The following is a 122,115-nucleotide window of genomic DNA, read 5'->3' on the forward strand; positions in this document are numbered from 1 at the left end:
AAAAACCAACATCTCACGTGTTGCCAAAGGCCAGGGTAAAGAGGTGGGTTTTCAGGAGTGACTTAAAAACATGCAGAGAAGAGGCCTGTCTAATCTCTAAAGGTAGATCGTTCCACAGTTTGGGAGCTGCTACAGCAAAAGCACGATCTCCACTAAGTTTACGCTCAGTCCTGGGTACATTCAGGAGCAGCTGATCAGCTGACCTGAGAGAGCAGGTGGGTATATAAGGCTGCAGCAGATCAGAGAGATAAGATGGGGCTAGGCCATGGAGAGCTTTAAAAGCAAATAAAAGAATCAGTGGGGCTATCAAAAACCATCCCCTCAGTCTTTTTATCATTGAATTTTAAAAAGTTAAGAGACTATGTTTTTGAAGAAGTTCAAAATCAGTTGTATCTCTTCACCACTAATGGCGGCATAAGAGGCATAAGACTTATGCCACCATTAGTGGCACAGGCCTAGTGACCAATCAGCAGATTACCAGACTACACAGATGTAGTCGAAAGGTGACACATCAATGTTAGTAAGTCATTCATAGATTGAAAGTTGGGAAGTTGGGAAACTATTTTAGACAGGAGGTGTTGCGAAATATGATGCTTGGAAGAACAGAAATGATCTATAGTCAACAGCATGTCCTGGCAAAGAGCTTTTCAACTTCTGTGTTTTGTCATCTCTGCTTCACTAAAAAGCCAAAATGCCTTTTGACGTCATTCTTCCCCTGACACTCACTCAGTGGAACTAAATCACAGCAAAGTTTATTGTTTATTGCCCCATAAAGATCATTAGCATTTCCTCCCCTGCCATCATCCAGTCCCTTGTACAAATACCCACACCAATTCAATTCTTCACACTCAGAGAGGCTGCCCTGATCCACAGCCAAAAGCTCATACAGCCAAGCAGCAGAGACAAACTCCTCGTGCCGATCAAAAGTCATAAACACAGAGGTCCTCGATTGGACAAGATCCCGATCACTTTTTCTCGCTTCCAAATAAAAGAATCAGTGGGGCTATCAAAAACCATCCCCTCAGTCTTTTTATCATTGAATTTTAAAAAGTTAAGAGACATTCAGACCTTAATGTCATGGCTGTGTGGAATATTTGCCTTGTTTCTTTAGAAAGGCACATATTCCGTACATAATTAACATTTCTTTGCAAGCTCCTTTGACTACATAATTAACAGTTACCACATTTTGCATTTGTGACAGAATTTTGTCACTTAAATTGTAAGAAATCAGTGCATGAACTATGTCTCTTAAAAGCCTGGTTAAGGCAGACATTTTTTTCGTAATAATCACCAGCCATATCAACATTACAGTATTCTGCATAGACAGCAAACCCATTTTAAAGGTTGGGGGGGTTTTTGTCTTTAAAACTGAACGGATTTCTACGTGCCTTGACTATGCAGCTTGCAAAGACATTGAATAAATATATTTATGTGTATATCATCCTATATATATAAATTACTTGGCTTTTAAGTGTTTATAAACAAACAAAGGTTTTGTTCATCTCACTGTGTACAGCTGTCTAACACAAATATTTGAAAAATAAGAACATGAGTTAACCACATCATGAAGTCATACAAGACAACAACCCACTCTGCAGGCAGTTCATGTTAGCATAAATAATGATATATTGGATAACGTTACCATTTCTTCCACAGTTACAAAGTTTGCATTTAGTAACGAATAAACAAGCTGTTCTTAGCACGAGTCATCATTTCCTATAAGTCAAAGTCTTTCTGTTTCTGCTTCTATTTAAGAATAGATTTGGAATGGTATGTCTGCTGTTTAAGGAACTAAGGAAGTGTGACTAAAGTTAGTTTCCTGAAAAACTAAACGAAGAGCACTCTTAACCCTCTCGAGGCAGGCGTTGCCGATTTGCAACAGTTAAAAACTAACAACCTGATTACCCCACATACATATTTTATGAGGTTGTTTTTACTCAGAAGTACCACTGCAGGACTTGGTTGTGCATTAGCAACACAAAGTTGAATTTGAGCCTGAGAGGGTTAACAAGAGAGAATAGGCTCTGCACCTAAATGAGCAGTCTGCTCCGAGTCTGACCGTGATTAAAGATGATGGATATCATTAAAAAGTAATGAGCATGTTCTATGTACACTCCTCATCCTCCCAATAATAGGATTATGAGATGACTGCAATACACTGCAACTAAATGATGAGCAGAGCTGGAACAACATCAGCTGACTTGGGATTGGTTGTTGGGTGCTTGGCTGACAGCCAGGGGCTCTTCTTTATGGTTCACCTCCTCTGCTGGCTGAATAAGTGTGTTTTGCAGCAAGTACATACAGCATATAGGAGAGACAGTTTATTGTGAAATTTACAGTAGTGGTGCACAAGAAGAAATACTGTGTATATACACACACACACACACATAGGCACACACACAAAGCAGGCAGTTGTTGTAGTGGATGGTAGACCACAGGGTGTAGGCAGACAGCCAGTGAGTCAAAATGAGGCCCAGAGTAACCACTCTGAAATGAACACTTTAGAGGACAGCCAAACCACGACATCAAACACACAGACACACACAGAGAGTGAGAGGAGAGACACACTGAATCCAAAAAATTGTTAGCAATGTTGTGTGCAGACCGAAGCCTTCTAGAAAACGCTTAGAAGGACAGCATTTTCTCCTGACCACTCCACTTTCCAATTTATAGGGAAAGCCTTTGAGAAACAATGCAGGAATACAGCCTGTGTCAACAACACAAACTGTGGATCAGACACCTTTGAACCAGTGTTTCTCCTGGATATTGTTTCTAGGGCTGGTAAGGTCAGGTTGTGTCTTCCAAAAACTCTTAAACACACCCAGTTTTTCCGTTTCACATACCACAAATGTAAGAACACAGTTTTTAATCTCCAAAAGTGAAACCAATGTTTCTTTTTTGTGTCATGACACAACTTATTTGGAAAATGGTGGTCTCCAAAGCCCATGATAAATGTAAAACTGTGTTTAATATATTTTTCCACATCAGTGCGTTGTAGCTGTTTTTTTTTCCCCAAAGACATTTATCATCTGACTCTTTTTTTTCTACGGGGATCGTTTTCTGAAAATAAAAGATGTCAACTAACAGGGGCTGCTACAGGGAGGTGAAATATGACTATAGCAGCCAAAAGGATATAAAGTCACCCTTTTTTTCCTAAGACTACCAGCAAGGGTATCAGTTGGCAACCACTGGTCACTTGGAAAACTGACTGATTGGCGGGTGGATGCAAGCGGTTGGCAGCAGCTGCTAGGTGACATCCCAGTTTGCAGAACCCCTATTTGTCTGCAAACACTTGCCAACTACTTGCCGAATGGAAACTCTTTGCAATCAAAGCAAATGTTCTTCCTTAATGCTGTAACCACATAGTTTCAAAAGTAGGAGCTTTTGAAGGCAAATGAAGGAATTTGAAGGCAAACAGTCTTCATCCTGCAAACATGGCAATTATTTGCAGACAAATCGATATTTTTCATGTGTGCAATGGAGGACTGCTGCGATCTGCTACTAACCAAAGAAATTACAAAGACACTTTTGGTATGCCACCTTCTTTGTTACCAATTTCACCTGGTAACAGCCAGCAACCACTCACCAGTCAGTAAAAGTGTGTATGAATAAGCCCGTTTGCTTTTTTTCCCCCCCATTCACCCATAAGGCAGCTAATGGGCAGATGGATGTGCTAATGCAGAACTTACATAACTCAAGTTACTTAATAGTTTGATTCCTAACTCTGATGTGATTACTGAATTTAGGAACAGTAATGTGCTTCTTAATGCATGCATTGCATTATCCTAAATGCTGTTTACATGTCTCCCCAAGATACTGCATTCTGAATATTTTTCATTTTAAATGCATGAAATGTTTTTACACAACACTATATAAATTTCTAGCAGTTGTGGCCATTAAAAAAAAAAAGAGACAACGCTGTCAGATGATGGTGTTTGTCTGAGCACTTCTCTCCCACAATACCTCAGGGAGAGTCTTGTTTCTCTAAAAGCTTTCATGCTGTTCCAGAAATTTAGGAGTTCCTGCTGTCTGCAGTCCGAGAGTTCCCTGAACTGTGAGGTCAGCGGGAGGGAGAAGTGGTTCAGGGTTGGAACCAAAGCCAGAGACAGACCAGAGGCCAGAGCATTATGAAACACAAAAATACACAGCTGTGTGTGGACAGCCTCCCAGTGTTCAACAGCTCACTAATCCCTCTTAGATCTGCTCATCAGCGCCAGACAGTGCCCATCCAGTTGTGCTGCTACATCTGGTGGAACCAAACAGTGCAATAATCTTGGCTTACGGCCACATCAGAGCAGGGGAGCCCAAGAGGCAGACGTCCTGGTCTCCTTCACTGAATCCCATTTTTGATCCTCTTTGTCATATGATGAAACCAAGGATAAAACTCACACATAGGTCTAAAAAGGCTTTCAGTTGATTTTTCCCTGTTTCGAAGGCATATGGTCATAGGTAGAATCACATCAAACCATTAAGCAACTTAGCTATGTAAAATATTGTTTACCCAATTCTAATTATTCTCTCAAATTCAGCTAATTACTTTATTGAAGACACTGTAGTGCATTCCTAAATGTTATTTTCCTTAAATAAGCAACAAAAAGCTGTTGAAAACAAGGCTGTTGCACAATTAAAGTGTTTAAACCCAATAAATTCTTAACTAGATTAGGTGCAAGAGGATTTGCATGGCCTCCCCAGACTCAGCAGCTCTAATAAAAACAAACATCTGAAAACGACTTGCACTTCAATATGACATAACCCAAGCATATTGCATGCACACACTAATGACATTATTGGTTTGATTATTATTATTCTAAGAATTGATTCTGACTTGCAGTTTCAGAGTTATCCATTTAAATTTCCTTATCGCTATAGTTTTGCCCATGTTTTCAGAATATCTCAGCAATACCTGCTTGACACATCTTTTTTGTGTGTGTGTTCATCCACCCGTTTTTGTATTGTTTTCTCAGTATGACCTTAATGCAAGTTAATCTGGCAAGTTGGAAATAGGTCTTTTATGATGGTGCCAAACAGCACCACCAGGGAGATGCTTAAGTACCACTAATAACCTATAAGCAATCCAAAACATGGCTGTTCATCCACATTACACCAAAAGAAGTGAATCGAAAACATAATGAGTACATATCGAGGGGACATTTAAATGTGCTGCGCAGCAAAAGCTTGTGCAATAATGAATCTGCCAGCAAGAGAAACTACATAATCAAGACCTATTTAATCACTCACATTCCTCATGGAGGTCACCCAAATCTTCTGGATTTTATTACCACTAAAAGCCTCACACAAGCTGGCCTCATTTGAACTGCTATACTGTGACAAAAGGCAACAATTAAATTTCCCATGAGATACAAGGAAAATTCAAGGAACGTGCCATAAAACTACCGCTAAAGCATACAGCTGAGGTGGATGTTATTGAAAAGGATAGATTACAAGGTTGATCTGAGGTCAGTACTCATTCTGTCACTGGGACAAGGTAACAGGAGAGCAGTGTATGGAAGCAGCTGTCTGTTTTCCTCCCTGAGCTCGAGCACCTCCTCGGTTACTCTGTAGCTTCTTCTCGAATACTCCCAGTCCCAAAACATCAGTCCTATTTAGTTACTCCAGGAATGTTAGGCCATGCAGCCATGTACTGTGCAATTTCACTACAACAGCACATTTAAAACAAAGGTATAAAAAGTATTTCTGTTTAAAACTAAGTCAAGTGTGTATCAGATTACAAGCAATCAGTATTTGTTTATTTACATAGCTCAAAAAGCCGAGTATCGACGGAAAATGTGGAAAAAAACAAACCAAAGAAGGAAATTGCATTTAACGGTTTCCTTTCATTGCTTCAAAGCAGATGTGCGCCTCAGCAATTGAATTGTGAAATTCCCTGAAGAATGTCTTAAGAGGCTGTGTAAATATCTTTCAGTTCAAGAAAATGTGCAAAGAAAGAATTATTAGACTATATGAAACTGCCCAAAAAAATTGTTGCCTCAACTGATGATAAAATATTGGGCATTGTTTGATTGTCTTTGTACTTGCTATGTAACTGTGAGCAACACATCGTATATCTATTCTTGATTTTGTATCTAGAGTTACAGTCAGTCAGATTAACTCTTTCCTTCGCCCTGTTCCTTATTGAAATATATGCAAACACAGTCTTGAATTTGAATCTCTTTGTTATGCAGTTTTGCATTTCCTCAAGCACAACAAATTAAGAATTGACAATTGTATCGGTTCAAGTAAGCAAAAATGTCAAGCTAAGCTCCAATCCCAGCAGATCAGCTCTCTGTGTGCCAGCCTGTACCAGCTGACCGATCATCTGATAATCTTCTATGCAGCTGATTGACTAATCTAGAACAGGGCATGCTGTTTAAGCTTTTTCAGCCTGCATGCTGCAAGCCACTGAGCAACCCACCTCCACCTTAGCTCCTCATTTCATCGATGCCTCCCTGTTCCATTCCGAGAAACAGCTATCTGACTTTGATTATAATCATCCTGAATTAAACCAAATTAAATAGTTAATATGACTGCTGAATTGAAAAATAAATGGATGGACAGTATGTTGATATATATATGTAATAATGTCTCCCTACATTATACATGATTCATTTTACATGAGGAATATCTCCAAATGCATTGAGACATTGACTTTATTTTATAGGTTTAATTATGAGATTTCCTGGTGAGTTATTATATCTTCCTAAAAACTCTCGGAGCAACTATGCTGCAACTATGTACTCACATACATATGTTATGTGGGTTGATATTCCTGTGCTGAAAGTAGCTACTTACATGTGTAAACTTGATGGTTTGGATATAAATACATCAAATTTGCATGTGGCACAAGGCCGCAGTATAGCTCACCATGCTAATGTGTATCTCTGGTCCTGCCGTTATTAACGTGAACCGTTGGTTGACCTAGTGATATTACACAGGTGCTGAAAGTACGCACACAGGGTTGATTATTTCTTTTTTATTGCAGATGCTGGGAACATGGGCAGCACAGGAATAGCACATAATTATTTTTTTTCTGCTGCCGGTTGCAAAGTGTTCAGCTCCCTATCAGACAATTACGTCTTTCCTGTTATAAAATATGACTCACTGCATGTGAAAAGTCGCACATAGTGGGTCATGGTCATGGTTAGCACAAATACAGTTTTTCTATGGCGTGAGAGGGAACAAATATATTGCGCCAATTCTGGAAACAGCTTTTATTGGACAAAAAGGAACATCAGATGTATTAGCCTTAATTAATTAGTCAGCTAATCAGTCCATTAATGGTATAACTAGTTAGTCTAATTAATAGCTGGTTATTGACTACACAACAGTTATTATATATGGTAAGAATATGGTGAGGGAAGTGTGAAGACATAAAAACAAACAAATGGATCCCAATAAGAAACCCGGAACTACAATTTATTAAGGCTTTCACAGCACAACTGTACATAGTATAATGAGTATAAACTTAGAGACAGTGTTGTACTGTTATACATATGAGCTACATGTCTTTAAAATATTCATGTCCTACACTGAAATCAGTCATGATGCATGTGTGCTCAGTCATTTAAGTACATCTACACACACTTTACGGGACTGTACATAAATTATAGTGCCTGACTTCTTCTCAAAGTGTTCTGTTATGGCCATTATACCTTTATCAGCACTGATTAGAGTAAGATGTTTCTTCAGACTGACAGATGTGCTATTTGCCATCTCCCTCCAAGGCATACTGCTCATTTCAGCATAAATATGAGGATGAGCCAGGACAACAAAAATATCACCGCTGCTCGTGACATTATTTGGCTCACAAAGCCCAAATGTTAATGAATCTTTGGAGAAAAATGGATGACACAAACAGATGGGAAGGGAGTACCAAAAAGTGACAGCAAAAATCTTTCCAAAGCATAATTTGTCCCAGCAGGGAAACACACGCAGACACCAGCTTAAAGGGATAAGCTTATGTCTTGTCATATTAATCCATTCTCCATTGGGATTCCTTCCTTTCGAGAAACACCATTGGTTATATGTATTCATCTATACCTGGTCCACCATTAAATATTTTAATACTGTATTTACATTCATATTTCTAGTAAGAACACCCTGGCACACAGACACACACATACACAGAAACACAGGCAACGCTTCTATTAGTAAAAACTGTTGACACAAATGCATATTACCATATTGAAAGTCTTTTTCCAGGAAACTGTCTGACAAGATAACAGACCTCAGTGTGTTGCAAAACAAAAACAAGCTGCACAGAACATACTGTTGTTTAAATTATGAACTTGTCATGTTTTATGATGAGAGCTTGCTCTGTCCTCTGCCAGTAAATGTAAATATTATGCAGAGCTTTGCTCTAGTTTGTTCTTGGTGGTATGTTGTGTGCGACCATATTATACTTTTCCTCTATTAAGAAGTAAGAGCGTGTTTCTATTTTCTTGCTCTCTAATTGTATGTAATACAATACGGTTAGCCCTTTGTCTGAAACGGAAGTGTCAATAGTGAATAAGAAGAGCTCCTCCACTCTTTCCCCTGGCCTTTAAAAATGAGGAGATGTCCAAGCTGCTGGACAGCGCTGCCTGGTCTGCAGTAAACCATAATCTCCGCCACAGACTTAATGAGCTTAATGTGCACTCCCAGGCCTCTGAGCTTAAAAGGAGTGTGCACAACATAGTGCTATGCAGTTTGCCTCAATGTGTTTGTGAGGAGGCAGTTTCTCACATAAATATTTTTGTAAGTCAAATAAGTATTTAGCTGTGTCTGCTCCTGTGAAATATCTCAAATTTCTTTGAGCAACCTAATCATTGATTATTTAGGCAATTGTTCTGTGTAAAAGGACACAAAGTAAGACTAAAATCTGCTGAAATGCTTCATACTTTCAGAGTGTCCACAGACACTGTGTTTTTTCATTATCATTAGACTCACATTACGTGTCTGAGACCATCTGGTGCCAAAGTGACTGTGCAAACAGATGCATCCAGGGCTGAATGAAGCTGAGTGTAGATGAGCATTTGTAAACAACCCCTATGTCGTCATGCAGCCGAACATATTTAGGGGAAAGTAAATTCAGTCCAGAACCTTACAGTGGATTGAGGCTTCCAAGAAGAACAGATTTTTTTTTTAGCGTGATTAGGGATAAACTGTGTTTAGTCCTCAGACTCACGACACACTGTGCCCCTAACACTCACTTTCTCCCTGCTGGAGTAAATGCCAGCATCACATGCACTGCCACGCAAACAAATACACGTCAGCACGTTTTCCTTGTTTAAACCTGCCATTAAGACTTTAAAAGAATTCACTTTATTCTGATGATGCCCATTAATCTAAAAATGAAAAGGTGTTAGACTATACCTCTGACCTTTAACTGATATAAACACGGGAAATATGAGGTGTAAATTCAAGGTTTAAATTCTTGGTTAGAGTAACAGTGTAGTCTGCCTCTTCCTGATTTCCTATTTGGTCGTATGTTTGTCACATTTAAATGTTTCAGATCATCAAACAAATTCAAATACTAGACAAAGATAACATAAGTAAACACAAAATGCAGGTGTTTGCTATTAGGGGAAAAAAATCCAAACCTATTTCCTGTGTGAAAAAGGGATTGCCCCCTAAACCTAGTAACCGGTTGGGCCACTCTTAGCAGCAACAAGTGAAATCAAGTGTTTGCGATAACTGGCAATGAGTCTTTTGCTGCACTGTGGAGGAATTTTGGCCTACTCATCTTTGCAGAACTGTTGTAATTTAGCCACACTGGAGAGTTTTCGAGCATGAACCGCCTTTTTAAGGTCATGCCACAGCATCTCAATCCGATTCAGATCAGGACTTTGACTAGGCCACTCCAAAGTCTTTGTTTTGTTTTTCTTAAGCCATTCAGAGGTTGACTTGCTGGTTTGGTTTGGATAATTGTCCTGCTGCAGAACTCCAGTGCACTTCAACTTATGGTCACGAACAAATGGCTAGACATTCTCCTTCAGGATGTTTTGGTAGACAGCAGAATTCACAGTTCCATTTCCATTTCTTCCAGGTCCCCAGGTAGCAAAGCAGCCCCAGACCATCACACTACCACTACCATAATTTTACTGTTGGTACAATGTTTCTTTCCTGAAATGCTGCGTTTGTTTCACGTCACATGTAACAGGACTCAAACCTTCCAAAAGGTTCCGCTTTAGTCTCATCATTCCACAGAATAAATTCCCAGAATATGTTATGTCTTGGGGATCATCAAGCTGTTTTTTGGCAAATGTGAGACAAGCCTTTGTGTACTTTTTGGTCAGCAATTGTTTTCTCCTTGAACTCTCCCATGGGTGGCATTTTTTCACAGTCTCTTTATTCTTCTCTTCTTCTTATTGTTGAATAATGAACTCTGACCTTAACTGAGGCAAGGGAGGCCTACAGTTTTTTGGGTGTTGTTCTGGGGTTTTTTGTGACCTCTTGGATGAGTCATCGCTGCACTTTTGGGGTAATTTTGGTCAGCCGGCCACTCCTGGGAAGGTTCTCCACTGTTCCATGTTTTCGCCATTTGTCGATAATGTTTCTCATTGTAGTTTGCTGGAGTCCCAAAACTTTAGAAATTAGTTTGTGAAATTATGTTGTGACGCAGATATGGATGACGGAGAACATTCAACCAGGGTATGTGATAGTTTAAAATAAATTTTTGACAAGAGATTGTGTCTTGATTAGCTACAACAGATGTGCAGCATAGGTGAACCTGAAATATCTAAGCTGTCAGAATTGTTCATCCAACCTGGATAGCCTGTGCAGACCCAAGTTTACATGACAAAATGGTAAGTATAATACATAAAATCTCATTCTGTTTGTTTCTTTATCTGCAAACTCCTCTGCTTAACACCATAGGTTAAGCAACCAAACCTTACCTGGCTAAAATGACCCATTTTTAAAAAACATTTATACACTTGTAAAATGTTACAGATGCATCAGATCATTTTTATTTTGCAACAGTGACATCAAATTTATAGCCACAAAAGCTGAATTGATATGATGATGCATTATGATGCGATCACATTGCCTGCCAACATTCTAGCAACAGGCTAAAATTATTTTGACCTTTTAGCACCCATCACATCTTATAAAAGCATTCTAGTTTTAAAATACCTGGTTGCTTCTCATTTATGGTGATAAAAGTTTCATTATAACTGCCTAGCAAGCATCTAGCAACATGTTAAAGTGACCTAATATTAGCACATAAATAACACCTACCACACATTTCCCCCCTCCAGTGTGATCAAGAAACACACAAATAGGCCAAACAATACTGTAGCATGGACATGTGGTAGTTAAATAAATAAAACTGGTTTCCTAGTAGCAGGTATCTGTTTTCTAGATCTCAGTGTATTAAAGGAAATGTGGGGGATTTGTTTGTTTTTTTTGCTTTTTAATGATCAGTCATTTAAGTATATGATTCAATGAATACCTGTGGGGTTGAACGTGCCCCTGCTTTTAATTGTTCCTTACTTAAAGTTCGCCTCAGTGGCCTTAAAAACACCCCTTAAGGACTTTGTTTTTGTGATTTATACAATTGAATGCAATTTCATGACATAAAACAGACTGTCAATCTGCGAGACAGCGGGCTGTGAGATTAACGTAATACTGAAATTCACTGATTGTAAAGAAAACCAATCGTTCATGAATTTGATCAGTTTTTTTCAGAAGCAAGCAGAGGGGGTGGTTGCATGAATGAGCACTTTGTGTTCCAAGGACAATGTGACAAATTCTGAATGTCTTACCGGACAAAGGAACACAGTCAACGGTGTAATCACTGGAACAACATCTCTGTCTCCAGGGCAATGCTTTCACAAGAAGTGCAGCGAGTGTGTGCTGTTCTACTGCAGCACCTCAATTAGCTGAAAAGCAATGATAAAAGACTGAGACACGCAGGAACAAGGAAAATAAACACTTTACAAGAACTCTGGGGATTGAAGTTATACTTAATTTACAGAGTGGCCACTTTCAATCTAGTTGTGAAACTGAACTACAACTGCTGCTGTTTTGTAAAGGTTAGACTCTTTTTCGTGATGACTTTATGTTGCTAGATAGTTGTACTATTGTTGACATTTTTCTGCTTGGTCCAAGCCTTTTGTAACACTGACTAATAAGCTAACACACTCATGCGATACTCAGTATCCCTGCCTTTTGCATGTATAGCACAGAGTTTTCAGTTCTTATTAGCTGACAGAGTCAATGATAACAAAGGAAATAGTGTAGCATACAGTTTCCTGTATTATGACTACTTATCTGATTAAACTTAATGTTCTTGAACATCACAGTTCTCAGTATCTTTGACTGGCTGTAAGTAACCACCAGAAATTGTGCCGATGTAGCTACTTTGTTTCTTTGAAAGTGGAACAAGAGACTAATGTTCAGCACTCTTAAAGGGCAGGAATACTAACTGAGACACGACGAAGCACAAAAAGCACAGGTACTGTACTTCTACTTCTCTTAGATATTAATGAAGTATATGTTTTATGTCCTTGAATGCTGTGTTTTACTTTGTTACTGTATTCCTCCTTCCCTCAGGTAAGCAGTAAATTCACACTCTATGTATGACTCCTGTATGGGCAAAAAGGTTTTTGTTGTAGGGTAATTTAAATACTTAAGATCACTGAGCTCCAGTTCAGCTATAAAATGGTGATATCCCAATAATTGCATATTTCTTCTTGAAACACCATTGCTTTTAAATAAATGAGTTTCTAACTTGGCCTATTATCTTGTAACAATGTAATGTTTGGCAAAATGAGCTATTAGTTGCAATGATCCTATAGTGTTACTTTTTATGTTACTGACATGTCTCATAATCCGGATTTCTGCTTTAAACTGTAAACAATTTGCATTATAATGCTTAAGCTCCTTAACCAAACTCCCGCTGCTTTTTCAGAGTCCATTCAGCAGGACAATGCAAACGATTTTTATTGTACTGCATTAATTGTAATGTTTCCTCAAGCTAATTACAAGCTTTGTTATATTCCAATTTCTTCCTCGTGCGTGTAACAAAGTAGAAATCCACCAGTACGCTACGTTTGGGGTTATGAATGTAACCTTTGTTTTCTTTCTTTCTGAGAGACGGGAGCATTGCATTTCATCTTCATTAAAGAAAACAGAAACGGAACGTTATCATTACTTTCTCATTTAATTTTCTCTTTAGTTTATAAAAATGTGTCAAAATGCATTAAAACACAATATTTTTCTCAGGAATCATACAAAGCCACAACAGAAATTGTATATACAGGCATCTGTCTTCACCTCTATCAAGACTTCAATTGTTTCTGGTGTTGCTCTCAACAGTTACTGTTTAATCAGCTGGAGAAACACCAAAGCTACTTTGAGCTTTGCAGGTGTTATGAAGGTCAGTAATGGGTTGAAAGCCAAATTCAAATTTCTGATCAGTTCTGATTGAAATGAATTGAGCAAGAGCGCCTAAAAATGTTGCATGTCAAAGCTTTTGAATCACAATAAGAGTTTAAGAGTAAAGCAAATCATGCAACTTGCAACATTTAGTTGGAAAGGAGGTTTGGAAACTTTCTTTGTACCCCAGAGTTTCAGCAATACAAACTCAGCTTTTGCCCTATTCTTTCACAACCTGATGTCTTTGACAGATTATACACTGATCCCAGACCAATCGACTTACCATCACTGGGTTGTCTGAACCCAACATTAAATTAGGTTATGGTTAGGGGTCCTTTGGCCTTTAAAAAAAACACATCTTTTAAAGCAAAGAGCTGGGTTGTTTTAGATTGTAGTGAGACAATAAACCAAACTGGGAAATACAGCTTAAGCAACAGACCCATGCATTTAAAGTTCAAAAATACTTTACTCAGACAAGATACTACATCTCAGAAAAACATAACATTGGTAGCTGTTTTGTCTTTCACTCCAAAAACTAATCTAAAAATAATGCCGCCCAATGATCCTGTTACAAACTAATGTGTGGAATGTACAGGGAGTGCAGAATTATTAGGCAAATGAGTATTTTGTCCACATCATCCTCTTCATGCATGTTGTCTTACTCCAAGCTGTATAGGCTCGAAAGCCTACTACCAATTAAGCATATTAGGTGATGTGCATCTCTGTAATGAGAAGGGGTGTGGTCTAATGACATCAACACCCTATATCAGGTGTGCATAATTATTAGGCAACGTCCTTTCCTTTGGCAAAATGGGTCAAAAGAAGGACTTGACAGGCTCAGAAAAGTCAAAAATAGTGAGATATCTTGCAGAGGGATGCAGCAGTCTCAAAATTGCAAAGCTTCTGAAGCGTGATCATCGAATAATCAAGCGTTTCATTCAAAATAGTCAACAGGGTCACAAGAAGCGTGTGGAAAAACCAAGGCGCAAAATAACTGCCCATGAACTGAGAAAAGTCAAGCGTGCAGCTGCCAAGATGCCACTTGCCACCAGTTTGGCCATATTTCAGAGCTGCAACACCACTGGGGTGCCCAAAAGCACAAGGTGTGCAATACTCAGAGACATGGCCAAGGTAAGAAAGGCTGAAAGACGACCACCACTGAACAAGACACACAAGCTGAAACGTCAAGACTGGGCCAAGAAATATCTCAAGACTGATTTTTCTAAGGTTTTATGGACTGATGAAATGAGAGTGAGTCTTGATGGGCCAGATGGATGGGCCCGTGGCTGGATTGGTAAAGGGCAGAGAGCTCCAGTCCAACTCAGACGCCAGCAAGGTGGAGGTGGAGTACTGGTTTGGGCTGGTATCATCAAAGATGAGCTTGTGGGGCCTTTTCGGGTTGAGGATGGAGTCAAGCTCAACTCCCAGTCCTACTGCCAGTTTCTGGAAGACACCTTCTTCAAGCAGTGGTACAGGAAGAAGTCTGCATCCTTCAAGAAAAACATGATTTTCATGCAGGACAATGCTCCATCACACGCGTCCAAGTACTCCACAGCGTGGCTGGCAAGAAAGGGTATAAAAGAAGAAAAACTAATGACATGGCCTCCTTGTTCACCTGATCTGAACCCCATTGAGAACCTGTGGTCCATCATCAAATGTGAGATTTACAAGGAGGGAAAACAGTACACCTCTCTGAACAGTGTCTGGGAGGCTGTGGTTGCTGCTGCACGCAATGTTGATGGTGAACAGATCAAAACACTGACAGAATCCATGGATGGCAGGCTTTTGAGTGTCCTTGCAAAGAAAGGTGGCTATATTGGTCGCTGATTTGTTTTTGTTTTGTTTTTGAATGTCAGAAATGTATATTTGTGAATGTGGAGATGTTATATTGGTTTCACTGGTAAAAATAAATAATTGAAATGGGTATATATTTGTTTTTTGTTAAGTTGCCTAATAATTATGCACAGTAATAGTCACCTGCACACACAGATATCCCCCTAAAATAGCTAAAACTAAAAACTACTTCCAAAAACATTCAGCTTTGATATTAATGAGTTTTTTGGGTTCATTGAGAACATGGTTGTTGTTCAATAATAAAATTATTCCTCAAAAATACAACTTGCCTAATAATTCTGCACTCCCTGTAGAGGAGGAGGAATGCATGCCTATTTTTGTGCGTGCATCATCACAAAAGCACTTTGTCTGTCCTGTGACAAAACTTTAGGTTACCTGTGTATTTTTTTCATGTTGTTTTGAACAGGTAAGTAAGTTAAGGTAGAGGTTAGGTAAGTTAGGGACAACTAGTTATGTTGGGAATAGGTTTAGGTAGGATTAGGTTGATTGGATGGTTAAAATTAAGCATTGTATAAAAGGGTTAAGTTTCTGGTTGGAGTTAAGCAAAACAAAATTGGGGGACAGACTGCTACAAAAATGTTCCGTTGATTCATGATGAATGTTTTGAGATTTCGCCATTCACAGAGAAGTCCATAACAAATCAGGCTGTGTATTACGCCATTCTTCTGATGAATTACTGTGTATATTTTACACCATGATGTCCTGGAGATTCATTGGACTCCTTTTTGGAGGGTATAAAAAATTAAGTCCACCAAACGTTCGTAATTGGTTTTAGTATGAAGGCTTAGCTTGAGGTTTGGATAAGGTTTGGATTAAGTTGAACGTTAAGACAGGACTCTAGGAAACAAACATAAATCAAAGTAATGTCCTCTAAAGTGATGAAAACACGAGTTTGTGTGTGTGTTCGTGTGTGTGGGGGTGTCCCTCGCGCCCCACCTCCCTGTCCTCCATCCAATCAGAGCACAGAACGGCCACTCGGGCCTCGCGACCATGGAGCGGCAGCAGCAGCAGCGGGGAGCGGAGTGAGGAGACGGTGGGGGAGGGTCACGTGTGTACACACTGTAGAGCTCAGCAGCACTCCAGCAGTAGTAATGCCTGTAACGGTCGGCCCCCTTTCAGATCCAGCCTTGTCCGAAAAGTTGATAGATGCGAAGCGAAACAACTGAAATCCACTAAAACGTGTTTTTTCCCCTCCCGCTGTTTTACTTTTCACGAGCGCAAGTCTTTTTTTTTCCATACCCAAATGAAACGACTGAGAAATGCCAGTGGAAATGCTACATCAAAACCCAATGCCTCCCTAGGGTTGTCACCGATCCAAGCCTATACGTTTGTGGTGAGTTCTCTTCTCGTTTCCATTGTTTCATCTCGACAAATGCGAAAGGTATCGGTCTCTTGCTTTCACCTGAAAGTGGGAAGAAGTGAATTTGCACCGCTGGGGATGACTAGATGCCAGAGTGAGTAGTCGCAGTTGTGCCAACAAAGAAAGGGGGTGGAATAAATAATGGTAAAGTCGTGACAGCTATCCTCGCTTTCATCTGCCTGGTCAAGTGTAATGACACGGCGTGAAGAAAAACAAATAAACCCCCCCTCCAACTCCATTAGCTGATGTTTTCTTAGCTTTGTTCAGCTCCAGAAGTTCCACAATTTCAGCGACGGGCTTGTATTTGGAAAACAACACCTGACGAGGAGGTTTCTCACGGGATCAGCTTTCTGAGGTGCAGGGGAGAAAAAAAGTTGTATCATTTTGATCAAAAGGCCTCTCAGGTAATCTGCTCTTTATATGAATAATCATTTCCAATCTGTTGTTGATACCTTCTGTTGGGAGCTAAAACTAGTGGCTCTGTTAACTGTGAGGAATATGTATGTTATGACAAGCTGCAACATGAGCACAGCTTTGTTACCTAGGTCTGAATGCGCTCCCTTATATCCATGCCTACACATATACGGTCTTGTAGTGCTAAACCATTAAGATACACACAAAAAAATAGTCTTAATCTTAATTTTAATGAGGTTTTACACCCAACTTTGGGTTTGTTTTGACAGATCGTGTGTCTTTGCTTTACCTACCTACTTCAGTCCTTTTTTACTTCATCATTGCTTTTAGCAGATGCAGGAAGGTTATTATTGGTAATTACTATATTTTATCATTCATTTTGAAATGGGTGCCACTTCATTGCAAAGTAGCTCTAGCCACTAGTCAGTAGTGCTTATCACCCAAATGAAATGCTTCTTAAGACTCGGTCTTTGCACTTGTTGTCATCAACTTCATCCATGTGACCGGAGGGCAACTGGGCGTGTGTGGCTGTGGCTTAATGACAGTAAGCCTGCTTTGTGCTGACCATTGAACTCTTGACTTTGTTGAAGCCGCTGACAGTTCAGCAAGTTGCCGGAAAAGAAGCCGGGAAGTCTGCTGAGACTCAGAGCGACCTATGTTTGACCGGACTCTGTTACACTAGAACTCAATAAGAGGAACTACTGTTTCCTCAAAGATAATCAGATGATGTTTGACACCCCTTGTGAAGTAGATAATCCATTAAAGCATCAGTGATGCGCTCATTAATCAAGGGAGCAGATCTCTATCGTTTGCAGGAAAATGTGCAGTTTAAAAGCTTTCAGACTCAAGCTATTTTGCCTCCACTGTACAAAAACTGATAACAATTTGTACAATTTGTGCATAGAACCTTTCCCCAGGGCTTGAATTGGAATGCAATGAGTTATTTTGTAGATTTGTGGGTTATTAAAGAAACGCATGTGCTGTATTGTGTCACCTGTCACGTCTGATGTTGCTGCATAGCAACAATATCTGAGGCGAGTCTACTGGGGTGATGGCCACCCCTCAGAGTGTGGGTTATTTTGAATATAAAGATTGTACTTAATGTACCATTTTATATCAATGCTGTAGTTATACAATACATACATAACAATAAACCAATGTCCACATTAATAAATCAGCAGTTATGATTCAATAATATCGTATATATGATGATAAGAATAACGCTTGCTTTAATTTTAGATATTTGAAGCATATTTTTTTTTATATATTTTTAACAGTCTAAATACTTGGAAAACAAATAGTCCATGCAAAAACAATCTTCAGTGATGTCCAATATATTCAAAGCCAATTTTCTACACTGTTTATTTCTAATCAAATATTATGATTTCCGTCCCGTGGACAGCCGTTTGAAAAAGCCCCGGAAACACCCCTGCACAAAAACGTGCAAAAACGAGTGGCGTAATCTTATTTTCTGGCTGTAGTACATTCTGCTGCTGCTGTGTTGCTGTAGACATGGCTACAGAATCATGTGACATCACTCGCAGCTTTCTGAGAAGGGCCTGTAAATTCCAGTAAGGATATACGAGGGGTGTGCGCCCAGTATGTCACACTGCTCCCATCAGGCGGTGATATCTGGCTTCAGAACGCTGAGACGTCAAGCACGTGGGCGTCACTGTTACACGATCGTGTTTGGTGGGGCCGAAGCATGCCGAAGCAGGGCTGCCCCCTCTGGGGATAATAAACTTAACCACTTTTCACATGGCGTAGTGCAAAAAGTTCAGACAAGGTTTAACCAAGTGTACAACTGCAGTCAAAGTCACGTTCAAGAGTTTTCAGCTTAGGCTATAGAGCTCTCTCCTGGTTTGCATGCTTGTAGCAGTAGATGTAAATGAATGAATAGTTATATCTCCTGTTAGCACAGCTCATAATTAGTGTAGCATAAAAGAAGGGAACCGTGATGGGCATGTTCTCTAAGGAACGGTCCTTGAAAGACTTTATTCAACAACCGTATGAAAGGAAAATAAAGTGACAAGTTACCATTCTCCTTGGCAATTAATAAAAGATAATATGCATACTTCAATGACTGCATGAGCTTAGCCCTGACCACAACTGCTCTGACAGCGCTCGTGCCGTAATAACAGCTGGGTGTAGTGTCTCTCTCTGACCTTCACTCAACCCCAACAACGTCACCTCCAGCTGTAGCCTTGACAGGCTCCAAAATGGGCTAGAAAATGAAATGGGCCTCATTACACTGAATCAAAACAGACGTGGATCATGCAGCATGAAGCTGTTCTGCCTCCGAGTCAGGGGTGGACGTTTTCTTACACCCCGCTTGTTTTTCCCTCAGCTGAGTAGAAAACTAGTGATTTCATTATCGTGGGCTGCTGGCAAAACGAGCAGAGCTAAAGTGCACTGACTTTCACGACATGAGTGGTTGTTGCCTAGAGTGAATGAATGCTTTTGGTAAACAGCGAGCAGTCCACAAGGATTATACGAAAACATTCATTAGAATGTGGGCTTTTCCAATTTTACATAGCAGGTCATTTAAAGATTCATCTTTGCAAAAATAATATTAATAATGCAACTCTGATATACTCTGCACTGCATTGGTTGTTTGTAAGATTGGATTGGTAATTAAGACAATGCATGTCTTTTGGTCATATTTTTTAATGCATAATATTGTCTGAGAAAATCGGCAATGGTTGTTTTACTATGCATTTTTCAGTGCGATCCCTCTAAAGCTTTGTTTGTGGTCAGAGCATTGGTTTTTGTGCACTCCACAAGTCTCCACAGCCTCACAACTATTTGACACCGGCATTTGAGGTGTGCAGTCGTCGTGTCAGAGCTCAGAAAAAACAAACAAACCTCAGCATCAATGCTGGAAAAAGTCAAAACAGGAAGCAAAGGAGTCACAGAGTTTTCTCCAGAAAGTCTCATTTTTTTTTCCCAAGCTGTTGCAGTGTCTCTCTGTGTATATCATCTGTGACTTTGTGTATCGTCACGATCGTGAAATCGTGTCTCCAACATGGTCACGCCAATCGCACCACAATGGCAAAAAGGCTGTTACTGTTACTGTTGTCATTCACGAAGGCGATGACAGCAAGCATGAACGCTCCCGTTATTTTTCCTCTCGCATGACGTACAGCCTTTTTCCTACTGTTCAAAAAGAATAGAAGCAGAGAGAAAATGCGACCTTTAAGTGGAGAAAAATATCAATACGCCAGCAATGCAATTATTGATATGCCGCTGTCAGATATCGATATTTTAATCAAATTACAGATTACAGATTCTGTAAGTGGATTTCCACAACAACAGCAGACAGCTCCTATTAACTCTGCTTTGGAGGGTTACAACAATACGGCTCCGATTCCCTATGGAGATTATTAATGGGGCTTTTTCTTCTGGAGTTGTTGAGCACCACTGCATCCTGAGTGACTTTGTGATTCCCACCATCTATGTGCCCGCAACAGGAAAGCACGACTTTGTCCTCATGGGGGGAGTACTGTCCAGAAGGTCACTAAATTTGTTCCTGAAAAGCAAACTAAGATCTGTTTTTGGCCCGATGAGCACTCCTTTGGATGGGAAGAGTGTCAGGGGAATAAACTGAGATGCGTATCAGGGATTTTCCTGAGGGTTTTTGGCATCCCACAGATGGTTTTCAGGGAAATGGAAAGAAAACTCACCAGCAGTGTTACAGAATTACACTTTTAACCTGTTTTCTTAACTTGGGATTCACATTTTCAAGCATAATAGACTTTTTTTAATAAGATAATTAGATAGAAATAAATTAGAAAGCTACACAAAGTGCAAATGTTCGAGTCATACATACGAGAGAAAACAGTTGCCCTCTTTTTTTAACAACTCCTGCAGCTATCAGAAGCTGTAGAGTGAGCCAATGTGTTAATGACAGGGAGTTAGAAATGTCTGTATACAGCAGGTGCTAATTAATGAGGACTGCCAGCCACATTGCAGTGAGTCCTCTTTAATAATCACAAACTTCCCCTTAAGTCATTTTCTCTGTAAGTGATGAAAGGTTGTGGGAGGAAGTAAAGGGTGAATAAGCTTACTGTACTTCTTAGTATATGGAAGCATTGTGGTGGTGGTGAGGGGGGTTTAGCACGAATCGATGAAAAGAGGAGCACTGGTTATAGTGTGCTTTTTTTTCAAGGTCTGCTTTCGTCAATGAGTCACCAAGCTGCCGGTGTTTGAGAGCAGTGTTTACAAGTGGGCTGACCAGTGCTCCCGACTCGGTGAAGATTGCCCTCCTCCCGATCCACTTCTTGTCCGTCTCTGTGCTCCAGCCCCCACTACAGCCCCGTTGCAGCCAATTGGAGCAGCACAGAGGAGAGACTGAGTGTATCTGTGTGTGTGTGAGAGGCTTAAGGCCAAAACAGCCTCTCTGTAGTGGTGTTACGTAAGCACACAGAAGAATGTTTCTCCTTTACTGGCATCGTTACTCATTCCATGAAAACAAAACTGCCTTCCTACACTTTGTTTCAGGGTGTTCTCGGGGAGAAAATTTCCAGAAAATTCTGCACAGATTAGCGGGCGTACTGTTTCCATGTAAAAATGTTATCGTCCCTTCCCAAAAGCAGTTTTGCATGTGGAAACATGTCTGTCAATTTAGTTCTGAGGAAAGGAAATATTGTGGGACCTGAGTTACTTACTTTCGCTTATAATAATAATCTTCCTAAGAATGACCCCAGTTAATTATGTAAGGAAACATCTAAATCATCCAGCCCCATCAGCTTCACTCCTAAATGTTCCTGACGTCTACGCTGTCTCCCCCTTTCCTTTGTTTTTTGACCTTGTCCTGAACTCCAACCTACACCTCGTCCTTCGCTGACCCTTCACCAAAGCCTGCTTCACATTTCACTCTTTATAAATCTACCCATCGCCGCCTGCCCAGCCCCCAGGCAGCTTGGCAGTAACTTTGAACGGAAGATAAATGCTTTTGACTGGGCACCAAAGCTGTCTGGGAAATGTTCTTCTTTATCACGCTGCGTGTGAATGAAAAATATAAGGGCAGCTCTGCACAGTCAGCGGCGCTCTTGCACGCAACTGTAGGAGGGAGAACGAGGAGGCCGAGGCAGAGCGAGGGAGAGACGCCAAGGTGTCAAACAAATGCAGTTTTGTATTCTTCCACCAGAACAAAGGCCTCATTTGCTCTGGCCAGTGAGGAGAAATGGTGGGTTTTTGAGGCTGGGCTAGCAAATCAAACATATTGTGAGGCGTTTGTATTCAGTCAGTCAGATGCAGTGAAGTGAAATTAACAGTGTTACCCGTGGCATAATAGGCGAGACGTGGTGGACGTGTTTTTGTGTCGCGGCCTTGCTTAAAAAACTAATCATTTTAATAATATCAAGCAGGCTAAACTCAGAGACCTTTTCATAAAAGCCATAAATATGACATAAAATAAAGATAGTTTTGGGTGATGTTAAAAATAAGTTTTAAAATGTTTTACAGTCATATATACTGCTGTACACGCATAGATGACAAATTAAAGGAAAAGCCTGAACTCACTGGCTCCCTTAAGCTGTTGAGCGTATTTCGTTGTGCACATTGTTTAGGTGCACTTGTTCCCTAAAGCCCAGTCCGCATATAAAGGGATTTACCTCTGACGGTTGCCTAGGTAATCCACTAATGTATTTAGTCATATGTCAACAGCTGTATCCTTTACTTCCACGGATTGTTGCTTCAGTCTCTCACCTAAAGGTGAGGTACATTTACCTCAATATTCGCCCCCTTTGTGTCACCAGTGGTTATTTTTCCCCACCGTCACCACAAGTTGCTGAATTCATTGACATGTTATGGTCACTGCTAGGCTCTTCCTATGTCTGTGCCCCTTAAGAGGGAAATCCCTTTGCAAGACAAAATACAGTGACTGTTTTTATCCTATATAATCTCTGTCACGATGGTCGTCATCAAAGCCCCTCTAAAAGAAAGTCTGGCGACTTGACTGTTATTTCGACTCATGTCTGGGTTGTTATTTTAAAGCCCTTATTTAAATGAATGGGGAAAAGAGAATGACTGTCACTTTAACGTAAAAATTAAATGTTTATAATCGACAGTCAGATCCCAGGAAGAAAAGGTTTTAAAAGCTTCTTCCTCTTGAAAGCTGTATGCATCACGAGTGAGAAGGAGTTACTGTTCTTCTTCTACTGTAACCCTTCTACTCCAACAGGATTGGCTAATACGTTTCCTGTTTAAGCTGTTAATTGGCTCACCACTTATGCCCTCATTGGTGGCCACCATCGTTAGCATTTCAGAGGTCCTTCGCTGTTCCCTGTGTGTCACTAGAGTCGTCTTTTTTCAGGATTACAATGTCCTGATTCAAAGGGCACAAGAAGCCACTTAATGATTTGCTCTGTCTGAAAATGATGGAGAGTTCAAATAGCAAACGTTGCTATTCAGCTTTCTCTGGTAACTGTTCGATTGTTATTCGAAGCTCGCATTCAGTCCTAAACCGCTCTCTGATGACTCTGCATAGTTGTGGTACATTTATGGCACGCTTTATCTTTATCTGTTCTAATTTGCACTGCACCGTGTTTGGATTTATTATTCAAAGGAATTCCAAACATTACTCTTTAACGGTTATTAACCTCAGACTTTGCGCGTTTGTCCTGTTTGTACAGTGGCAGTTGGCAAAAGGCGTGTAGGTGCATTACCTCCAGCTTCTGACAGTGGAAGCACGTGATGAGGGAAATTCATATATGTTAAACAAACAAAAAGAAAACAAAAGCCACACAAACTTTAGGGTGTTGTGAACTTTATGGTTTTTGAGAAGAATGGTAAACTAATCCTTATAGCAAAGCTTAAGAGTTTAATGAATCTACCAGGAATTCTATGTTATTTTTACCTTTATCATACACATATCTCATTAATGACTAATTCTTTTCTCCTTGACTCTGTCCACAGTCGACCTGTTGAGAGTGCTTGACCCGTGTCAGAGCCCAGCGATGTGGATCTGCATGGTTTACAATGAGACGGACACCAGCGTGGACTTCCGGCTCTGCCGGGACTTTGGCCTCATCCTGTCAATCCTCTCCCTCATCTACCTCCTGGTGTGTTTCCCACTGGGCCTGTGCTACAATGTGCTGCTGGTCGTGGTCAACCTCTCAAACAAGGTGTCCATGACCATGCCTGATGTCTATTTTGTCAACATGGCCATTGCGGGTCTCGTGCTCAACCTGGTGGCGCCCGTGGAGCTGCTGAGCTCCACCTTCACCCGCTGGCATGTGTGGGAGTATAACAATGAGGTTTACATCACCCTACTCATCCTCTTCAACATCTCATCTCTGGTTATCATGTATTCCACCACGCTGCTCAGTCTGGACTACTACATAGAGCGCGCGCTGCCTCGCACGTACATGTCGAGTGTGTATAACACCAAACACGTGTGCGGGTTTATCTGGGGCGGCGCAGTGCTCACGAGCTTCTCCTCGCTGCTCTTCTACGTGTGCAACCACATCTCCACCAAGATGGTCGAATGCTCCAAAATGCAGAACAAGGAGGCAGCGGACTCGATCATGATGTTCATCGGCTACGTGGTGCCCGCCCTGGCTGTGCTTTATGCTTTTGTGCTCATTCTGCGCATCAGGAAGGAATCTACACCATTGGATCAGGACTCTGCTCGCTTGGACCCTTCCATACACAGGTTGCTGCTAGCTTCAGTCTGCGTGCAGTTCGTACTGTGGACTCCGTACTACATGACTCTTTTAGTACATACTGTAGTTGTTGCACCAGGATACATTAGCAGTGCACGTTACTTACCTATCTATTATTTCTTGAGATGCGTATCTAAACTGTTGGCGTTCTCCAGCAGCTTTGCAATGCCTCTTATGTACAGACAGATGAACAAAAACTTCTCCAACAAGCTCCAGCGGCTGCTCAGGAGGCTGCATTGCAGAGACCAGTCCTGCCCTCGTGAACGCTCAACAGTGCAGCAAGTGGTGACGTGAGATCCCCCGCCCCCCTTGCTTGCATTTTCCACTTCTCGGCCTAGCCAGCACTTATCTCCCCTCTATAGCGCCAGTATCTGACGGGGATCTCTCACAACCCCGGACTGTTTTGAGAGCGACGTAGCTAACTCTGGAATTTCCTGTCACCTTCCCGGATTTTAATCTGTTCTATCTAGGTCTGCAATGAGGGGACAATGCAAACAAAAACCACTAAGTGCTGGGGTTTTTTTTGTTTGTTTGTTTATTTTTAATACATTTCTCCACCAAGAAACTCAGGCTTCTAGTTTAAGGGTAGTAAATTGGGAACAATCATCCAATAACTACCGAGGACAGAGTTTCACAACAAAAAAATCCAGTTTTTCCGCGTCCTCCTTTGGGAGTGGGTGTGGTTTTTGTGCCTACATTTCACCTCTAACACACAAGCAGATCCAATAAGCTATAAAAGTTTAATTATCAAATGCAGCCAAGTTACTTAGTTTTTTAACAGAACCCTCTCCACCCCTGCAATGATGGTGGCTGGTATACCCATAAGCAACCACCACTAATGAACGGTGTGCGTGCCAGTGGAAATCACTGTTTACCGCCCTCAAACTATAAGCCTCGGCCACTTCTTTTTTTTTATTTGAACTCAGTTTTCCTTCTGCTTTAATTTGTTTTGATTATCAGATTAAATAATCTTCACATGTTGAAGCTGGAGTACAATATTAAGTTTGTCTTGGACACCAATACTACCCTGTGGCTAGAACTAAGTGCTGATATTAAGATATGTTCCCATTTTAATTTCAAAGATTGTATTCTGAAGTTTTGATCCACTCAAACATACAAAGAGATTATTTTTACGTCTGTCTGTCAAGCTCCACTATATATATACAGACACACACACACACACACACACACACATCTACACCACTTTGAAATTACACAGAACTAAATGGAACACTCACGTAAAGCTTGTATTCAGGGTTCAGACATAACCAGTATACCTCGTGTGATCTCTGCTGATTATAACCTTACCTGATAACCACAAACAGTTTGAAATCCACTCATTAAGCTGAGCTGACAGCCAGTGTTCTGTTAACTTTTGATCTATTTCTGCAGGAATTATACACCCAGAGCCTCACTTAGGGTCAGTGAACCCCCACACAGGGTCACAGAGAGAGCCCTGAGGGGTTGTCATGCACAGGCCACAAGACTCATGACTGGCTGTGAAGTTTTTGCACACTAACAGTATCAAAAACCTTTTTAAACATATGAAAAGCCCACTTGATAAGCACCTAGAAGCAGTGTGTACAATACAGAAGAGTTTGAACTTTAATGCTGCTCACATGCACATTATTATCAAAGCTGCTTTGCTTCCTTGCCTGCCATGGTAAACAGTGAACAGAACAATCTGATGGCGACGAATCCCAGCTATCAGAACTAAAAACACGTTCTAGCATTCGGTCTGCTGTTTCACTGCATTAGTTTGCATATTGAATTAAAAGGCCAGTTTGTTAATCAGCCTGTGAAATGATACACCAGCAAGGTGGGGCGTCCACTCGAAGTTAAATGGAGACGGGCGCGCTCTGATATGAATCGTATGTTTGTATTCAGTTTTAATTTACACCTTCAAGCACGCATTAACTCTGTTAATGACCCAAAGCTGAGCTGAAATGTTTGAAGTATTTGGGCGAGTGCGCTTTTGCTGTAAAATGTGAAGGAATGCCAGATGTACTAACAGGTTTGACCCGTTTTTTTTCTGTCAAGATTATAACAAAGTCACATACACACTCTCTCTATTTTTCCAAGCATTTCATGCGCTGCCCTCGTTACATGCATATGGATTCGGGCACTGGGAAATAGTATTCACCTAAAACACATCATGTGCTGCCCCACAAAATCCTTGAATGGATGGTTTTTGGCACAGTTAATCATTATTTGCTCTCAGTTCAGTGTCCTAATGTGAACTGAGCATTTAGGAATGAAGAGCAAACACTGGACTGAATTTCTAAAAGTCCTTTTATTTTGTTAAATGTAGCATAGAAATTGCTATGTTTTGTAATTACAAGTTCATTCCTCCGAAAAACGTACTTAAATTGATCTTATGCAGTTCATGTGATATACTACCAACTGCATGTAAGTGTTATGAAAAGATATCCAAACAGAGGGTGCTCATAATTAATCTTTTTTAGCATAAGTCCTGAAGCTGCACCAAACGACACTAAGAGAATGACAATCATGTAGAGATTCCAGTAGCTAAATAACTGCACTGTTTTGCTTCAAAATACCATCGAGTTTTTCTGAATTGCTTGAAGATGATGTGTGCATGTGCTGCCTAACTTTGCCTGATCAGTTTTCTTTAACCACTGCTGCAATTTCATCCATTAGTCTGTTTTTTTTTTTTAAATGTTTTTTAACTATCCAACCCCAATCCCTTGGCAGAATTAATGATCAGCGGTCACTACATGGAGTGATTGCGTGATGTTCACAACTAGATCAAAGCTCAAATCACACCTAACTCAGATGGCTGCTCGTGTCTGAGAATGGTTTATTATTTCAGAGGCGGCCAAAACCTCACATCGGCGCAAAGAAACAGCCCTAAGATTTCTTGTATGTTGAACGAGTACAGATACATTTTAGTTATTTGAACAACCAAACCTCAAACATCCAGATGAATCCACATTCAGATGTTATGCTTTTGTGACTGTGTATACAAATGTATATGTATAGTACAAAATGATTTGTATATATTGTATGTAAAAATCTTGCAGGAGGACACCGTGCTCTTTGAAAAAATACAGTATTATTTTCTGAGAGATATATTTAGATTCTGTAAGTACTCTACTGTCAGCTGAGTCAAAGACTGATTAAACAATAAACTAAAATGGATATAACCGCTCCTTCCTGTCTCAGTGAAATCTTACCATTCGTGTGGTCATGTGAACAATGTTTCTGTTTGTCAGATGTTTGTATTATTTTTAAATAGTGAACATGTTTGTGTTTTGAATCCATAGATCTGAGCTTACGTGGATGTTGGCTAAGTTAAAGTCATCTTGAGATGTTGGTTATTGGTGGACTGGTGGTGCATATGCATGTGAGCTGTTCATTAGTGACACTAATCTCAGTAGTACCCCTGATTAGATGATGGGATGAGTGAATCAGCTCTGATGTAGGCATTTATATACTCACTGGCCACTTTATTAATTACACTTTGCTTGTACCACCACAATCTGCCTTCATTCTTGACAGTAAAGATTCAACGAGATGTTTTCATGTTGTTTATGTCACATTTTTAAACTACCATCTTAATGTTACAGCAAAGATAGAGGCTCGTCTTATTTTCGTGAGCCTGTGTAAAAGCCTCAGTGCACTTTTATAGCTGACCGAGACTGACACCTGGGGTGGTCTTCTCCTGTAGCCCATTATGTGGGACAACATGTTGTGCATTCAGATTCATTTTTTTTTGCCTTCCTGTCTGGATAGCTTGTTTTTTTTTTTCCAGACCAGTTTCTATAAACCCGAGAGATGTTTTTACTGGAAAATCCCAGTAAATCATTCGTCTCCATTCGGATGCTCAGTGTGGACTTCAGCAGGTTGTTTTCACCACTTCCACATACCTTAATGCACTGAGTTGCTGTCATATGATTGGCTGATTATTGGTTAATACTTGCAGTAACAGTTGAACATGTGTATCCAGATGAAGCGGCTGGTGAGTGTAAAGTAGAATGGTTAAAAACTACACATTTTAATGATGAAGGCTGCATAGAGTGAAAAGCATTGTTTTTTGTTTTCTTTTTTAAGGAAGACTGAGTGCATGTCTGCAACTTAATCCCACAGACCTTTATCAGATCTGGGAGGGGACTGTGAAAGTTGTGTAGGTTGTCCTGTATTTCTAAGCTGCAGTGAAAGCGATTGTGAACAATGCCACAGCTCCCCTCCTGCTTACCACATGGCTAACACCACATCGTTTGTGGAGGGACCCTTTAACCAGGACACACAGGCTGGGGAAAATAGCAGCATTCCCAACATTCTGTGGGTCTGACAGTCCGAGGCTGCTGCTATTCTCTGTCACAAAACAATGTTGTGTAGGCATCTAATAACAATGCCCTACACACTAGAGCTGCGCGTCTGTCTGCAAGTAAGAGCTAGAAGTGTGTGAGTTAGCAGGATCACACTATAAACAGCCAACTTTTTAGTTAAATCTGAACAGGCTGAAGTAATCGGTTATGATGTTCATATTACAGTTAGGAAGCAGTTACACTGTATTGCACAACAGTGTGTGGATTAATAATACCTGAGAGATCAAAATATAGAGGCAAACATAAGATCTCCAGTGGGAAGAGGAGGGGGTCTTGAATTATGTGCACTGCATCTGGAAATGATATGATAATGAAGTGAAAAAACATGGTTGTCATGGCTGCTGTTTCCATCTCTGAGGATTGAACTTTCTCGGAGCTTTTTAACTCAAAAAGCACAAACCATCACTCATCAGTTACTGAGTTTGTCAGTTGTTTGTCACTCTTAAAGAGCAGGAAACTCGTCATGCACGCAGGGATTATTATTCATATGTGTTGTTATCATCGAGCTGATTACAAAAGGGTAATTGGACATGTTTACAAGCCCACATGATTATGTCCAAAGAAACATACAAACCGCGTACAACCCAAACAACTGCACACCAACTAAAAGCCCTCAAGGAACTGTGCAGCAACATGTTGCACTTGATACCAACTCCCCCAGGCCTGCAGGTGCATTAAGGAAAGCATATAGAAGATATTTTCCAATGTCAAACGACTTTTTTTGCCATATACTGTAAAGTTACACATACACATTATCTGGTATGGATTATCTGCTTGGAATAAAAGCAAAGCGTGAAGTGTGAAGTGTGTCAGGTTACAAGTTTCACACTTTCGTCCTTATTTTGCTAAGTGCACCAGGAAAAGCTCTTAAGTGTACCAGCATGTGTCTGGAAATGGAGTAATGCTGACATAGCACAGATTTCGTAATGTGCTACATTAGTCTTAATGTTGTTTTTCTCCTTTAAAGGTTCAGCCAGACCAGAAGTATGAGGGTCGGCTTCGGTCTTACACACAGTATCAGAGACCACCTATGAAGATGGAGAATTTGGCTTGCGGTTTGAAATGTTTTATCTGGCACTCATCCACATTTCACACACAAACCTTAACCCACCGCTGTTTTTTTCTTAATGTGGATGAAAACTGGGCTATATAATGTAAAGGCAGGAGCAAGACCAAACAGGTTACAGTTCTCACGCAGGTATCTCACGCTGGGATCAGAAAAAGGGGAAGAAGTGGCGTCAAATCCTGAATTCCTAGAGCAACCAAGCCACAAGAAAGAGAGAGCGAAAGTGTCTGACTGCAGGCAGGAAAACCCTCCACATGATAGTAAAAGAATAAGAATTAATACATTAAACAGGGCAAAGGAAGTGAAAAGGCAGGAGCACAGCAAAAAGATAGCAGTTGTACAAAAGATAAACAAATCTAAAGATTGCAATTTATCAAGAACATGGTGAACATGTTCTTGATAAATGGCAGAATAACAGGGCTACGGTTCCTTTCACATGGTGGAAGGTCTGGCCTTGACACGTTTGAAATCTCCCACCATAATAAATTCAGAACAGACCAGAAAGCTTCAGGAAGGAACCTTCATGTTCAGCCCATCGCATCACTTCAGCTCTGGGGAAACATGTGCACCAGGGCAGATGCTTTGAATTCAACCCACCCTTCCTCCATTGCCAAACCTGTTCTTTTTGCTTCTCATCTCCAGAAACGAAAAAAAAAAAAAAAAAAACAAAATAGACTAACAATAAAAGTCCCAGCATCAGCTAAATATCAAACATAGGCCTGGAAGCAGTGCAGAGGAGCTGGACTCAGGCAGGATGTTCCATTCAGAGTTTGTGGTTGTGGCTGTGGGAGATGCTGAATAGAGCCAGCAGCACATCAGACCGGTAAGTGGAGGCAGATGAGGGTGCTGTACCCTCCCTCCTCCAGACCTCCCACTTTCACTCCCCCAACCACAAGCAGTTAAACCCCAAAACTTCCCATTAACACTGGTTGTACTGATAGTATTGCTTCTATATTTAGCCTAGTTCTTAAAGAGGAGTTATAACAATAGTATGTTTTGTAGTTATGACAGAATTTTATGGCTCAATTTTTTAAAAATGAGACCAAAAGAAATGTTTGATTCATCGTGCATTTATCCATCAGTTTCATCAGTTGACCTGCTGTGCATTTTTAGAATAAAAACATCAACATCTGACCTGCTTTAATACTTTGAAACACTCAGACACTTTCATAAATCATCGTAAACACCACAGAAGACTTTTACCGGATTCCTGTAACCCACTGCTCATCCCACTCCAACATCAATCACTGTTAATGCCAGTGGGCCATCCAGTGGACATAAGCATGAACTGCAACCTTTCTGACAACATTGAGCATATACTGTAAGTCCAGTTGAAACGCCTCAAGACAGAAATATATATTTAAAGCACAGTATGGAAATTCTATGTTATGCAGATCATGAAAAAGGCAAAAACTGGTATAATGATTTGTTTTTTATCCGTATAATAAAGAGCAAAATATGGAAAACAGAGATTTCCTGCAGAATTTTTAAGTGAGTTTTAAAAAGTGTCTCGCTCAATATCTTTTCAGCCGTGCAAGATCTTGCTGGAACAAAAAACAAAAAACCTTATCCAGATGAGGCCCAGACTTTATGTAACCTTTAGCCTGATTTGTTTCTCAGAAGTGCTTCAAACTGTAGAGAAATCCAACAATCGGTCAGTGCCCTTTTCTTTTTCAGCTTTTTATCATGCTTTGGTGGGGAATGGCATATGTGAGGTATTTGTTCTCTACTAAAACAAATACAACTAAGTGTGCTTCAGCAGTCATCATGAATTTGGTTTTGTTGACTTGCACATTTGACCACTACATCCCCGCTTTCCCCTTATCTGTGTGAAGTCACGCAGACTGAATAACTCAGATTTCGGGTAGCTGGGGAAAAAACAATCACACCAATCTGGCTGACTGCACGACCTCTCGGACCTGCTGCTCTCGTCTTTCTTCGTGTGTGCTGCTGCGCTGACCTTCTACCGCAGCTAAAATCCTCTTTTATGTAACCCACAGAAACGGCTCTCTGTTGTCCACTCTCCTGTCAAAACCCCAAAGTTGTTTGCACCAGCAGGGCTTCCAGCTGCTGTATTGACCCTGTCTGCTCCCTCAGACTGCTACTGTTGCTCTGCTGTACCATATCCTCACTGCCAAAACACAGCTCCTTGACGACATGAAGCTCTGCGACATATTGCTGTTGCATGCTGCTGTTGTCCCTTAAAAGTCCCTTCAATAATACTGCTATGTCTTTTACATTATTAAAACACAGTAAAGATCGTAATGCTTTATGTGAGCAACTCCACACACAACAGATTAAGTTGTAATCCTGTGCTGGGGGAACAAGGTTCACATGTTTCCCTTTTTTTCCTATCTAAAGGGAACCTTTTATGCTTTTCTTCATCTTCTGCCAAATATAAATTCACAGTGCTGGATGCTGATATTTAATATGTCCAAGGTTTTGAGCTAATTCCTCGGGTTTCGGCCTGTTTGATTTTGTTTGTTTGTTTGTTTTTTGTCTAATCCTGTCATCACATTATTTACGAGAAAGAAAATCATTCAACATCATTAGGTATTGTTTCTGTGTTGGCTGCAGTTTCTTCAATTCTAACATTTATTTTTGTTTTTCTGTCCAAACTTCAAGCCCAGACGCCTCTGAGTGCGTTGACCTTCCCTGTCTTTGAATTCACTACCTCCACAGGCTTTTTGTTGTTGCTCACATCTTTTTTTTAAAGCCCTGAGGCTGGCACACAGCAATACCAAAGGAACTTCAACACCATACCTACCAGCACTGATGCAGCTTTGACCCCAACTCCCTGCCTTCCCCAGGCTGTCTTTAAATGAAGCGACCTTCCCACCTTGTGAGAAGTTTACAGTCAAGTTTGGTCTTTTGGAAGCTTTTGCCTGAATTATCAATTTTTCTTCACTTTAGTCCTGCTTAGATGTTTTTGTTTTTGAAGGTGAGCTATTATGCTCTTCTATAGTTTCACGTTTTTTATCCTTAGACTCTACCATTGTGTTTTTGTATAATTCATATTGAGAAATTAAGATGTTTAATGATATTATAAAGCCAAAATTAGAAAAAGACTTTCCACATCAAGCCTTTGGCTCACAGGTTACTGTGAGTGATAGGGATAGGATTATACTTCAGCTACTTGGGATACCAAAATGATAAAAAAAAAAAAAAAAAAATTTTAATGTTTATTGAACCTTGGCCAGTCTTGGTCGCCGGGGATTGCTCCGCCAGGACCTCTGCTCCTGGTGGCCGCCCAGCTCACAATGCATCCGACCCCTACGGTGCCCACCACCTGCAGGAAGATGGGCCCATGTCCCTTATTTTGGTCTGTGCCCAGCCGGGCCCCATGGACTAAGGCCCGGTCACCAGACGCTCACCCTCAGACACCCTCCCTGGGCCTGGCTCCAGGGTGGGGCCCCGACAACTCTACCCCGGGGAGGGTGAACTATTCCCTCGGTGGTTTTCTCATAGAGGTCTTCTAAATCGCTCTTTGAACCTTCTGACAAATGAAAGAAATTAAGTAAAAATTTGCATTTATAAGTCATATTGTTTTTGCTACAGCCTGTATTTTTGTTTAGGTGTTTCAAGTGAATGGAAGTCACATTGACGATAGAGGTTTTAAATATTCATGTATAAAATATTATACACTTGGAATTACAGGGTCAGGTTAATTTTAGCATCCACCACTGGATACGTATATAACGTCCCCTTTAATGAGTTTAATGAGTTCATTTATTATAAGATTACATCATTGTTTTCCGTAGCTGCTACCGTTTTTTGCAGCTGCCAACTGATCATTTGGGAATACCTACTCTTAATTATAGTAGGCTTAGGCTTAGGGCATCAATAATTATACTGGGATAGTTTAATCTATTATATTTTCCAGCATAATTTAATTTCACATTGATGTCTTCTCAGTAAATAGCTCTGTTTTAGCACATGGTTATTGTATGTCTGGAATAATTGTAGGTATCTGTGACTAATCCATCTGAGTGTTCAGGAAGATGCCAAATCAGCCAACACTACATCCAACGGCTCTCCATAGTCTCAGGTGTAATAGAAATGAGCACAAATTATACTGATGTTAAACCCTGGCCAGTAGCAAAATGCCTGTTTTGTTTCCCACTTATTGAAAGTGACACCTCACAGTGTTTTAAAGATTTATCTGGGTGTAATTGTCGTATTGACCGTGGGCATTGAATAAGCAACCGTCACTGTTTTTTGTTGTACATAAAAAATCAATTCTTTACTTATTATACAAGCATACTAATGAAAAAGCAAGGTAATGCCTGGTATTTTTCCACTGACCCTAGGACTAAATGCTAGGCTACCCAGGTGAACAAATACTTAAAACAATATGTGGTTTCTATAACAACACAAGCTGGTTGTGTCCAGGTAAATACCACGCTGCATCTAATTGTTGCCAGAACTTTTCTTTGATTTAAAGTTTAGCACGCATCCTGTTCAATTCTGTGATTTTAGGATTTAGATGTTTGTCAGATCCTTGGAATCACTAAGTCGGAGGAGAAAGAGTAAGATAATGAAATGAAGCATGTTGACAAACTATGCGTGACAGATCATCTCTTGCCTCCCACCCTCCCCTCATTTCCAGACAGGGTTGGGCCAAACAGCAGGTGGTGCAGAGGAGAAGCCTGGACATGGGATATACAAATCTCTGGCTCCCTGACTTCTACACCAGGCAAGCAAGAAGGAGCAATAAATGCTAGATTTATATGTAAGTGTATTTTTTTTTATCACCAAATTCTTTGTACTGGTTGGAGATTTATGTATTTCATGTATTTTGTCTTAAAAAGACAGAAAATAGCACATCACGTGTGGGTGTTACTCTATGTACTCAGTTAATTTCACTGTGAATGGGGCTTTCTCTTGTGTGAATGCAGTTACGTAAGTTATGTATTATGGTCTTCAATTTGAGTAATCACTCAGAAAGTTGTAATATATTACATTTCTTAGATGTCAATGATCACCAGATGATTTTTACTGAAATTCTCCACCCTGATTGATTGATTGTTGAAAAAATATAGGAATAAAGTGAATTGTTGATCAATGCTGCCATCAGATTTCAGGGTTTGCACTGCCTTTAAATGTTTAATAGAAAAGTCTAATTAGCAGCACAATCATGATGTGCAATGCATTTAAAGAGCAGAGACATTTAAAGTAAAGATAAAAAAAAATACTGTACACATATTGCTTTGTGAGATTCATAGTCTACACATTAATTTATGATATTTGCCTCCCAAGAGTGCATTAATATTGCAGAGGGGTTTACTCTGATGGGAATAAAACCCTGGGAGCTGAGAATTTTTGTTAAAGGTCAAGTTTGCCATACAGAATACACTCTGCGTTTCACCAGGGAGGGTGTTCGGATTGGTTGAGGATTTTAAAGAAGGATTTCAATGCATCTGTTTAAGTCTAAAGCTTGAATGTTAATGTGCACATTTGGTTGTTGCTATTCATTTATTCCCCTAAATGTTCTGTTTAAGGTGTATAATTTTCATGTTTTATCTTTGATAGTATTTTTAAGTAACTGCTATGTACCTGATATATCTCATTTGTATCATGATTATAATGATTTGTGTTGTTTTTCCAAGATTTTACCCCTAATTGTCTTTCATGTTGTTGTTTTTGGAGGGGCGTTTTTGTTCAGACAGCTCAGGTGTCACAGCAATAACATCTTGGGTCAAAGCCTGCTGAATAGAGATACACGTGGACTTGAAGAGACAAATCAGGACTCAGATCAGATGACTCAAAAGAGGAGAAAAAAAGCCACCCTTTAATCTCAGGACTGCAGTTGTGATGTGAATTGGAAAAGCTGAGGGCCAATGGCCATTTTAAGACATGGAGGCGCTCCTGTTCGGCTTCAAAAATCTTTTGGTAGATGAAACTTGATGTAAGCATGGGGTCAAAGAAGCCATAAAAGATTCTCTCCACTCACCTGACTTCTGCCAGCATGCCGTCACAGCATAGATGATTCACCCTTTGAAGAGGCGAAGCTGGGAACTACTGTGGTGTAATGATGTAGCAGCTACAGGTGACTTACACTTGGCTTATGATTTAGGACAGGCCGACCACAGACAGTATGGAAGGGCAGACAATCTCTTGGGTCTGGATATATGTAAACAGTACAGAACAACTGAACACTTCATATCCATACAATGCTACAGACTTAAGCGAAAACTCAGACAAATACCAGTCATACATCGTTGGTCTCTTCCTTTCCTGCCTGTATACCATCCTCCTTTTTCCTATTGGATTTATTGGTAACATCTTAATCCTGGTGGTGAACCTGAACCACAGAGAGAAGATGACCATCCCCGATCTTTACTTTGTTAACCTGGCTGTAGCTGACCTCATCCTGGTGGCAGATTCCCTCATTGAGGTCTTTAATCTGAATGAAAAGTATTACGACTACGCCGTCCTCTGCACCTTCATGTCACTTTTCCTGCAGGTCAATATGTACAGCAGCATCTTTTTTCTCACGTGGATGAGCTTTGACAGGTACATCGCCTTGGCTAGCTCCATGAGCAGCAACCCACTGAGGACTATGCAGCACGCCAAGCTCAGCTGTGGCCTCATTTGGATGGCCTCCATCCTGGCCACGCTTCTCCCCTTCACCATTGTGCAGACCCAGCACAGAGGTGAGGTGCACTTCTGTTTCGCCAATGTCTTTGAGATTCAGTGGCTGGAGGTAACCATTGGCTTTTTGGTGCCCTTCTCCATCATTGGTCTATGCTACTCTCTGATTGGGCGAATTCTCATGAGGGCCCAGAAGCATCGTGGACTGTGGCCACGGCGGCAGAAGGCCCTGCGCATGATTGTGGTGGTGGTTCTGGTATTCTTCATCTGCTGGCTGCCAGAGAACGTCTTCATCAGCATTCAGCTACTGCAGGGCACAGCTGACCCATCGCAGAGGACTGCTACCACCCTGTGGCACGACTACCCGCTCACAGGCCACATTGTTAATCTGGCAGCTTTCTCCAACAGCTGCCTCAACCCCATTATCTACAGCTTTCTAGGAGAGACCTTCAGGGACAAGCTGCGTCTCTTCATTAAGCAGAAGGCCAGCTGGTCGGCCGTGAACCGCTTTTGCCACCATGGTCTTGATTTACACCTCCCTGTCAGGGGTGAGGTGTCAGAGGTGTAAAGAGAGACAATTACTAAAGTTACACAAACTTGCGTCAAATCAAAGTTACGTATCAGTTTTCTTCAACTGTTATTTAGTTTTGCCTCATACAGTAGCTGTGCCAGTGTCTCAGTTAACCTGCTCACTTTCTGAACAAAAAAATTAAGGATTTACACCATGAGAAGGAAAACAAGGTGTTTAGTAAATATCAAACACACAAATACAGTATATAAAATCTATTTCATGCTAATCTCCAAATTTACTTTTCCTTAAGTTCTCTGTGTGGCATCAGAAAATGAATGACAAGCAAGATGTTGGTATGTGCTATTTAAAGTCTGGCAAAGTGAGATTATAATAATAATAATAATAATAATAAATATATCACCCTGTGTGATATATATATATATATATATATATATATATATATATATATATATATATATATATATATATAGCATAAGGACGCCTACACATCCACACCATCATGTGGCCTCATTTGGAACTAAATTAGCAACCGTCTTTGCTCTCTTCCTGTCTAAGACAATGCAGTGCCTATTTATTTCTGCTTTTAAGTTTTTTCTTTACTTTTGTTGAAATGTTGCCATGTTTAGTGAAAGTGGACCTATTAAACTTATTTAAAACTCCAGATTTTTATGTTTTTACTCTACTGGAGTGACTTTGCATAATTCACAGCTCCAAATAATCCATATTTATCTCATACTGGGGGTCATTCAGCCCCTCAGTTCAGCTCCCTGCAAAAAAAGACGTAGCTCCTTCTTTATTAGCTGCCCCTCGCAAGCAAAAGATTTGCAGATCTATCTCTGACAACCATATTTGGTATAACCAGCCTCATAAAGAGCTATAAGTGGATGAAAATCTACATTTCTTTTACATGGATTTAGCAACCTGAAATGTTGGCCATGTTTAACATGACAGAAAACAAAGAAAAGCATAATAGGTCCACTTTAAACATTCACTGGAGCATGCAAACACATGTTCACAAACTTACTTTATTGTTATAAATAAAGAAGATGTCCCACTTTTCCATGAACTGAAAGTCAAAGTTATTGATAGCATCAATAAACCTGTTTTAAATATTGAGATTATTTTGTAGATCTTTCAGGAAATAGAAGTTAACACACAATCTCTATTTCTTAATTGATAAGCAGAACATTTGTGCTCATATTTATATTGAATCCAATGTCAGAATCGGGATCAGGGCTCAGTTTAAAGATGGCTGCAGTTATTACCTCACTTGTCAGGTCCTGTTAGCATGACGGTAAAGCAAAGAGACAGGTGTTGTTTTTGCCAGAAGAGCAGGAGACTGAGTAAACATATCATTCAATGCTAACAACATAAAGCTGCTGCTTCATTCAGGCTTTCTTTAACATATATTCTTAATTTCTAAGTACAGAGGCTTTGACAGACAACATTTCATCTTCTCATACTGCATCCACATATTTTATTTACAAGGTAAAAACTTCTCTTTTTTAGGTAGAATCAAACAACTAATGACAGTAACACAATTTGGCCAGTCAGACATGTGTTTGTTCCAGATTCACTGTGTTCCCAGAGGCCATCACTGCGATATAGCTGCCTGTAAATTGACAAAATGATTTTGACAGAACATTATAAACATTAAGATAATGACCACAAAGGTTAATTTAATTCAAATGAGCAGGTGCAGTATACAAATTTTCAACTGTATGGTCCCTGAGGCGTTGCATGAAACCTGTCATAATTTTTTTGTTGATCTGTAATCAACGTCGTAAATTCTTGTGTAGTACTGCACTTCCTTCTTAATTTCACAAGTGCTTCTAGTCATATATTTTATCATTTATTATAACATGGTTCAAAGCATATTAACAGTGTTATTTACATTTTTACAAAAGCAAACATTTTACAGTATCATGCATTATGAATACTGGATACAGGAATTGCCATCACAACCAGATTATCTTTATACACAATCTGTGTATTGCCAGCCTGCAGGCCGTGTGTGTGTGTGTGTGTGTGTGTGTGTGTGTGTGTGTGTGTGTGTGTGTGTGTGTGTGTGTGTGTGTGTGTGTGTGTGCATTAGGCGACCAAAGATAATGGCGTAACTGGGAAAAACAGGAGTCCAAACCACAAACTGTTATTCCAGCTGTAACGGGCCCTCAGCCTGGGAAAGCTACTCTCAGTATTGCTTCAGTGATTGTTTATTAGACATCTGCAAAAAATGCTAAACTTTTTGCAGTGCACGATGCTAAAAATTCTCTCGACTAGTGTTTCCATTACGCTAATTTTGGTTTTTTGTTTTGCACTTTCCCCATTCAACAAGCTCTGCTTTTCACACCTGTCCATAAATCTGTTAATCTTAACAAAGATTAAGCACAGATTGTATATTTGGAAATTTTATATGAACGTAGACATATCTGAAGATTTATAATGTTCTGTAAACGGCACACGGCTATAACAGTGCCGTGAGGGCACAGAAACAGGAAGACAGGCAAGTAATAATGCAATGAGGACTGTCAAGTTCATTGATATAAACAAGCAACACCTAGACTCCAGAGGCAAGACCCTCTTTGTTGAGCCCTGAAGGAGAGGCAAAACCCCCCATCTGTACACATATAAACACACACAACTGTGAGAAGAGCTTTTCAGTGAACTATGTGAACAGCTGAGACTACTGAGGAAGGTTAAAGGGTTGTGGTGGCTGACGTCACAGAAGGGAAAAGGGTGCGACTTTTCCACTGCCTAAATTCAGTCCTTCCTCTTGATAATTCTGACTTGCACAATAAGCAAGAACCATTTGATAAAAGCACAGAATGAAATACTATTGACTTATCCAATGTTTGAATTTTTGGTCATTCCTTAAGACGGAGATCTGCTTTATTTCTTCATAGTTTGCTTCCAAGGAAAAACAATCGATTGTAATTGTTTAAAGTGGTCTTGAGCAACAGTTCTTCGCTCTTTCTGGAGGGTTTTAACAGTTCTTCTTCTTTCCCACGTCATTTGAATCCAGTGCTTTTACCTGACCATTTTCAGAACAATGTTTTTGTTTGTCAGAGGGCCCGGTGGCGCCAGTGTCCGGCAGCCTCGCCTCTGTCAGTGCGCCCCAGGGTGGCTGTGGCTACAATGTAGCTTGCCATCACCAGTGTGTGAATGTGTGTGAATGGGTGGATGACTGGATGTGTAAACCGCTTTGGGGTCCTTAGGGACTAGTAAAGCGCTATACAAATACAGGCCATTTACCATAACATAGACTTATGAATCATTCAAAGCAGCTAATTCAAAAGTTAGCTAACTGAAGGGATGAACCAATTATGTGTCTTCAGTCTGAACAGTCTCTCAAAGTATTGTCCTTAAGAATTAAGAGGAAATTCAGCAGACACCTGACAGAGGACCTGAGAGATGCATCTGACCCTTCAGTTGATCCATCTGTTGTTTGCCAAAGCCTCAGACAAGTAAGGGTGGCTGTCAAGAAGCCATTATCAAGGAAGGGAAACAGATAGAAAAGGCTGAGGTATGCCAGGTATTACACAAGAACTGAACTGAAAAATAGTGGCAACAGGTCTCATGGAATGATAATTCCAAATTCAAAATGTTTGTTTTTTTCATCAGCATGTATGGAGAAGATTGAGAAAGAGGTGTTGACAGCCATCTGTAAAGCACGGTGGAGGCTCTGTCATGGTTTGAGGCTGAATTCTAGCCATTGGTGTTTGACATTGTGCCAAAAGTGATGGAAATATGAACACAGAAAGGTACAGTCAGAGTTTGATCAACCATGCAATGCCATCTAGAAAATATCTGACTTGCAATGGCTTTATTTTTCAAGGATGACAATGATCCCAAACATACTGATAATCCAGTAAAAGCATGGAACGATTGAACAATATCAGTCATGGATTGGCCTCCAGAGTGCAGACTACAACACTGAAGCAGTGTGGGATCATCTTGACAGAGAAGAGAACAAAAGGCAGCCAACATCTAAAGAAGAGCATTACATTCAATTCAACTCAATTCAATTTTATTTATATGCCACAAAAGCAGTCTCCTCAAGGTACGTTATATTGTAACGCATAATAACAATGTCCTTCAAGAAGCCTGGAGACCTATTTCTGAAGACTGCTTAAAGAAACTACAAGAAAGCTTGTCTAAGAAAGTTCCAGCTATGTTGAAGAATAAAGGTGGTCATACCAGACACTGACTTTTAAGCTCAAAATATTTCTATTAACTCCATTTTAGCTTTATGTACAGTATTTCCATGCATGTTTGCACATTTCAATAAAGCTGTGCACCTATTTCTCATTTTCCTAATAAAATATAAAAGAAAGGTTGGGTGGCTCAAGACTTTTTCACATTACTGTATGTTGAAGGATTCGTATTGCTGAAATCTAAAAAAAATCTATCCTCTGCTATGAACATGAGCTGCTTAAAGCATACCAAAAATAATGCTTGAAAAATATGATTCCGCTCCTTAAATGTTATTTTTACATAACAAACATTCCCAACATTGTCTAACTGTAAGCTTAGCATAGGTGGGGCATGTCAATGTAATTACAACGGGATGCTCTGGAGCTTATGCATAAATATAAGGCAGTGCACTCGGTGCACCTGAGCAGCTGAATAATGGATGAGCTGTATAATTGCATTTGTACATTAAAATCCCAGGAAAAAAGAACTTGAACAGTGCAGATTATATTCCCAGATACAGGAGTAAAGACCCCTGAAACTACCTGATGTCAATTTAATGTGGAATTCTGGTAAGCTGAGAAAGATGCAAAAAGCAAAACAACTACTCCTTTAGATTTTTCAACAATAAAGAAACAGAAAAAACAATCTGATATATCACCATCTCATAACATAACTTACTACATCAAAGCTTACTTACTACAAACTACATCACATTGATTTTTATCTGTCATTCCAGATAATTCATCATTCAAGCATATTTTTTAAATCCTGTGACATAACAGAAAGTTGGCCTGAAATCGGTTAGATTTAATTAACACTCAGCACATAACATGAAAAACAACTGATTCTAAGATGAAGTTTGGTTTTCTGGCCCTCTCTGACTGGAGCTTTAAACTCCACTTGTTGCTCAGTGATGGCTTGATAATCCTTTAAAAGGTTTAATTGGATGAGAGACCATTTATTTATACTACTCACAAGCAGTAAGGTGCATTTGACTAAACAAAGTCACTTTTTTCAAGTAACACTGAGTGTTTTACAGGTTTTAACACGACAAGCTTAATGATTGCAACTATTTAAAAACAAACAGACAGATAAAGGTAAATAAAGGCAGAGAAATTATTTAACACAAAAGCTTTTTTTTTACTTTTGTGTTTAAACCAAATATTAAACACAACTTATAGCAAAACAGCTATTCAGACTATTAAAAATAAATACAAAAGAAAAAGAAAGAACGCCATATCCATAGGTAAAAACTACAAAAAGAATGACTGAAATATCATGAAATCTCTAAACGAATGAAAATCTAAGTACAATACAAACAAATACAGGTATATTGGTATGAGGCGTAACAAAGGCATGTGAATAAGATATAAACAGTGTGTGAAGTGAGTCATCGTTCCGTGATTACAGTGCCCCCATACTGCCCCCGTGCGGCCGCGTTTGGTGTTTGCAGTGCGCTGGCGTGCAGGGGAACATGCATTCACGGGAGCAACAGATCCGAGCGCATGCGCAATTCATTGTTTTGACTGAAAATGCCGTCGGTTTCGAAAACGGCGGCCAATGCGTCTCCTCAAACCGAGAAACCTACCCACTATACGTGAGTAAAGCTGCTGCAAAGAAACAACAAAATCGTTCGCTGCTGAAAATGCTCGTTTGAACGCGCACCTTTGCTCGCGTGCATTTCTAGCATTCCTCAACTCCTGTGCGTGCGTTAAAAACATGGTGCTTTTCCTGGCTTTGTGACTACCTAACGTTACATAGCAGACAGCGACTGTACGCTAAAGACATCTGCGTCAATACAGGAAACTCTAGGATCTTAAATCACCAAACTGGTTAGCCAACCGTTAGCGGGATCGTTTTGAAGTGTTTCGTGCTGTTGATGAAAGGGTTTTGATGGGTCTGGTTAATATTACACCGTCAACTTGGTTCGCTAAATGATTAGCCAGGAACTCGCTAACCAGTCCGCTTGTAAATAGCTCGGCCTTATTTTGAGTTCCCTCTTGCTACGCACATTTATAGACGTACGCTCAGGTGCTCTGTACGAGCTTTACGACGAAAAACATACGTAGTCTTCACTCAGCATAGCAAGCTAACTCTACTGACCCAAAATGTATAGTAGGCTACAACACGACTCCCTGCTAAACTTTTCCCTTGGCTAAGCTCTTACTTGCTAGCGGATAGCCGTTTAAATCCCGCTTCGTGTTTGCCCTGCTTGTTTCAGATACTTGAAGGAGTTCAGGACAGAGCAGTGCCCGTTGTTCCTCCAGCACAAGTGTACGCAGCACAGACCCTTTACGTGCTTTCACTGGCATTTTCTCAACCAGCGACGAAGGCGACCCATACGAAGAAGGGACGGGACTTTCAACTACAGCCCCGACGTTTACTGCACCAAGTACGACGAGACCACAGGCATCTGCCCAGATGGCGATGAGTAAGTCCCGCAACTTCAGTCAGGGCAGCTACATGAGTGTGTCACTGCGTCCTGGCAGCTGTTGACGTTTGAAGCATGTTTGTTTTATCTCAGTTTACTCTTTTCATGTCATGTTTTACATTTTTCAGGCTGTATGACCAAAATAGCTTTCCTGAAAGGTTTTAAAGAATTTTAGTTGTTTATGTATAATGAACATGTCTTTGTCTCGCACATAAAATGAAATTAATAACAAGTAAAAAAGCAAATAAGAAAAAAAATGATGCCAGCATTAGGTAACATATTTTGTGTTTAATTTTAACATCAGTATTGCTTAGAAATGTCCATCAAAAAATGACTCAGTGTTTTGTGTTTCTGATATACGGCTGCACATTTAATCGAATATTAATCTCAATCGTGATTTTGATTTTCCACAATAAAATGATGATGATTAATTGATATTGTAAATCCGTCCTTCGCCAATAGAACATAAAGCAAGAGCAAATCAGACACTCCCTGACGACATGCCTGCCTGTGCCAATCATAGCTGTTACCTGCAGCACACTACACAGCCTCAGGGCTCCTAAATGCACTGGACCGCAGTGATGACATACTGTAGATAACAAACCGTTAAAAAGTCTGTCAGCGCAGCAGAAAGTGAAGAGCTCATTCCTAGAAGTTGGATCATCATCATCTGTTGTTTAGAAATGCTTTGGATTTAGGGCAGGTGATGTTAATAAATGCAACAAGCCTGCAGCATTTTTTCTAGATGTGTTGCAGCACAAAACAGCACAACTACTCAGTGTTCCATCCGCTTTACAAAGCAATCACATTCTTTTTGGCCAACGATGTGCCTCCATGAAAATGGACTTCAGGTTCATCATGCAGGTACAATGAATTGCATGAAAGGCTCTATATTGTGCTTCAAAAGGTGCACTTCGGTCTGGTGTATATCACAACACCTCAGAATTTTTAAATGAATAGCAATGGAGCACAATGTAAGAGTAAAAGCTGTACTTATTTTGGGGCTTTTTTCCCCCAATATTTTTCTTCTAAAAGCTTCACTGAATGAGGACCAGTTTTATTTGAATACAAAATTTTTTACATAGTTTTGTCATGCAATATGAATATAAAAACAGCTTTATATCTTTTTGTTAGTTTTTTTTTTTTTTTTTTTAAATCACAAAAATGAATCAATCATTTTGTTAAATATTCACAATCCCAGTATAGAACCAAGCAACTGTGATAAGCATTTTGGCCATAATTGTACAGTTCGAGTTTGATAGTGATAATAGGGGGGGGGGGACATTTCCATTATGTATGTATGTTTTGTTGTTGTTGGGTTTTTTTTAACAATCTTTTTAACAATTTTGTATGAAGGCATTGCATGACTTCACACCAGTGTTGCATGCATTGTGCAGATAGGTGCAGGTCAGACATAAACATTCCTGCATATCTTTACTGCGCCATTATTAACTCATAAATTGGCTGCATCTACCATTTAGATCCCTTTTGTAAAGGAGAAATTTTGCCACAGATGTCAGCACATTACAGATGTAGCATTGCACTGGCGATGTATCACCTTGCCTTTTGGTGTCTCATACACTTACTACGTATAATATAAAAAATATGCAATTAATGTAATATTTAGAGATACACTGATGCTGGAATTGTGGTCTACTGTTGATGTTCACTGGAACAGTGTGAGTTCTTTCTTATGAATAAATAATGGAGCTATTTCAGAGACTTTTAGCTCTTTATGACTGTCTGAAAATGTAGCCACTGCAAAATCATGGGACACAACAGATAAATCAAATATTGGCCACATCTTCATTTACTGATGTTGATAAAAATCTACAAGTCTGAAATCACCATTTTTTTTGACAGGATTTGCCCTTTATGTGTAGTATGAGAGCAAACCCTCTTGTCCTTGAAGTGGGCTATTTGGCTACGTTCACACTGCAGGTCTTAATGTTCATTCCGATTTTTTGATCAAATCCGATTTTTTTTTTCTGCTTGTTCACACTACAAATAAAATGTGACAGCAAACACGCTCTAGTGTGAACGCTCAAAGCTCAAAGCTCAAGCATGTGCAAAAGAAGACGTCACACACAACGCGCTCTGTTTAGACCCAGACCAAACAATATTGTTTGACTGATGGCCCTTAATATAAAGACTTGTGTCGGACTTTACGTTTCCCAATTTTGCTTTAAGTTGTAAAGTTATTTTGTTATTTACATATGGCCTAATAATGATCCTTATTGCTGTTTTAGAGAGGAGCGGTGCTTCAAAGGATAGTTGCAGATTTCTGTCAGAATCTGCAGATTATACAGTACAAATAAAATATTCACGTTTCTTCAACGTTGTCTTCCCAACAGTTTCACTGGATGGCCAGGAAGTGTTCGCGATGTCTTATCTGCCGCTTCACCGGTGCTGATAATTGCCGTCTGTCTTGTGTCAGTGACGTAAAAGACGGATTTAATGCCACATGACCGTTCAAACAGCAGTCGCTTTCTAAAACATCAGATATGTATCGGATTCAGTACCACATACGAAAGTGACCCAGATCGGATTTGAAAATTATCGGATTTGTGCCGTTCACACTGTCATACCATGATCGGACATGGGTCGCATAGGGTCAAAAAAGTTGGATTTGATGCGCTTTCGCCTGCAGTGTGAACGTAGCCTTTGAGAGGCTGACTCTGCCCCCCAGCATTATATTTACTGCTTCTGCTATTACCTCTGTCTAAAGGCTGTGTAATTTGACACACAACCATTTATTTATATTCCAGGCGTCATATTTTCGAAATATCCATTTACCACAGTGCCCCATTTATAGTTTAATATGTGATTACTGATTATGGAACATCTGTAGTTTTGTGTGTTGGGTATTTTGTGGGCTGTCCCTGGGGGGGAAATGGTTTCACTTAAGGGCTGCGCTTCTCGGTGAGGTGAAAGTTTAATTATCAAGCTGCTAAAGGGTTGCAGTGACATTCCCAATACTAATGCAATAATTTGCGCCGAGTAGTATATACAGACAGCAGCCTCTCGGTGTGACAGGAAATTGTGATGGCGCATTTAATCGAGTGCCTGATAGAAATGATTTCAAAAAAATGAAATGATTAAAGTATTCAATCCTTACAATTCCTCCTCTACTAATGGATGCTATTTTTGTATGACCTTATGTGTTGCTATAGCAACTGCTCAAGAAAGGAAAATTTGGTTTATTCAAGAGGCTTATTTGCTCTACATATCTTGAGGCATTGGTAGTGTGTTAGCCCTGCATTGTGGTAACAGAATAAAGCGTTTTAGCGCAACTTCACCTATTTCCAACATGTATGGAGGAAAACAAAGTCTGAAGCAATTAAAGCTCAAGCAACATGTATATAAAGAACAAGTTTAACATTGACTGATTCAGCTTGTGGCCTTCAGGATCATTATAAAATGTGCTGTAGGCAACATTTTAATGTGTGCAGACTAAATAAATAAGTAAAAACTTTTCTACATGGCCAACATACATATCCATGAAAGAGGCAACAGCACAGATAGCTGGGTGTATGGTCATGTGGCTTAAAGCCAATCATTGTCCCTGAAAATGGGGTATGCCCAATAGAAAACCAGGGTGGTACTTAATGTGGCACTTAGACAGGAAGAGTGTAAATAACTGGGGTTATTTAAAAAAAGAAATCCCCATCCAGTATCACACACACATCCACTACAAGGGGCACTTTAAAACAACAGGAAGAAAAATACAGTGGGTAAATAAAATGACGTATGCATGTAAATGCTTTTCACAAAAAGAAAAAGTGCTTTCAAAGGGATATGTCATCCAAATAAAATGGTGTAAACTATTAAAAAAAATGCTCTGAAATCATAAAAAGAAAAAAATACACATATTTTGGAACCACGGGGAAAATCATATTAATTAAACATATTCTTTGATATTATTAGGTTAGGGTCTTTTTTAAAATAAAAAATCAATAAATATAAGATATATTATTGTCTGATATAGGATTATGTTCAACATCCCTGTGTCTTCCTTGTTGTACTTTTTTATTTCACGGTGCAACAAATGTTTTGAGATGGTGAAAGGTCTGAATTACCAGCAGGCCAGTTCAGCACCTTGGGCTCTTTGGATGAGAAACCATGCTGCTGTAACAGATGAAGTTTGGGGTTTAGTATGCCCTACAGAAATATTCAATCCCTTCCCTGAAAAAGTTTGTGATTTGGATCAGAATATATGTTGCTCTGAAGCCAGTATATCTTTTTAGCTTTGATGCTGCCTTTGCAATCTTGCAAATCCATAGGTACTAATGCACCGTTATACCCCATATCATACGGGTCAGAGATGCAGGCTTTTGAACTGAGCACTGATAACTGCAGAGCTGCTTTTAAGTTTGAAAACATTTGCTCGGAAGAGTGTGTTGCAACCTGTGTGGTTGGTACACAGATTGCAACATTTACATCAAGGTTAAAAGTGTCAATCACTGGCCTGCAAAGTTACCATTTTAAAACTCTAGATTTCCAGAGTCCTGCACTTGCAGCAGAATCTTAAAATATGTACAGCTATAAGAATTCCTTTATAGTCCTTATGGATTTATAGTGAATTGTTATAGCATTAACATTAATAATCGAAGAAGGATGAAGCATTTTAAAATAATTGTACTTGTGCTATATGTTTAGTTTTTGGACATTTTATGTTGCATATTATTTCATTGCCTTGTCAGATTGTTTCTGTTCAGATATCCTATTTGGATCAACTGGTGAAAGTTGTGAATGTGTTCTTTGTTTTTCTTAGCTGTCCTTATTTACACCGGACCACTGGTGACACAGAGCGCAAGTACCATCTACGATATTACAAGACTGGCACTTGTATCCATGAGACAGATGCTCGAGGGCATTGTGTGAAGAATGGCCTCCACTGTGCTTTTGCTCATGGGCCACATGATCTCCGACCTCCAGTCTATGATATCAGGTGACATGCAAAGCAAATAGTGGCCTCTTTTATGCCTGCCAGACTTTTCACTCAGAGCTTACAATGCACTCAGCAAATGAGCTACATTAAACCCCTGCAGTGCAGAGTAGCTATTTTGTATGTGTGGATTTGGTTTATAGAGACTTTTTTTTCTGAACAAGTTATAATATATAAATATGTTTTAATGAGCTTAAGGAGTCTGTTTAAATCAGTGCATACACTCATAAGTAATGGTCATGTACTGCTCTGCTGACTTTCATGTGAGCTGGACAAGTAAAACACATCAATGACAACCTGTTAAAAAGAAACACCTCCAAATTTGTCTTTATTTCTCATGTCTCAAGACAGTCTGACAACATTAATAATTAGCTAGTCATTTATAAAACAAGTTACAGCCAAATTAAGAAAAAGAAGACTTCATGTCTTGGTTTTTCCAGCATGGACTATACTCACATTACAAAGAAATGCTACTGTTGAAGATGAAAGAAGGGTGTGGGCACAGGGTCTTGGTTTTCACGCTGTCTGTCTTTGTGAAAGTGACAATGGTTCAGACTCAGATGAAATTACCAGCTCACACTACTACTTTAATGACATCATTGTCAGTGTTTCTGCTGTAACTTCTCCAAAATCCCTTAAAAGTTTTACTCTCAAAAACCATTACAGTGGGCCCTGTTGGATCCTTTAGTGGTCCAATTCCAGCCCACAGGCCGTAGGTTTGCGGTTTCCTTTGCATGTACTATATACAGCTAATCCATGATATGGTGTCTCTTTATATTTATTTGTGTAGTATTTTGAGTTTCAAAGTAAGCAAATATCATTTGATTGAAATTTGTTTTTGACTGGTTATGAGAGTAGGCTTGGAGATTTCCCCTTCAGAGTGTTTTTCAGTTTCCTTTAAAGGTGTTTTTTGGTGTTGTTGTTGTTGCTTTGGTTTTTTTTTTTTTGGTTTTTTTAAGGTACACTGAGTTAAAAATGTTTTTAACTCTTTATGCACAGAGAAATCCAAGCACAAGAGGCCCTCCAAAATGGACAGTTGGGATCTGGGGAAGGGATTCCTGATTTGCAGCCTGGTGTGCTAGCCAGCCAAGCTATGATTGAAAAAACTCTGACGGAAGATCCCCGGTGGCAAGGTTAGAAACTCCAACTTGCATGCCGTTTGTTGTATTGAATGCTAATCAAATCAGTGTTCTTTATTTATTCGTTTTGTTTATTTATTTATTTTTCATTGTAATAGGGATAAGAAAGTAAACTGCGATGCCTCTTTTTGCAGATACCACTTTTGTTTTAGCCAATTATAAAACAGATCAGTGTACTAAGCCACCCAGACTATGCAGACAGGGCTATGCTTGCCCCCACTACCACAACAGTAGAGATCGGAGGAGAAATCCTCGAAAGTTCAAGTACAGGTGAGTTTTCATTCTGTATAAGTTAAAATATGAAGGCTTCTAATTCTAAAATGTTAAAGCTGCCTCTTCTGAATGCAGGTCAACTCCTTGCCCTAATGTGAAGCACGGTGATGAATGGGGCGAGCCCTCAAAGTGTGAAAGTGGAGACAGTTGCCAGTATTGCCATTCTCGTACCGAACAGCAGTTTCATCCAGAGGTGAGTTAAGTTTGTTTTAGTCACGATGCGAGTTTTTCAAGCTTAGAGTGAAAATACAATGGCCATAATGCATAATATGATGTATTTTTGAGCATTAAGTTGTGCCTAGAAGTAGTGTGAAATGTCAACAAAATGTTCATAGAGATGCTTATAAGCAAAAAACTCTTTCACTCCCATAATTTTAACCTATTTCTCATCTACATATCTACCAGCTTGCAAATGGTTCATTAACATTTGGTGTTAATGCTACATTTAAAAAAATAAAAATTTGTAATAATAAGATTATTATTATAATCTTAATTTTAAAATTAAGATTATAATAATAAAGATTATTGCACATTTTCATTACTAGTACATGTCCATGCTACTGTATTTCTTGTCCTGTTCATCTTCTTGCCAGACAGATACATGTATCATTGAGAAAAATTACAAGTGCTCGGTGGATGTTGTTTATATGGAAAAACAGAGTAATTTTAGCCTTGTTGCTAGGCATGTACAGTTAAATTTTTGTGATGTAAGTTGTTGTTGTTGTGAAATTAAAACAATAGGAAGCTTTCATAAGGTGCTGAAGGAAAGGCTAAAAATGGATTGTCACCCATTGATAGGTGGTTTCCAGGCAACATGATGGCATTAGATCCTGCGTAATTCAACTTCTGTGGATATAGATTCAATTCAGTTTTATTTATCTAGCAGTAGTTTATAACAACTGCCACCTCAAGATGCTTTATATTTATTTTGTTTATTGTAAGTAAAAAGCCTACAATATCAGTGGTATAGAATGAGAGGCCCCCCCAGGAGCCTAAGCCTGTAGCATAACCATTGGCTGGTTCAGGGTCACCTGATCCAGCATAACACCTTATAGGTGTCAGTGATAACACCTTATAAAACCTGTAAGGTGCAAAAATGACAAAGTTGGGTTATTTTAGCTTGTTCTATGTGGTTGGTAAAGAACACAACAATGTCATAATATCTGATGTAGATAAGAATCTCCAGGGCTCCAACGTGTACCTGCTTGCAAAGTTTAGTTGCTTAACTCCTGATGGTTTAGAAGGAGTTTGCTAACGAAGAAACAAACGCACAGACAGATTACTGTGACTACATCACTCATCTCCTCGGTCTCTAATGTATGAACCATAATATTGTTTTGTTGATGAGACTGACGCTGTGGTTAGTTTTCTATAGTGAGACACATTTTCATCTTATTTCTTTATAATCCTGATTTTCTGTCTCCCAAGATCTACAGATCCACCAAATGCAATGACATGCGCCAGACTGGATACTGTCCCAGAGGACCGTTTTGTGCATTTGCACATGTAGAAAGTAAGTGCATGTTTGCCTTAATACTATCTGAGTACAGTGAAAAGGATTTGAGGGTGTTTTGAGACTTAACATATACATATATTATGTTTATATGTTTTTAGGAATTCCTTCTACAGAAGAGACCATGAGCTCATTGCTAACAGCGATACAGTCGAGTTCTCAGTCCCAGCTGAGCTCTCAGCAGTATTCAGAGTGTCCAGTCACTGAGTGGAACAGTGGAGGAAACTCCACCAACAGCACAGCCAGTAGCAATGGACAAATAGGAAGTGTAGGTTGTCTCCATTTCTCACTCACACGAGACACAATTTTAAACAGTTTGATTTCAAACGTCTGAGAACTCTGTCATCACTTTCATAGCTCATCCATTGTGATGTTTTTATTTCGTGTCATTTTTTTGTATTCATCGTTTTTATAAGACCATGTGCACTTGTCTTTCTCAGGTTTCATGTTCTAATAGCTCAACTGTAACGTCAAGCTCAGGAAGCGACACTTTGTTATCCCCAATGGGATCCATCAGCAGCAGGCTCAAATCCTTAAATAATAATAATTCATGTTCAGAATCAACCACACCCAGTGTCTCATCTCTGACGTCTAACTATCCCAAAGCTCCGGGCTTTGAACGTGAAGATCAGGTACACAGACTGCTCTCTCTAACCTCGGGAAAACTAAACCCCACACACAGCTTAGGGCTTTACACTTTTATCGCAGCCATTTGTCACTCGTTTATTGTTTGCCATGCCATTTTAATTTGACCACTTCAAGCCCTTTTCCTCGTATTTCATTGTTTGCTTGTCATGTCATTGATTTCTTTAAAATATCCCATTACGTACATGCACTATATGTATGTGATGATGACTTGTTAAATGTTAAACACCTGTCGAATATTACAGGACACTTTAAAGTCATTTTAAAGCAATTGAAAAAGAGCTAAAATTTTGTTTTTGAGACACTACACTAAGGCCCAGTATAAGATGAAATAACTAGAACTGTGAATCATGGAAAGCTGCTTTATTAGAGCCCTAGAATAAAAATATGGCATAAAAATGGTCTCCACCGCTCCCCTGCAGCTGAGCCACAAACCACATCCTGGACTTTAAAATGAACATAATATGCTCACTTTATGGCATTTCTGTTCGTCTAAAGAAATGTCAAATCTTCTGAAGTGTAGCATTGTCTTATGATCAAGCTGACCAGCAAATAGTTTCGGTTCTTAAACTGCATTTGTGGTTTTATAGTTCCTTGCTAAGAATTCCCCTAAAGGGAATTTTTTAATGTTTTCTGGCTTTATAGAAGACTTCCACTCACAGTAAAATGTTACTGTCTCCTGCACTCACGATTTGCTAGTGCTACAAGATGAAGGCAGAATGAAGTAACGTGATCGGTTTAATTACAGTCTGCAGTCAGTCTGAAGAAAGTTGCTCCATAAATGTTAATCATCAGAATGACAAGAGCCGTGAGCGCTGCGAAGCCTAAGTGCAGGGACGGTGAAAAATGGTTAAGATAAAATGTGTTAGTCCAGGGCAGGTGCAATAAAATTATTTTGATTAATACTGGCTTGGTGTAAAGGATATGGCACTGAAATAGACTGTTTCTTTGCCATTTGATCATTTCCAGATTAAGAACAAGGGACAGGTGGATCAAAAAATGATGGACCAAGAAAAACAGGTTTGTTTTTAGTGAGTCATTTAGGTAATGTGTTTATTTTATTATGAAACTTGTAATTGAGAACATAGGAATTAAACGCTTTACTGTGCTTTGCTTTTAGACACAAAATACTGTATTCTCTGTGGTGAACCCATTGGCATCAAGCTTTACCTCCAGTATAACATCAAGCTTGGCCTCTAGTATTGGTTCAGACAGTTCTTCACCCACCACCTTATCAACGATGAATGCAAAAGCCACTCCTTTCTATCCAGGGAGCAACACAGTGGAGTCTGTCATTGGTAAGTGTATGCAAAACAAAGGGAAAACAGCTTGAACTGACTGTCACTCTGCAGTTTGTTGTCAAATTTCAGTCAGATTTGTTTTGTTTCCCGTCAGGATCCGCACTGGACCTCAACTTTAGTGACATTAATGTTGCATCGCTTGATAAGGAGTTGGAGGATCAAGATAACAGTGTGGGAATGGCAGGTAAGGTCACTTCATATGTTTCAAGCACTTATTCATCACAAATCCTTCCATTAGGATTTGTGTGTTTCTAAAGAACACCTGTATATGCTTTGTCCTTCAGGTCAAAGGGTGCTAAGTGGATCTGCTCCTGTCAACATTCCTGGCTCATTGGCACGATCATCTTCTTTTAATTCTTCATCATCGCTCTCCACCTCCCCTCTAAGTTCTCTCTCCCAGTCGCTGTCACAGTCCCTGCTGTCTGGGACAGTATCTCAGCAAAATCAACCTTCAAACATGCTAGCCAAGCAAGAGCACGGCCTTCTGGGAACACCCACCTCCTCTTCCCAGAACTCTCTGGGTAAGCTGATCGCATTTTCCCCCGAGCAAGCTGGAAAGCATTTGCTTTCATCAGCCCCTTCCTTCAGCTTCCCTTCGGTGTTTAATCTAGTTCTGTGTGCAGTAGTGAAGCTGAAAGTATGACTAATAGAGATGGATCGTGTAAAAAGTGACACAAGTTAGTGCAACCAAGATTTTGTTTAATCTAAATCGCTCTTATCTTAACACGTCGCTCACCTAGGCTTGAACGGAGGAGCTAGCAGCATTTGGGACTTTGTAAGTGGCAGCTTTTCACCCAGTCCATCTCCAGTTTTCAGCAGCCTAACCTCCACAACCACCAGTGCTGATGTGGCCCGCCTTTTCAGAGAGCTGGATGAGGCCAAGAGGAAGATCAAACAATTTGAGGAGGCCTGGCATCAGGTGAAGCAAGTAAGTATACACACTGACTGTGTGCCAGTTATTTCCCTTTTTATACTTTTTTTTTTAAATTCAACCCTCACCTTTGTTCCAGGCCTGTGAAGCTTGCCAGAAAGACGCTCACGAAGCAAAGGAGCAAGCAAAGACAGCAGAGGCAGAGCGGCAGCTGGCAGAACAGAAATGGGAAGAAACAGAGCGCAAGCTGAAAGAGCTCCAGGGGGACTTTGATGCGCTTTGTCGCACCCCTGGAACACCTCTTCTACGTAGCTATGGAGAGCTGGACCAGCTCCCCTTGTCTAAGCTTCACTCCATCCAGAGTCAGCTGCGTAATGACCTAGACCTTATAGATGGGGTAAGAAAGCCCAGAGCACACACAGCATTTCATTTGTAGCATCGGTTTAGTTTTAAAACAGTTTGTCAGACTGTCATTCAGATCCATGTTTGTCATCAAGCATGTTTATTTGAAAAGTCTGCATGAACTGCATTTCCCTAAGTTGCAGCTGATCTCAATTCTCTTCTTCCCCCAACAGGTAATATATCAGCTTCAGTCAAAGAAATGTATAGTTTGCCAAAAGCATGATCGTTGCATTGTTCTGCAGCCTTGCCAACATTATGTACTCTGTGAGAACTGTGCACCTAGTAAAACAGAATGTCCCTACTGTAGAACAAAAATATTGAAGTGGTGATGTACAGTTACTTAAGGTACTATTTAATCAATTAGCCCTTTGAAAAACTACTAATAGATATTACAATTTTCTACACAGCAGTGTCTGTTAGGATGAAATGGTGTTTGACTGACCAAACAAATAGTATTATCAATCAGATTGCATACAGGGGATTCAATCGTTGTGGTTTTTGCTCATTTTATGTTCACTTGACATCAAATAGCCAAGCACTTTCTATATGAAAACCAGGCACTTAGTTAATGAATAATATGGAATCATGATTAAAACATTGTACAGGACATAAAATCAGGTCCTCCTAGCACACAGCCACCTGTCTACTATCCCACCTAGGCAAGAGTACATACAAAATTATACATTAGAAGTCTGCTACTAAGCTTACTTAAAAACTCCGTACATAAGGACTGAGTTTGTATCTAAATGCAATGTTTATAACTTACAATTATGAACTGCTTTAATGTGAATAAACATTAAAGCATTGAACCATAAGGATGTTAGGGTGACATCTCAAAAATTGGCAAATGTTGGGAACATGGTGGCCATCCAAAGCTGAGGTTATTCTGCTGATGGTAAAGCTAAAGTGAGCAAAACTCAAAGCAGATATGTCTTTAATTACAGAGGAACTCATCCGGATCAAAAAAATAACAATTTGGAAACCATTCAAGAAACCAGACATCCTAGCACCAAGTGACTGATGTCTAATCCAGGAATCACATATTTGTTTTAAGCTCAATTAGTCTGATCAGGAAAACAATATGTGCACTGGTGGTGATGTGATGGAGAACCATAAAGCAGGTCCGTGTCAAGCTGAATTAGTATACATTTCATTATTAAACACAGCGCTACGAGAATTGTTTATGTGATGAAAACCTCTCATTTTTTTTTGCCACATTTTCATTGTAGTAAAAAACAGATTCATAAAATACTACAGATCCAGTAAGGTTTGTCATCTTTAAATCAAGAGAAAATCTCAAAACACCATTTAAAGCAGTCCTCTTTAATTAAAGTCATATTTTCTTTAAACCCTCCAAAATAAAATTTCACCAACTTTCTTTTTTAAATGCAAACAGTCAAGCATCATTATTTTGACCAACTTTCTGAAGAAGTTTTTCTTATTAAAAGCACTTTGTTGACCTGGGACTTTATTCAAGGGTATATATAAATATATATAAATATAGAAATTTGCTTTAAGCTGCTTTGTAGGTATTCTTTTGTGTCTTTATTTTTTAGATTTATACATTTGTTTTCTACATAATAAGCTACACAATGTCTGAAGCTTTTGTGTGTACTGTGAAACATAATTGAATATTTCATGTTTCCTATTGTTAGATCATAGCATGGTTCTACATATTAAGATTTCATTTTAAAAAAGTACTTAATAGTTTCTACTTTCATAACTAGATTTATAAAAATTTCAATCAAATAAGTGCAAATTTAAACTGCACTTTAGGCATAACCAGCAGCTGTAATATCAGTAAGGCACATGCTACATGTTAAGGCTGTTTTTCAATCAGTTTTGTTTTGTAGAAATTTATATAGCCTATCCATTAGAGAAGCATGTATTGTATTTGCTATAAGCCTGAAACTGGGATTTATTTTTTTTTCCTTTTTTCCCACTTTTTTTTTTCCTCTTATTTTTTGTAGGAATCTAGCCTCTTGACCTTGTCTAGAACATATCGGCCTCTAACTCTAAAGTGCCTTGCCTTAGTTCAAAAGGTTATGTGTAGAATTGTCAACGCAAACACAAGTAGTCAAAGCTTGTGCACGCGTTTTCTGCAAAATGTGTATTTTAATTCTGCAGAGGCATTGACATGTTTATGACTATATGTGTGTAAATATAAATATATGCCAGTGTATTTGGCCAAATTCCATTAAGTATTTCTGCAGAAGATGATTGAATATGAAAATTGTCAGTGCCTGTGTCCTGACTTTGCCCTTAGAAATGAACCTTCCCCTCCACCTACCCACTCACCCACTCATTCCTTGGTTGTGGTGCTCTTTTGGTGCAGCTTCAGTCTTTGAATTTAGATTTCCAGTTTAAGATTTGGGAGTATGCAAAGTTAGGCCACATGAATTTATACAGCAACATACAAAATGCTTTTTTTAAACAGTTCAGTAGGGTTTGTTGTAATGATTCTGCAGTGAATGAAGATTTCCACAGTAATTTTCTGCATTGGGTTTGTGCTTAGATTCCCGTAATTCAGATGACCTTCTACTGTGTTTAAAAAAACAAACAAAAAAAACCCTTTTTATTCTTGCTTTAAAACCAGTAGAAAGTCATGCATCTCCAGGTACACTTTTTGCTACTTATAAATGGGAAAATGCATTGTTTACATTTACACAGATGACAATTAAGAAACTCAGAGGAAAAATAGCAAGAAAGGTTAATGGTATTTTAGGATTTTCATGATTATATTAAAGCATAAAAGGCAGGCTAAACATTTCATGTATTGCATGTTATGCGATATATTAACCAGCTACACAAAAGGAGAAAAAAGAAAAAAAAAAATGTTCGCACTGTGTCACACTGCCAGAATATTTGTACTTATTTTAGTGTAGTTAAGGCTTAATAACTTCTGCAAGCTTCGCTGCTACTGGAAAAGGTATTAATGTAGTTTCTTGTAAACATTTAGATGTTTGAATGTTGTTGTGCATCCACAGCTCAGATTTCAGATCCTGGAATAATGTCTTCTGCATCTAACTTGACTTAATCTTTTTTTCTTGTTTCAAATTGAATTCTTCAATTGTAAATTCATTTCAGTCTAAGTTTCAGTACTTTTGTAAATCCTTAAAATGATGTCAAGGACCTGCACTACAGTAGATGGTCCCTTTTTTGTTTATTTTTATTTGAATTGATTGAAGGTTGGCTTTGTTTCCTCACCCCCCTATACACTGGATAGCAGTGTACAGTGCAGCTAATTCACAGTATCCTTTTGTTCTGTTTTGTTTTGCCTGTGAAGCCAACAAAATTAATGATGTCTAGTGGGGAAAATCTAAAAATGAACCAAAGCGGTGGTCTAGTAGCTGTCCAATTATGTATTATGAGGGGAAAATTTACCCTTGAACAGAATTCAGACAAGTACTCGAGTATTGGGCAGATCACCCTGTAGCTGTCAGCATAGCTCGGTCTTTCCCGAATCTCTAGGTGAGACAGCGTTGTGAGTGGCAGGAATTCTATTTTTAGATGGATTTATTGTAATTTGTTTTGCATTAATATTTCATTCAGTATATCCTGAGTCAATAACAGGACTTTGCCAGTGGCTTTCGCTTACAACAGTAACAGACTTGAGCCCATGTTTTGTAGTTTTACCAAAGACCTGTATTGTTATTTCTTTTCTACTACATTTCATCATTTGTCTTCATTAATGAAAAGTGAAATTGATTTTAAAAAGTAAATCACCTAGTACCTTAAATAGTTAATGTTCATTAACAGTAATCTTTTTTTTTTTTTCTATCTAAAGCTTGTCATAGTGAGTGGCAGATGATTATAAATGCATGGGTCAGATCCTTACAAAATGTGTATTCGTACATTTGATTTTTGTATTAAGTATACATTGACGTTTATGGCACATTGTGCAGTACTGGCAAGCACATGCTGACCTTAAGCGCGGATTCAGTGTAAGTTTAATTGTTGTCTACAGTGAAGGAATGTCAAAGGTGAATGACATTTGTGCTTCTGAAGTGGCCATATAAACTTCACTACTGTTGTGAAGTCAATTTTGTTTGTTGATTTTTGCTTATCTACATAAAAATCAGTTTGGAAATGAATAGCATTGTGTACTGTTATGCTAGGCCTGTAAGGTGCTTTCTTTTTATCCGACTCTGTTTTCTGTTTCTTAAAGCCGTGGTCCAAATTAGTTTTTGTTTTCCCGGGGACAGATGACAATTGTGACGCATCAATTGCAGATACAGACATAATTCCACTTAATTTGTTGCTGACCCTCAGTCTCTCTAGAGACTAGTCTACCTGCCAAAAATTTCTAGAAGAAATCAAACGTTCTCTTTGGAAGCACAGCTTGGTTTTTCTTTACATTTCTTCAGATTTCTTTAATTGTTTCTCTCGGACCAATTACGCTTTCAAATGTGTCTGTGCCTTTTAATAATTCTGTAATGTGGATTAATTGAAGAGACAAAATATAACTTGCTCAATTGGAATCAAAAGTTCAGTGCCTTACAGTATTTTGTGGACCATAATGTGATCGCTAAATGTCTCACACATTCAGCCTACTTCAGCTGAAAGGAAAAAGGCTAATCTAATGAGGTTTGCTTCACCAGTTTAAGAGGATGAAGCAGATTTTTTTTTTTTTTTTTTTTTAACTGACTGATAATCGTCTGTATTTGCCATGCACTTCAAGAAAACACAGCAACGCCCGACCACTGAACACACAGATCTGATGTGGATTTGTCATTTGATATCAGAAACCCAACAGTTTGCAAAGAAAAGCACCAAACAGGGAGAATCTTGTATATGAACTGTAATAGATGTATCATTATGCTCTGCATTGGAATAGTTTAATCTATTTTGCATTATTGTTAGTTGTTGTGTCTTCTTTGTTGTTTTTTTTGTTTGTTTGTTTGTTTTTAACATTATAAAAATGGAGCCAGAAGATTTATGCAATCTTGTACATGTATGGAGCTGTTCAAATTAAGTAAAAAAAGAAATATTAGTGTAAAGTCAAAAGTAAATGATCTTAATGTGGAGCCGGTTGTTCCATGTACTTTAGAAAATTTCAGTAAAAATGTTATTTTAACATTGAAACCCTGAAATATTGAATGTATTGCTCTAAATTAGAATTTCAATGAATAGGTCACTGGATATTATGGAGCGCAGTTAATTGATTATGATGTAGCATCTAGTTGTGAACTTCTATTCAATAAAATTTATTAGAACTTAAACAAATGCAAGTTTTCAAGTTTCTATTTGTTAGCATAATCATAAAATAACTATAAAGAAAGAAATGTATTTTTCTCAGGGTAAAACAGTGATTTGTTAGAGAATGTTAAATCTGAGGAAACTGCATTTCATGGATCTATTTACTTAATGTAAGTGGGTTTAGACATTATAGATTAAAACATATGTCCCTTATTTTGTGATGAGCTGTATGGATATGTAGGAAATTCTATACTGATAATTGTAGAAATTATTCTGTTGGTATATATTGATATTTTTGTGTTGTGAACACAAAAACAGGTGCAAGTCTTAGAATACTAGATGTTTCTTTTCTACATTGAGGATTGTGTACCGCATATTTACTGTAGTGTATTACTAGTTTGTTAACACTTGTTAAATTGTTACACTACAGTTATGCAATGGTTTACAGAGTTCACAAAATTATTTTTATCATCTTGAGAATTAAAATAATTTTTCATCTGAAAAGTGTGACTAATTTTTGTCTCAAACACAACTGACAGAAAAAGATTTTGCGCCTTAAAGAGGAAGTGGACTAGCAGAGGAGGCAAAATGCTGTTTTTGAATAAATATTTATTGAACAATATCTAAAAAGTAAAACAAGTGAAAGCTATAAATTTCTATGCACTTTTTGGAGCAACCTTTGGAAAATATGCTTATATGTGCACACATTTGAATGTTTATGGCACAGTGACGTCACAGCTCTCAGAAGACAAGGTATCAAATAGGTAGCATATCAGCAGCATAGCCTGGAAAAGAATATAAAATGAACAAACTTCAAATGTATATTAACACATTGTTAGGGTTATTAAGCTGCTGAGGATGTGGTTTATTTAAATATATTAAGAATAAAAAAGAATCAAAAGTTGATATTTTTCAGGTGTACCTCTTTTTCATTTTCTGGGAAGGCGATGCTTTTTCCTACTTGCTCCAGGTCTGGCCTTTCCTTATAAATCCTGTTGCAATAATGCAGAATTTTAAAAAATAAATAAACAAAGTCTAAGTTTATCAAGTTTGTTTTTCCTCCATACCTTTTGAGAATCAGGCCAAACTCAGTTGCGATATTTTCTCTTCGGAGAGCCACGATGAGACAAGGAGTTGAGTTGATCTTTTGAGAGCATAAGAAAACAGCCAAAGTCAGCATCTGACTGCACTGTCTGCATGAATTTATGGTCCAAATAAACCTGTATCAAGGTCCCATTCTTCACCTTCTCCCTTATGTTTGACGCTTTAAGTGTCTCAGATATATGTTTTTGCTGCTCATCATCTAGGATGCTCATCCTTCCTGCCACCAGATGGCAGTCTGATCCCAGCACCTGCTCCACTATCTCCAGTTGAGAAGGCACTTGGCTGCCTGGTGTAGCGTTCAAGGGTATCAGCAGACAGGTTGTTTGCCTGTGCTTCAGGGACCCTAGTACCAACAAACAAGCAAAACAGAACATTTGTTTGCGTACAGCTTACAAAGGTTACCTGGAACTGAGTCATATTTCAACATCCTTTCCAAGAGAACCTCTGCCAAAAAGATAAATCATTTAAAGGGACATATTTGCTTAAAAATAACTAGTGAACCCTGCAATGTTCACTGTTGTCAATTAAACTGAGTCATATTTAATAATGGGGAGATGTGGATTCATTAATATGAGTACATGGCTAATGCGTTATGATTAAAATGCATAGGTGCTCATAGCTCTGTTTTGTCAGCAACAATACTGTATAATTAAATAAAATATTAAAGAAAACACCAGAACCTCCATTCGGTCGTGATTCAGAGGAGACTGAAAGACTTTCCTGAGCCGCTTGAGTCAGTGTGCAGCTCCGTTGACGCTCTACGGAGGCTAATGGGTCTGAACATAAGCTGAGTATCTGGGGAAAACAAATCATCTGTTTTTTAGCCAAAATTACAACCCTTGTATTCAACATAGGATGGCTTTGAAGTCTGGTTACCCATGTCCCGTGTTTAACAAGCATACTTGCTCCTGTCTCATTGTGTTGGTCTCAGTACAGCAGAGCCCCTCAGGAAAAAACTTCCTCACATCCATAATTGCCTGCTGATACGATCCTGATCCTGTAACGTTGGTTACTGACATTTTAAACATAATACTTACATGGTAATCCTGTTCTCGTGTACGAGTATACAGGGTAGTGATCACAGAAGCTTATAAGTAGGTCGTACCATGACAGGTCATCCACATTGAAGAGTCCTCTTGGCTCAGCATGTCCAGCAGCCTCTTCACAGCATTTTCTCCCTGAAGGCAGAGAGCCAGCGAGGGGCCAGAGCACAGGTTGTACCCACTTTCTGCACGCAGCAGTGAAGTAGCACCACTTTTGTCATGGGTCACTACCTGTATGCCCACCAACGTGAGGCCACTCTGCTGAAGTTTGCTGACTATTTTAGTGAGACTGTGATTCCAAGCTCGTGGTTTCAACAGGCACACGGTGAGCAGCATCTGTGGGTCTGAACAGAAAGTTAGCAGCTCTGATGTATCACTGAGAGCACCTTTCATAGAGAACAACAAACTTACCGGGAATCATTTCATGCTCGAAGAAAAAAAGGGAGGCTTGTCTGAGGGCCACTTCAGGTGTGGGAGACATGAGGACACTCAGGCTTTGAGGACAGTCATGCGGTAGGAGCTTCCTCAACGAAGAAAAATCAGCAAATCCTCTCAAAGCACACACTAGAGCTGGAGAAGACATCAGCGTTTCCATGCTGGTGTAGCAGAGCGGATCTCCCACCTCATACGGGCTCAGCTCCTGGGCTTGAAGTCGAGTCAGCACAGGAAGCCACTTCAGGCTGAGGAGCCTAAATCTAGCATGTTGTTCATCACCTATAACATTAAAAAAAAGGTATTGCAATCAATCAGAAACAATAAAGGTAATTAAGAGAACTGTGATGAGGCCAAAAAAAAATCACTCAGAATGAGGTTTGTTTAGCTAGTTGTGCTCTCAGATACTTCTACCTTCTTCTTCTATCAGCACTCTGTTTAGGAGGCTGAGGCCTTGGGTCAAGTCCTTCCCACACAGAGTCAAAACTACTACCTGCTCCATGTCAGGTCTGAATGAACACCTGTGATGAGACAGGATCACACTGGAGGGATTTGGCACTGCCCACATGCAACTAACTACAAAGAAAACATATATAAGTAGAGAGTTACAGCACGGGATCGTCTTCTCGTATCTGTGCTGACCATAAACTGCTTACCAAAGTTTTGGAATAAGTTCTTGTTGATCGGTACAGTGTGGAAACACAAGCTTGGCTCTGATGTGTGAACACCATCCTTTCCTGAGTGAATGTAACCCAGAAGCTTATGAGCTTTGAATTCTTTCATTAGCGCTGAAACATATGACAGTTGGACGAGATTATGTTGACAGCAAAGACTTCCTGCATTATAAGACACACATTTTGACATTTCACGTTACAGAGATGAATTATGTTATAGGGTTGAGACAGATTTTGAGACCTGATGGTAGACCGACACTGTGACGCGATGCATTTTCTTTTCTCAGCAGTAACACGAGACAGTGAGAGGGCAGCTCTAGCTCTTTTTGATCTGGAGTGGAAGCAGGTGGACTGCAGAACACAGATGCCTACCAACAAATTATATATTATTATATGTTTTACTGATTAACTTGTACCTATGAGTAAAAATAAAGTCATATTATATTTCTCTTCTATTATTATTGTTATCATTTTTATTATTATTATTAACCCTTATTTAACCACAAAAAAGAATAACTCAAAGGACAGCAGTACAATAATAATGACTAATTATTCAGGTTATTCAAGCAAAACATTTGAAACCTGAACTGCCTTAAATTCATTTGATTCCAGCAGGAAAGAGCTGCATTTGAATGCTCTTTTTCCAAATTCAGTATGAACCTTTGAGACAGATAGAAGGAATAATTCTTGAGACCTAAGACAATCACTTTCCAAACCTTTTTTGCTTAGATTTGATTGATTAGAGCTTTTCTCTCTAAGACTCGGTGTACTGAGTGAGTGTCTTGGCTCTTCTACCTGGAAGCTGCTGAGGCCCAGGAGGGAGGCCCCATGGCTATGAACCTGCAGTCTCTGCAGCCCTCTAAGACTGAAGCCTCTGCGTTCACATACAGCCAGCACTTGGCCATAGCAGCATGGAGGAACAACAGGTGACACCAAGAGGAGGAAATCAGCTACACAAATTAGGGAGAGAAAGAAGAGGAGCTCCACTCAAGTAAAATGTTTTTATCCTTGATACAAACAAGGACTTTGACTCAGGATGATAAAAGTTAAAAATGAAAGGTGAGCACTGACACATTTTCCCTACTGTGACAGTTTGGACTTGCTGAATTATCGTACCTTTAGTTGTGGCACACAGGAAAGAAGATGATCTGCTTGGATTGGACAGGATGGCTCCAGCTCTGTCATCTGAAGGCACACTTCTAAAAAGAAAATGTTAGGTAGCTGATTCTAAAAACATCACACTGTAACACTTTAAAATAAGCTCCAGTCATCCCCACAGGATTACACCAACACCCATCAGTTAATGGCATCAATTAAATGTAATAAATACCCTGGAATTTGTCCAGGGTGGTGGAAAATGTGCAATAATCCGTTATTTGATAAAAAAAAACAAACTTCATGGACATAGTTCAAGAACATTTTCCACACACCTGTTGTGATCCTGTGCACTTCCTCCCCGCAGTCTTCCTGAAAACCACAGGCACAGCTCACTGTGGACCTGACTGGCCAGTTGGGGTGAATAGATGAATGGTGGTTCTTGATCTCTGCAGTGTAGACCATCGCTGGAAGTGGTTTCTGCCTTTTTGGGCCGCAGAGAATCTAAGGAGCTAGTTATGTCCTTCAACAAGGAGTGGGCATAAGGACCTCGGACTGCTAGAGTAACAACGGGATGACAGGGCTCATGGTCTCTCAGACTACCCGCTGTTCTACCTGAATGAGAGGAGACGTTTTCAAAGGCTTTTTTTAATCAGTAAAAAAACAAGCATCCAGGCCAAGTGGAGTAACTTTAAGCACAGATGGTATTAGTTATGTCCTACCAAAGCGCTCACTCAGAAGCTCCTGTGGTGGATAAAGCAGCCGGAGACCACACACATCGAGTCCTGAGTCTAGGACCAGCTGGAGGGTGTAGTGTGTTAGAAGAGGATGTTGAAAGAAGCCACTGCACCCCAGAACAACTGACACCTACAACAAAAGTCGAGTAAAAATAAATTTAGTCCCTGCTGTTCCTCTGACTCTGTGCTTCCTGCAATCAAAAGAAAGCCGTTAAAGAAAGCACAATTACTCCTGCAGATAGCACTTTTAAAGACACCCCGCTCACCTCTGTGTGTACCTCCTGTGTGGTCTCTTTCCCCTTAAAAGCACGATCCCGAGTTTCCACTGTCTGCCAGTAAAAACCTGGACTTAGACCAAATGTCCTCTCTATGACCTAAAAAAAACAAAAAACAAAATACAGTAAGCAGGAAGGAAAAACATCTGAGCGCTCTGATGTTGGGAGTCTTAAAGCAACCTTCCTGCAGCAACCCACCGTTTGGTTGGAGGTGGCAGAGATAAAACAATTTAAACAGGATGAAGGGAGGTGGATGGGAGAGGTGCAGGGTCGCTGGTCCAACAGGTTTTTAAGGTGAGGCAGCCAGCTGGTAATTGCAGTGAGTGAGGTCTCAGAGAGGAACCTGCAGACATTATTATAGAAAGGTGCATAGACGTCTGTGTCCCGTTTCTAGAAAACAAATATGAGATCTGCATCACTGTCAAATTCATGAGACAAAGGCTACATTCACACTGCATGCCTTAGCACTCAAATCTGAGCCACGGTTTACATCCCTTTGTTTGTTTGCCCATTCAGTAACAAAGCTTTCACATACTGTTTCTGATGCAGTGGCTATTACTTCTGTATTAGGTGTCAGGATGCCGTTAAAGGAAGGAGAATCTTGACTCTGACAGTAAAATTCCTTCCAAAAAAATAGCTAAAAATTTTTTTAATGTGAAAAGATAATCACAACGAGTTTATATCCAAAACATCAGACCACTTTGTTGAAGCGATAGCCTGTGCAGCTGAACTAGAGCCAGGCCATACTTTCATGTCATGCCAAGTACCATGTCACTTTATCCTTTATTTAAGCAGGCAAAGCATTAAAAAAAACTTCTACAAGCATTTTACAATGCCAATCTGGGAAAGGGTAGAGCCTCTTGAGGAACTAAGTTAGCTTCAAAGAAGTCTCAAAAGCAGTAAGAGTCGCTGGTAAAATTTTGCATCCTGGTGGTGAAAGTTTTAGCTAAAAGTTGCAGGGGGGTGATTACAAAAAAGGAACTGTGTCTGCCAGCACATCTCCACTCAACTCTCAGGTCAGGTTAGAGACCGGTGACATGAATTCTGATTTTACTGTTCAGTCTGAACTCATGATGTACCTACAATCTTTGCAAACTATATACAGACCTGTGTCTGATTTAGGCCACAGACTGAATTGGCTCAAATCAGAATTTAAAAGGTCAGTTTTGTGCAGTTTAAATGGTTTTTTTGTGTGTGTAATTTCTTTCTCATTTGTTTTGCATGTACCCTTGCTGGATAACAGTGACGAGCCACAATTAAAACATGCAAAGCCAGTCCATCTTCTGTCCACAGCTGGTGAAGTCCTGCAACCCAGAATGGGACCTTTGCGCTGATCTTGTCTTCACTGCTACGTGGCTCTGAACCGACCTGACAAAACATGAACACAGAGGGGAAAGAACTCAAAAAAACAAACTACAGTATGGCTAACATAAGAAGATAGAAACCACTGTCCACTAACCAGAGACAGAAACCATGCCACTAAAGTGTTATAGATGTGTAATTTGGTTGCAGCTGGATATTTTCTCTTCCCATGTCCTCTGTCTTCTATCACACCAGGACTGCAGAGGTTGACTTTCAGCAGCATGGAGCCCTTACTTTCAATACCTGCTGGTAGTGTGCAGATTGGCTCTTGATGAGATGCTTCCTGAAAAATGGGAAGTAGTAAGTGTAGGGAAATGCACTGTGCATTTACTCTGAATTAAGTGACACTTACAAACTCATAGAGAACATCAGTCATTTCGGCAGCTGGCTGCTTCCCGGACACAGATTTGGTTGGACAATGTTTTTCCAGCTGCCTAAGAGTTTCCTGGGCTTGTTCATGGTGAGACGCCTTCTTAACCCGTCGTCTCAGTTGGTCCCTAATAGTTCGTCATCATCGCGGTTAACATATTTGTTTATAAGAGTTAATACAAATAAAGGCAAACAAAACAAACTCCATACCTCTGCTGTTTTGGTTCTTTAACTAAACTTCCTAAAACAGTTTGTGGGCTTTCCACTTCAGGTTCGGATTGTTTATCTACCCACAGATGTTCTGACTTAACATCTGTGCTTGCTTCCACGCCGAGCTCTGGATGACGCATACGTTTATCAGGATATTTATTCTCATTTCTATTCATCTCCCTTACTTTTTTAAGCAACATACTCTTTCCAGTCTCTTCCCTGCAAGCACAGCAATGACAACATGAGCAGAAAGAAAACAAGCACAACTGAAGTGTGACCAACGTTCCTGACGCAGGATGTATTTACCTGCCTCCCATATGCAATCCACTGTGCACTTTTAAATTGTTTTTCTTTGCAGGTGATGTTTTCTGGTGAGTGTTGTTGTGTTTGGCTGACGTCTCTGATGGAAGATTTGGGGATGTTCTTGCTGGTTTTACTGAGGGATCAGGGCAACGCAGGTCAATATAAACAGTGGAACATTCCCGGTGGCTTAACTGCAAATCTATTCCACACTTTTCCACTGATCTGCTCGACATTCTAGTTTCTCTGCAAGAAAAAGGTTGATTATTATAATAATATTATCTTTAAAGGCTTAAGGATCCTGGGCAGTGATATGACTTACTTGTCGGAGTCTGGACTCACAGGTTCTAACACAGACGCAGTCTGATTCTTACAGAAAGCAGCTAATTTCTCCATTATATTCTCCTGCAACTTGTCTGTGCCACCACCTGCAAAACAAAGATTCAGTTCATAAACCTGTCATCGATCACTACAGCCTCAGTGAATCGTTTCATAATGACTTATCTTGATGCGTTTTCAGGGGTGCAACTGTTACACGGGGTTGCAAAGACAGCTTGTTCTCTTTTAGATTTTTAAGGGCATCATCCAAGTCCCACTGGTCAAGCCTCTGAATGTAAGTTTTTAGAGAATATTTACTTGCATTGTTTATAACTGCTTTCATATGATGTTTTTCTACTCTTCAAACTTACAGCAAGTGAGAGAACAGGGCAACCATCATAGGATTTCACATTTTCCAGGTCTGGTTTTAAAGAGGCCTTCAGCTTGACTCCTTTATTCAACACCTCAGAATTATCCTCACCAGCACCCGCCTTTAATGATAACAAGAAAACAAAGTACATTTAAAATGCTGTGGCTTTATGGTGCTGTGCTCTAACCAGACCAGTATATCCCACCTCAGCATCATCAACACAGGCTAATGTACTGCTTTCTACAGTTTCACTAACATCCATCGTTTTGCAAATCTCTTCAGATAATGGTTTTGGGAGCTCCTGATTGAGGGAAACGAGACAAATAAAAATAATAAAAATAAGAAATAACAATGATCATTTAGAATCAGAATCACAGAAACAGAGGGAAATTGAGTATTTATTATTATCATTCATGTCATCATAATCAGTCATTTGTTTGCTTGGGTTTCATGATTTTTCTATCATTTAGAATAAAAAAAAATATTCACTGACCTCAAATTCAGCATCTACTGAAAAACTGTTGAAGTCCTCAGGAAGCTTCAGGGAAAGAGCAGCTGGTCTTTCATATATGGCGATGATTTCGTCTTTCTCTGGCTATACAACGTTAAAACGGCATTAATTGTGTAAATAAATAGTTATTAGCGGACGTTAGCAAGATTTAAGTTTAAAAACACAACTTACAGGTGAAAGGTCAAAGTCCATGGTAGGAATATTTGGTTTAACTTTCTCCAAAATTGAATTCCAACACGAAGAACGGTTAAAATCCATTTATAACAATGTATAAAAAGAAACTAATTTAAAGTAAGAACGTTTTTTGTGTTGTTGGTGTGTCTTTGAGCTGAATGTGTAATTGTTAGTCCCTGGGTACTTCTTGGTTACCATTGGAAACGAGAAGCTTCACAACAGTGTTGCCTTCAAATGCTGCCAGTAATTCCCATACTGAAACGCGAAAGTTTCGCGAAAATGTGAAAGCAAACAAGTACTAAATTGGCATAGTGTTCCAAAGTTGCCTTGTGTGTGTGTTAGGGCAGGTAAGCTCACCAGGATGTAACTTTTCTAAATATAGGGAAATGTTCTTTTTATGCTGGCTAACACTCTTTTATGACCTTTTAAACAGGAATTTTCCTAGTTTGCTAGCTACCGTGCTAAAATTGCTTAAAGTTATAGTTTTCACACAGCTGAATAAACGTCAAACAGAAAACCGATTAAACAGAAGTCTGAGATGATCGAATATTTACGCCAGTGTCCTGTTATATTTTAGACAGAAAGGAGCAGACGGCTGAGTTTATTTAACTCCACCGAGACATCTGATGACGCAAAACTGAAGGCTAGACCGTCCAATTTCACAGCCGCTCACTTCCGGCCTACCGGGACTTCGGAGGACCCGGCCCACGTAGACCGCGAAGGCCGGGTCCTCAGGTGGATGCAGGCTATGAATTTGGACACCCCTACAGGTGCTGTGCATAGCCATACTATACCTACTATTTCAAGGCCTACATACGATTTTACAGGATTGCTTGATGTTTTTTCTAATTTTAACTAACCAATACTCAGACATTTTTGATGCATTTGTTCCAAATTACAGATCCTGTTTCATTTTTGTGGTAAGCCAGGCCAGTGAAAATGCCAGGATTTAATCTGTGAAAGTTTTTGAGCTATTCATGTTCAAACATTTCTTCAAATTTCAAAGGCCTATGATGATGATGATGATAATTATTAATATTATTATTTTACTTTGCTTGAAATTACTGCAATTAAAGTACTGTCGGGCCTTATCATAATGTTAATACGTTCTGTGCTAAAGTTAAGTTATCTGTGTTACAGATCATTTTATAACTATTTTAGCAAAAGTAAATGAAACACATTTGCACATTTGAAATGTTTTATTAAATATCTCAGGCAAACTCATATCCATATGAAGCACTTCAGCAAAGGTATTACAAATTGAGCTCTTCACATTCCATCATGCTCTCTAATACTAACATAAATTGATGTGTCACAAAGCATTGTGAAGTTGCTGCATCACATTTTGTTTTTCCTAGTGTTGACAATCTGCCAACTGTCATCACATTCAACCACAACCACATATTTAACATAACTAATGAAGCAAAAGGAATATTGGTTTTCATGGGATTTCCTTTGAAGAGAATCCAGATATGTTTAGAAACAAATAGCATTTTCTGTAAAAGCATGAGATGACAGGAGCTTATCTGTTAATAGCTATATAAGAACATGAAACACATTTCAGTATTGCAGTTTTGATGTTCAAATCAAACTTAAGTAATTTACAATGTTGAAATGCTAATGCTGATAGCAGAATTTTAACCAACCAGCTCCATAAAACTGTCTTTGTAGTGCAGCTTAGCAGTTTTGGAAGTGTTCACCGTCCACATCCCGTAAGTCCTGACCTGCTAGGCGAGGTGGGCTGGTGCATGTGATGTTGTTGTATATGGTGATTGTCGTATCAGGCTCTTCACCTTCTGCATGGGTCTCCACTAGCCGAGGAATCACCTGTGACTTCCTCAACGCGTAGTTTCTAAGTGGGAGGTTGCTGCAGTCACATTTCCACCTGTTTCCAGACAGTAATAGTTTTTCGATATTATCAGAGAAGTCTGGGACCAAGCTTGTTAAGGCATTATCTCTCAAGTCTAGGTAGCGCAGCCTTGGAAGAATCTGCCTTGTGCCATTTTGCAAAAACTGTCTACACTCATTGTTGGACAACAGCAAGTACTCCAAATTCTTGAGGCCAGAGAATGTATGGGTGGTGAGAGCACCCAGCTTGTTGGAACTCAGATCTAGTCCCGATAAGCCTACCATATCCACAAAACTCTGGTGTTCCACAACAGAAATATTGTTGCGTTGCAGAAATAGCCTCCTTAAACCAGACAGTCCTCTGAAAGCTTGAGTTGTTATCTTAGTTAAGCAGCCTCTGTCCAGATGTAGGCTGTGAAGCCTTGGCAGACCTTTGAACATTTGGTCTGGTAGAGTGCGGAAGCAGCTTCCAGAAAGGTTAATGACAGCCACATGAGAGAGGCCTGTGAAAGCCCCCACGTGTGCTTCCTGCACTTGATTGTGTTCTAGTTCTAGGACCTCTAAATGGCCAAGATCTTCGAAGATCCTATCCCCCAGAGTTCTAATCCTGTTGTAACTCAGTCTTAGTTCTTCTAGGTACTGCAGATCACGGAAAGTTCTAGGCCTAATTCCAGTGATAGAGTTGTGAGAAAGGCGAAGTACATGGAGATTGTGCAGGCCAAGGAAGGTGTCATCATGTAGAGAAGTCACTTTATTGTTTGTCAGATCCAGCCATCTAAGTGACTTCATGCCTGCAAATGCTCTGGGGACCACTGTTAAAATCTGATTCTGTCCCAGGTAAAGCTTTTGCAGTTTAGTTAGTTTAAGAAACACGTTGGCTTTGATCACCTTGAGGTAATTTCCTGTCAAATCTAACTCTTTGAGCTCACCAAGGTTTTGAAAGAGCTGTGGCTGCAAGTAAGCAAGTCTGTTTCCTGCGAGTATCAGCTCTCGCAGACCTTGCAGGTCATGGAAAGCTGTCTCAGGTAAGACCGTTAATGAGTTCCAACCTAGGTTAAGAAGCCACATTTGTGAGAGTCCTGCAAACAGTCTTTCCTCAATGCGACTGAGTTGGTTGTTATGCAGACTAAGTGAAGCAAGGTTGGGTGTATTCTGGAAGACTGTACCTGGTAATACCCGGAGGCGATTCCGCTCAAGGTGAATATGTGCTAGCGACCCAAGGCCCTTGAAAGCCTGAGGGTCAATAGTCGTCAGCTGGCCATTCTGAAGATTTAAAAAGTCCAGGTTGGTCAAATCCCGAAAAGCTGCGGCTGGGAGCGTTGTAAACCGGTTGCCATCCAGCCAGAGAGAATAAGTGGATGGTGGCATGTCAGTTGGTACTTGTGTGAAGTTGCGAAAACTGCAGTACATGTTGAGCTCCGAGATGAAATCATCGTATTGACAGGTGCACACCTTAGAGCAGGGAATGGGATCTTCAGCCACTTTCTCTGTAGCTGCTGTGTCTGACTGTGGAAACACCAGTGATGTTCCCAATATCCAGACTACCATCAGAGCAGTGATTTGCATACTAGCTGTGGAGAGAATATTAACATGTAAATATAAAAATGTAATACATAAATTCATTATAGAATGCAAAATATGGTTAAGAAATAAGAAATAAACATTAAATTATAAAATTGTTAATAGTTAAAGGCCAGAAAAGATTTACCTTGAGTTTCAGAGGTCATGATTTAAGGCAGACAACCTGTGTAATAGTGAATGACTGATCCTTGTGCAACTGTATGCTGAATGAAAAGTCCACCAAGCCCCCAAGCTTCTTTTTTTTTTTTTTTTGGTCAGGTCCACTTTTTCTGCACCATTAACCCATTCATTTCCATCAGAGTTGTTAGTAAGCACATTTATTCATGTACTTTTTCTTAGAATTTTCAGTTGGGCTTTCTAAACCTTTCTTCCCAGCATCAATACTGATCATTTCAGTGTCATAATAATAGCATAATAATAACAAAGTCTGCAAAATGAGAATATTTTAGACTTTCCATTCCTCTCTGCGGTTTTTGCTGTGCTGAAATTTCTCTTTTTATGTATCTCATTTCTTTGTAAGGTTTCTCAAATATTGTCAGCCCAGGTGGCTGGCAGAGTCATGCCACTGAGTGCATTTACTGTAGATTTTAACTGAGATACAGTGTTAAAGAGATGAGATTAACCCAGTGCACTGAGCCATTGACTGAATTTATGACGTTTTTCAGGGTTTTTGTGGGTTTTTTTTCCTGCTTATAGGTAACCCATTATCAAAGGAACATTTGTCTAAGGATAAACTGACTGAACATATATTTCACTTCCAAACTTAAACTTGGAAGCATACATCATATGCATATTAAATATGCAATAACATTTTGTCATCTGTTATTGAACAATACTTTTGGAACAAAGCTGTTATATTTGAAAAAAATTAAGATGTATGTGTTTTGACAAAAGCTGCATGTGACATAGAAACTGACAGCAGTGCCAGAAATGCTTCATTCACGAAGTTCATAATGTAGGATGGGGTCAGTTCCAGAGGTCAATTTCCTTATCAATGGCTGTAATGACTAACTTTGTGTTTGCTCTTTTTCCTCATATCTGAGATCTTTAGAGAACCATGCTAAAGCTCTGAAGGCCAAGCAAATCTAGATAGTACTGTGTGCTTAATCATTCATTTGATTTAATTTAATTGGGTGATTTTCCAACACTGAATTTTTAACAATATGAAGAAACATTATATTACATATATAGTGACTATTTGCTAAATCTTGTCCACTGCTGCATTCCACAAATTGGCAAAATATTATCTGTTAAGAAGTGTACGTGATGTGCAGCACAGCCTTCTTCAGTTGTTGATAATTACATCTGGCAGATTTATACGTTAATATCAGTGATAGTTATGTTTATTCCAGCATTCATCTAAATCAGATGGAGCTTGGTGTGTGTATTGTAGTCTTATTTTATATTTGATCTAAAATACACATTTTTAAATGATCTTTAATAGACATTTGTATTGATTAATACATGTGGCACAAAGTTAGAGTTTACACATCGTTTTTTAGGTATATAATAATACTTTTATGTCCCACGCTGAAAAGAAATGCACTCCATATTTCTCATATGAAAGGATCATGTGTCCTGACTGAAACCTTTGTCATGCCTGCAACTCTGATAAAGGCTGCAGAGTGTACAGAGATAAACAGAATTAAAATGTTCTCTTGCCAGTAGAGAGCACTGCTGGTTTGCTGTTTCATCTTGGTCAAACAGCACTGTCTTCATCTGTGGAAGCCTTTCCTATACTAACCAAAATGGTTAATGCTTAATAGAGTATGAGCAGCAGCGATAAGCAGATCTATGGATTTTGCTATGTCTTTCTAGGCTTCACTAGATCAACCGTGGAAAGCAGCTTTCTCGTTCTGAAGTCAATTTCTTTCTTTTTTTTCTTTTAAATGACATGAAAAGAAAAAAAAACTTGGAGAATGGCTGCTGCAGCGAGCTGTTCTTTGATTTTTGCATCGCTGACAAACACCTCTGATTGGCTCCTTCTGTGGCATACACAGAGGTTTCCAGCTTGGTCGGTTGCTATGAGCTCACTTGGTGGAGGAGAGGCATCTTAATAGTGAGCGGGAAAGCCTGTCGCTGTGGTTGTAGTATTTTGACTGGGCTTTGTCTTGTTTAAGGAAGAATAATTTTCTCAAATAACTCTATATACATTTTTTTAATTGTTTAGCAGCAGAGAAATTGGCTAGAAAGCAAGAAGTCAATCTAAATTAAGCAGTTGGATGCTGATCAGAGTTAAAACTAATATTAATTCTGCTACTCTGCCAATAATTGAGATTGCCAGTTAGAGAGATAAAGTATTAGAACACATACACTGTAGCTAATGAACACACAGGCTTATCCTGCTGCAGCTATGTTAGGCCTGTTTAACTTAGACTTTTGTCATTATCTGGATACAGAAATCATACAAGTTTAAACTGAACTTGGTTTTCAGGGATTTTTATTAGGTTTAACTGTTTTGGAAATATATACTATACTACATTGCCTGTCCATCTATCTGTCTATTGTACATCATTAACAGTAAAACACATATATCTAGTCACTCTCATCCCATCCAATGACCTACACTTTTTCAACATCACAGTAAAAAACAATTAAACATGCCTATTTAGCAAGTGAAGATGAAAATTTGTTGCTGTGCTTGTTAAAGTGATTATGACTCAGACTTTAGTACTTTGTTTTTTCTCTGTGTTTTTTTGTTTAATTGGCTGGTATTCAATTCACAGTCCAAGCTGATTCACCTTTGAAACCACACAACTTATCTTGTTGTCTTTTCAAACATAAAACGCTATGTGACAAGCCAACACTAAAAAGACTGTGTGCGGTATTAACTGCTTCATTTTAGAAAAGCAATGACAGACAAAAACCACCAGAATTCTAAAACGAGTCTAAGAGAAGTACATAAAAACCAGCTGAATGTAGTAACTTCGGTGAAGAAATAGCTCTATCAAAAGAAGAAGAAAAAAACAAGCTGTAAAACCAAAGATTACTCCTCCTGTGCTGCTGTAGTGGGCCTCAGGACATGAATAATGTTGGACCCTCCTGCTGCTCTCATCTGTTGCACATAACACAGTGGAAAACAGCCAAAAGGAGCACTTTCATTTCTGTGCTCTGTTGCTGTAACAGGGAAATAACTTTTTACTACTAAAGAAAGGTTAAATAACTGATCTCTTTTCTTATTCTTATAATCTGCTATTAGGGAAGTGGAGAGACTCTAGTGACCCAAATTGTTTGATTTGTCTCTGATTAAAGTTGGAGCGACACATAACGATAAACATATATAAGAGCTTCATATGGAGTGACAGTCAACACTGCCATCCTCTGGTCGATTGTTGCACTCCTCCCTTTACGTTTTAAAAACAAATTAATAAAAGAGAAACGTGTTTTATCTGAGTTTAAATCATTGTTCAGTTGCCTTTGGTTCAGTACTGCTTTGAAAGCGCTGCCACCTCACCCTTTGACAGTAAAAAGACCCTCAACACCCCTGCAGTGGCTATTAATAACACCCAGGGCTCACAGTCAACTTGCTGCTTTCAAGGAGGAAAGAGAATTCAATGACTCAGTGTCCACATCTGGAATCTGCTGGAACTGGCCATTTTTTGGTAATTGACTGTGATGATGTGACCAAATCATGCAGCTGATGACCTAGATTAGATTTCTATTGTAACATTGTAACCGTTGGATGTGTGCTGCCATAGCCAATCGAATACCTATCTATGCTTTTTTACATGCCGCCTGTTACAAAAATATACTTTGTTCCCATATATTTAGTTTAAGATAACACACTCTGACATATATAAAATTGTATTTTTGCACCAACAAGGTGCTTTCTAAAGAGCTATTTGCTGAAAAGTATCAGACCTAAATGAATGTGTACAGCAGATGAACAGTATCTGAAGATTATGTCCATAGAAATAGAAATGATCAAGCAAGAAACCTGACACATGACGTGAGAGATGAATCACAGGCTTTAGCTGATCCATCTAATGTCAAGGGTGGCTGTCAAGAAGCCATCCTTAAGGAAGGGAAATGAAACAAAAGTTGATGTATACCAGATTAGACGAGGCTTAGACTGAAAATCAGGGGTAAGAGGTCTGATAGAGTCATGAATCCAAATGAGGTTTTTGGTTAGAACTGTTGTCAATATGTACAAGATGTGACAAGTATATTTTATCTAACATTATAATGAATGCCTTGCAGTAAACCTTGGCTAGCAGACCTCGAGTACTTAAAGATTTATTGCTGCAAAAGCTTTTATTTAAATGCTTTTGCATATCTACATAAACAAGATGTTTATCACAGAATGTCAAAGCACACCTGACCATGAGCTACTTTTTACTGGTCCCTTGTGCACAATAGGTCACCACACAAGATACCTCTGCATGTTTGATTTGGCTGTTTTGTTTTGTTTTTTGTTTTTTTTACACCTGATGCCCTTCTATTTCTATTTATTAAAGAAAGAAAATGTTTTGCAGTGATAGACAAGAATCCTGACAAGGTGAAAAAATAGTTTGGCTACTTCAGGGTTAAATTGATTTATAGTAAACTGCTATCACACATGTCAATTTATATATCGTCAAAGAAAAAGCTCTGAATTGAAATGAAACTCCATTGAAACGCTCTCATTTTTTTCCCCTCACTGTCACCCTGCCCATTTAGCTATACTCAGGGGATCCAGGATGAAACTGAAACACCTAGACAATGTCAGCTGAAGAAGACAGGTGAGAGAGACACAACCAAACACTAATGTCTGTGTGAATTAGGCAACTGGGAAGAGACCTGGATCTCATTGAGAGGAGGGAAGAAAAGCAGCTCCTGAATCCCTGTAGAAATGCAGATAATCTGAAGCTTCATTTAGGTCTCTCATTCATTTTTTTCTTCATTTATACCTTTTTTTTTTTATCTTCACATGAGTAAATGCAACTTCATGTGAACAGCGTAACCCAAAAATGGAAATATAAAGGTATATTAGCTATTTTATATATTACTAATAAAGCTACATATCAAACATTATAAGGACTTTGTAATAACCTCCCTTTCAAATGCATTGGTGAATGCTGTTTGAAGGGTGTGGATTTGATTTGCAGTGGGTTCACTTGTAGTGTGGTCCAATTTTGGAGGCCTGTGGGCCAGACGCAGGTGGAGCAACATTAATAGTGACATATCATTGATCTCCTTTGTCTAATGTTAGTTGTCGGCTTGTCTGCAATTTCGGCATGCTTCCTAAAATTTGGCTTTGAAAAGTTGCCGCAGACCCGATCTTGATTGTTTTTTTTCTACATGCTATTATTAATGGAGAGTGTCTTCTGGTAGTTCATGTTCATTTTTTTGAGGAGACAGTTCCCTAAAAAATGCCAAAACTTTACCTTTACTCAGCAACTTTAGCAGCGTGTTTGTGCATGTCACATCAGTTCTCCAAATGACAGTGAAATTGGCGCCTTTCAAAGCTTTCTGCCAGAATCAAACAATTTCCTGTACTGCATCCTTGAAAAGAATTCTACATTCTTATCTTCATACTTCTTAACAACAAAAACTCTTTACACTGTCTCTCTTGTTCAAGTCCCCATCGCTATTGTGACATTTACTATATCTTTGGACCTGTCACACTACAGTAAGAAACCTTCACGCGTGGCAGTTTCCTTCTTTCAGTTGGTCCTGCAAACTTTCCTGACATGCCTTTTATTTAATCTTCAACAACAATGTTGAGATGCTTCAGTGGTCGTCTTACAGTTTATACACAATATATATTCCTGAAGTGGTAAAACGCGTAATATGCTTTTCTATCTACTCCTTTCTTTGTACGTAGGTCAAGTCAAAAATGTGTGTCAGGGCAAGACGATAGAACTGGTTTTGTGTTAGCAGTCTGTAGCCCGCAGCTCCTGCTCTACATTTAAGGCAGTAGAGTGTATAAATGTGGATAGAAGTGTAGGTCAATAATAAAAAAAAATAACACTGTGCCTATGGGACAATGGAAATATTTTAATAGTTCCTTTTCTTAGACAGCTTATAGCACATAGATATCACTTTGGCTTTATCATACAGCCATGAGAGGGCTTTAAAGGGTAAAAGGCAAGATTCTACATTGTTTGCCAATCCATTGCAGAGCTAAAACAAAGAGAGGGGCAACCAGTTCACACTCACAACGGTGGACAACTTAGAATCACCAGTTAAACTAACCCCATTAACTGCATACTTTGGGACTGCAGGAAGAGTCTGGAGTACCCAGAGAGAAGCCATGCAGGCACAGTGAAGGCTCCAACAACCCAGTGCATTTGAACAGAAGACCTTCTTGTTGTGATACAGCTGTGCAGCATGCTAATCATTTCAGAGTGAATATACTCACTCTTAGTATGCCCTTCATATAAGGAAACGTAGTATGTCTTTATACTTTTAACAAGCCCATAGACCATCCTTGAGGTCTTTCTTGAAACAAAGCAACCAAAACAGCCCATTGATTTGAACTTTTTTTCAGGCCCCAAAATAGTGGCACCTCATCAAATAAAGAGGTTAATTCCAAAACAATCCATTACTACTTTATTTAAAACTTTAATAACTGGGCCTCAGCAGTTGAATTGCCTAATGTCTAGATAAAGAGATGTTATTCTGGGATTACTGGGAAAAACTAAGAGCATCTCAAAGCAGTTTAAATTGGTAAAAACTCGCAACATGCGCTTCTTTTTCTTCAGATTTACTTTACAGTCAGAATTCCTTACAGACAGTGGATAAATGAATTATTAACTAGTCCAACAGTAGTTTCACTGCAGAAGAGCTCGTTTTAGCTGACAACATGGGTTCTGTTTCTGCCTTTTGAATTCTGCCAACTGCTATGCTCCTCTGGAGAAATATAAAGCTGCTTTTTCCCGTCTTGTTTTATTGGGGCTGTAATTTTCTAGCTTTGTTTCTCTCCTGAAAGAGAATTGTTACTGTAATGGGCTGCTGTCACTTATTGTTAATGAGCAGTGTAGGGACGCGGTTTTTTTCCTTCTTATTTCATATGCATGCAGTGAAATATCTTTGTTTTGTTTTCTTTAACTCTTAGAGCAAACTGTAGGGAATTAAAATATAAATTATCATCAAAATAAATTCCCTTTCTAAGTGTGTGGATCAATAGAAGTTGGCTGATATGTTATTTTGTTTGTTTGTTTTTTAATTTTGCTCTAAGGGTGGCCTGCTACATTTCAAAATAAAGTCAAGAATTTTATAGTGCTGGGTCTATTATGTGACTTTGCTGCTTAACCATCACAGAGGACTTTTGTGAGGCTGCCAAAGCAAAGGTGAGAAACCTTTCATGGAACGGGTGTGAAAGAAAGAAATGAGATAAAGAGGTGAAGCCTGTCTCCGAGCACAAAAGGACCTAAAAATTATATGCCATGTCTGCAACCCGAATGAACTGCCACCAGTAAATGGAAAAAAGATCAGCTGACACAGAAATGAAGGAAATTAAATTAATACATCATATGACATTTTTAAGTCCATACTATTAAGCTGCAGAGGACTTTGCAGAAATGGGGTACATATCATTGCTAGCTTTGTCAGTGTGTTAAAGTGACGGCAGTATATCAGTTTAGACATAAATGACATGGGTGGCTTTTGCATTGCTGTAACTGCCTGCTTCATTTAGGCATGTGTTGAAGGTAGTATGTCAAATTATTGGAAAGTTTCAATTTTAGTACAAGTGGAAAAGTAAATCATGAAATAAAACACAATAGCATGTAGCCTTGGCTGATTTTACAGAATTCGTGATGGCGTGTACTCCACCTCTTGCTCAGTGTTAGCTAAAAAAAAAAAGGTTCCAACCCCTCTACAACCCTTGTTGGAATAATGGTTAAGAAAATGGATCGATGAATGCCTTGATTGAGCTTGCAGAATAATTTGGGAGCCGTTTTAATTTTCTTGTGAACCAAAGGGTTCCCAAGCATTCATTTTCAAAGTCACTGATATTATTAAGCTGCAGAGGACTTTGAAATTCATCAGCTTGCTCTCAGTTGTCACTCCCCTCTCTGTGCCATTTCTTGATTAACTAAGCACTCCGCAGAGGATCAGACACATTTTCAAGTGCTCTAAGTTTATGTACATTTACATTTACTCTCATTTTACATAATTGCTAGATTCATACTTTGCAATTTATTATTAAGTATGCAATTAGGGTAGATTGCTTCCAAAGGACTTCATTTTGTTTTTTGTTTTTTAAGTGTCATGGGTACATTCAAGGAGAGATTTCAGAAATAAAATGGTTTCTGTAGATGCTTAAAAATTGCTGTGCTTACGGCTAAAGTACAAGAGGGTATTGTTAGACATGGCTGAACAGAAATAGAGGGACTTTTAAAGTCCAAGTTTCTTTTTGTGTCTCTTTTACCTTTACAGCAATGACGCGGCTCGTTTAAAGTGCACCCAAACTGAGGAACAACTCAAGCTCAGAAGTAACAAACTATAAAAAAAAATTATATGTTCTTTATATTGTAAGGTAGACCCTACAATAAAAGGAATCTGTCTGTAAAAGGATTCCAAAAGGACCTGGAGTGGTTTGGCAGTTCCTGGGTCCAAGGATAAGCAAGGTTTGAAGGACAGGTGGGGAAACAAACGATCAAATATAAATCTTAAAGCTGTAATATTTTTAAACTTACTTTCCTTAGAATTTCATATGTGACTTGGGACCAACACGCAAACAACACAGGAGGTCCAGGTGTACTTATCTCACAGTCACACGTATGCTTTTCTTTGGATTGACTGAAATCTCTTAGTAGATGACAAGCAAGAACATTCACTAAAATACTGGAGTAAAGAAAAAGCAATCTGGTCTTTGAGGATTAAAGAACTAAAATGGTTCTTGTAAGTCTTGTAAGTCTCTGTAGGACAAACGAAGAAGGCTGATAGAAAACTGTATTTAAATCTTCATGAAAGCACAACACAAGTATGCATTTATAATACAGTACATAACTTTTAGGTAAATTAATGAATTTACAATTATTACGTTCACACTGATATCATTATATTATCTTACTTTTATGCACAAAAAACATAAACAGCAGCACTCACCGTTATGATTGAATCAAATCTTCAGTGTGCAGGAATACAACACCCAAAATTTGGTAGAGGAGCTGAAATAAAGCAACTTTCATTAATAAGGTAAAACACTATGAACCCAAGTTATCACAAACTCCAAAGGTTTTGCATTGCTTCTCTGAGGTAATCAGAGTATCTCAACTGTGCCTATCCCCAAAATAACACAATGACCTTTCTTTTGACTTGAGCTAGAGGAAAGACTTCCCTGTGTCTCTGTCTGCTGTCTAGGCATCTCTCAGAGGAGCTCCACATTCCTAATCTCTATGTACCTCCTTTCAGAAAGTCTCAGATTGTGCTGTTTCATTTGCTCCACAACAATCTAGGCTAAGTTGCTTTGCAATTGGAAATTTCTTCCTCATTTAACGTTTAGCTTGGCTGCAGCACAGCTGAATGTGTTGTGATCTTTTCTGGCCTTTCTCAATTAACATAGCTGCCTTTTCATTAGAAATGCTGCATGACTTCTTTGCATTAAGGAATTGTCATGAGAACAATACTCCAGTAAACATCTACTGGTATTGTAATGCTCTTTAAACTGAACCTATAAATACTTAACTATAGTGTAGCATATTTCAAAATGCCTCAGCCCTCCAGGTACATCAAGCCAAAGAACACCTTCACTGTATAGCTGTTGCTTAAAAAACACCAATTGTATTCATTTAAATGCCACAAGTGCATTTTTCCTGTAAATACAGAAATCTCCCACATTTCCTCACTTTATGACTCATAAAAGGTAGTTATCAGCTGTTTTTTTTTAATAAGCATCAGCTCATATTGAATGCATCTGCAGCAGAATATGCAGCCTGTTCACTTTGTCATGTCAGCGACTATGAAATCTCGACAGCTTGTCATCTGAAGCTTCTCACTGGGCTCCTATTTTTATTGCAGTCACAAGGAAAAAAACTGGCACAGTCCCTCTCTGTTTACTGTGCGCATAAAAGATATGTATGACTGTATGTATGTCCTCATGCATGGGATGGCATTGTTATGGGAACCGATTCTGCAGTCAGAAGTCAAATCAACTGAGTAATTGAATAAGACATGTTAAACTTCCCTTTAGTCCAATAATGCACATTTCATGAACCCCAAGAATTGTATCACTACTGGTGTGGAAGCAGAGAGGGCTTACACAATCCATTCATTGTATAATTGCATTCTTATAATTGCGTCTTTTGTCTGCTGCTGAAGTCACACAGAGCACCTGAGTAAGTCTGTTTCAAACCATCAGTCAACTGTTCTATTAGCCTGTTGTTGGTGAGCTTGATGATAAGGTTGAAAATTATCACATGAGAAGAGGGTCTTTCTGCGAGTATGCTAGTGTGACCTTAGATACTAACAGTTACTAATCAGCTAGTCTAAAAGTACTTATTCTGAACGTTGCCTGCTGATGTCACTATCCTGAACAGTAATATCAGATAAGCTTCGTTGATGCATTCATTGAGTCACCACTGACTTTTTTTAGGATACTGGTTAGGTTGTTGTCATGTGCTACACAAAGCTGAAGTTGCACGCATGCATTTGGCCTCATAGTTGTTTTGAGTTAACCATCTTTTTCTTTACAGTAGATATGTAAAAAAAAAAACATGTGGATGTTAATCTAACCCTAAACAGGTTTTCATTATTTTGGTGATGGATGCTATAAAGTCAAAATGCTGCATGGTCAACATATAGTTTGGGCCATGAGTCTGTTCTTTCCTTTCCTATTAAAAATGGTAAAAAATCTATTTTTTATTACATTGCTGGTGATTTTTGATTAGAACAGCTGTTTTCAAACTGTGGGCCACTAGAGGTGGGTGTGGAAAATCAGATAACAAATATGAAGTGAAACTAATTCAAATAAATATTATTTTATTGGGGAAAAATAAGAGTTTTCTAATGTTAATGTGCTAAGGCCCCTCCTCTACAATACACTGGATACTTGTATTGCCAGCATTATGTTAAAGTGGATTTATAAGGGTTTCATTATACTGTGTGTTTAATTCACGGCTAACTTTTTTTATGCAGGATTATTTTCCTTATGAATTTATTTTTAGTCATTTTATACTCCACTAATACTTTTCTAAAATGTTTTGAAGAAGATCTGTTGAAGCTGTTGAAGCAAAGATTTGTTTTTCAGCGAATGTCTTATAGAGTAGTTAGCCGGCACAGCTGTATTTTAAATTACACAATCAAAGCAAAAAAGTGGAGCTCAGAAGAGGAAGCAGAAAAGAGATCGATATGAACACCAGGACTATGGTGACGCTGATGACTTCTCTGAGGACATAGCCCAGAAGAGCTGAGTAGTTTTTGTAAAGGACTGAAACATTGTTACCACTTATGTTGAAAATATGCACTCTACTCTGTGTGATTATAGCTAGAAGCTGGTGTACTATTACTGTGATGAGTAATGATTGATAAAAATGATGGGAATTATTGAGTGAATTATTTTGGTTTCTCAGTTAGAGAATGCCAAAAAATGACTTTAAAATTCAACAGATATTTAAGAAAAGACCTCTAAAATAAATTAAATAACTTACTAAAAGTTAACTAACTAAATAACTTAATGACATTTGAGTTGTATGTGAGATAATAAGCATTTTGTTTTTCATATTTTTTATTTGAATTAGAAGTAGCCTCAGTTTCTTAAAACAATAATACTGGAAGCTGTAATCAACTTATCAGCAACTGATAGCAACTTTTTAACATGATTACCTTGCATTTAATAACATTGTAATAAAGGAGTGATGGCTGCTGAAAATTAGGCTCTTTTTGGTTATGTCAGTATTCCATTAAATAAATGTTTTTTATAACATTTCTGATCAATATGTTGCTTTTCTTTATAAACGACCCCACACCCACTTTTTTCAGTGAAGAAAGCTGAACATTTCTTTTATCTGCATACCACAAGAAAGATAAACCATATGTGAACCATAAAGCCAAAGGCCCGATGGAACCAAATGAATCGGACTATCTATTTGCATTTCTGCTTGAGGTTTTATTCAACTCTGTCGCTGCCCAATTTTAATTCTTCCCAACATGTTTATTTTAAAAAGTAGATTTTCTTCCCAACATGTGGGTTTGTGTAAGCAAAACTATAAAACTATGTCATAGTGGTTGACTTGTAGATGATTCTCTGAGTTGAAACCTTTGGCATACTTAATTTTTTACTCCAATGCATTTGCCTGTTTGCAAGTTCGAACTTAAACGTACTTTTCTCCCCTGTGGATGGACTGTTGTTGCATTATTTCATGTTTGAAAAAGCATGCAGTTTTTTTTCTTTTTATGTCATTGCTGAAGTTTTTTCTCACCATAGCTGTGCCCTTTTATCTGACTGAATTAGGTTATTGTGCTGATTTAATTTCCAGAGGGAATCACATTGGTGGAAGGAAACATGATTTGCTAATTAACAAATGTCTCCTGGCATTTTCAAGTAAATGACAGAGCTCCCAGAGGCTTGTTAACACTCAAGTTTTGATAGAAAGGCAAACTGTAAACAGTAACATGTGCAGGATGGATTGAATTAAGTGAAAAGAAGAGTGAACAGCAAAATGATTTACTTTGTGGACTAAAATGCTGGGGCACTTATAATCCAGGAGGGGCCACCTTCTCCTCCTAGAGTTGCTCTGCGTTGTAAACCCATGCCGTGAAACTCCCAGCCCAGTTTTTATGCTGAAGTTAATGCCAGAGGAGGTTTAGAGCTCTGCCGCTATTGAGTCAGCAGAACGTTGGTGACTTTTACACAATGTGTGCCTCCACACTCTACAACCCCAACTCTGGTTGAGCTGCTGTGGTTCCTAAACACTTCCACTTTGCATTAATACCATTTACAGTTGATCATCAAATATATGACAATGGGACTGGAAAAACCTGAAGTCAAAGATTAAGAGGTGTAAGTGTGTATAAGGATATGTCCCCAATCAGCCCTCTATAGTTTGGGTACTTTGGTGTGTTTTGGAGATGTTTTTCCAAAGACGTATGTTTTTTTTTTTATTTAAATGCAAAGTTATTACCAAACACATAAGAGGGGAAAAAACAAAAAAATATTTTCTCTGTTAAGTTGTTCTGTCCTTTTATGCTATCATGCAGTGCTCTTATCAACAAACCCCGGGCTCTCTGTGGAGTTAAACGTAACGCCCTGGGCCTTAGTTCTTTGCTGAATTGATTCACCTCCTTTACTTATCCAGGTTTTGAAAGATGAGCATGAGTGTGTCACATGAGCGCAGGAAAGGCCACAGTTAAAGAAATTTATTTGCACAGAGTGTAGAAATTGTGTGGTGTAAATGAGTTTACTTGTAGCAGATTGATATTATTGATATTATTTAGTTAATATACACACACATATTTTCATATCTTAGTGAGGACATCTCATTGACATAATGCTTTCCCTAGCAGCTTAACCTAACCATAACCATAGAAAATGAATGCCTAATCCTAAACCTCAGCCTAAATCTAATCATAACCTAATTGTAACCCTGACACTAAAACCACATTTTGAGTCTCAAAAATGCCTTCAAACTCATAGGGATCCAATGTCAGCATTATGTCTTAATGGATTGAGAGATACAGTTTCACTGGGAGCAAAAGTAGCAAATCATCTAGGTTTTAAGAATGTGTAAGCACAAGGCAGAGTTTAAATGAAACATTACTTTAATGTTGACACTATAATCACACTTCACTTCTGTACAGCTGGAGCGCATTTTTAACAGAAGGTCCCAAAAACTGCAATGTGTGATATCAAAGTGGTCTTTTGACATAGCTCAAAGGTTCTTCTGTGTTATGATACCATCTGGTGTGGTGATTGAGAGGGGTGCGTGCATGTGTGTGTGTGTGTGTGTGTGCGTGTGTAGTGAGGGGACAAGTATAAATTAGGAACAAAAAGACACAATGTGTGACAGTGTGTGCGTGTTTTTAAAGCACCAAAACTGCTACTGTCAACTGAGGGCTCTAGAAATGTTTCTGTGATTATGTGCTCGTCACTTTTAGTGCTGCCACAGTAGGCCCTACCATATGTCAGGTGACTGTCTTCCTATTGCAAAAGAAAAAGTCAATGAGAAAACAAGTTATAAAATGTTTAATGTGTAAATTTTATTACATTTGTTCCTGGAATGTTAGTGAAGTCTATTAAAGCCCCAGTCAAACAGGCCTAGAGTCCAGTCAATGACCCTCTGGCAACCTTCCATTGATAGGAAGGATAGCGCTCACTGGAGGTCGTTGAGAGTCGCTTTTGGTTGCTAGCAGTTTGCCGCGGTCACTCATAGTGTGGGAGGAAGATGTCAACTTATCTACAAATGTCTGCCAATTGTTCACTTTCAGTGAGTAAAAGTTGTGACTATTGGCTAAAACCGGTACAACTTTTATTTTGAAGGCAAAGTACTCAGTTTCAGTTTTTAATTTGCTCTGCACTTTTTCAAGTTTCATACAGTTTTTTGAGTAGTTGGCAAATATTTGCAGACAAGGCAGTCTTTGTAACCAATTTCACCTAGTGACCGTCAGAAACATCCAACAACCACTCACCAAATGGTCGGGGAATAAATATTTTTCTTCAGTAACAGCAGGTTGTCAGGTGGTCACTGACAGGTCTCCAGGCGTGTGTGACTTAGGCCTAACTACAGGTGATTATTGTACATGTGTGCCTGTGCTGTCTTGTAGAAATCTTGTATGAACATTAGAGCAGTTGCACATACAAGGACACTGTCATGAACCTTGAACCACAGTGAAACATTACTGGATTCAAGGTTTTGCAGGGCACCAACAACATGGGAACTGCAGTTCACAACACAAAAATAACATATGGAAAACATTCAATGAGTTGCTCAGAAACTTCCCAGTACATGTTAACCACTTCAAGAAAAAGTTCATTTTTTAAAAACAAAGTAACCCTGTACTGTACATAACACATGACAGATAAAGGATAAAATAGGTACTCAAATGCATCTTATGATAATGAAAAAACAGCGATCAAACAAATTGCAGTTATCATTGTGAACAACACTGTTCATAGGAGCGTTCTTTTAATCTTTACCAATGTTGCAGTCCAGATGTGTATTGGTCACATTATGCTTTAACTGGCAGTATAACAGTAGAGCTTCATGATTAAATGCGATGTGCTGTAGTTAAATATACATTAAGTGATTTAAACAGTATTGACGAGGTAATAAAACATTCACGAAACAAGAATAGTCAAAGATTGTGACTACTCAGTATTGATTAAAAATCTCAACTGACCTTTGAATACTGTGATTATCAGATCAGGTGATTGCTGACACAGTTGATTAATTAGGTGACATGATAAGCTAGTTCAGCCCACTAGATATGCGTATTGGAAAATAGTGCATAAAGTTTGATTGGAAGTGTGTGACAATACGAACAACTACCAAAACACAACAATATGCATATTTTCTGGCCTTGTTATATTTTTTGTTTGGTAAGATGTGGACTCGAGAAGACATAAATATATCTTTACACTAGCAGTTCCCACTTCCCACTTGTGTGGCAGCTCTGAGAACATCCCTGTCCTCAGCTACCTCAAATAGTCAAATGCATGAGTAAGACTTGCATGGAGGCAGGCGTGAATGTCCTTTTGTATTGCTTGGCTGTGAATTCAGTTTAACAAATGATCAACGGCACCTGAAAACCCTGTTTATTAAAAACCTTTTGCCATGTACGGTAAAGAAAAAAAAATTCAGTGTATGGCAAAAATGTTCCTATTGATTCAGACCTGACTTGGAATATTTCATTGTAGTTCAAAAACACCTTTGAACACCCACTTACATTGCTTCACAAGAATTTTACATTCATTCTGATTTATTATTGGCCTCTAACAGTCAACTAATATCACTTGTATTTAGACTATCCATACCACGTACATTCTTTAAATGTCAAAATTGGGATTTAAGTCACAAAAAACATGTTAAAAAACCCAAAAGGTTCAACTATAATGCAAACATTTAAATTACTTTTGTTGGGAGCATAATACATTACTAAGAATAAAACCAGTTTCCGCTCTAATGCTGGGTTTTCAAGTACAAGATTTTCTAGGATAATCACACATACTGATACCGCATGAGGGTCTATTACACCATGACAACACTGGTTTGATTACGCCACAGCTACTGAATGTTTCTCCAAGTTGTACGTCAGTACTGACATGGTTTTCTTTCAAAGTAAGACAACCACAACTTTAAAAAGGGAAACTACATCAAATTTAAATGAGTCTTAAGTCATTTAAGTAAACATCAACACTTTTACAAACTGATTCATCTATGCTTTATCAACAAACACAGCTTTTGAAAATGGACGGGATTTTGGAAACAGATTGATTCTCCCCGTGGAGGGATGGAGTATGTAAGGTATGTTTGGCAGTCTGGCATCCACAATTTTCAAGATATCATGTTCAAATGGTGTTTGATAGCAGATACCAATAATAGCTCAAGCTAATTTAATTTTGGTGAAAATCAGATCAAGCTGGAGTTACGCTCTCTGAGTGCTCTTGTTTCTGATTGTTTTTCCTTTTAAATAAGTACAGCTATTATCTTGCCCCAGTCCCAAAGGGCTCCCACCGTTTGCTAGGAAAAAAGTTCTCCAGCTGGTTGGTGAGCGGTTGCTGGCAGTCACTATAAAATTAATTGCTAAAGCCTCTTTCATGTAAGCCTTGAGGTCAGACAGTGATCACCTGGCTACTAGGGAAAAGTTTGTATTTTGCGATGAGGAAATGAAGCTGCTAGAGGTTGCTAGCTGTTGCGAGTGTAGAATTTGCCACAAAGAAGTTTTTGATTTGGCACTAAAAACCTGTAGTTTGCACGGAAGATGCTGGCTTGTCTGTGAAACTGTGAAAAGAGCAATGCAAATTTTAAATGGAGACCCTTTGCATTTAAAGTAAAAGTTGCACCTCTTGAAACACCTTTTTTTTGCAGCAGTAAGGTTCAACTTTGAAGGTTATTATCATCCGTTTCCAGTTTCAGACATTTTCAAATTTCACTACAGCTCAAAGTATAGTAATCGTTTCCAGACAAGTCGGTGTATTTCATGCAAAATACGGGTAACTGCAACAATCGGCTAGAGGTCAAAGCATTCGCAGAGAGGTGTCCAGAGCAGCATCCTTTTTTGCGACCAATTTCACCGGTCAACAGCTGGTTGGGGAATACACAGTTTTCTCTGGCACCCTCCAGCTGCCAGGGTTTCTGTGCCTGTGTGAATAAGTCCTTAAGTTGGACTTTAGAGATATTTAGTCTCATGTGAGGTTTTAGATTATCTCATATTCAGAGTATGGTACAGATTAGTATAGACTGAAAATACAAACCCTGGTCCCTGCAATTGGTCCAACTGCCACTGGATATTAATCCGTACTCTTAACACATGAACAGTTCCCAACATTTTTAAACACTATTCATTATCTAGTGAAGCATTTCATAAAGATCCCACCAACCACAGGCTATTCCACTCTGATTAGATAAACATAAACCTCTTTTTTTTTTTTTCTTAATAGAAGTTACATAATACGCTTTTATTTTAAGGTCCTTTCAGTAGATATTGGCGATAGTACTTAATGTGTCACATCTCATCACTGTACTATAAGTTATGTAACTTTAGCAGTTTGATTATGTGAATATTAAACACAAAATATTCATTACAGTGCCCATCTGAGGCACGGTGTTAGATACAGAGTCCTGTCAAAGTACACTTCACCTCGTGACAGTGTCATAAATGTTATCCATTACAAAGACAGAGCCACATACTACAGTTCACACTGCTTTCCTGTAACTACATCTGGAGTCTGCAGACTCATTATAAGCCTGACGATTAGGCAGTCGTTCATACTGTCACTTCTGTCTTGCTGTTAGTGACATAGTATGGTTGTGGAGGCATGTAGCGAATGGTGTCCAGCTCCTTTTCTGTGATGCAGAGTTTCTTTGGGCCATAGCTCTGTCGGAGTCCCAGTGTGTCCTTGCTTTCCCAGGATCTTAGCACGCCTGGACTGGGAGCACTGCTGGCGCTGTAGTACAGTGACTGGGAGCTGTGGCTCTTGGAGCTTTTATACTTGTGTCCATTCTGCTTTGACAGCTGTCTGGGAGGGCTGTAAGGATTGCTCGGCTCTGGCTCCATATCCACACCTTCCATTGGAAGGCTACCTTTGGCCGTCATCTCAATCACTTGTCGACGGTTGTTGTGAAAGCTGTCATTAGCTTTCTCCGCTAATAAACACAAAAATAAACAAGAGGTTTATTGTAGCAAAAAGTGTGTGCGTTTGTGTCATCATCATATATTAGACATTCTTTACTAAAACAAGAAATATATACAGAAAGAAATCTTTGATTTGGCAAAAGTGATGCTGTAATTGGCACAGACACACACACAAGCATATCCTTGCACCAGTGAAACACAAATCATTGTTGGTATAGCTCATATATTCGGACCACAGAGCCTCTTGTGTGCACACAAGATGCATCACATCACCATCCCCTCATTCATTTTTGTTTTGATTGCTCTTGATTGTCTCCTGTTCCTGCTCTCATTTGCTAAGATTTGCTCCCTAATGATAAGTTAGTTTGACGGCACTTCAGTGGATTAGCGGCGAAGAAGCATCAGCTGCTTGTGCCATCACAAAGACTGCGAGCAGTGATTGGACCTCGTTTCACGCATGCTGATAGCTGTCATCTCTCCCATGCTCAGGTCCGTCAAACAGAGCCAATTGATTTCAATGGAATCTAAATAAAGCATTGCACTTCTGTGTTAATAGCATTATGCACAGATCTACAAATACCATCACTAGAGACTTGGATGTGATCGGGTCAAATTAGGACTATTTGTTTGGAATTATTTTTTCCTTCAGTAATCAATGTGATAAGTAGTTGGTTAGCTATAGTTCATTCAGATTACTGATAAGGTTAATATAATACAGTGGGAACAATACATTTCAAAACTGAGGTTTTGAAGTTGGAGTTTATTGCTCTTGAGGATATATGAACACACCAATTGAACAATAAAAGATACTTGCTAAATACATACCACTACAATATTGTTACTTAAAGTGGAACTGAGAAGTCATTTTATTTTCTTTACCCTGACATTAAAAGCATGTCAAAAGATATTTAAAAAGATATTTTTAGCCACGTTTCTAAGTAGTACTATTTTGACAGCTTCTATAATTTCTTGTTTAAAGTGCTGCTTGTCCAGGAACTGGCTGTAGACTTTCCAAAATTAGCCCATGAGAAGAACAACAAACTTGCTTCTATAAATAATCTTTCAGTTCCCCTCGCTGTTGGCATTGATGGACGGTGGATTAAATCACAAGGATTTCTGACAGCAAGAAACTTGATAGAGATTCAAACCAACTATTCTCCTTTATAATAACAAAAAAGCACTTGTAAAGTTTTACCGCTGTATTATGTAAGTAGTATCCTTGGCATGTAGATAATAATCAAATAAGAAAAGCTAGATGTATTAGATAAATTGTTGATGTTAAACTAAAAAGAGAGAGATGTCATCTTACTCTTTCTGTCTGTTGATATGAGCAACTTTTAACACCAATTTTATTGAAATGCCAAAGAATATTTAATGAAGATTTTCATCCAAAATCTTTGCCTCATTAACTTCTGAACTTGCCCTCATGGTTACTCATATGACAGATTGTTTCAGCTCACTCACCCTGACACTCATTATAGATCCAGGGAAATCCTCATTAATTATGCAAATTTCATTTATATCTGATGTAAGATCCTACCTAATAAAATCAAACAATGAATTTCAAGTGCTTTTTTTGGTTTGTGATAAACAACCTCTTACCCACAGCCTTGAGTGTGGTGTACTTGTTGAGATCCTTTGGGTCCTCATATGGGCTGATTATTGGTCCCACACCTGGATATGGCTGACTTACCAGAGTTGGTACATGAGCTGCATTGTTCATCTGGTTGCTCTCTAAAGAAGGGCAATCAATAGTTATTAATGCAGAAACTGAATTACAGTTTCCTCTTTAAGTGCATTTGTAAGCAAGATGTCAACAAATTTAAAATGAGTCATAATAACACAATAGCTTTATTAGTGTAGCAGTTTTCAAAACACACAGTTTCATGGATGAAATAGACGTTAAAAAATGTACATTTCTACAAGCATGCAGTCGATCATGCGGCCTTCCATTTCTTCATTCTTCCATACATGCATTTGCTCTGAGCTATAGGCAAAAATTAATGCAATAATGGAACAGATTAAGGAAATACAAGCCTATCTATGTGAGCGCATTGCAGCCGTTTGAAACGAACTACTGATTCAGGTGAGCTGATTAGCTGAGGGGGGCTGATCTAAAGTTGAGGCGCTACAACCTCAAAAGTATGGTTGACTTTGGATTTAAAACAAGTGTGTGTGAAACAGTCAAAAGACACTGATCAGGTGTTTACAGAGGACCAACTGCTGGGAAAATAAGATGCCTTGCCATGGATGTAATTTACATGTAAATAATAAAATTTCAATATTGGCGTCAAATGAAATTTAGAATCAGTGACGGGGAACAGAAATAGGAGTGATGTGAAGGTTTTTAAGTTTTTATTAGCAGCTTAGCTTTTGTGTTCTGTGCTAACTGAAGACGGGCTAGTGAAATGTGAGTTATAATAACCGAGAAAGGAGATATTGAAGTGTGTACCAGCAGTGAGCGAAGTTGTTGGCCATTACTGTAGCAGGTTTGATCTTATCACTGATAATAAGTAACTTTGCTTTTGCTATACGCATTAGCTATTTCGACATATTTTGACATAAATAAATATGAAACAGAAATGACAAATGTTGGGTTTTTTCAGAGTATGTTTAATTCAAGTGTACTAGTACTAGAAACTGCAATTCCTCTAGTGGCCATGCTATTAAATAAATAGCAAATTAGTCCTTACAGACAGACAGCCAAAAGTGTTTTGTTTTGGTCTCTATGGATAGTCGAAAGAGCTTAGAAAGAAAAGTGTCTGGACTTCTTTGAGTTTCCTTGAAGACGTTTCACCTCTCATCCGAGAAGCTTCTTCAGTTCTAAGAGCAACAGGTGGAGAGCCCCAAAAGAGGAGTGAAAGAAGCCATCTATGTCCACTGTGAGCGACCATCTTTGAACAGAGGCGGTGGCTTACAACACCAACTGTCGGCCATCTATAATCCAGTTATGAGATCCCTTCCCAGACGCCTTAACGCCCACTCACATCCTGGGCCATTTGACCTCAGTAAATCACATGATAGGGTGGGGCCAGGTTTCACCTGAAAACTTGGCTGATTGTGACCCACACCCGTTTTCACGCCATGGCTCGTGTGATTAGGTAGAGAATCAACAGGGGACACTCCCATAGAGTTTAAAATCTGGGACTCTCCACCAGTTGCTCTTAGAACTGAAGAAGCTTCTCAGATGAGAGGTCAAACGTCTTCAAGGAAACTTAAAGAAGTCCAGATGCTTTTCTTTCCAAGCCCCTTAGACTACAATGACCTGGTTGACTGAGAACCTTCACAGACACGTCTCCATGGATAGCTTCTTCCTTCATAACAACACTAGAGGGGGTGATTTTGATACTAGAGTTAGGGGCATGGCTACTTTAACAGGTACTTGATCATGTTTCCGCAGTGCTTTTTTGAGCTTTATGGTTTGCAGTGTGGTATAGTCTGTCCACAAAGTTTATGCTTCAGGTTTAATGAATGAAATTTTTGTATTTTATTCACTTATTTAGTCGTGTCTCAGTCAGCTAGTGATGTTCAGTTATGTCAAACTTCCAAAAAACAAGTCAACTTGATGTCCAGATGTGAACATATAGGCTAAAACATGAAGTGTTTTCTTTGACCTGCTAGTGTCACTTTCCTTTAAGTAGCCTTTTCTTGGGGAGCCAGCTGTAGAGCTGAACTGCTCTTTGTAAAACCATCCTAATCGTATAGTAGACATCTGGTAAATTAAGGGGTGCACAGCAGATAGACTGGCCCCCTGCCTACTGGCATGACAGAGCAAACAGATGTTCAGAGTGTCTACTCCTACTCTAGATTGGAGAACGTACCAATTCACAGCCGGCTGTTTGAGGACTGCGCTGTGTGCTGTGTTGAATCTGAGTAGAGATATCAACATGCTTATGGTTGTACATGTTGTGGACAGTTTTAATTAAATGTTTGTTTATTATATTTATTTAAGTTTACAAAGTTTAAAATGCAATGATTCCTTTAGCCCCATTGGTCTAGAATACATCTCATAAAAACAGATCATTAATACAGAAAATGGGTTAATTAGGCTCCTATTCCCCACTGGTCAGCAAGAAACTTTATTACTGTGCTAATTAATTCAGAAAGTCTCAAATTATCAATGCTGTCTCATGAAATGATGCAGAGGACAGCTGCAACAGATACTTCACCATAGACAAGGGGAGGGTATAATTAGTACGAACAGATTTGGGGATTTTAAATAGCAAAGGATTAGTGGTGCCACAGTGGTCGTTATATTATAAAAATATCTTTATATCAAGCTTTCCTTTCCTGGGACTTAACTTATTCAGTTCAATAAAAACTAAAGATCATCTGTGATCAAGGACATTTTACAGTAGTTCACTAAAACAGAACTAAAAAAATTAAAACTAGTTGTAAAAAAAAGTTTTTAGTTAACTAAAAATATTCAAAAAGGCAAAAGGTAACAAAAAAACAATATTTTGTACTTGCAAAGCTAATTGAAACAGGAAACAGTTATATTTCCGTTTTTGTCTTTGTCAGTGTGGTCAAATTTTTCAACAAAATGAGCATCAGGATAACAGCATGACATAAGAGTCCAATAAAGTCAGTGGAAACAAATCAATACAAATCAATATGTGACCCTCAACCTATGAATTAGAGGTTTAAGGTCATGGTCTGAGCAGGAGACTTCAGTAGAGATGTGAGTTGACAGTCCAGTCCTTGTACCTGCTCATTTTCAAATCACTGTTTTTACTGTTAGTGAAGCCAGTTAACACTGACTTATGAATCATTCAGGCATAAGAAAGACACCTAAGTCAAGAGATGACATGGTATTGAATGTGTCCATAGCAGATAACTTAGCAAAGAATTTTAAATGGTCTTTTCTTTCAGTCGTTTGGCACTTTTTTTATCAGCAGCCTGTTGCAAGGAAGAAACAAGTAATTTCCTGTACAGTATGTCCTCAATATTTTTAAGGAAACTGAAAAAGTGGAGGTCAAAACATCAGTGGTGACAAGTCTAATAGAGTGATGAATCCAAATGTACCAATCTTCTCAAATTTGGGGTCATAGGAGGGCTAGAGCCTATGGATGGATATATGGGTTCCTGTTCCAAGCTGACATGACTTTGTTTTTTTCAAAGTGTACAAAACAAGTCAGGAGAGACGTACAACAGTGAGCGTCTGCAGCTGCGGTGGAGGCTCTGTCAAGGTTTAGCTGTTGGGGATATGTTGGAATTATGAACGCAGAAAACTATCATCAGATTTTGATCCATCATATATTACCATTTGGAAAAGATCTGATGCAGTTTCTTCACTTTTCACCATGGCAATAACTCCAAACACACTGCTGGTGCAGTAAAACTGTCCCTGAATAGAAATACACAATGGAACATGATCAATCATGGACTGGTCCTGAAGACGTGAAAACGGAAAACATCAGTGTTGGTGGTGAGGGTGAGGATGTAGGTAGGAGGGAGGACTGCGAAACTGTCGGCAGCCAACATTGTAGATGCCGTTAAAATGATCTTTTCTTGGTAAAAGAAAAAAGAAACCACTGTTCTGTGTGACGACTCAAATGACAGGCTCTCAAACACATCACAAAAGAGCACGAGGTCTCAAATACCATTGTCCAAGTGAAGACAACCATATTGACCATCTGTAAAATAAGGGGAGGAAGAAAAGGTTCTACAAGACAGAAACCTGGTCCTGTTTCAGTTATTCACTATCTCGGGCCAGCTTAACAACTAGCCTATTTTATTTTTATGGGATGTTCCTCTATTAATTCTGCTTATCAAATTCAGGGTCCTGGGGAGGAGCTGGTGGATGGATAGATGGATGCAGGAATGGATGGGTTCCTGTTTCAAGCTGACATGACTTTGTTTTTTGCACCTTAAAATCCTATGAGGCAGATTATTTATGTATGTATGCATTTATGTATTTATTTATATTTGTCTCCCCTACCTTGAAAACTGAAAACACCAGATGGTCCCGTTTCAAGTTGTTTTAATAACCGGAATAAATTTTTCCCCCAAGGTGTTCTTTTTAAAAAAATGTTTTTTCATGGGCTTAGCAGGTATTATTACATCATGAGACCCTGGTGTTAAAGTAAAACTACAGTATAATGGCCATCCTGTAGTTTGTGTCTTGTTTTGTCTGTCCATATGCTTCATGTACATGCTTCATAATACATAGTTGTCCATATATGCAAATAAATATTCTCTCGGCCTCTATGGATCGATGGAGTATAAACGCTTTAAACGGACTGTGCCATGCTTCCTGCTACCTTTAACATCACCAAGACCTGGTTTGGTCATGAAGAGAAAACAGTGAAACAGTGGAAGAAAGTCCAGCCACATAGTCACTGCTGGTAAAAATAGTCAAAACGTTAATACATTTAATCAAATCCCTACATTAAATCTGTCTGGTTTAAATTGCTGTCATACTTTTTTTCTGAGCTTATTGACCTGTTTCAGTTTCATACAGTTGTTGTAAGTGGGCCAGCCACAGAGGCTCTCATTCAGCCTGATCTTGTTAAATCTCATGGATTAGAACTTTTGCTTTCATACCCAGAAGTTACTTTACTTTTAATAAAAGCAATCAGTTTACTCTTTGACATACATGTTAAATGACATTCCTCAATTAAATATAGTTCCATGTAGTGCAATTTTCTTTTGGATAAGCTATTATCTGTGGAAAACTGTCCATGCCCTCATTTGTTGGGCCACAGTCTCAGGCAAGTTTGTAAGTGATACCATTTGAGCTGTTTCACCTGACTTCTGTTTATCTGATACTCCAGCCAAGGTCAAAGTCTAGGTATCTGCTTAAAGGCAGAGACCACTGAGAGTAAATATTTTAATTCCCATACTCTGAATGCTTTGGTAAAACTGTCATTTCAACATTTGTCATAAACATTTGATCTTTTCCTTGTCTGGAGGTCTCGAGTAAATCAAATTTCCTCTTGAAAAATGGACACTAAAATTCAAACTGGGAGCTGATTTTTTTTTTAGCATCTGATGTCTTTTTCAGGATTCCAAACTCAGCATCATTAAACTGATGTACTGGTGTGTACTATTGATTATCTTCCTCTTTATTGCATATTTTACTCTGATTGAGTGCCATTTGAGCTTGCACTGTTGTTGTAGTCACAGCTTCTGTGTCAGCTGCTGGTGGAAAGTAGGCCACTTCTGAAGAGTTGTAAGGTTAAAGACTCAATGGTTGATGCGGGAAATAAGTGAGTTAACACTCCAGACACAGACACCTCCCTGGAACTCATAAAAGATTTAAGAGAGTATTTTGGGAGCTGTATGCCCCGGAATAAATGGTACAAGGAGAAGTTTTGCTCTTATTTACAGGCACCCTACTTTCAAGTTGGTAATGAAAATATTAATTTCTTTCTGATTGAATATCTTGACGTTTCTACCAGATTTATGAAAATTTGAATTACCAAACACATTTATATATTTATTTCAGTTTATGTATTTAAACATTTGTGTAAATTACTTGATCAAATTTGAGCAGCAGTTTTCATTTAGGCATGTAGACACTGTGAGTACAACCTGACCTCCAAACAGCAGCTCATACCAATCATTACAACCAAGATGCAGAAGAGCACTTCTGACCGCACAACACAAATGTTGAACATTGAAGTGGATAAGCTGCAGCAGCAGAGAACCACACTGGAAATGGTCAGTTAAGAACAGGAAACTGAGGCTACAATTCACACAGGATCATCAAAACTGAACAACAGAAGATGGGAAAATGTTGCCTGATATGATGAATCTTGATTGCTATTGTGAGATTTGAATGGCAGGATCAGAATTTAGTGTAACTACCAGTCAAACATTGATTCACCATGCCTCATATCAATAGTTCAGTCTGCTGCTGGTGGAGTAATGGTATAGGACATATTTTCTTGGTGTAGTTTTGGCCCCTTAGTACCAACGGAACAACATGTAAATGCCACAGCCTATTTCAGTATTGCTGCTGACCGTGCCAATCCCTTTATGACCACCGTGTATGCATGTTCCAGCAGGATAATACTTCATATTACAAAGCTCACATCACCTCAAACTGGTTTATTGAGCATGACAATGAGTTTACTGTACTTAACCAGATCTTTAAAAGAGCACCTTTGGGATATGATGGAGTGGGAGATTTGCATCATAAATATGCAGCTGACAAATTTGCAGCAACTGTGGGATGCCGTCATGTTAATATAGACCAGAATCACTGAGGAATGTTTCCAGCACCTTGTTGAGTATGTGCCAAGAAGAATAAAGCAGTTCTGAAGGCAAAGGGGGTCCAATACTAAGAAGACTGACCTAATAAATTGGCCAACGAGTATGGTTTAGTCTGATAATTATTAAGTGAGGATTACTTAGTGTACAAAGCTTTATTGTTTTTTTTTGTTTTGTTTTTTTAACTAAAGGCATTAAAAAACTTTGTACAAACTCAGATATTGAAAACATGGTGAAGTTAAAAGTTAGTTAACTTTTGTTAGTTTTCTTAACATTTAAGTACATATAGTGCTGTGCAAAAGGTTGAGGAAGTTTAGGTATCATATTATGTAATCAGAGAAACATTTTATTGGTCCCAACTGCATTTTGCATCAAGACAGCACCAACCACAAACCCACAGCCAAAATTATGAAGCTCTATATTCAGTGACGACAAGAACAAGGAGTGCTGCAGCAGATGGTATGGCCCACACAACGCCTGAGCTCAACATCATGGAATCAGTCTGGGATTACATCAAAAGACAAAAGCAATTAAGACAGCCTGGATACACACAGAGACTGATAAGTTCTAGAGTATACTTGGGACATCCTATCCACCAGTGTACCTGTGAAAACTGGTGATGTTTTAAAACTGAAGTGTGTTCTAACATTAATTTAATTTAGGAATGGCTTTTGTATCTTAAAGAGATTTCTTTTTACAATAAAAGTTGTAAAACAAACTTTTTACAAAAAAAGTTTGCTTACTGCAAATTATAACCGCTCGTGTTTTTCAATGCTTCCTCGCTTATATTTTTTATTAAATCTCCAACAATCAATTTGAATGTAATAATTTGTTATTAAAAAGAAAACACTGAGCTCAGCAACATAAACAAGAGATTCACACAGAGACTGGTACGTAAGTAAGTAAGTAAGTGTGGAATCCTTTCCATTGTAAAGAAAAGACACAGCAAACAAGACTCACTATATTTGACTCTACTATAAAGAGATGACTTTATGAGTGCCAATACAGAGGACTCACCCCACGTTGCAAGAACATTTCATAATTCTCAAGAAAATCCAGATTAAACTTAGTAAATAAAATGTGCATAAACATCTGCAAAACTCTGAAGCAACATTCTTAGGACAGATGCAGCAAAGATCAACCTGTACAGGAACTAGGGGAAAAATATGGAAAACGGACTACGTGATGCATGGCTATGTATAGTTTCCTATGCCAGTGAGTCACAGGTGTTTACTGATGCGATGGAAGACAGGTGCAGCTCCATGAATTTGGAAATGCTCTGAAAAGCTATTATTTTTGCCGGATGCAGTAAAGTTGACTGGAATGTGTGTCACAGTACGAATGAGGAACCCAAAATATACTGCAGAAGCAACCTGAAAGATTCAAGGCCAGGAAATGTAATATTTGTTAATGGTCTGCAGAGAAATCCAAAGTAAAATCCTTGAAAACAACATCAGATTTTATGCAATCACTGGCTGCAAAGGATTCATGATAAATTATTACAAATAAAGAAATAATTCCTCAACAGTTATTACAATATAATGGTTTACCCCATCATGTGTACTTTAGATTCTGCACTTTAAGATCATATTAAGCTCATATTAATCTCATAATGGCAACGCTCCTCAGAGTATTGGCCAGTCAGCTATAAGTGAGAATCCACAACTGAACTTTCTCTCACCATCCAAATAATTTTTCAGGTCACTATGTAGTCACATAGTAATCATCTTCTTTGAGCCTTCTCTACGAGTTTCAGAGTACAGCATGTGGCAGGCGGAAATATAACTATAGGTACACTCTACATTTGGTAGCTGTTTCTCAGCTGCTGTCATAAGTAATGCTGCTGAAATACATTTCTATCTGAAAATGAGGAAATGGGCTGTCATGCACCAGTGGAGTGTTGGCACTGAGTGGAGACTTTGTTCTCACTGGCTGACTGCCTGGAGTAAAAAGAGGCCCCTCTTCACAATTACCCCCATGTACTCGGATGTCCAGCAGGACAAAGATATGATAGTCCCGGTAGCCAAAGAAGCCCTTGTCATAAAGACAGTGTTGCTGGTGTCTTAAGGAGAATAAGAGCTCATAGCCCAGTTTAACAGATTTCTATTATCTTTGACAGGCAGCAGATAAAGACGGGTATCCTACGGAGATTTACACCTCTATCTGTAAAATACAGTGGCTTGGGCATGCCACTAGAAACCACAGCTGTACAGGATGGGTACATGTGTCAAAAAATACCACCTCACCTCATGTAACCTTCCAGGGTTTGCTGTCAAGAAAACAATCATGACTCTTCTGTTGCCACCTCAATTACACAGAGTCCTTGTCATAAATTTCTAAGCTGCTGTGCTCTGAAATGGCATGTGCAAGGTCACAAAATAAAAGCTGCAACCGTCTTCTCCTCAATATAGTTAAAAAGTAGAGATTAACTGAATAAACACAAATCGTATTAGCGCTTTTGTTGTTTCTTTGTTTTGTTTGGTTTGTTTGGTTAGTTATTTGTCCTGTGAATGCAGACATCTCACTTCAGTTTCAAAAATCCCCTTCTGCCTTGAAATTGTATGAATGCACTGATGTATAAAAATACACTTGTACGTGACACATCACGCACAGCGGTCTTGTGTTAGCCATAATTAGCATGATTGTTAGGTGTGATTGCATAACATTTCTTCAGCCTTTTAATACACCTGATTGCTGCTATTATACTATATTTTAACTCTGTAATGCCAAGTGTATTATGTTTGATACATTAGTTTTTGTGTAAGTTTTTGCGATGTCTACAATCAACAATGTGATTTTTTTTTTCACAAAAAAATGAAATAAATTGCACAACACATTATAAAGCAATAAATTGCACAAAAATGCCATATGTAGCATAATATATTATATATTTTTTCATAAGGTTCAGTAAGCACTCTAGTTTAAAAAGGAGAATTTTCTGGCATTTATTTTGTAGTTGAGGCTTTACAGAGATTTAAAGAGATTTAACTCGTGCTTGTAAAGTCCTCCAGACCCTCTCTCTGTTTGTCATCTAAACATGGATGAGAACATTTATTACTATTCATCACTCATCTGTGATCATCTTGGATTTATGTCTCAACATCTTAAAGTTGACAAGTAGGTGCTAAGACCTAAAAGATTTTCTTTCTAATCACAGAATTCATGTTTTCACTCATTAGAAACCCTTGCAAAATAATAAGGGTGCACTTGCTGCGCCCGTAAATTCTACTGAGAAAGTGCAAGTGTCTGGGCCTCATTAATGATAAATTAACAAACTGGTGATTTTTATTTCCACCTGAATTTTTTTTTTTTTTAATTAAGAGAACCATTTACCATAAAATGGCAGAGCATCCCTCATTCTTTATTTGAATCAGAACCTAGCTTAAATCATGTTATTTCTTTTACCTCTAACTCATACTTCCCAGTATATACTGTATAATATTGGACCTAATCAGTATCATGTCAGTGTTTATCCTAAGTTAAGAGTTTGGAATTTACTTTTTAAAAGTCAGATGTCTGGCTGTAGCAGCTTTTCAAAAATGAGTGCTGTTTGACTGTGTCTGTAAAACCTTTTTTATTACAATGGCATTTGCCATAATTATCCATCTCGTTGGGGCGTGGGGGTGCAAAGAGACCTTTACTGGCTGTAGCTGTTGAGGCAGAAAGTAGGTTGGCAGTAAGCAGGTTAGCATTAATAAGAACTCCTTTCTGTCTGTGTGCATTTGTGGGTGTGTGTAGGCGTTGGTGCTGACGAATGAAAGAATCACGGTGCAATATAATGGCCGTGGCATACAATATGTTTTGGCAACGGAAGAGCTCAAGGTTGTCAGTATGAGGGTATGACTAATATGTTCGCCAGGCTTGAGGATATGGGATTTTTTTCCCCCTTGCTTCCGATACTTCCGGTTCCGCACATTTAGGCCAAAAAGAAAACAAAAAACATACAAAGCTCACAGTTTCATATTTGTATTTGAAACAGTTAAGACCTTCGAGGGTGAGCTTTGTGGTACAAAGCAATTAGAGTCGCTGAAAGTGGGAATTTACCAGAATTAAAAGCTTATGATGGCAACATGAGTTAACAGATATTACCCATCCATCCTGTGTGCTCAGATACTGACACTGACACAAGTTTAGTTTTTTTTAACTGTTTACTGAAACATATTCCAATTATAGTATATAATGGACATGTACATAATTTGTAGACTCTTAGCTTTCCTTTGGAGGTATCCGCTTTTGAAATTGGATGAAGGGTTTAGGAGTTTCAGCTCCTTAACTTGTGCCACCCTCTTTTTACAGGGACCAAAGTACTTGGACAATTGACTCAAAGGCTATTTCATAGGCAGGTGTGGGCAACTCCTTTTTTATGTCATTATCAATTGAGCAGATAGAAAGCCTGGAGTTGATTTGAGGTGTGGTGCTTGCATTTGGAAAATTTTGCTGTGAACAGACAAGATGCAGTCAAAGGAGCTCTCCATGCAAAGTGAGACAAGCCATCCTTGAGCTGCGAAAACAGAAAAAACCCATCTGACAAATTGCTACTATATTAGGAGTGGACAAATCTAAGAGAGCACTTGGGAACTCAGAAACGCAAAAGACCTGGATGTCCACAGAAGACAACAATGGTAGATTGTTGTGAAGAGAAACTCCTTTACAACAGCCAACCAAGAGAACAACATTCTCCAGAGGATAAGCATATCGATATCCAAGTTTATCATGAACAGAAAACTGCAAATACAGGGGATTCACTGTCAGGTAGAAGCCACTTATAAACCTCAAGAATAGAAAACCCAGATCGGACTTTCCTAAAAAAAAAAAAAATTAAAAAATATATATATTAAAAAGCCAGCACGGCTCTGGAAAAACATTCTCAGAAACCAAGATCAACCTCTACCAGAAGGATGGCAAGAAAAAAGTATGGAGAAGGTGTGGAACAGTAAAATATGGCAGAGGCAGTGTGATGGTTTGGGCGTGCGTGGCTGCCAGTGGCACTGGGACACTAGTGTTTATTGATGATGTGACACAGGACAGAAGCAGCCAAATGAATTCTGAGGTGCTCAGAAACATACTGTCTGCTCAAATCCAACTAAATGCAGTCAAATTGATTGGGTGGCGTTTCATAATACAGATGGACTGACCCAAAACATACAGCCAAAGCAACCCGGGAGTTTTTTAAAGCAAAGAAGTGGAATATTCTTGAATATTCAAGTCAGTCACCTGATCTTAACCCAATGGAGCATGCGTTTCACTTGTTGAAGACTAAACTTTGGATAGAAAGCCCACAAACAAAGAGGAACTGAAAGCCACTACAGTAAAGGCCTGGCAGGGCCATGAGATCAAGACTTCAGGCTGTCATTGGCAACAAAGGGTTTTCAACCAAGTATTAGAAATGAACATTTTATTTTCAGTTATTCAATTTGTCCAATTTCTTTGGAGCCCCTGAAAAGAAGGGATTGTGTTCAAAATCTTTTAGTTCCTCACATTTTTTATTTCATATCATCTTTTTGTTCAATACACTAAATAAAACTGAAAGAATGCCCTTCAACTGCATCTGAGTTGTTTCATTTAAAATCCACTGAGGTAATGTGCAGAACCAAAATTAGAAAAACATTGTCTCTGTCCAAATATGTATGGTCCTATGATATGTATGTGCATGTAAGTAGATATGTATGCGGCTACTTACGGAAACTGTTAGCTGTGAGTCTGGTTTGTATGTTTTCATAGTGCTGACCGAGTCCAGCGTCGTCTGTATGTTCTGAGGCAGGATGGCGGATCACATGTGCAAGAGCTCTGAAAAGATGAAGAATGTGAATATGAACACATACATGAAATACGTGCAAAAATAAAATATAAGTAAAGATCTGTTTAACATGTTATATAATCCATAGCCAAATCGACTTGGGGTTAAAGTTGCAAAGATGGTTTTCATCAACTTTTCAGGAGACAATTCACAGTACTAAGGTCGCAGGCTTTGTTTCTGCAGTTTTAAGAAATATTACAGCCAGCGATTGTTGCTCTTCTAAACATCTGCAACACTACTCTCAAGAGACAGACTGAAAAATAACTGAGGCTAAGTCATTCCAACTTTTAGTTCTTGAAGAGTTAAAACACTGGATCATATCTTGAAAGCAAATCTTTAGACCATGTTTGCCTCCTTAAAGCTTCCACACGTTACATCCCACATGCAGAATTTTTCTCTTTTAAGTCTTAGTCCTTGTTTGGCATAAACCAGATGTCATCAGGGCTCGGAGTTAGGTTGTCAACACTGCTTGTCAGAAGGTCGAATATCTTCACACACACACCTTTCCAGCAGTGTATTGGGGAGGGTTGCATCTAACTATTTCTGTAACATTCGCACTCATTTCACAGCGTGACCGCCCTGCTGTGCAGAGGTGAGAAAGGAGATGGGATTTGATCTTCTCTCTCTATCTTGATTTTTTTTTTTCATTCTTGAAAATAACAGAACTATTTGTGTCATTTTATTGTAAACAAACACATGCTGCACTGATAGATGTGAGGGAGGTCTTAACAGAAAATATCTGCTGCTCTCCATTAAATTAAACTATATGCACCTTACTCTCTACAGCTGTTGGCTTGGAGAATCGTTATACACCTAGTTTGATTTTAACTACAAACCTCTAAACCTTATGGATGTGATGTTTTCACATCAGCAATTCTGTCCTCAAACACATCTCACACATCTCACACTTCTCACAACTCTTGTGGTAGTTCCTGCTGCAGTCTCCAGGACCATGTTTTGCCATGAATACACACATAGACTCACAAAGTGAAAAGAATACTAGCGCTGCCTTTGTAGCTGTCAAACATACAGGCAGAGGACAGGGTCTTTGCAGACAGATACACAAGCACACTTGTAGTGGGAGATAAAGTGAAGATTACGTTGTTGTTAAAAAAAAAAATACTTGAGATTTTACGAGCTCTACACATGCATGGAATTTGACTAATTGAGGCATTGAGGGTTTTTTTTCCTAATTTCTTTTAAATAGCTATACTCATAAATGGAGTCACTATGTTTTTAGGGTGGTCTGCCTCTTGCAACTATGACGCATGAAAAAAATTTGTGAATTGTATTAAATCTTACAGTAAAATCCACTTAGACTCATTCTCAATCAGAATTTAGTAAAGGTTACTATGACCTCACCTCTTTCCTATTGTTCTCTTTAAGGAAATTTCTACAAATTGGGTAGAAGGATTGATTCAGTTGAGGCTTACAGATTACCTTTATAGCTGTAAGTCAAGAGTGTACTTCTAATAAAACTCCAAACATAGATTTAATGGGATACATTTGTGTTGAAAAGTCATCAACAAACATAGGTGTAAACAGACACAAGCGGTTCGCTGATGGTGATATCCTGGACTGCTCCTTAAGTCTCTCAGAATGTCGTTCTTCCTTTAGTGCAAAATCACTGTGAGTATATATAGAGCATCAGCCCTGCATGTGTTTGTATTTGATTGAAAAGCCGTAAATACTGCAAGCAAATAATGATGCAAGGCATAAGTCCCATTATAGGTCACCGGCTTGGTTTCAGTTGTAATGTACTGAAAATAGGCAGAGACCTAGTTTTCCAAACCCAATATAGATTATATCCATTTTTTTTTTGTATTTACCATCTTCAATCTCGCTATAGATAAAGACCAAAAAGCTAACATTCAGCTAAGACCATTCTGCTTTATAACATTAACAGACTTAAGAATGAAGAAGATGTTTCTAAAGTCAGTGCGCTACCTCGGGTTGATAAGACTCATTTAGCGTGTATTTAAACACAGTCATAGTTAAAATGTCCATATAAAAATAAAACAACCTGTTGCTTTGACTCGTTTTTGTTTTAAAGTTGGAACATTATTTCCACGCTGACGGAATTTGTCTAACTTGGGGGCTTTTAAATATTTAGACAGATTTAAAAAAAAAAAAAAAAAAAAAAAAAGTCAGAAACTGTAATCCAGCAGAACCAAAAGTTATTACATTTGTACCTCACCTTGACATGTTTTCTCTGTGTGGACGCTGCGTCTTTTCCAAACCAAGCTTGGTGAAAATCCCTATCAGTGCCATAATGGCCACGACCCCGCATATGACATAAACAATGAGGTTGGTTTTATCCTTCGCGGACTCGAGCGCTACGTCCACTTTTGGCGGAGGTCGCCCTGTCATCATCCACGGTGGGGTGTCGTAGTTCTTACAGGTGGTCTGGTCCAGTCGGGAGCTTTTAAACGCGCAGCAGAACCTGAAGCCACAGGTGCCGCAGCAGTACAGGTAGCTGCCCGTCCTGCACACGAACGGCGGATCCCACTGGCCCATCACGTCGTAGTAGCCACGGCACTTGTCCTCCACGTGTGGGGTCTCCGTGACTCCAATCTCAGCCTCCATTGAGTCGTTAAATCCGGGTATAATATAGTCATCGATAGTTTGACCGGGTTCGCCCTCCGCATCGCACACCATAACTTTCACCAGAAAGTAACCGAGCAGCAGCTCAGTGCCCCGCATCATTGCTCACTTATTCCGCCCTGCTTGACGCCCTGGCGCGCTCTCACAAACTCGCAAGCATCTTCCAAGGAGATGAGATACAGCCATGCGTAATCGGGAAAAGGCTGATTCCAACCTCCATGCGTAAAAACAATATGCCACTCTGTACTTTTTTCTTTCCTTTAACAACAACAGCAAAACAATTGTTGTGGAAAAAGCAGTTCAGACACCCAAAGGGTCGCTTATAGTAGTAAATAGTTGGGGAGCATCACCGAAGCTGTGCCCCTGGCTGCGCTGGAGGGTGTCACACACCTCTGAGGCTGCTCCACTCCACAAAGCCGTCAGAGACAGAGAGAGTGGGAGAAAGACAACGCAAAGGACCCTATGAGCATGTGAATTGGGGGAGAGAGCGAGAGAAGGGAGAGAGCCAATGGGAGAAAGAGAGAGCGATGTGCAATAGCGCTAATTACAAGCCGTGACAGCCCATTATTATCGGGTTGTGTCGTAAAATCGTCTGTAGGCTACAATTCGTGATCCACATCAACCAAAAAAAACAGTCATTCCAAGCAGTCATTTCCAAGTTTAGTTGGCAGGGCTTTGATGTGTAGAAGCAAACGGTGTTATTATTGAGCAACTTAGTGATGTCTGCACAGCAGTGCAATGATTGATGGTTAATGAGAAATCATAAAGTAAATACGTTTTCAGGGAAGCTCAGCCAGTGTAAAAAAATCTACCCAATATTCTGTATATGAAAGAATTAAAACAAGTAGCTTTTCACAGTCAATTTTATTTTGTCCATAAAGATAAATGATACACAGAGTGTGTTACATTGTTTAGTCGACAGTTCTGATTAAAAAAGTGATGGCATCCATTCAAACCTCTTTCTTGTTTAGGCGTAAGGTCATGTTGAAACAGCCGTGACCTTTCAAGTTGCACCACGAAAAAAATGTCATTTGATCAATGACAAAAGAGTCCCAGAAATCATGCATGAGAAATTAGATTTAAATCATTTTCATCAACACACAAATGAGGTTCTAATAAATCTCAGAAGTTTTCATTTCCTCGAAGTCTATCCAAGGAGAAAACGTTTAATTTTAGCAGTTTTAATTAGAGCGGTAACCCTCCTGCCCTCTGTTATTGTCGCTTCTCCCACACGATTGTAACACAAGTGAAAACTATCATTCAGGGTGTGTGTTTTTTCCTGCTCCACAGAAAACAAGCGCTGTGGAGAATTTATCTTCTATCTGATAGGTGTAAAACTCCATCCAGCTTTTGGACCTGAATTTAAGATTAAAGCACTTTTAATAAACATTTTATTTTAATGAACATTATAACCTGTTTTATCATAAAAAAAAATATATACCATTTGTTGACCTCAGCTATTGATTACTAATCAAAAGGACGATGAATGAGTCTCGACAAGTATGGAGCTGCAAAAAAAAAGAATGCGGCAAATTATTTTTAGACAAATCGTTTCATCTAAACTTATGATTAGTGAAAGGATGCATACCATCTGCCACTTGAGAATTCTCACTCCTCTTGTTTGATGTTGAATCATCTTAGGTATGGAAGGCTACTTGTATTTACGGTTGGCTGTCAGAAGAGTTTTTGCTTGTCTTGTGAATCTTTAAAGTTTACTATAAATAGTTATACACAGTCCCCAGGGATGAATCTTCAGAGTTCCAACAAAGTGCAGGCAATGAAGCTTTATAAGGACCAGATCAACTCCAGATAATAAATTCCTATCTATGTATTCCTGTGAAGTTTAAAATGCTGCTCAGTGAAAAAAGCACATTCTAGTTTTATTGCTCTTTATTCCCCCCCATCAGTTTGTATTTTTTGCTTTTTTGTTTTTTGATGATGGTGACACTTTTTTTGTTGTTTTTGTTTTTTCTTTACACCTTCTTTAAAGTAGATGGCTCACTAAAGAATTTAACAACCAAGTGATTTAAAAAAAAAATCTGCTTATAAATTCAGTCTAGAAAATTATTGTTTGTTTGGGTCTAAAGTGTTTTCATATATGTCCTAATAAAGAGTACCACAAAGTAAATGCTAAAGCTTTAGTGTTTATTAGTCTGTTCAATTAATTTTTGACATCTGCTGTGTTTTCGCTGTTTTGTTTTGTTTGTTTGTTTGTTTTTAGCAAGTGGCACATAGTTTAAAATTTCAACTCTCAGACTAAGCTCGAGTAGATAATGAATGAATAGAGGAAATGACACGATGTACCATTACAAAATAACACAAACTTTAATAAAGGGGCTTTAGCAGTAAAGGTTTTTATTTTAAAGCATTAACAACTAATGGATTTCTACAGGATTGCTCTACAGAAATCAAACATGCTCTTCATAAATTCTAGCAATTTGCACCATGAAGCTGCCATATGAAAACTGCATGACTCTGGCAGGTAAATCTTTGCCAGAGAGTTAGTCACTCTGTGCTGTGTTTTGGGTGGGAACAGGTGGGCAAACGCGGCGGTTATAATTCCACTCTGACGGGAGCGTGCTTAATGAAATGCTCGCGCGGTGGGGGATTTCAGTGTAATCCTGTTTTGTTCCAACTGAGTAATGCAACTGTCAATGACTGCTGTTACAGTCTGCTGGTGGGGATTGCCCTAAAGGGAACTATGAACCACCTGTATGCATACTGTGATTTCTACAGTACAGTTGGGACAATACAATATTCTCACCATATGTTGCTCATAACAATAGTAGTGCTGTGATACAATAGTTAAACTAAATATTTATATATGCCACACCATGACATCTGTGTAAATCAAGAGGAAAAAAAAGGCACAAAAAGGGCTTATGCATTTATTCACTGCAATTATGGTGTTTATTGTTATTAGCAGTAGTACTAGTATTAATTTTGTCTCCTTGTAGAACCACTTATTAAGGAGTTACTATAAGTCAGATTGTTGGAGGAATTAATTTGCAGTGATTGCATGTTTTCATAAAATTATCAATATTTGGTAACTTGGATGGACTCCAGCCACCATGTAACTCTGGTAAGGATAAGTGGCAAAGAATGGAATGGATCAATATTTAGTGCTAGTCTGTTATTTGTCATACGAAGAAAAGGAGCTATACTGTGCTATATGTTGTCATATCCATATGTTGTACCATCTTTAATGAAACCTGTGTCTCAGGAAAACCTTTAACACTTCAGTATTGTAAAAAATGGTCAATTAGATGACAAATTACAATTGAGAAACTTAACAAAGTTGTCAAGAAACACAAGAATTGGAGACGGTTCCATTAAGATGCACTGCATGGCGTAGCACGCTGTAACATGTATAAAATTGGCTAACTAGATCTATTTGAGTCTGATTTTGCATTGAGATGGCAGGAGTCACGAAGACTGGACAACTTGGTAATATTTTTAATAGGAACAGTGACGTCTCCGTGAAGGCAGAAATGACTGTGGTGCTCGTGCCTTGGTGATAAGTGAGGTAGAAGAGAAGAGCAACTAGTCCTTAGGCGTCAGTGCATTTAGAGTTGGATTGCAACTCTACTATTGCAACTGATAATGAATCCCTCATTATGAAGATGAATGCACTTGTGAGAGGCACAGGTCTACAGAGAGGTGTGAACAGAGATATGTGGTCAGATGAATCATCCTCCACCATATTCTTGATAAGTGGGTGTGTTTGTGTGGGGAACACTAAGGGGTGTACTCACACTTGGCATGGGTTCCTTGTACCATGTGCCGTGCCCAAACACAATTGTTCCTACTCCCCCGCTGACCTGAACTCACACTGCGCTTAACAATCCAGGCCCAAATAGGCTTCACTTTCTCTCAGCATCTTGGTTCCTCTCCTATCTTTCATGCATACGCACTTTTTAAAAGCACGCAGCGAAGCTAATGATTTTCTGCATTTTAAGGCTTAACTGGGGCGTTCTTGGAACTACTTAAATTTGTTAGAGCTCTTTTTGCAGCTGCAGGTGTAATTGAGGAAACTCCGGAGTTCCGTGTTTGAATTTGGTTAGCTCCCTAAATGCATATCATGTAAGAGTCCATAAGCACAGGCAGTGATCACAACTGTCATCCAATTTGGAATAAGAAAATGGTATAGCCCCAGATGACTGACCCCTACAGTGAGGCCTGTAGGTCATTCAGAGAAAGGTCTCTGCTGTTCACTACATTGACCATCTCTTTTTGTAGGGTTCACTGAATGATTACACTGTTGATTAGTATGAAAATGATGTGAATCATATGCTAACCAGATTTCAAGCCAACTGAACACACATGTTAGACTGCATTCTTCAAAGCCATCATCAAAACACTGAATCATTCTTCTGGAAGACTGGAAGCCTTAATGCAAAGGTAGATTGTAAGGTGTTGAGACATCTTACAATCCTTACAATAGGCTTTCACACTGTAGTTTGGTTTCTCCTTTAGTTTGTCACCTGTTTGCATGTTATAATTATCAAAGAATATAGATACTGTACGCATACACTTTAGCATGACTAAGGTAAGGCTTTATGTCTCTGTTGCCTCTCGATTAGAGGGAAAGATCAGGTGAGGTAGCGCGTGGTTGTGTCAGATCTGTAAAAGAAACACGTGGAGAATAACATTAGCACTTACATTCAGTGTCAGCAGCAGTGTGACAGCATGTTTAATTGGTTTTGATGTTATTTCAGTTATCTGCATATTCATACTTCATACCTTTCTGTGACATTTGAGTTGTTTCCCTTACAGCTTCTTGTTTTGTCACTTCAGGTTAGTTCTATTCTCTTCTTCAGGCATCTATATTTATCTCTTCTTTTACATGTCATTTTAACATCAGTCCTTTGATCAGGTTAAACAGGTTGAGATTTCCAAAGTGTACTATCCAGAGTGAAGTGGATCCACATTTGCTCCTTTGCACTTTTGTAACTTGGTTTTTACCCCTACGCCATAAAAGGCTGATTGGGTATTGCTGACACCCTGCTGGGCATGTGGGCAATGTGGGCAGAACATAGTAAGAGTTTCAAATTGATGCCATAGGTGCATCTACAAAAAATCTCAGGTGAGTTTGGATTTCAGTGACGTTGACCTGAAGGTCAGGGGTCAAGTTTTCTGAAAATCTTGTAAAAGTTTCATTTTAACATATATGCCTTTTATTGGCAATCAGTAACTATTAATTATTTAATTTACTGTATTATTGTATGAAGTGAAATGTGCTAATTAAAAAAGGTAAACCATACAACAAAACATCAACATTAACAGTTTAGTTCAATTCAATTCATTTATATAGTGCCACAGCATTCACCTCATGGTGCTTTAGAAATATTAGAACTTGGGTAACAAGGGTAAGGAAAGGCCTATTGCAGCATAACTAAGGGAGGATTCAGGGTCACCTAATCCAGGCCTAACTATATGCTTTATCAAAAGGGAAGATTTTAAGCCTACTTAACTTCAAAGTGGAGAGGATGTCTGACTCCCAAATCCAAACTGGGAGCTGGTTCACCAAAAGAGGGGCCTGAAAGCTTAAGACTCTGCCTCCCATTCTAGGAACAACAAATAAACCAGCAGTCTTAGAGCAAAGTGCTCTGTTGAGGTGATATGGTACTACGAAGTCTTTAAGAGAAAATGGGGCCTGATTACTCAAGACCTTGTATGTGAGGAGAACAATTTTAAATGTGATTCTGGATTCAACAGGGAGCCGGTGAATAGAAACCAGGATACGCTCTGTTTTTCTAATCCCTGTCAATAATCTCACTGCTGCACTTTTGATCAGCTGAAGGCTTTTCAGGGAGCTTTTAGGACAACCTGGTAATATAGTCCTCTAAAGTCATTTATGTAAAATGCAGTTACCACCAAATTTCTACAGCCATTAGGCAGCTATTTTGAGACACCTAGCTAATGAACAGGGAGAGCGCCTCATCGTTTATTTCTGTACAACTGGGAATTCAACTCATTCACCAGTCAAAAAAAACAGAAAAAAAATATTTATTTGTTTTTTTAATGTCTTCTTTAACTCTATGTTGCTTTTGCTATACGGTTTCACAATCTTATACTTCATTAATGACTCAAGAGTGCCAGACGATCAGCATATCTGCTCATCCAAAGAAAACACAGGACAAATGCAATGCTTATTCATGTTACAGGTTCAGTAAGACAACAAAAGCACACTTACCTACATCACTTACCTACACCTACATGTCTCCAATTTTGGTTATTGATCTGCTCTTTTGGGGACAGATAATCACCATCTTTGTTGTTGTAGAATTCTCCCATAAAGATTTCAATTAAGATTACTTTGGGTGCCATTTGTGCACCTTTTATATAAAAGTGTACACCATCGTGCAAACGGCGATTGCTCTTGTGATCCTGGCGTTATGGTCTCGAGTTCCAGCTGAACGAGTTGTTGATGTGGGTGTGGCGTGAAGCTTGCTACCTCAAAGCGAGACACACAAACAAGTACATGACCTTATGATTTGACTTTTTCAAATCTGTGGTTTCTTTTCATCTCCAGAGTCTTTTGACAGTGAAGGACACAAAATGCGGAGGCGCTACACTGTTTTCAAGCCAGAAAGAAAAAGCCTCGCTTTTGTGCTAAACCATGTGACGATTTGGGAGTGAAAATGTATTCTGCTTCCACTGAGTAGCGTTAAACACATTCCCGCCATCAGTTTTATTTTACTTCACTGACAAATGGCAGAGCAACGACAAACAAATTTTCAAATCCTTTAAAAATGCTTTTGCAAATTTCTTCGTAGAGAGGAAATCCATTTGATACATTGGACAGGGATCAGAGTTTTGAAATGGCGTTAATCGAGAGCAAAACAACTTAATGGCTGACTCAGTCATCCACATGGACTCAAGTGATTACAGACATTAAGTTGCCATTCAAAAGGCTATATTTATTTCATGACACACAAAAAACAATACTGCTATTCATTAACTGCTAATCATTAACTGCTATTTACAACACTTGGGAAACATGCGCTCAAATTATGGCACTGAAGTGAGTTGTTTTTAAGTCCTAGTTCCATTTTTAGTACGTTTACAGGAGGTTCTTTGAAAATACAGTGCCCGGCTATCATACTGAAGTTTTCCTCTTAAGGGTACTGCATTCACAGGACTTTTCACTGAGTGTTACTGGGTCAAAAAGCTGTACGCTTTTACTTCAGGCTTTTGGTCCCATAGTGTGCCTTGGTGAACATCCAGTGTGCTTGTTTTCCTTTCTCCTTTGTCCTAGTTATGAGAAGTACTGGAGGATAGTGGAAACACTGGAGCTTCAAATCTGAAGGTCACATCAGCGGTACGCCACTGAATGGAGAATTTTTTAAAACAATTTTTTTTGGCGCCTCCCATTCAATCTGATCAGTCTGATTCACTCTGATCAGTTACACCCCATGACTGGTTTCACTAAATGTGCAATGGCAGCGAAGGATTGGCCTGTAAGATCGAGCGACACACTTTTCCGCAGCTATAGATAGACAGCGACACTGCAACTAAAGTTGGTGAGATATTCAACATCTCAAACACATCAAGCTGAGCCTTTTAAGTAATTTGTAGACAAAGTAGGCCAGTCAGTGCTGACTGTTCGCCTGTGTCGGTCTCTGCTGCTCGGCGCCTGACATTTTTCCCTTTGTCTTCTCGTTCATTTTCCACACAATCAAGAGGCAGAGGAGTGCAGAGGGATGTTGTCATGGTAACAGAAAAAAATAGCCCCAATGACCACGAGTGAGACAGACCTGATTGAACGCTGTACTCTGCAAAGGGGTTTCATGACCTGACGCTAAAGCTGCAGGATATTACTGTGAGATAAAAAAAACGAGTGTGAGCCTTAAGGTTCATACTAGTGTGTAGCTAGCGTTTTTGTGAAGGTTATCACTGCCCTGAGATGGTGTTAATAAATTTCATTGTAGCTTAAGCTGTTAAATATGCATTTGGAACAGCGGCATATTTCTGAGGTTGTTTCATTCGCTGAAGTCTCTGCTGTCACTGTGGCCAATTTTCCAAATTGCTTATTTCTTTTTGTGTTCCCAGTATGTCTTCTGGAAATCAACTTCAAAGTACGTAGCGGGGGGAAAGAAAAATAATAATTTGGTTTTTGTGTAGTCCGTACCAATCTCTACATAGACTGACAGCTATTATTGATTCAAAGCACTTTTTAGATTTATCACTGATAGTTTTGTGTGGTTGGGGAAAAACTGGTGAAATTGTGTTCTCAAGTTTTTTCTGTTTTTTTTTAAAGCAGAAAGAAGCTGAACAAGGCTGAAAAGGTTTGAGATCAGCTCTCTGTTTTTGTTCTGATGATGTATGTTCTTGTCATTAGACGGGGAAACTTAAACTTAATCCTTGGTGTCGTAAGAAGAGTACGCAGCCTCTTATTTTTTTTTGATATTGTAAATCGTACTCTTTTTACACTTCAGCACTTTCTGCCTAAGAGCCAGAATCCATCGGTCACCCTCAGTGGTCGCTGTCCCATAAAGAAGCTGCTCTGTGACACAGGAGAAGATTTGCTGCTGAGACAGAGTTGAACCACTGACATACCTGCAGCTGTTTCTGCTTACTACTCTGACAAAGAGTTGTAAGAAATGTTTCATCATCTTTGACTCTGTAGCTGCAAATAGCAACTGGAAAGACTTCAAACTCTCTCATCTTTAAAGAAGATGTTTAAAAGGATGTCAGGAGAAGTTTTTGGACATTTTTATTTTTATAGAAATGTCTATTTTAGCAGTTCCCCTTCTTTTATCTGCTTTAGCAGGGAAAAAATGGGCCGAATCACAATAAAAATAACACACTGATAGAAAACGGAGTTGTCTTTTTAATCGAAAAGCTTCAACATGTGTGAATATTTAACTTTTGTTTGATCATACAATGTATGTATGTATTCTGCAGTGGTATAATTAATGCACCAGCTCCTAAAGTAGGTACACTTGTACTGTTCTTCTTGAGTGAGAAAAGTAAAATAGAAAAGAACATACTGTTCTTGCTCCCAAACACAAGAAAAAAAGCAAAAATATGTACAAAAATCATGGCTAATAATTTACATACCTCAGTGGAGTGACTCAAGATATTTAAGTGTCTTTTTTTGTTCTTGTAAGATGCCGGTATGAACAGTTGCGACTAAGTCAGAGAAAACTATAAGAAAAGTCCCGAATGCCTTTTTAATAGTTGGCTCAGAGTGCTCACAGGAAGTGGTGGAAGCAGCGTTGCCTGGCAGTGGGTACCTAACGGCCCATTCAGGACATCATCATAGGGTCCAATCATTTTCCTCAGTCATCTGTGAAGCAACAGGGTGGCTGATTTGTTCTGAGTTGGCCAGCTTCATGCAAGTCTCCATCGGGATGCCAAGCTCATTATACCAGAATGAGAGTTCACCTCTCTTCTAACTATATGAGCTTCACAGGGGATAATGAGCCTCCTGACCACTGGGAGTAATATTCGTCTGGCTGCTACAGTCTGTCTGTGTCAAGCAGACAAAGTTGAAGAAGCTTCCTCCCTGACTTGCAATGTTTTCTAATAGGTCAGCTAGGCTTATAGCTATGTATATTACATATTACTATAACATTTTAATAAGCTGTGATATGCAATAATATACCTTAATTTAATGTTATTGAAACTTGTCTTATAGCAAAATGTGGATATTTTGGAAAAGTACCATCCATCTATGGTATCATGCATGTTTATCTAATAGGTTTAAGGACACATGCAGCTGCTGGTTAGTTTGGTGTGATTTAAAATAAGAAGCATCTACCTATTAGCACTATTTCTCTGACTATGAGATTACTTTACACTTAATGTTTGTTTGCTTTTGTTGTTGTGTAACTTGGTGACCTTAAAGAAAGCTGGCATTTAGCAGAGCTGTCTTGGTCATAATCAATTTAGAAGCATTAAGCTCACTAAAAAGTCTCAAAAATGATAGAAATACATTAGTTTTGGCAGGATTAAAAAGTATTTCGATACTCTCTGGTACTCAACAGATCTGCAGTGAGAAACAATGAGATGTACAAAGCGCAACCTTCCAAAATTCCTTTAACCAACAGATCATCTGGGAAGTGACACTAGATTTATACTGTTCCAAAAAATAGTAATGTCAAAGTATCTTACTGTATATTTTACAGTTTTGTACTGTCTTTCTAGAATATCATTAAATTTACATAAGTAGACTGTGATTTTACATGTCAAAGGTAAAATAACATAACATCACTGTAAATATAGTAAAACACAATTTACTTGTTTTTTAAATATATATTTTTTGTACATATGCATATTTAGATTGTAAAAATACATTCAGAAATGTATCATAATTTCACAAATATTTATCTGTTATGTGAGAGAATGATCTGTTAAAGTCAAATGTAATACTATGGAAAAATATATAAAATGATCGAAAATTAATGAGAATAATCAATAATTAAAGGAGTATTTGAATTATAATTGTGCTGAAAATTTCATGTCATCTAGGTCTGATTCAATAATTCAGAGGTAACAAGTGAAAATATAATTAATAGGAATAAAAACTAAAAAAAACATATAAAACATTGCACGGCCACGCTGTGCTAATTATATATTTTAAAAAATAAATGTAGAGGTAGGAATTGCAATTAATATAAATCTCAAAGTATTCACAACATTCCTGAACAGAAATAGGCCTCTGCACCTGGGGTGAGGGTGTGGCCATGAAAACAATGTGACATGCCATTGGATGTTGGGACACATAATAACATGACGCTAAGCATCGGCCAATGAATGTGAACTAACAACAACAAGGTCGCGGGTATGGCTGCACTGTAGGAAAAAATCCTAATATAAAAGTATTTTACTGTGCATTTTACAGTTTTGCTCTGTTCTTCTAGAATATCATTAAAGTTACATAAATAGACTGTGATTTCACATTTCAAATGTAAATTAACGTTAAATCACTGTAATGTGATAAAAAATAATTTTCATGATTATTAAATGTATCTGTCTGTACATATGCATGTTTAGATTGTAAAAATACATTTACAAATGTATCATGATTTCACAAATATCTGTCCGTTATTTAAAAGATTGAACTGTTGAATTCAAATGTAATGCTATGGAAAAGTATATAACATGATTCCTATAAGCTTGTGTTACATCACATAAGTATTATTATTATTATTATTATTACAATTTAGGGCGATCGTGGCTCAAGACTTGGCAATTCGCCTTGTGATCAGAAGGTTGCCGGTTCGAGCCCCGGCTTAGACACTCTCGGTATTGTGTTTGTGGTCAAGACTCTTCACCTACTGGTGATGGCCAGAAGGGCCGATGGTGTGATATGGTAGCCTCGCCTCTGTCCCAGGGCATGCAATCCATTATTATTTAAGCCATCTGTTAACTGTATATTTCTGTACATTTACGTATTATGATTCATATTGCCACATTCATTGACCTTGTTTATAGGTAATTTCATTGTTTGATCATGTTAAAATGTTCTTAATTTGATGTCTAAAATCACTTGAAAAGGCAAGATCCCATGTAAAATTAGCGCAACAAACTGTATTGTCATTACTGGAAAAAAACGTATTTTTATGAGGAAGTTATTTTCTGTTATTTTACTGTAGTATTTTGGCGCCCCAGCTGCCGGAATATTACCGTTTTTTTAAGATGTTTTTTTTAACAGTGTAGGATAGTGTTCCAGTTACTGTGAACCTCTTGCACCTCGGTTACCTCAATAAAATTATGCTGCAAAACGCCAGCTCAGCTAAGAGATCACTTCAGTTTTCAATTTAATTCAATTTCAATTCAGTTTTATTTTTATACTGCCAAATCACAACAACAGTCACCTCAAGGCACTTCATAATGGATGTGCATAAACAAATGTTTGCACCCTTACCTTTATGCACAGCTCACACCCTTTCCCCCCCAGCCATTCTGATGTAGTTTTGCTAGGGTGTTTGGGATCATTTGAGCAAAATACTTTTGTGGAAAGTGTGTCGGATGGCTTCAAAGTCCAAGAAGCAACTCTTTCCATTCAACAGCAATTTTGCAATGTATTTGGGTACTTGTCTGGTCAGTTATTTATATAGCTATAAAAGCTGTATGTATAGAATGTGATCAACTAATTCTTTTTTTTAATTAACCGGCTTTTTTAATCTTAAGTTAATGTTTAATCTAAGTGCCCTCATAACATCCACTTTTAATCACTAACCCAGAACACTCAACTTCCACTTGTCTGAAAGTTCAATAGAACTGAAAAAATGTACAATCATAGCTCTACTGTAGAAAATTGTTCTTCTTTTCCAAGAATCACTGCTGTAGGTGGTTATTTTCAGATGTCATTGAGTATTCACCTTGCCATTCAAAAACACTCTTGCTGCAGGCAATGCATTATGTGTGAGAGACCCAGATATGTAGGTCTGTGGAGGGAGGGGGACATATTGCTTTTTGGTGCTGGAACATTAGATGCTTGGAGGGAAAAGACTGTGGACCTGCGACAGCAGAGATATCCAGAAATGGGTTGCCAGCCTTGGCATATATCCCAGAGAATTGTGACTCAACTATAGCACTAATGTCTGGATGTCTGTCCAGTCTGCTCCCGGGTGAGCAGCCCCATAAATTCGCCCTTTACTATGTGCAATGTGCTTGTGGCTTCTTTGATTATTTTTAGAGTCTTTCAAAGCACAAGTGTAAGAAGCAAAGTCACGCATTGTAATAAGAATAGAAAACAATGGTGCCAAAAGACAGCACTGTGGACCTGCATGTTTATGACCTACTTTAAAATGATGTCGAATAATTAATTCCTGTTTGAGGTCACGAGCCAAACAAACAAGTTAAAGCACCTTTCAAGTAATCTATAGGTCAAGGGTTCTTTTGACAGATCATTTAGTATCTGTGCAGATCCCTGTCCTTGGCTTCTTTTACTTCCCTGTGGTGATAATGTGACCTTGCCTGGTGTCCTGTTAGAGTCCACAGTGTGCTGTTCATGAGAAGTGGAGACCTCAGTCCAGAAAAGTGAAGAGGACATCAGCAAGAGCTTTAGCTGCATGGGTCTCCTGTGCACTGTAATATGAAACACTATTCTTCGATCAGGCCTATTTTCAGCTCACACATTTTACTGGAGCAAAGCTGATCTCCCTGACATGCTCTCTGGGAGAATTTGGCAGCAGTGCACGCACACACACACACAAACACACACACACTTGCACACACTGAGCAGACACTTGGCTGGGTTACTCAAATCAAATTGAGGCTAAATTTGACCTTTGAGGGAAAGACTCAGGTCTGCCCAGCCTATCATAATCTGCAAATAGTATCTGAAAACACCCAGATCTGCAGACAGCCTCGTTAACAGTGCTTCACCAACAGCCTTTAATGCCTCTCACTTATGTCTAGACGTATTTGCTGTGTCTTTATTGCTCTGTTTATATTTTCTGTTTGCATGTGGACAGAGCAGATGCCTTTCATAGATCAGGAAAGCTTTAACAAGCTGGTGAGTGTTGCTTGTCACACTTCTTTACAATGTGATCAAGCTGTTCAACTGTTGTCAGGGCTAGACAACTTTTACATTTACGACAAATTGTGCTTTTATTTCACCGAGCCCGTGTCGGGATGGTATTTCAAGGCGGCAAAGATTGACATTTATTTATTTTATTTTATTTATTTTTTGTTGCAAATTTTCTTTTCCGTGTCATATATTCAGCCCTGCCTTTACCTCTGCCCAATGTTTTTAAAGCTTTATTGCTAAAGGTGCTCGTTGGTGTTGTATTGAAACTGACAACTGTTGGCATCACAGCCATAAACTTAGTTCAAAAAGGCTATTTTTATGATGTTTTCTCAGACAGTCTAAACAGATCTAATTTTTGTGGTCTGGTATAATGAAATTGCTCATTATTACAGGGTCTTTATTAAACCCGTTAGAAATTAAGAAAATGAAATCGATATTTGGCTTGTTCGTGTACTTATTAAGAGAAAATAATATCCGTTAGTGGCATAAAGATGGAAATCTGGAAAATTAGCAGCGATTCTGATTGTGAACTAAATCATGAATGGACATCTTAGTTTATTTATGAATCAGGTTTCTGGACTCTTGCCGGTCGTCTTCAGGCTGAAACATGTTGCAGAATCATCTCTAAAGAGTTTAGACTCCATCCACACTCAAACAGACTGTGTTACCCTCCTCAGGAGGGGTCTACAAAGATCACTGAACCACAGAGTTCATTGGAGTCAGTTGTTGGTGTGCTTAAATTATAGATAAATTATCTACTCACAGTCATGTCTTAGAGCAGATTTTCAAGACTTATGTCAACAATACGGTGATATATGTATCAGACAGAAATGGATTGACTGTTGCATGATTTATGGTTCATATCAGCATGGTTTGAAAGCATATCTCACACACAGCATTAAGAAAACAGTGTCATTTTGCTTTTTTTCCAGGACTGGGTCCTTAAAAGAAGCCAATACATTAAATGTAAATATTTATGTGCAATTCGTAGAGGCGGTTTAAGATATAAAGTGTGATATTTGGGCCTTATTTTACATTCACATCTGAAAATTGAGAAACAAATATATTAAATATATTAAAAAAGGTAACCGAGGTTGCTTTAGCAACATGTATGCATTTAAATTTATTAGAGACTGACTGCCATACAAATGCTTACATAATCGGGCTTCCCATGCTCAGTGATCTCCAAAAGCTTTGGTTTCAGTAACATGTGGAGCATCTATTTGAAACTGCAAAAGCCAAATCCTCATTTGGACAAACAGGGTTTCGGTT

At 38.8% G+C, this 122,115-nt stretch overlaps 6 protein-coding genes across 19 annotated transcripts; 3 read left to right on the forward strand and 3 right to left on the reverse strand.

Annotated features, from left to right (window-relative positions):
• Positions 1 to 12,268: 12,268 nt before the first annotated feature.
• On the forward strand, positions 12,269 to 28,192 carry gpr146 (G protein-coupled receptor 146). Of its 3 annotated transcripts, none has more exons than XM_040046905.1 (2): positions 12,269 to 12,436; positions 23,906 to 28,192. In XM_040046905.1, the coding sequence occupies exon 2, from the start codon at positions 23,947 to 23,949 to the stop codon at positions 24,946 to 24,948; it is 1,002 nt and encodes a 333-aa protein (XP_039902839.1). In that variant the 5' UTR covers positions 12,269 to 12,436; positions 23,906 to 23,946; the 3' UTR covers positions 24,949 to 28,192. The 3 variants fall into 3 exon arrangements, with proteins under 3 accessions (XP_039902839.1, XP_039902828.1, XP_039902817.1); XM_040046894.1 differs by lacking the exon at positions 12,269 to 12,436 and adding an exon at positions 15,429 to 16,977; XM_040046883.1 differs by lacking the exon at positions 12,269 to 12,436 and adding an exon at positions 15,430 to 16,546.
• gper1 (G protein-coupled estrogen receptor 1) lies at positions 22,812 to 37,546 on the forward strand. Its single transcript, XM_040046877.1, has 2 exons — positions 22,812 to 22,822; positions 35,742 to 37,546. Exon 2 carries the CDS (start codon positions 36,170 to 36,172, stop codon positions 37,232 to 37,234), a length of 1,065 nt encoding a protein of 354 aa, XP_039902811.1. The 5' UTR covers positions 22,812 to 22,822; positions 35,742 to 36,169; the 3' UTR covers positions 37,235 to 37,546.
• Positions 37,547 to 42,861: 5,315 nt separating this feature from the next.
• On the forward strand, positions 42,862 to 60,137 carry unkl (unk like zinc finger). Of its 6 annotated transcripts, none has more exons than XM_040046812.1 (16): positions 42,862 to 42,989; positions 43,614 to 43,823; positions 48,598 to 48,774; positions 49,771 to 49,904; positions 50,045 to 50,180; positions 50,259 to 50,376; positions 51,612 to 51,696; positions 51,798 to 51,964; positions 52,137 to 52,328; positions 53,311 to 53,361; positions 53,462 to 53,639; positions 53,716 to 53,826; positions 53,927 to 54,163; positions 54,383 to 54,570; positions 54,653 to 54,910; positions 55,089 to 60,137. In XM_040046812.1, the coding sequence occupies exons 1-16, from the start codon at positions 42,925 to 42,927 to the stop codon at positions 55,242 to 55,244; spliced, it is 2,463 nt and encodes an 820-aa protein (XP_039902746.1). In that variant the 5' UTR covers positions 42,862 to 42,924; the 3' UTR covers positions 55,245 to 60,137. The 6 variants fall into 6 exon arrangements, with proteins under 6 accessions (XP_039902746.1, XP_039902760.1, XP_039902751.1 ...); XM_040046826.1 differs by having other exon boundaries at positions 54,452 to 54,570; XM_040046817.1 differs by having other exon boundaries at positions 53,737 to 53,826.
• A 647-nt stretch (positions 60,138 to 60,784) lies between these two features.
• Positions 60,785 to 69,691, reverse strand: LOC120743178. Of its 7 annotated transcripts, none has more exons than XM_040046786.1 (28): positions 69,086 to 69,691; positions 68,897 to 68,998; positions 68,609 to 68,704; positions 68,405 to 68,524; positions 68,220 to 68,322; positions 68,038 to 68,143; positions 67,722 to 67,961; positions 67,416 to 67,634; positions 67,189 to 67,333; positions 66,934 to 67,119; positions 66,702 to 66,842; positions 65,673 to 65,864; positions 65,466 to 65,573; positions 65,185 to 65,329; positions 64,798 to 65,104; positions 64,484 to 64,566; positions 64,163 to 64,317; positions 63,609 to 63,735; positions 63,350 to 63,481; positions 63,108 to 63,269; positions 62,673 to 62,975; positions 62,493 to 62,605; positions 62,324 to 62,396; positions 62,121 to 62,215; positions 61,899 to 62,013; positions 61,359 to 61,561; positions 61,037 to 61,258; positions 60,785 to 60,899 (listed from the first exon to the last, which is right to left on the reverse strand). In XM_040046786.1, the coding sequence occupies exons 1-28, from the start codon at positions 69,170 to 69,172 to the stop codon at positions 60,831 to 60,833; spliced, it is 4,149 nt and encodes a 1,382-aa protein (XP_039902720.1). In that variant the 5' UTR covers positions 69,173 to 69,691; the 3' UTR covers positions 60,785 to 60,830. The 7 variants fall into 7 exon arrangements, with proteins under 7 accessions (XP_039902720.1, XP_039902712.1, XP_039902707.1 ...); XM_040046778.1 differs by having other exon boundaries at positions 61,037 to 61,106; positions 61,182 to 61,258; positions 62,324 to 62,605; XM_040046773.1 differs by having other exon boundaries at positions 62,324 to 62,605; positions 64,798 to 65,077.
• A 1,068-nt stretch (positions 69,692 to 70,759) lies between these two features.
• igfals (insulin-like growth factor binding protein, acid labile subunit) lies at positions 70,760 to 72,760 on the reverse strand. Its single transcript, XM_040046857.1, has 2 exons — positions 72,645 to 72,760; positions 70,760 to 72,507 (listed from the first exon to the last, which is right to left on the reverse strand). The coding sequence occupies exons 1-2, from the start codon at positions 72,661 to 72,663 to the stop codon at positions 70,766 to 70,768; spliced, it is 1,761 nt and encodes a 586-aa protein (XP_039902791.1). The 5' UTR covers positions 72,664 to 72,760; the 3' UTR covers positions 70,760 to 70,765.
• A 16,903-nt stretch (positions 72,761 to 89,663) lies between these two features.
• shisa9b (shisa family member 9b) lies at positions 89,664 to 107,820 on the reverse strand. Its single transcript, XM_040046917.1, has 4 exons — positions 106,948 to 107,820; positions 104,634 to 104,740; positions 92,339 to 92,470; positions 89,664 to 90,747 (listed from the first exon to the last, which is right to left on the reverse strand). The coding sequence occupies exons 1-4, from the start codon at positions 107,454 to 107,456 to the stop codon at positions 90,368 to 90,370; spliced, it is 1,128 nt and encodes a 375-aa protein (XP_039902851.1). The 5' UTR covers positions 107,457 to 107,820; the 3' UTR covers positions 89,664 to 90,367.
• Between the last annotated feature and the right edge of the window lie 14,295 nt (positions 107,821 to 122,115).

Source organism: Simochromis diagramma, unplaced genomic scaffold (assembly GCF_900408965.1).
Source record: "Simochromis diagramma unplaced genomic scaffold, fSimDia1.1 OVJJ01000321.1, whole genome shotgun sequence".
Lineage (NCBI taxonomy): Eukaryota > Metazoa > Chordata > Actinopteri > Cichliformes > Cichlidae > Simochromis > Simochromis diagramma.

Bases quoted from the DNA above. Each gene is read 5' to 3' on its own strand.
- shisa9b (XM_040046917.1), bottom strand. From the start codon at position 107,456: ATGATGCGGGGCACTGAGCTGCTGCTCGGTTACTTTCTGGTGAAAGTT. The intron at 104,741-106,947 runs GTGAGGTACAAA...TCATCTTTTCAG, and splicing joins CACAGAGAAAACATGTCAAG to AGCTCTTGCACATGTGATCC. The intron at 92,471-104,633 runs GTAAGTAGCCGC...GCCCTTCTTTAG, and splicing joins ACTCACAGCTAACAGTTTCC to AGAGCAACCAGATGAACAAT.
- LOC120743178 (XM_040046752.1), bottom strand. From the start codon at position 69,172: ATGGATTTTAACCGTTCTTCGTGTTGGAATTCAATTTTGGAGAAAGTT. The intron at 65,865-66,701 runs GTACATGCAAAA...TTTGTTTTCTAG, and splicing joins GTCACTGTTATCCAGCAAGG to AAACGGGACACAGACGTCTA. The intron at 61,259-61,358 runs GTGAAGAATGGG...TGCTCTCAAAAG, and splicing joins CGTCAAACATAAGGGAGAAG to ATCAACTCAACTCCTTGTCT.
- unkl (XM_040046812.1), top strand. From the start codon at position 42,925: ATGCCGTCGGTTTCGAAAACGGCGGCCAATGCGTCTCCTCAAACCGAG. The intron at 48,775-49,770 runs GTGACATGCAAA...CTTTATGCACAG, and splicing joins CCTCCAGTCTATGATATCAG to AGAAATCCAAGCACAAGAGG. The intron at 54,911-55,088 runs GTAAGAAAGCCC...TTCCCCCAACAG, and splicing joins ACCTAGACCTTATAGATGGG to GTAATATATCAGCTTCAGTC.
- gpr146 (XM_040046905.1), top strand. From the start codon at position 23,947: ATGTGGATCTGCATGGTTTACAATGAGACGGACACCAGCGTGGACTTC.
- gper1 (XM_040046877.1), top strand. From the start codon at position 36,170: ATGGAAGGGCAGACAATCTCTTGGGTCTGGATATATGTAAACAGTACA.